General features: G+C 43.7%; 1 protein-coding gene across 3 annotated transcripts; it reads left to right on the top strand.

The window, feature by feature from the left end:
- Window positions 1-13,519: 13,519 nt before the first annotated feature.
- BCAT1 (branched chain amino acid transaminase 1) lies at window positions 13,520-116,091 on the top strand. Of its 3 annotated transcripts, none has more exons than XM_030541551.1 (12): window positions 13,520-13,702; window positions 39,447-39,518; window positions 78,037-78,237; window positions 79,590-79,646; window positions 81,440-81,550; window positions 83,660-83,779; window positions 89,126-89,289; window positions 90,734-90,876; window positions 101,965-102,050; window positions 103,171-103,311; window positions 104,758-104,832; window positions 111,412-116,091. In XM_030541551.1, the coding sequence occupies exons 1-12, from the start codon at window positions 13,694-13,696 to the stop codon at window positions 111,451-111,453; spliced, it is 1,221 nt and encodes a 406-aa protein (XP_030397411.1). In that variant the 5' UTR covers window positions 13,520-13,693; the 3' UTR covers window positions 111,454-116,091. The 3 variants fall into 3 exon arrangements, with proteins under 3 accessions (XP_030397411.1, XP_030397404.1, XP_030397419.1); XM_030541544.1 differs by lacking the exon at window positions 13,520-13,702 and adding an exon at window positions 38,094-38,174; XM_030541559.1 differs by lacking the exons at window positions 13,520-13,702; window positions 79,590-79,646 and adding an exon at window positions 38,094-38,174.
- Window positions 116,092-116,352: the final 261 nt, after the last annotated feature.

Here is a 116,352-nt window from a genome sequence, read left to right as displayed (position 1 = left end):
AAAGGTCATCCACCTTGTCTCTTTTTTGTATTAAATCTGTCAGACAAGCATTTCTTAGGTAGGCATCCCCATTGCTACTGTTAATATCATCTTGGTATTTAACCAAATTTCTTAACTGACACACTTTTTACACCAGTCAAAGAAGCAGTGTGGTCCAGTGGTTAAGGTACTCAACTGAGACTCAAGAGGCCTATGTTCCATTCCTTGCTCCATCACTGATCTACTGGGTAACCCTAGACAGCTCACTTCCCATCTTTCTGTTACCCTAAATAGAAAAAGGCTGGAAGAGGAATGTTTACACAGCAAAGGAAAATCTCTGGGTGGCATGTGCCAACGGGCTTGGGTTACAGGGTTGTTTCATTGCTGAGTAGACTTTCAAGCTTGGGATGGAGCCCAACTCGGGGACTCTCCCGCCCAGCAGGGTCCGAATCCCGCAGGCCTGAGTTGGCTGGCAAAAGCCAGACACAGATTTTTCTTTGCTGTGTAAACATACCCTTAGCCCTGGTCTACACTACAGGGTTAGGTCAAAATTTGCCGCATTAGGTCAATTTTATAACGAATGCGTCTACACAAGCAACCCCGTTCCATCGACCTAAAGGGCTCTTAAAATTGATTTCTGTACTCCTCCCTGGCGAGGGGAATAGCGCTAAAATCAACCTTGCTGGGTTGAATTTGGGATAGTGCGGACACAAATTGTCGGTATTGGCCTCCGGGAGCTATCCCAGAGTGCTCCATTGTGATCATTCTGGAGCACTTTGAACTTGGATGTGCTAGCCAGTTACACAGGAAGAGCCCAGGGAACTTATGAATTTCATATCCTGTTTGATCAGCTTGGTAAACTCAGCAGCACAGGTGACCATGCAGTCCCCCCAGAACTGTAGAGCGTAGAATGTTTCTACACTCCCCCATCATCTCCGTCCCTGAGGTTATCGCAGATTAGAAAGTGAAAAAAATGCACTCACAATGACATGTTTTCTGAGCTTGTGCAGTCCTCCTGCACTGATAGGGCACAGCTGAATGCACAGAGGCATTCAGTGGCAGAGGGCAGGAAATAATTAAGTGAGCACGAAGAGCAGAGGCAGGATGTGATGCTGAGGCTAATGGGGGAGCAAACGGACATCATGAAGCATCTGTTGGAGCTGCAGGAAAGCCAACAAGAGCACAGATCTCCCGCTGCATCCACTATAGAACCACCTACCCGCATCCCCATGTTCCATAGCCTCCTCACCCAGACACCCAAGAACGCAGAGTGGGAGGCTCCGGGCACTCAGCCGCTCCATTCCAAAGGATGGCCCAAGTAACAGAAGGCTGTCATTCAAACTATTTGATTTTTAGTGTGGCTATAATAAGCAATGTAGCCTTGTCCTTCCCTCCTCCCCCACCCCATCCGGGCTACCTTGTCTGTTATCTCATTTTGTTTTTTAATTAATAAAGTAAGAATGCATGGTTTCAAAAAAATAGTTACGTTATTTTGAAGAGGGGAGGGTGGTTGGCTTACAAGGAATTAAAATAAACAAAGGGGGTGGGTTTGCATCAAGGAGAAACACATACAACTGTCACACCGAAGCCTGACTAGTCATGAAACTGGTTTTCAAAGCTTCTCTGATGCACAGCATGCCTTGCTATGCTCTTCTAATCGTCCTGGTGTCTGGCTGCTCAAAATTGTATGCCAGGCACTTTGCCACATCCTCCCACCCCATCATAAATGTCTCCCCCTTACTCTCACAGATATTATGGAGCACACAGCAAGCAGCAATAACAGTGGGAATGTTGGTTGTGCTGACATGTGACCAACAGCGCCAGCAAGCTTTTAAATGTCCAAAGGCACATTCTACCACCATTTTGCACTTACTCATGCTTGCCGTGGTATGGCATCTGCATGGGAAACCCAGGAAAAAAGGCATGAAATGATTGTCTGCTGTTGCTTTCAAGGAGGGAGGGGTGACTGATAACATGTACCAAAAATCACCTGCAACAATGTTTTTGCCCCATCAGGCATTGGGAGCTTAACCCAGAATTCCAATGGGCAGCAGAGACTGCAGGAACTGTAGGATAGCTACCCACAGTGCACCGCTCTGTAAGTCAATGCTAGCCACGGTAGTGAGGACGCACTCTGCCAACTTAATGCACTTAGTGTGAACATATGCAATTGACTGTATAAAATCGATTTCTAAAAATTGACTTCTGTAAAATTGACCTAATTTAATAGTGTAGACATACCGTTAGCTAGTTCTTGTCCAAGAACTGACAGTCTGTGCTTGTACAGTGCCTAGCACAATGTGGCCTCAGTCTCAGGCTCTAGGTGCTACTGTAATATAAATACAGTAATTGTTACATTCAAACATCATGATGGAATGTTTTAATGATATAAATGCTAAACCTACTTGTGGGTCATTTAATTTGAGATGGGTAGTGTGTCCCAACTATGACCATGGCATGCCCATAGCTATGTTTCCAGCTGCAATGATGTCAAGAAACTTGTCTTGCATCTAAAGGAAAGATCTAAATAAAGGCTGGGCTATCTTAGAATAACAATTAAATAATCATTTCTTGACAAATTCCATTTGGCCCATAGCTACAAAATATCCATCATTTTTTTCTAACTGAAATACTGAACAGGCAGGGCTGAGGAAAACAGCCAACAGCATCAGATTAGCTAACTTATCTGTTCTCCAAAATGGGATAAATGCCTAGTTGGTTAATGAGGACAATGTGAATGTATGGCTCAAAATACAGATTAAATGTTAATTAAAACCAATCATTCCTGATACAAATAAAAATCTTAATTTTACTCTTGGTACCTCCATCCCTTTATTAGAATGGGAGGTGGAGAATAGCTTAATGAAACTACAGAATTTCAGGTATTGAACAGAGATGACATCAATTGATTTTAAACAGGAAAAGTGAACCCTCAACCTGCTTGGAAACATATAACACTTTTTTAAAAGAATAGGAGGACCCAATTTGACTCACTTTCCAGGTTGAGGATATACAAATATACTATTTAAAACTTGAATGAAATACCTATTAGAGACTATTTGGCACAGCTTTTGCTTAGCTCCCACCAATGATAAAAATAAGCAGTGGTTTATGCTGTGACTTTTGCAAAGCATATCATAACCCTGTGGTTAATGATCCCTTAAAGAAGAGCGCTTCTAAGTGCCTCAGCACTCAAACTCAGTCACAGTGTCTTGAGTTTTGTTATTTAAATTGTTATACAGGGTACTGTCCTTTAGATTGTATTTCAGGATAAACACACATTATGCTCCCTCTGCTAAGGGATCCTGCTCCACAGTGATCTTCTTTCCACCATGCTAATTTAAGAGTATTGATTATCTGCCAAAGCAGCTTTCATATTCATGTGAATTTGCGGAGAAATGACAGCATTGATGTAAAGCAGTTGTTGTGGTGCTCTTCAACTTGAATTGCCTTTTTATTTTGTATGGACACTTCTATTCTTTTTTTAATGTTTGGCTCTATATTAATAACAACTGACCATATTTAGGATCTGTTTTTCAAAGATGGGTGTATTTTTCTGTGGTGATACAAGTGCATGTGCCTGATTTATACTTTCATATAATCCATGTTTGTTTGGGGGTATTTATGCTTCGGTGCTGAAATTTAGTTTAGTGGTGCTGTGTGAGATTCAACAGATGTTATGTCCCACTGCAAATGTGGCTGCGTTTTAGTAGAGGGTGAGATGACTTCCTCTTGTATGAATAAATGATTCTCTTATCGGCTGCAGTGCAAAAGGGCCAGAAAACAAGAGAAATAATAGGCCCCTATATCCCAGGGATGGTGTGAGACTTATTTAATGTACGTAAATCACTTTAAGTTCCTACTTGTCGTTATAAACTAGGTTTGACACACACCCCCAGCCCATGGTGAGTTATCAGGGCAGCACGCATATGAGTAAAAATGTGGGTGCTTTGCAATTTGTCTCTTAGCACTCAGTCTTGAATCTTTACCCAGGCTCAAACTGTCTCTGGTGCAGGTTTTTCCTACATACAGCACAAGCAACTCCCTTCAGTGGGTTGCCTTTCAGATCATCCCATCAAAGGGGTGGGAGGCAGGGAGGGAGAGTATTATTGCTCACCCCCTGCCCTGCAGATTGGGGAGGGACTCTATTCCCTCATTTCCAGCTTTAGTCCAGACCCTAATAAGAGATATCGGAATTTCTAGCATAGGGGAGGTACTAGACACTGACCCAGAGCCAGTCAAGTTGCTCTCAGCTGAGAATGGCTCTGAGCACATACATGGAGGCAGTGCCATACTTACGCAGCTGGGGGAGCCAAAGGGAACAGAAAAGCCTCCTGCTATCTCCCCGCAAGGAAATACTTGCCCGTCACACTCCCAACCCAGGGGTGAGGGACAGCAGCACCATTGGGCAGACAAAGAGGGGCATAGAGACTCAATAGCTTGGGATGTGGGGTGGGAAGGAGGTGACAGAGACCCTGTTGTGCTGGGAGAAAATGAGGGTGTGCTACAAAGGGCCCCAGGCGTACAGGACAGAGGGAAGGACACAGAGAGTCCTCTGGTGTGGGTAGCGTGCCAGTCTGAAGTAAGAAAACCAAAACAACTGGGACCTGGGGGATGATCCTGAGCCCGTGAAGCAGGACTGAGCCCCTTTACAGATTCTTCAGGACAGCTACCTCAAAAAAGGGATGATCCTGGGGAAACCTGGACAGGTGGCAACCCTAGCATGTGGGGGAGAGAATGGGATACATAGAGACAGCCCCAGGAGAGGGGTAAGAAGTGAGTGCACAGTCCGAATGTATGTGCATGTAGCGGGGGGACGGGCAGAAAATGAGGGCTACCCAGTGCTTCTGGTGTGAATGTTGGGTATTGAGGGTACACAGATCCTCTAAGGCAGTGGTTCTCACCCTGTGGCCCATGGGCCCCTTGCGGCCCTATCAGCACACAGCTGCGGCCCATGTGACATCCTCAGGGCCATACAGGTAATATCTGTATGTGCATGCAGCCCACATAACACAGAGAGAGCTGCATATGCAGCCCACAATGGTAAATAGGTTGAGATTTACTGATTTAGGGTCAGAATGAGGGAATGCAGAGGTCAGGGAAAGAGGGAGGCAATCAGAAACCCAGTGGGCATGAAAGAAGCAATCTTAGAGCAGGAAAGAGAACACAACTTGGCAGGGTGGGATTGAAGCTGGTTGAGATGCCCCCACACACTTTGAACACAGCAAAAGTCTCCTATCTTCATCAGCAGACTAGCTTTGCAATTAAGGTACGGGAGTGCGACTTGGGCTTCTTGGATTCTATTCCTGACTCTGCCACTAAATTTGTGTAATTCTGGGGAAACTATTTAACAGTTCCAGGCAGTGCTTTGCCCATTTGTCAAATAGGGCTAGCACATCCCTCCAGGAATGTGAGGCTAAATTCATTAATGTTTGCTCAGGGGCTTAGACATGAGGAGTGACATAGAAAAGTATATGGAGAAATCATGTAAAATGTAAGATAGCAAAGGAAAAAAAGAAGTTACTGGGTGCTCCTGAAAACACTAGATGGGTATAGCCAACCATCTGGGCTCCCTCTAAATAAATAGATAGAGGATGCAGGGAGATGACAGTTGTGAGTGGAAGAGTAGTGAGAGCCACTGGAAAATTTCACGGGTTTCAAAAAGCATCTGAACTGATCCAAATATCTGAAGCTTCTGTAATTAGTGTGTGCATGTATACATTGCTTTCTGTTGTGCAAGTTCTAAGGCAGTGTACAGTTTTGCAACATTGAAGTCAGTTCTGTACATGCTCTTAAATGTAATTTTTGTACTATTGTTACTAGTTTTTGTGTACTTTTATGTTTTTTCCGCCAATGTTAAGGCTTTTCTTTGTTCCACACCCCTATTACCTCATTGTGATGAAACATCATAAAATGTTATAGTAATGTCAAAATCAATGTGTGGGGAGTAGGGAATGTAGGATTTAGTGGATTTTTTTGTCTTCTTTTTTTTGGCCAGGCTTTGATCTTGCAATTGGAGCTACTAGCACAGATTCCTATGCATGTGCAGGATCTCACTGTGTGTAGGGTCTGTGCTAGTGGATTTGATTAGAGAATAGGAGCCTTGGTACAGAAGGAGGAGAAAATTTGCCATGATGAACTGCAAAGAGATTGTTTTGTTTGTGTTGAAAAGAAATGTATAATGAACTGTTACATAAATATATATTAAATAATGTAAGGTAAATAAGTATTATATATTTAATAGTGTTATAGGAAAATGTTAAAGGGATTTTTTTCTGCTTTCTCTATGTATCTTGTTGACCTAGTTTTCAAAGTTTGTATGAAATCAGAGAGTAGGTTTGTGTCTTATCTGCAGTGGATCTTCGTCTGTGTAGATAACAAGACAAAGCAAACCAGACAAATGTGTGATTTACTAGCTAGATGTGGCTAAAACAGAGTAAGGAGGATGAACACTGTCTGAACAGAGTTAGCCAACCAGTAATTTTAAGGCCACAAGGAATAAATAAGTAAGAGTAAGACTGTTGTAAGAAATAATGGAAGCAATAAAAAGACAGCTGGATTGAGTGAGGAAAACAGTTAATAGCTAGAAAAAATAGATAAGGAGGTACCAATGACAATTTTAGCATGATAAGTAAAACAGATAAGTTAAAAGGATTTTGGGTTAGTATGTATGAAAATATATTGTGATAGACCCAGGTCAGCTGGGTACAGCAGAATAGCCGAAGGCAGATATACTGGCCACTGGATTAACAGTTTTCTGTTCCCTGACTGACCAGAGCAGGCACTGCTCCAGGCTAATGAGAACACCTGATTCTAATTAACCTGCAAAGAGTCAGGTGATGCCGTTAAGTTAATATGACCACCTGACTCTAACTAAGGCCCTGCTGATACTATAAAAAGGGTTCACTCCAGTCAGGCAGGACAGAGCCAGAGGTGAAGAAGTGTGGCTGGTTAATGAAGACCCCCCTCCCTCTTATTAAGGGAGCCCTATGGTAAGGGGGAAGCAGGAGAGCTGTAGGAAAGTGTAGCAACTCTGGCAGTGAAAGGTTGGCTGCCAACAGCTGCTACCATTGGGGTACCTGGGCCAGAACCTGGAGTAGAGGGTGGGCCTGAGTTCTTCCCCCCCCCACAACCCACCACTAGAGGAACATCTCCTGAGAGGGGAAGTCAGGCCTCTGTCAGGACAGGAGGCTAAACTGTTCTGAAATAAGCTCCCAGGGACAACAGAGACTGTGGGAGTTCTCTCTCCAACCTCCTTGCAGGCCTGTGATGAAAAAGGCTCAGTAAACTGTGACCCTGGCCCTAGAGAGAGAAGGGCTATGTGGAGGGTCACAGTGAGCCACTGAGGCTAGCATAAACCACCTAGAAGTGCAGGACCCATGAGAGCAAAGTCAGAGTTCTGCCACAATATTTAGAATAGAATGTTTATAGATGCAGTAGTTCTAATATGTGCCTGCATGATGATGTGAGAGAAGGTATAAAGATCCTTTGTTTAATAAAGGGGACTAGAGCAATTCAGTACTTGTACCAGATTGGACCAACATGTATCCTACCTGCACCCCAGGACTGGTATTGATCATTACACTACCCTGCTGTATCTGCTTTAATTATGCTTTGTTTGATTAAGATAGTAACATATTGTCCTAAAATTTTCTTATTAAAAGCTTTAGATTAGTTAAGCTTAGTAATTGATGTGGAAAGTGCTTTTCACTCAACATTATCCTTTTAGGTCATGCTCAGGGTGGAGCCTTATGTGTAAGTGGGACTTGAGAAATATGGCCTCAAAATGCTTTGTACTTTTGTAACATTTGAATATCAAGTCTTCACTTCCCTGTTTTAGTGTTTGGAGGAATGAGGAACTCAAGTGTGAAAGTGGTAAAATAGGAGGGGATATTGAACCTTTCACAGAGAGAGGTTCTGTCTGGAATATCAGTTAAACAGATTGTGACACACACTCAAAGCCCAAAGAATTTTAAAGTCTGTCTAAACATCCCCTCCCTTGTCATATGAAGGCTGGGAAAGCTGCAGCTCAGATTTCAGTCTGTTGCAGTCTCGTTATCCTGACTTTTCTCCAGTCCTACAGAAGGTCTTCTAGAAAAAATCAGAAAAGCCAAGATTAGAATAGAAGTAGACATTCTGGGGTAGAAATATTTGGAGAAATGTTTTTCTCAGCAGTTAGCCTTTTAATTAAAATACTATTTTAGTTTTCATACAATAAAATCAATCTTCAATTCAGAAGAATGTGCACACAATCCTTCCAGTACTTGAGGTTATCAGGTATCACCCACAGATCCTCATGCTCATCTTCAGAATTGTCCATTGAAAAGTCTTTCTCAAAACTTTGGCTGCTGTGCATAGTGCAGTGCTGCCAACTCTTGTGACTTTGTCAGAGTCTCATGAGGATTATTGTTTTCCTTCAAGCCCAGCTCCTGGAGTCAGATGGCTAGGTGATGATTTCAGCCTTCATTCCTAAAGAAAAAGTAAGTTTCTAGGGACTGTGAAGAAACCTTCAAAATGTGATCCTTAAGGTTCAAAAAGCAGAAGGCAAATAAAAAGACCCCCAAATTTATTGTTTTTACATAATCGCATGATCTGAAAGCCAGTCCTGTGATTTTTGGTGAGCCTGACACATGATTTTTGAACATTTGGGAGGGGCAGTTGTAAAATATTTCCTCCCTTTTTCCCTTACAGCTGCAAGGGAAGGGGGAAGAATCACTTCTGGATTCCTTAGAGAAGAGGAAAGGAGCTGGAGAAGAAATATAGCCTAGCACTCCGTTAGCAAGGTGAAAGGTCAGCTATGGGGGATGAATGAGAAGTTTTGAGAGAGATCCAGTTTTGGTGTGATCCAGAGGATAGGGCACTGGATGAAGAATCAGCAAACCTGAGTTCTGGTCCTGGGCCTTGGGCAAGTTTCTGTCTCGGTTTTTCCATTTGTATAATGAGGATGACCTCTAATCTCTTTTGAAAAGCATGTTGATCTACAATTAAGAAGGACTATAGACACTTGATCTTGCAAGATACTGAGAATACTGGTCCCAGTGCATCAAAACACTGAAGCCTAGGAGGTAGTCCCATTGACGTCAGTTGACTTAAATACATGTTTAAGTACTTTATTTTATCAAGACCAGAGTGCTCAGCATCTTGAAAAATCGAGTCATAAGGAAGCTTTATTATAACATTTGAGAGGCTGAGGAGGAGTAAGAAGGAAAGAGCATTATAGATAGAAGAAGAAAATACTGCAGGGGCCAAAATCAGGGGGAACTGAAGAGGGAAAGAAAGTAGGGGGGAAAAAACCCTAATCAATTCAAAGGAGATATGAGGAAAGAATGGTTTAAAAGAAAACTTGGAAAAAGTATTACATTCCAGTAGTGATGAATATACATGCTGGATTCACTAAATACAGGTTAGTTTTGCCTTGATAGCCAATAGAGAGAGAGAAAACAAGAGTAAGCAAGAGAGCACTGTTGGGGCATGGATGGGTCTGAGATGGATGGTCAGAGGAAGGCTGCTGCAGGAGGGAAATCAGTTCTGGAACTGGGGGGATAAAGTGGAGAAGGAAGAAAGAGAGCCATTGTAGGTGTTTTATTATTTTAATGATTTTTAGGCAACATAAGAATGGCCATACTGGGTCAGACCAAAGGTCCATTCAGCCCATAACCTGTCTACCAACAGTGGCCAATGTCAGGTGCCCCAGAGGGAGTGAACCTAACAGGTAACGATCAAGTGATCTCTCACCTATCATCCATCTCCACCCTCTGAGAAACAGAGGCTAGGGACACCATTCCTTAGCTATCCTTGCTAATAGCCATTAATAGACTTAACCTCAATGAATTTACCTAGTTCTCTTTTAAACCCTTTTATAGTCCTAACCTTCACAACTTCCTCAGGCAAGGAGTTCCACAGGTTTACTGTGTGCTGTGGAAGACTTTCAAAAGTGCCATTGGCTTTCAGTGGGACTGGTGCTCCTAAAAACAAAACAAACAAAAACAATTTTTTTGCTGCTTTTGAAAATCTGGTTTAAGGAGTTACAATAAAATACAGTTTTTCAGGACAGTTTTTGTTACATATTTCAGTAATCCCTAGCACAGGAATGGGCAAACGTTTTGGCCTGAGGGCCACATTGGGGAATAGAAATTGTGACAGACTGACAAAATTGAGTTTGGAGTGCAAGAGTCTGGGGGTGCAGGCTCTGGTTTGGGGCTGGGGATGAGGAGTTTGGGGTGTAGGAGGGTGCTCTGGACTGAGATTGAGGGGTTGGAGGGGCATCAGGGTTGGGGCAGGGGGCTGGGGTGCAGGTTCCAGCTGGGGGTGTGGGCTCTGGAGTAGGATTGGGGTTGAGAGAGTTGGGGTGCAGGAGGGTGCACCATGCTGGGGATCAGACTTTGGAGAGCAGGAGGGGGATCAGGGCTGGGGCAGGGGGTTGGAGCATGGGGAGAGGTGCTGAGGTGCAGGCTCTGCACTGCTTCCAGGAGCTGTTTGAGGTAAGTGCCACTCAATGTCCCTTCTCTGGCTCCTATGTGTGGAGCGGCCCCCGACCCTTGGAGCAGGGCCATGCCACGGCTTCCAGGAGATATGTAGAGCAGCCCCTGGCCCCAGCTGGATTGCCAGAGTGTGGCGCAGCCCCTGACCCAACACCCCCACTGGAGCACTAGAGTGGGGCAAGCCCCACACCCTGCTCCCCAGCAGGAGCTCATGGGCCAGCTTAAAATGGCACATGGGTCGGATCTGGCCCAAAGGCTGTAGCTTGCCCACCCCTGACCTAGCGCAATGCATTCCTGATCTGTGATTGAGGCCCTAAGTGCTACTGCAATACAAATAATATATTTGTCTATAGAACACACAGTATGGGCTGTAAGTACTTCATTGTATTGTACAATATATGTTCAATACAAATAGTCTGCATTCTTGCTGGCAGCCTCTTAGAGAAGGAAGACGGTTGATTTTGCCTGTGGATTCTAAAGTGTCAGAGCTGTCTCCATATATATCTCACAGAGCTGGGAGGGACCCTGAAAGGTCATTGAGTCCAGTCCCCTGCCTTCACTAGCAGGACCAAGTACTGATTTTTGCCCCAGATGCCTGGGTGGTCCCCACAAGGATTGAACTCACAATCCTGGGTTGAGGAGGCCAATGGTCAAACCACTGAGTTATCTCTCCCCAATATTGCCACTTTGGTATAACCCAGTATGGCCATTTTTATAATGTTTACAAAGGTCCATCTAGCCCAGTATCCTGTCTTCTGACAGTGGCCAATGCCAGGTGCCCCGGAGGGAATGACTGAACAGGTAATCATCAAGTGATCCATCCCCTGTTGCCTATTCCCAGCTTCTGGCAATGCTATCTGTGCAGTTTGTACTATTTTAAAATAGGCAAGAAGCCTGAGTACATTATGAACAGATTTTGCAGATCTGAAATACCCTTCTCTCTCTGTTTTAGATCATTGTTTTAAAAATTAATGGCAAAAAGTGTCCCAAACCAACTTTTTAACTCTCAGAACATAAAAGTAGCCTATTTTAAAAAATTGCAAAAATATTCTCACTTGAAACCTTTGGCTATGTCTAGACTAGATTTATTTTGTCCTCTAAAATTTCCCATCATGCAGTGCTAGTGGTAGCAACAGGGGAGTGGAAGACTAGACAAGGTGCTGGTATTTGAACCACAATGTTTTCTAACCCTCCTCAGAACAGAGCTAGGTGACACTGTAGGACAAATGCTGCAGCTGCTGGGGCACCTTGTCTGAACTACAGCTTCCATCGTTGATAGAGCTGCAATGATGGGAAGCTTTAAGGAAAAAAACCCAGCACAGACAAGACCTTTGATTGTCATGGTTCAAGCCCATAAGGATATTCTTACAGCGGAGTTACACATTCATGTGAAATTCATTTATCATCAATGTATGAATTAACCCTGCCCAGATGCACAAGATATCTTGCAGACCTTTGTGCTATGTAAACGAACTTTTCCCCTGCTGCTGAATAGAGCCCATAGATGGAGGTGTATATGGTCTCTTCTGAATGTCAGATAATTCAGACTATCAAAAGCCTAAATTCTTCAGCATGTGCATGTGCACACACACAAATCAGTAATTGTAAACATTGTTTGGTTATTTTTACAACTTAAAAGGTCATTAATATTGTAAATTAAATAAAGCAAATCTCTGGCATTGCTGTTGCCTGCAGTCATTCAATGGAATCAGGATGAGCAGCTGTTGCAGCAGCAGTAGGCATCTGGCTTTTTCTCAGCTGTGTCCTTGTACTAGTAGCTCCTACCTGTAGGCATATTACTTTCAGCTAGAACAGTGGGAAGCTCCTGGAGCACAAGGCTTTGCAACCCTCATTAGCAGCACACTAGCTGTTTGTTGGATTTGTAAAATTAGCATGCAATGGTCAACTTTTTTCCTGTAATTCCACTCTCACCTATAAAATCATCATTCTTTTAGTGTTTATCATTTGGGTTTTCCCATGAAAATGCTCTGCCAGAGTTATTTTTGCAACTACACAAACATGTATATTCAAGGGAATCACTCAGGAGAATCATTCATACAAATGCATAGCAAAACAGTTTACTGAAATATTCACTTGGCAGTAGAATCAATAAAGAAAAGTCTTTTCCAGAGCTGGACACAGCTGCTCACCAGCAGGCAGGAAGAGGGAAACCAGTTATGAAAATAACAAAAAAAAAAAAAAGAGAAAATCTGCAAAGATGAGAATAAGAACCCTCAGATATTTTCTTCAGAATTCTCACCAATATACTACTTCCTCTTGGTGCAGCTCAACTGGCAGTAGCAATGGTGGGATTGTGCATATACTTGGGGCTCTGATGTTTATTCCCTGTGACATCTATCTCTGCTCAGAAGTTGGGTCCTGTCCACATTAAAGCTCCCATTGCTACCACTGGAAGAGCTGCGCCTGCAGTGGTGCACATTTTGCAGAAAATGTTAAGTGCATGAAATCCAGCTGCAATGAGAACTGAAGGATGCAGTGTTGATAAGGAAAAGAGGAAGGTAAACTGAGAGGTGTTGAGTGTCCGGATAGTTGGAAAGCAGGTACGAGAAAATGACTCAGAGCAAATCAGCATTTACTGGTGTTTATAAAGGAGGTGCAGGAAAAGGAGTAACGTCACTAGGTCAGTGTGAAATATTTTCAGTGCAAAGAATTTCTGGTGGTATAAATCCTGTCTGTTTGGCAGGAAGTAGAATGACATGTCTGAGACAGTTTGAAGACCAGTAATGGACCCAAACTGGTAGCTACTTTGGGTAGTCTGAGGATAGGCAGATATGATTACACCCATGCACTGCTCTCTCACAGCACACACTGGGCTGGGGCATTGGGCACCATGGCAGTGTTCGCTTAGGCTTGGTGCTGTGGCCGGCTTGGGGAGGAGGGTGAAACACCTCGGCATTGTGGGGATGCTGCTGCTTTGGGAAGGGAGATCTGGCTGCAGCAAGCACCGGGTGATGTCCCGCGGCTCTGGCGGCTGCTCCCCCTAGCGACCACCAGGGGAAAGCGGCGTTGCCGCGCGCTGATGCAATCGGAACCCCCAAGCAGCGGCAGCAGGGAGAAGACTATCAGTTCCTTCTCACAGCTGCAACGTGTCCCACGTTGCATAGGGAGAGACAGATAGTCTGTAGGCGCTTCATCCTGCTCGCTGGCCGAAGGGAGCAGGGCCGCGGAGAAAGCTCTTCTTGCCTCATCTGGAAATTATCCTCTGGTACGGCATGATGAAGGTAATTGGAGTCAGTGTGCTGCAGCATTTCTCTCTGGGTGCCCGCCCGTTGTGGGATGCACAGTGGCAAGAAAGCAGCATTTCTCTAGTTTGTTGTTGCTCTGATTTGGCTTTGGTGCTTTGCAAGGGAGGCTCTGTTCTCGCTGATTGATTGTTTCTGCTACAAGAGGCAGGATGTGCGTGACTCTCTCGTCTCCTTTTTTTAATAGTTGAATTGCGGGCGGCATTTGAGAAAAATAACACGGGGGTGGGGGGAGAAAAACCTTTCAATCTAATTTTTCATGAGAGAATCATTTGTTACCGGCGCGAGTTTATTTCTAACATGGGTCTCTTAAAGGGTCAAAAAAAAAAAAAAAAAACCAGAAGGAAAACAAATCTGCGAATGGTAGTCTGCTGACAGGCAACATGGATTTAAAGTGCCCGGGAGTTTATTATAGCTCTTAGCTGTGCAGTCATGCTAGATCTGAATCTGGGTTAACAGGCACTGGAGTGTAGCGTGGTTTGGTGTAAATGGAAAATGTAATGTTTTCATGGGTTAAAGTTCATGTGAGATGTTGCATTTTATGGAAACCAGTCTTTTATAGTCACAGTTTGGTCTCTATTTCCTTTAAGTTTTATAAAGTGTGTGTGTGTGTGTGTCGTGCTGTCCCCTGGGATGTGAGGAGAGACGCCTTCTTCTTCCAAAAGGACTTTGTGCTGTTGCTGCTTTTTTAACTTCTCCACTGGTAACTTTATACTGCCCGGAACAGCTGCACCCTGTGAAGGTCTGGAGTCGAAGAACGTTCTGTACAAAGCTGGCTTTGACCTGACCATTGCTTGTCCTGCATTTGCACTTCGGCTTGTACATAGTTGCTCCACTTAAATGATTCTGCTAGATGAGATGAGAAGTTATTCCACCCAGGGGAGGAAGGGGAAACATCAGTAGACTTCACTTATGCTGCTTTCCCCTGCCGATTGTTGTGTTGCCTTTTTCTCACCCTTGGATCTTGTCTACATTGAACATTTTCTGAAATTCCCTCGCTGTTGCCTTAGCAATGGTGCAGCTGCACAGATGCTGTCAGTAATGGGAACACTAGTAGATCAATGTTTTATCACCACTCCCTCTCATCTGTGCTCCATCTACATGAGCATTCCCACAACAACTGCTAGCATCAGTGCAGTCGAGACAGGACTAGACCAGTGATGGAAGAAGTTCTGAAAATGCTCCTAATAGCCCACTTAGTGGCTTCTCCGATTCAGCATGCTGTGAACTAGGGCTGTAGGCACTCTGCAAAGCGGGTTACAATCGTGTGTTGCTGCTGTTTATAGAACAGAATATCAGGGTTGGAAGGGACCTCAGGTCATCTAGTCCAACCCCCTGCTCAAAGCAGGACCAATCCCTAACTAAATCATCCCAGACAGGGTTTTGTCAAGCCGGGCCTTAAAAACCTCCTAGGAAGGAGATTCCACCACCTTCCTAGGTAACCCATTCCAGTGCTTCATCACCTCCTAGTGAAAAAGCTTTTCCCAATATCTAACCTCTAAACCTCCCCTGCTGCAACTTGAGAAAATTACTCCTTGTTCTGTTATCTGGTACCACTGAGAACAGTCCAGATCCATCCTCTTTGCTTTCAACTACCTGAAAGGGGGTTCCAGCTATCAAATCCCCCGTCATTCTTCTCTTCTGCAGACTAAACAATCCCAGTTCCCTCAGCCTCTCCTCATAAGTCATGTACTCCAGCCCCCTAATCATTTTTGTTGTCCTCTGCTGAACTCTTTCCAATTTTTCCACATCCTTCTTGTACTGTGGGGCCCAAAACAGGACACAGTACTCCAGATGAGGCCTCACCAATCCTGAATAGAGGGGAATGATCATGTCCCTCGATCTGCTGACAATGCCCCTACAAATACTGCCCAATATGTCATTAGCCTTCTTGGCAACAAGGGCACACTGACTCATATCCAGCTTCTTGTCCACTGTAACCCCTAGGTCCTGTTTTGCAGAGCTGCTGCCTAGCCATTTAGTCCCTAGTCTGTAGCAGTGAATGGAATTCTTCCATCCTAAGTGCAGGACTCTGCACTTGTCCTTGTTGAACCTCATCAGATTTCTTTTGGCCCAATCCTCTAATTTGTCTCGGTCCCTCTGTATCCTATCCCTGCCCTCCAGCGTATCTACCGCTCCTCCCAGTTTAGTGTCATCTGCAAACTTCCTGAGGATGCAATCCACGCCATCCTCCAGATCATTAATGAAGACATTGAACAAAACTGGCCCCAGGACCAGGTCGGCTCCAGGCACCAGCTAAAGAAGCAGGTGCTTGGGGTGGCCAATACCAAGGGGCAGCACTCCGGCCACTATTGGGGCAACACGTCCGGGTCTTTGGTGGCAATTCGGCGGCTGGTCCCTCAGTCCCTCTTGTTGCAAAGAACCTGCTGCCAAATTGTCATTGAAGAATGGAGTGGCGCGATTGTACTGCCTCTGCTTTTTTTTGCCACTTGGGGCGGCAGAAAACCTGGAGCTGGCCCTGCCCAGGACCAACCTTGGGGCACTCCGCTTGATACCGGCTGCCAACTAGACATGGAGCCACATGATCACTACCCGTTGAGCCCGATGATTTCTATCCACCTTATCGTGTTTTTGCTGTACTGGTTGTGTGACTGACCAGAGCGGTAGACTTGAGTCTCCAGGACTGTTATCCAGCACCTTACAGCAGTACTAACCATGCACATACAAGAAAGAAGGAAGTAAAATGTGATCCGTAGCACTGTGACTGATCTCAGCAACAGTGAGCTTGACAGTGAAATTACACTATTTCTAAGCAAAAGGATCACTCTGCTGGACTGAACAAACATAGGGGAGTGATATAATGGGAATGATATAATGGTACTCTGATCTAGGAGACAGGAGATCTGGATTGTACACTCTGCCACTGGCCTGCTGTGTAACTTTGGGCAAGTCACTTCACTTCTCTGTGCCTTTGTTTTCCCTTTTGACCTTTGTTTGTTTTATCTATTTAGACTGTAAACTCTTGAGGACAGGGACTGTCACTGTGTGTTTATACAGTCATAGCGCTCATCACAATGGGATCCCAATCACAGTTTGGGCCTCTAGGTATAACTGTAGTACAAATAGAACTATGAAGGTATCTGTCAGTAATTATATCATTACACTTCCCTGTCCCTTGAGGTTTCCCCTCTTCACTATTTCCTGCTTTAAATCCCTGCTACTTCAATAAAGCACATTCTCCCTCAACCCTTTTCCAATTCTCTTCCTGTCTCTGAGCCCTCTTCACAGAAATATTATGTGTAAGAACTGAATTTACCTCTGGTTTCTCTAGTTCCCTCTTGTCCCTCTGTGGCAGCTGATTTCAGCTGACAGGCCTAGCACTCACATCATCTTTTGAGGATGTGGGCGGTCTGATTTCCTTGGCACTAGGGCTGACTGCTCAAATCAGTGTTATAGAGTCACAGGAGAAACAGAAGGAACCAAAAAAGAGATTAGTTTGCTCACAGCTTACATTTTTCAATGGGCCATATTCATTGCTGGTATAATTCCATGGAGTTATTCCCCTGGAGTTACACCAGGGATGAATTTCTCCTTAGGAGTACAATGATCAGTAAATATGCAGGGGTCAGGATTGTCAGGAGAAGAGAGACATCACATTTTATTAATGGCATGAGCACTCAGCCTTGACAGTCTATTCAGGCCTTTTGAAACAATGCATCCACACTAGGCAGGCTAAAGATTCAGCATATGTATTAGCATAGTTGCTCCCATACTAACATTATGTCATTTTATTTGTATCTGTAAATAACTGCGGCTACATAAATAAAAACACCATGGTCATTAGTAGGCATTGAAATCAGGACTTTTAGCAAAAAAATTGAGAGGCCTGTTTGCTGTGAGAAAATAGTGGACTTTATTTTTGCTAGCCCCAACTAGCAGGGATGACATGATCATATTCACTGTACCAAATGAGTGTTATCTTCCATCTTGTTGGACAAGCTAGTCAAAATCTTTGAGAGCCAGAGAAGTTCAAGTCCTGTCCAGAGTACTAGTCTGTAACAAAGTGTAGCTACTGACTGAGAACCCTGGGGTCTGTAATGTGGAGATTGAACTCCTGGCCTCAGCACTGAAAGCATAAACTCCCATGACAGCTTGAGCACATGTCAAGGGAGTATATGGTCATAACTTATGAAACAGTCACCCATTCTGGTAGCTTGATAACCTTACCTTACAACTACAGGAAAGCGTGGCCCCACTTTCCTTAGAAATGGTTCCGTTGCCTCATAGCTTATACTTTAAGGAACCAGATTATTACCTCATAAAACAGAGCACCTGTCATCATAAACCTTTATTATACTCTGGTCCATTAGGAGTCTAGCAAATATTACCATATGTTACTGACAATGAAAATCCAGTTGTTTGCTTGTCTAAAGGTCCAGTGATTCCTTCTCTTTTGCAAACCATAAGAGCCAAATAAAATAACATGAAGTTCCAATTAAAACTGTTGTTAAAAGTAATCCAAAAGCTTTAACTCATCTGTCTTCCATGACACACCCATCTTGGTACGTGGGTTATTGTTTTACAGACCAGAGTTATTCATTTGCTTACCTTCCCTTTTGAAGTTCACCATTCATGCCCAAGTTACATTTTTAGGACATATATATAAAACTATATAGTTCTTTTAATCTATATGTGCATAGCTAATACTAGTACAATTTATCTACCTGAGTGTTTCATGAATGTAACAACAATGCTCATGCTGATTGCAAGACTAGAACAGGGGTCGGCAACCTTTCAGAAGTGGTGTGCTGATTCTTCATTTATTCACTCTAATTTAAGGCTTCACATGCCAGTAATACATTTTAACGTTTTTAGAAGGTCTCTTTCTATAAGTCTATAAAGTAAATAAAGTTTTTAAAATGTTTAAGAAGCTTAATTTAAGATAAATGAAGAGCGCCCCCCAGACCAGTGGTGAGGACCCGGGCAGTGTGAGTGCCACTGAAAATCAGCGTATGTGCCGCCTTTGGCACACGTGCCTACCCCTGGACTAAAATATTAATTTTTTTTTTTGTTGGTGCTTCTTGGTGCCAGAAGTGGTCAGAATGGGATGAGGAGGAGGCAACCAGCCGGGACAGGCATAGAATGTTGCAGGATCAGCAGCAGACTCTACTATGCCTGCTCAAGATAACTAAGTACATGAGAGTTTAGCAGCACAGGATCAGTCCCTTTGTTTTCTCTTGTTTAGACCCAGCAAGCCCAGTCCTCAAGGTGTCCCTTACCTCCCCAAACAATGCTGGCACTTGCATTTACCCTTTCTATGAGCCAGAATCTTAACGTTTTCACATTATCTAATTTTAGAGAATTGCTCTTAATACTATTTCACTTCAGTTCCTTATAGCAGCTCTGATTACTACACTCATTCTGCAGCTGGGATGGTGGGCAGCCTTCCAGAATGCAGCCTTACTCCACAATCAGATAGCAGAGTGCAGTAGTACACGGTATGCTATTGGTCCCCAAACTTTTTTGTCTGGCGGGCACCAGATGAAGGACCATGGCGGTGGTCGAGCATCCACTGAAATGCCACTGAAATTCAGTGGCACTGTCGGCGGCAAGTGGTGTCATCCAGAAGTGTCGCTGCCGAAATGCTGCCTAATTTCGACGGCGTTTCAGCGGATGCTTGACCGCCAGCCAGGACATGGGTGCATTTAGATGCCACCACGGGTGCCATGGCGCCCGTGGGCACCACATTGGGGACCCTTGTGGTATGCTATTTATCCTGGAGCCTGAAAACAAGACTCTCAGATGAGAAGATAGAAGTCCAAGGTTTCTTTTTCTGAGCTCTCGTCTTGCACACAATAGTACATCTTGGGCAGAGGTTCTGTTGTGATCACACTGCTGAGGTCTTGCTCATGGTTGTCCTTAAGATGAACACAAAAGACAGAGACTTCTGTGTTGAAGGTGCTGATGGACTGAACAGGTTGGAGAACTGCTGTACAAAGCCATAAGTAATACTTCCATCCTGAAGAACTTGAAGAGCTTTACAAACAGTAGTAGTTAAATCAACCCTGTAATGTAGATAGGTGGTTTCTTGAGAAAGCTACCTAAAGGTACTGAATAGATATGTCTCCTGAGACGTGAAATCTTTGTAAGAATTCTATAGAGGCATAGTCATTTTGTTGACACCCAATTACTTTTTATGAGCTGAATCATTTAATTAACTCCTTAAATCCCATAGCGAGACTCATCAGTATTCCGAAGCTATGCCAGGGGACAGTGCCTTCCCCACTCGTTTCCAGAGCGTCTGCCAGGCAGGCAGCAATGAGAAGGGGGTTTAAACCCTGCATTTCCTGCCTCCCCCAGGCATGGTGCAGCCAAGCTACTGCCTCCTCCTCTGATCTGGCAGCTGCAGAGTCTACTCCCTCCCAGCTGGCTGTCTTCTCCTCATCCCGTTCTGACCATCGCTAGCACCAAGGAACATTACACACCTATCTACCCCACTGGAGAATTCTCCAGGGTATGTGGAAAAGGGGGAGGGAAACAAAAAACTTACAGGATGTGAGGACCGGAATAGCACAGGGGAGATGGTCTATGGGATCAAAAAAAGCAAACCATTTAAAGAATGGGCTCAAGAATAATACTAAAAATGTGATAATGCCGTTATATAAACTAGTGGTTCAGCTTCTCTGGGGATACTGTGTGTTCTGTGATGGCCACCCTATCTGAAAAAGGGTCTAGTAGAAATTGAGGAGGTTCTGAGATTGCAGTGAGAGTGATCAGAAACATGCAAATACTTCCATAGGAAGAGAGATTGAAAGGATGCTGACTGTTTACCTCACAGAGGAGGGGAAACAGAGGGGACCTGACCTAGGTGAACAGAAGAATTTAATAAGGTTCAAAGTGGGATGTGGATAACAAGATTGTCCAGAGTTGTTATAGTAAATTCTAAAAAAATAAAAATAAAAAATTGAGGACTTGGAGCCCTTCCAATCTTCAGGGTTTAAGTCTGCTGTAAGCAATGTTAGAGTCTGAGCTAGGAAACACTTATTCTTGGACATGCTTCTTATTTCTATGGGTTAATCCCATTGACTGGGAGAAGTTTTCAGAGGCACAAAAGATGGTTGGGTGTTTCAAAGTCTATGGGAGCTGGTCACCATTGAGCCTTTGAAAATCTCCTCCCTTTGATAGCAGCATCTGCAGGATCATGGCCTTAGCACATCCATTCTTGTGCACAGAAATAGTATGGCTTGTCAAGGTGTGATCCTTGGTAAATCTGGCTCTGTCTCATTCTAGATGTGTGAAGAATAGGAAATCAAGTTGGATTTAAGCTTTCAAAGTGTTTTACCAGCTCCATTGCTATGTGAGTTAATTTCCCTCTCCTATCACTTCTGAAGGCTAGTATGTTACTGTGGTCCTCCAAAAGATAGGCTTTTGCTGTGCCATAGCACTTCTAGAGGTTGATTTATTATATAAAAATCAACAATTTCTCATCTGAGTTTGAAATTGTTCCACATAATATTGTTACATAAGAACGGCCATACTGGGTCAGACCAAAGGTCCGTCTAGCCCAATATCCTGTCTTCCAACAGTGGCCAATGCCAGGTCCTTGAGAGGGAATGAATAGAACACATAATCATCAAGCAGTCCGTCTCCTGTCACCAATTCCCAGCTTCTGGCAAACAGAGGCTGGAAACACCATCCCTGCCCATCCTGGCTAATAGCCATTGATGGACCTATTCTCCATTAATTTATCTACTTCTTTTTTGAACCCTGTTATAGTCTTGACCTTTACGACATCCTCTGGCAAAGAGTTCCAGAGGTTGACTGTGCGTTGTGTGAAGAAACACTTTTGTTTGTTTTAAACCTATTGGCTATTAATTTTATTTGGTGACCCCTAGTTCTTGTGTTATGAGAAGGAGTAAATAACAGTTCCTTATTTACTTTCTCCAGACCAGTCATGATTTTATAGACTTCTCCCATATCGCTCTTAGTTGTCCCTTTTCCAAGTGGAAAAGGCCCAGTCTTATTAATCTTTTCTCATAGGAAACCGTTCCACACCCCTAATAATTTTTGTTCTTTTCTGAACCTTTTCCTATTCCAATATATCTTTTTTGAGGTTGGGTGACCATATCTGCACACAGTATTGAAGAAGTGGGCATACCATGGATTTTATATGTTTTCTGTCTTATCTATCCCTTTCTTAATGATTCCCGACATTCAGTTAGCTTTTTTTAATGCCGCTGCACATTGAGTGGCTGTTTTTAGAGAACTATCCACAATGACTCCAAGATCTTTCTTGAGTGATAACAGCTAATCCCATCATTTTATATGTCTAGCTGGGATTATGTTTTCCAGTGTGCATTACTCTGCATTTACTTTGTTCTTGGTGTCTTTTAATGGGACTTTGCCTGGAAGAAATGCCAAAATTTTTAATTTGCATGAGCTGGAATAACTGTTGTAACTGTTTTTCAGAGGACAGTGACTGATACAATTTTCACTTCTGCAATTCTCAATGGTCATTTACTAAATGTACTAAAATGTGTAAGATTTCTGTCTTTGATATGTAAGAAGTAAAATGTTGGCACAGTGTTACGCTCAGTATTTAAACAATTGTAGACACTGATTTCTATTTGCATCACATTGTGGACTTCATAGTATGTATTAGCATAAATTTAATTTTTTGAATATAAAGGAGATTCATATAATTGACAAGTAGCACAAGTAAAAACTAGCAATCTTAAATTTAACTATTAAATGTCTATCATGGAGTTTATGCAGCTGCCCATCACCATAGTATCTGAGCACCTTCCATGTAAAATCAATAGTGACATCCCTAGCAATTTGTGGTTTTGCTTGTCTGAATGATTTGCCAGTCAAGAAAATTTTATACTAATGAGGAACAAAATAAGAAATGACAGTACTCTTCATTTGTGAAGTGCTTTGTAAACTACAATTTTTAAATGTATCTCCCGCCATCTATGTGAGGTGGGTGGTGGTATCCCCATTTTCCCGATAGGAAAATGGTCAGAGGATCCAGCACCAGTCCAGTCAATAGCGGTTTTGTTGCTGACTTTAATGGGTGTAGGATCCAGTAATGGGGGAAAATTTTCAAAGGCACTTAAAGCTATGGCTACACTACAGTGCTAAGGCAGCACAGTTGCAACTATTCCACTGTAGTGCTGTAGTATAGACACTACCTATAATGACAGAAGGGTTTTTTTGTAAATCCACCCCCTCAAGAGGTGGTAGTGATGTCCGCAGAATAATTCTTCCATCAACTTAGCAGTGTCTATACTGGGCTTTACGTCATCTTAACTACATCTCTCAGAGGTATGAATTTTTCATATCCCTGAGCAATGTAGCTATGTCAATCTAAGTTTTAGGTGACTTAGGCTCCTAAATCCCATTTGCAACAGTGATAGTTCCTTGAAAGTCAAAGGGATGCTGTTAAAATTCTTCCGTTGCTGTAGCAAGTGTCTAGATGTAATGTGTAGTATAGTACAGCATTTCTCAAACGCTACCACTGTGGCTGCATGCGGCCATCAGGGGCTTTTCTTGTGCCCACAGCCTCCTGGGCTATGACTGGGGGGTGGGGGGAGACCAAAGTAGCAGCCCCTCCCCTTCCCTGGTGCTCTTGGATGCACAGCCTTGGTGTTGGTTGCTGGGGCTACCAGCAGGGGTTGGGCCCTGACCCCCGCTGGAAACACCTGGGGCACAATGCTGGAGGAGCAGGCAGCTGGTTTGTTCCCCACCTTCCCCAAGGGTAGGATTCAGGCTTTAGGCTTCAGCCTAGGGGTGGCAGGGCAGCAGGCTCTGGCCATGGGACTTCGGGCTCCGTCCCTGGGCCCTGTCCTCCAGCTGTGGGGTTTTGGGCTCCGGCTACGGGGCTTCGGGCTCCAGCCTCCCACTGGCTTCTCCAGCCCTCTTCATCCTCATCGCCCTGGCCCTCGCTGCCTCTCCTGATCCTCCATTCAGGGCTTAATTTATTCCCAGGCTTGCCAGGGCAGAGTAAGTCTGCTGTAAAAAGTGTATGTTTGTTGTGAAAAGTGATATTAACAGACTTACTAGCTAGCAATAAATAAATTACAATGATTTGGACATGTATATGTGCATATTTATTTGGTTTTCCCAAAGCTAATTAAGTGTTTTAGGAAAAAGCGTGAAAGTGGCTACTAGTAAGGATTGGTGGCTGCACTCCGAGGCCACCAAAAAATTTGTCTTGAAAGCCCTGGTACATGTGTAGTATAGACGTAGCCTTAGGCTTTTAACAGCCAGGTTTATGAAGATCTTTAGGTGCCTAAATATGCAGGCACTTTTGTAAATTCCACTGGGCATCTACTCTGTCATTAGGCACCTAAACACCTTTGTAAATGTGGCTCCAAGTGCCTAATCATTTTTGAAATTGGGAGTTTGGTTCCTAAGTCACTTAGATGCTTTTGAAAACTTTACCCTAGGCGGCTTGTCCAGGATCACAGGGGGAATCAATCTTAGAGCCAGGACTAGAAGTCATTAGCTTGTGAGTCCTGGCTCCCAGTCTTGTCCCTTTGTAACTCCTATATATAAAAGGCATTTATCCTTACTGTGGTATTTGCGGTATGCCTTGTTCTTTAAATGGGAAATCCCACATATATCATGATGAATATGATTGCTGCAGGTAGATACACCAGTTGCATATTTGTATGTGCATGGGGTCCGAGTTACAGTTGTGAGGAGACTCTCTTTACTTTGACATTGGCTTCAACAAGCTTAACTGTGTTTGGTAACTGAAACAGGAATCCAGGAGACAGAAGAAAGAAGCGACAGAGTCCTGTGGCACCTTCTAGACTAACAGGCGTATTGGAGCATAAGCTTTTGTGGGTGAATACCCACTTCATCAGATGCATGCATGCATCTTGTCGAAAGCTCATGCTCATAGACTAACAGATGTATTGGAGCATGAGCTTTCGTCAGATGCATACATGCATCTGATGAAGTGGGTATTCACCCACAAAAGCTTATGCTCCAATATGCCTGTTAATCTACAAGGTGCCACAGGACTCTTTGCTGCTTTTTACAGATCCAGACTAACACGGCTACTCCTCTGACAGAAGGTTTCTGATGCGGGGCAAAGGGGAGGTGAGGAGGGAGGAAGCTTTTTCTGTAAGTATGAGGGATGCCTGGTGGGCTGTTTGTCTCTTTTGGGTGCGGTGAGAAGGCACACGCAAATGAATAGCCTACTCTGTGCTAAATCACACACACACACTGTGTATAGTACAAAGTTGCCCGCTTCCTGGAGTTTGCCTTTATTATTAACTTAAACAAGAAAACAAACAGCAGAAGCGCTATGCTCAAGCATGGCTTGAGTCCCTAGAGTTTTCCCTGCAGTATGTCTGTCTCCAATACCCTTTGCTGCAGAAAAGGAGCTTCAACTCCTCTCGTCCTTCAAGATAGGAGCTAACTGGACATAATTTAAAGCTACCCTTGTAAACACCATGAGATGCACTAAGAGGATGTAATTCAGGCATCATCAAAACTGAGGAAATTCTCCCTCTAAATTCAAACCAACTACACCAGTTTTAAAACATGCTGGGGCAACAGTGTAGACAAGATTCGAGCAACCAGCGCCTGTGTGCTGTTGTACAGGGAGAGAATATACATAGAGCATGGCTTTGTGCAGATGAGATGCAGATGAGAGAGAGGCCACTGCACAGCCCTCAACTTCCCATGTGCGGTGAAACCACACTAATTCTTTTGCCTGGGGAGCCTCCACAGCTACAGAGGAGAAGGCTAGATGTGCTGTAGTGTGAGAGAAGATGGTCTTGTGATTAAGATGTTCAGTTCCTGTCTTCTCCAGTGTGAAGACTCATAGGCAACTTCCCCTCCTCCCAAAGTGGGCCTAATAATACTTCCCTACCTCACAGGTGTTGAGGATAAACCTGCAATTGCTTTGGAGACATTTAGCTACTACAGTGATAAGCACTATTGAAGAGGAACTTTGTCCATATTTTTATAGGCTTTTCACCTTGAACAAAGGTGGCAAAATAACTACAAGCATCACAGAGACCATTCTGCCCTCCAAATTAAAGATAAAGCACACAATTCTAGCCACCACTTAGCCAGAAGCTTCTGTCTGCTTGTTTGTCTTGGTTTGTCCTGCTTTGTAACCCCCCTTTCACAGCTGAGGTCAACCTCTGGGTCTCTTGATCTGTATTTTGCTCTAGCAGTGCAGTTCACACTCACTCTTCAGACAGGTGGCTAGATGTCCATTCAAAAGCCTCATCTAGCTGTCAAGGATTCTGCATCCAGACAAAGAAAACATCCATACCAACCCACTACCTTTGAAAATAACCACTGCCTTTAACATATACAAAATGTAACAGCCTAACCCTGTAAATATCCTTGTAATAGTTGGACTGGGTCCAGGTGCAGTAACTAACCCATTCAATTCCTATGACAGATTATTGCTGGTATAATTTATCAGCTTCATTTTATGAGCATCTTGTCCTAACACCCTAATTCAAAGAAATTTATTATACTGTAGTGACCTGCACTGGCTGCTCTACTCAATCCAGAAAGTCAGGCTCCTTGTGTCTCCATGCACCAGTGGCATTTACAACTCAGTAATCAATTAAGTCGTCTGTAGAAGTTGCTAAGGCTGAATCGCGCTTCAGACCAGAGTATGTCTGCCTCTTACCAGCCTGCAGTCACATGCACAGTCACAGAACATTTTGATTCTCTTAGCATCGTTGTTGGTGGCTGGTAGAGCCAGCAAGTTATTGTTTGACTAGCTCCGGTGGGAGTGTAAGCATGGCTTGCAGGACAAAAAGGAGTCGTCCTTGAATACCAGAGCCTTTGTTTTTAGTGCACAGGTTGGGTCTAGTTCACTACTGCCCTGTACCTTGTAGCCCTTTACCCCAGGGCACAGCAAGCCTAAAAGTTATCATTCTGATTTGGAAGTATTTTGCATTCACTTTGCATTGTTATAACTGGCTACACAAGGGGAAGGGCAACAGTAAATCAGGTCAATAGGGTTCAATCGTATGTTCCTTCCAAGGCCAAAACTCTCACTGAAATTTGTAGGAGTTGGATGCTCAAGAAATCAGGGTGGATTGTTTGTTTTAAATCAAAGCAATTTAAATTGCTGATTTTTAATCATGTTTTGAATTGGCAAGCTGTTCTGCATTTGTACTTTTCAGATATTTTCCCCCAAAAGGGTTGATTCTCGTTGGTTGGTAACCATTAAAACATGTTGATTGGCAATAAATATAGCCTTTACACCAAATTTAGTGTATTATACTCCTCCAACAGTGGGGGCAAAAAACCTACCTGGCTTCAAGACTGAGCTTGATAAGTTTATGGAGGGGATGGTATGTATGATGAGACTGGCTACATGCCATTGTAGCCAATCTGCAACTGCTAGCAGCAAATATCTCCAACTGCTGGTGATGGGACACTAAAATGGGGAGGTGCTGAGTTAGTACAGAGAATTCTTTCCTAGGTGTCTGGCTGCTGGATCTTGTCCACATGCTCAGAGTCTAACTGACTGCCATATTTGGGATCAGGAAGGAGTTTTCCCCAAGTCAGACTGGCAGAGACCCCTGAGGGGTTTTCCACCATTCTCTGCAGCATGGGGTCTGGGTCACTTGCAGGTTAAAACTATACTAAATGATGGATTCTCTGTAACTTGGAGTCTTTAAACCTTGATTTGAGGACTTCAACAATTCAGCCAGAGGTTATGGATCTACTACAGGAAGGGGTGGGTGAGGTTCTGTGGCCTGCAACGTGCAGGAGATCAGAGTAGATGAACATTATGATGATCACTTCTGGCCTTAAAGTCTATGAGTCAGTTAGTTTAAATTTTTTCTAGAAGTTTTAATAGGGTTGCCGATTTTGGTTGGATGTATTCCTAGAAGTTACATCACATGACTTATCTTTAATTAAAAAGATTAATCTTTAATTCCTGTGGATTCCAGCGCAATCCTGGAGGGTTGGCAACCCTTAGTGTTAATGACTCATTTGCAAGCCAAGGAGAGTCTAATCCCCCACAAAATTGTTTCCTGGTTCTAAAAGTTCAGTAATTCCTCAGACAATTATTTTGCCTCCAGTATGTATACATTTGACTATTATTCACATTATCTTGTGCTAAATATGTGTGAACAAGCCACTTGGCTTGGTCAGAAACTTAAAGATCTGTGTGTGATTTCCACCAACTAGGAATGTCACAAATAAAACACTGTTAAATTTTATTGCATTTTTAAGTCTGGTTTACAGTAGACAAGATTAGCTGGTATAGCTGTGTGTATACAAGCAAAAAAGTGTTTTTGCCAATGTAGCTTATACCCATTCAGTGAGCAAAATAAACTATCCCAGCAAAAGTACTTTTATGCTAGTATAACTACATCTGCACTAGGGTTTTTGCCAGTATAAGGATTTAATAAATATAAAACCACACCCTTACCCAACAGTACTATATGGACACAAGTTTACAGTGTAGACCTGGCCTTAGAGAATACCTAGGCAAAGCAAATGCTAGACCAGAAACAATGGGTGACCTGATTTTCATTACATTAAGACATCTTTTTGCTGCTCTGGGAATAGAATGGTACTTTTAAAGGGGGTATAAATTACATTTATGTCCCCTTCACTCTGCAGAAGTGATGTAAAGGGTGATGTAAAGAGAATCAGGCCAAATAGAACAAGACCCTCGTGTGTTTTTTTTTTATACACTTCAAAAATTATTTTTTGTTTTTTAGCAATAACCATGACACCCAGCCAGGAATTGTCTGTTTAAGAAATATGCTTATGCATTTATAAGTTAACTTAATACAACTGCCTGCTTTAATGTGTTTTCCTTTGTGTCATTCCAGCAAACAATGCCCTTGTTAAACAAACTAATGCCAGAGCTGACAAGCCAACAAAAGAGACACTTTGAGGCAGTGTTCATAGGGGTTAGAGATGGAAGAAAATCATTGGGAAATCTAGTATTTCTGTCTTCCAGTGCAAGATTGTTTCCTGCAGTGACAAAGGAAGACGCTGTTGAACTAAGCAAAAGGGTGAAGAGAGGAAATAGTATTGAATGAGATAACAAGAAGAAAACAAAAGGAAGAACATTAGGGGAAATAGGCTTAGAAAACAAAAGGAAGAAGACAGAAAATTAGAAGGTCACTTGGGAAGGAAACTTCTATAAGGTCATTGTATCTCTAAGCACTGGACTAATGACAAAAAATAGGAAGTAGAATTGTTTGTCTTGTTTTCATCTCTTCAAGGCAGTAGTAACCTGTGAGAGAAAAGCAGCAAAAATAAATAAGGCTGGGGGAGATTCAAGCTGTCCTGCACCTGATGTAACATATGCTGGTGCTAGGTAGTTTAGAACACTAACCAGTCAGAATCAGTAACATTTTAGACACACTCTGCGTAGATGTAAATCAGTGGCTGCCCGTGGTGTAAGGTAGCAGCAGTGCCTGCATAGCTCTTTAGACAGGTTCCCCTTAGGGCTTACTACAGTGAATAAAAATACTTTACATTTCTAAAGAGTGTTTTCTCCCCTCCAGCTCTCGGTCACCCAGCCTGTCAGACACACATTCTTTTTGGGTTTCAGGTGTGCTTTATTCTTTACCTCTTGCTATATCTCTTTATACATATCATCTCATTTACCTGCTGCTATATGTATCAGGCGTCTTTGCTGTTCCTAGATTCTTATCACACCAGAAAGCCAAATTCAAATGTTATTCAAGTGTTGTGACCAAAAAGTTTCATCTCCTGTATTTTTGTTCCCCCTTTTTATTTTTCCACCTTACGTAAATATCCCTTCCTCCAAGAGGAAGAAAGCATGAAGAGAAGTATTTGTGAAAATATGGGTGAGATACCCATTCTCTTACAGTAGAAGGTGTCCAGTCTTACTCTCTTATAAGTGAGTTAGCTCAGCAGATATTTTCTTTTCATTACATTTTGCACTGTACAACCAATTGCTGACCATGGTATAGGTTAATTCAACAGAGTTAAACTGAAAGCATCTGTGTCTGGCTCTGTGATACCATGATTGAATTTCCATGGTCTAGAGGCCCCTTGTAAAGGTCATGATGAGCTAATGTTTTTTTCAGTTGATGTTATAAATAGTATTCTATGACTCAACCCCACAGCAACATGCAAAAATCTCTCACTCCCTCTGACAGAATTCGTGGACCTTTTTTAAACACAACAAGCACCATTACAATTTTCAGTGTAACTTTTTCTGTAGCATCTTTTTTTTGTTGTTGTTGTGTGGCTGCCAAGTGGTACTAGAATTCCCTGGAAAGCCACAAAAGATAGTGATCTTTAATTACTGTTAGCTTTTTAAAAAAAACACAGGGATGTTTTGTTTAACACTCTAGTCACACAGTATCAGAAGGGTAACTTTTTGTCTTAAGTTTTTTCTCCTTGTGCTTAGATAAAGGCAAAATTATAGGTGACTCAGTGGAGCAAACATTTGCAGCACCTCAGGCCCCTGGGTGCAAATCTGTTTACTTAATGATTGTACAGCGCCTAGCACAATGGGGCCCTGACCTGGTTGACCTGTAGGCAGTACTACTGTATAAATGTTTAATAATAATAATGAAGTCATTGAGGCCCAGCTCCTCAAAGGAATTTAAGGATCTGGGCCTGAGCCACTAGATTACCTGGAATCACACATAACAGAAGCTGGAATTCCTATCTTGATAAGGGAGATTAGAGCTTGAAATATTTGCCTCTGGCTAGTAAGTATCTGACAAATATGGACGAGAAGGGTAGGTCACTCTCCATGGGCAAGGCCTTAGTAAATTTGCCTGGAAGAGTGCTCTCCTTGGAGCCTCATTGGAGGGGCACTTTTCATAAAGCCTCTGGCTATTAGGTGTCTGATGAATCTGAAGAACCTCCTCTGGTCTTGAATGGAGGAGGAACATTCATTTCTTCTCTCTACTGGAGCCTGAGGGCTGCTTCAGGAGGATTGAGTTTGAGCTGCCCTACCCCATCTGCAACCTGGTGGCAGCTGTAGATGGTAAAGTGCTGTAAGAAGATGTTTCCACTGCACCTCCTCCACTGTAGGTTAGGGTTGCCACGTGTCCAGTTTTTGATGGAACACCTACTTGAAAAGAATCCTGGTGGTTCCAGTGAGCGCCGCTGACTGGGCTGTTAAAAATCCGGTTGGTGCGGGGATGGCAGGCTCCTTACCCAGCTCCATGTGGCTCCCAGGAGGTGGCTTACATGTCCTTCTGGCTCCTAGGTGTAGGGGCGGCCATGGGGGCTCTGCGCGCTGCCCCTGCTCTGAGTGCCAGCTCTGCAGCTCCCATTGGTCAGGAACTACGGGGGTGATGCCTGTGGGCAAGGGTTAGTGCGCAGACCCACCTGGCTGTGATTCTGTCAAGGAGCTGGAGATACATGCTAGCCACTTCCGAGAGCCGCCTGAAGGAAGTGTCACCCCCTTCTGTACCCTTGCCCCAGCCCTGAGCCCCCTACCACAGCCAAACTCCCTCCCGAAGCCCGCACCTGAGCCCCCTCCTGCACTGCGAACCCCTCATCCCCATCCCAGGGCTGCTTCCCACACCCTTAACCCCTCATATCTGGCCACACCCCAGCCCAGATCCTGTACCCCCTCCCACACCCCAACCCCCTGCCTCAGCCCAAAGCCCTCTCCCACACTCTAAACCCCTTAGTCCCAGCCCAGCACTCCCTCCTGTACTCCAAACCCCTCATCCCCGGCCCCACCTAAGGGCCTGCACCCCCAGCTGAAGTCCTCATCGCCTCCTGCACCCCAACCCCTTGCCCCAGCCTGGTGAAAATGAGTGAGTGAAGGTGGGGGAGAGTGAGCGATGGAGGATGGGGGTGGAGTGAGTGGGGGATGGGATTATGGGGAAGGGGCTGGGGCGGGGATAGGGCAAGGATGTTCTGTTTTGTGCAATTAGAAAGTTGGCAACCCTACTAGCTAGGGCCGGCTTTAGACCAATTCAACCAATTCCCCTGAATCGGGCCCTGCCCCTAAGAGGGCCCCGCACCCAAGCCCCAGTATAGTGTACCGTCAAGAGCCAGTGTGCTGTACTGGGGTGGCCTGGCTTCCCCAGGGGGCAATTTAAAGGGCCTGGGGCTCCCAGCAGGGGCTGGAGCGCCAGGCCCTTTAAATTGCCACCAGAGCCCCACTGCTGGAGCCCTGGTGTAGGGCTGTGGGACTCTGGAGGCTATTTAAAAAGTCCGGGGCTCAGTTGCTTATAATGCCCTGGCCCTTCAAATAGCCGCTGGAGCCCCACCGCTTCCCCAGGGCTCCCACGGCTATTTAAAGGACTGGGGTGGTGGAAGCAGGGGAGCCCCCGAGCCCTGGGCGGCTTCTGCTACCCCGGTGGGGGAGGGAGGAGGAGGAGGCACTCACCGTACAGGGTGGGCTGTACCCCCTATACCTGCACCCCCTGCCCGCACCAGCCTTGCACCCCCTGCCCGCAGCCAGCCCCTGCCTCCAGCCAACCCCGCACCCCCTGCCCTGCCCGCACCAGCCCCGCACCCCCTGCCCTGTCTCCAGCCAACCCCTGCCGCACCCCCCTGCCTGAAACCATCCAGTTCTGCGCTCCTCTGTCTCCATCCCAGCCAACCCCTGCTGCACGCCCCTGCTGCCCTGCCTGAAGCCAGCCAGCCCACCCTACAGCCCCCTGTCTCCAGCCAACCCCGCACCCCATTGCCCTGCCTGCAGCCAGACCCTACCTCCAGTCAGCCCCTGCCCTGCCTTCAGCCAGCCCTGTGTCCAATGGTGCTCTGCAGTTCTCAGGGCAGTAACCCTGCTCACCTGCTTCAATGAGAGGGGCAGGGAGCAGCTGGGACCCACACCCTAGGATGACCGGACAGCAAGTGTGAAAAATTGGAACGGGTGGAGGGTAATAGGATCCTATATAAGAAAAAGACCCAAAAATCCAGACTATCCCTATAAAATCAGGGCATCTGGTCACCTTAGCACACCTCCAGGGAGTGGTGGGGACCCACACATGTGAAACAAAGCTCATTTCTAGTTCAGGCCCATCTCTTTTAAAGAGAACTTTAGGTAGAGTTAACATACATCCATATTTTCCCAGAAATGTCAGGCTTTTTGGTTCTTAAATTGTCATCCGGGAGGAAAATTCAGATGTACGGTAACCCTATTGGTACAAAAAAATACATACTGTGGCACATCCCTTAAATCAGAACTTTTTATAGGGACCTGGTTGCTAAGAAATGAGAGGCTTTTTTTTACATATGGTGTGCGTGTTGTTTTGATTTTGTTTTTTTTAGTCAACCCTGCCGGGGCCCCGCCGAAAATGTTTAAATTGGGCCCTGCACTTCCTAAAGCCGGCCCTGCTACTAGCTGCTTCTTTGGGTCCTCCTTCACAGTGAATAGCTCTGCACTGCCTGCCTCTTCTACTAATCCTAGCTTTCCCAAGCAGTAGCAGAGTGAAATTGATGTGCTCACTGCTGCCCACATATTTTTAAATAGCTGAAGTGAAAACCAGCAAAACTCTGGTCAGTTTTCACTCTGTTTTCATGGACACTCTGAGCAGCAGTAGAGACACCGGAACGGTCCGTGTTCAGACTCATGTAAGACCTCACTGCATCAGTTTACACTCAATTAATGTTTGGAAGGCTATTTTCGCAGCCATAAAGACTAGACACTTAGGGACAGATTTTTCAGGAGATCTCTGCGCTTGTTTGGGCACCTAAAATCTGACCACTTCATAAGTGCTCAACACCTAGCAACTCCCAGGTTGCTGCTTAGGAAAGCTATGAGTGGTGGCAGGGGTAGGCATTGCAGCTGTTCAGTAGAGAGGTGGCCCCAGAAAGGAGGCTGGAGAATATGTAGATTAGTGTGTGCCCACTCAAATGTTTTTGCTGCTGTTCCCAGGAATTGCTATTTTCAAAAGCTGGCCATTAATGTCTCTTAAATGAAAAGTTGGCTTCTGCATAAGTTGCTTGCAATGCATTTGTGTCTCCCTCCTCGCCCTTCCCCAAATTCTCCACTTCTGGTCCTCAGTGATGAGCAAATGAATGGAATTTTCAAGCTATCAAGTCAGTAGACTGGTACAGATGACAGTGTGAGGTCTCTCGTCTGAGGCCTTAAGGGGACACTGTAAACTTTAAAATCTCTCTCTGTCTGGAAATGCTTCACATATTTTTGTTGCAAATAACATCTAGGATTACAGTATTTAACAGAGATTAGAAAAAAAAATTGTTGTGGACTTTAAGTTGATTTTTTTTTTTGCACATTTAACAGCAGTTACAGTCACTATTTCCCCTTTTGTCTGTGTGCATCCATACAGGATCAGGTGAGGGAATTTAAAATAGGAAAATGTGGTGGTAAAACAAACAAACCTTGGAAGGGGGCTGCGAAGGAGGTGTAATACCTGAAACTAGTTTAAACTAATGTTTTAATTTGACTAAATGTCAAGGTGATTGTGTCCTTGCTCCTATTTACTATGCATTTATATTCTTATAAAGTTAGGCATTTGCCTCAAAATCCTTAGTCCAAATTTCTTCCCTCTACTGTTGTGCTCTGTGCCATTTGTCTGTCACTCTCCATTCCGTGTGCATCCTTATTTCCATGGTTCTATTTGTGAATCATTTTGTCATTCTTTGGCATGAAAAGGTCTATATAAACACAAAATTTTGTCAAGTCTATAACCTCCATTAGTGTTAAAGGGAGTAACATGCACAGCTTCCTCACACTGATAGGTGACTAATATAAACCTTTAATATAACCTTTAATAAGGTTTATATTTCCTTTATACTGGAATTAGTGGAAATCCTGCAGAAGGGTTTGAGAAAGGCAATAATATTCCCCAGCTGAACTCATGCAGAATATTAGCCTTTTTCGTAACTATCACATTCTTAACTCATTTCTAATTTGTGATCCACTATAACCCCTAGATGTTTTCAGCAGTACTACTGCCTAGTCAGCTGTTCTCTATTTTGAATTTGTGCATTTGATTTTTTTTCCTTCCTAACTGTAGTACTTTGCACTTGTCTTCATTGAATTCCATCTTGTTGAATTCAGACTAATTCTCCAAGATCGTTTTGAATTCTAATCTTGAACTTCAAAGTGCTTGTAACCCCTCTCATCTTGGAGTCCTCTGCAGATTTTTTAAGCATGCTCTACACTCTACTATCCGAGTCACTAATGAAAATATTGACTAGTATGGGACCCAGGACTGACCCTGTGGGACTCCACTAGATATGTCCTTGACAGTGAACCATTGATGATAACTCTTTGAGTATGGTCTTTCAACTATTTTTGCACCTACTTATGGTAATTTCCTCTAGACCACATTTCCTTAGTTTGCTTATGAGCATGTCATGTGGAACTGTATCAAAAGCCCTACTAAAATCAAGATATAGCGCATCTATTGCTCCCCCCATTCACTGAGTCAGTAATCCTGTTAAAGAAGGAAATAGATTGGTTTGGCATGATTTGTTCTTGACAAATCCATGTTGGCTATTTCTTATAACCCTGTCATCGACTAGGCACTTACAAATTGATTGTTTAATAATTTGTTCCAGTATCTTTCCAAGAATTGAAGTTAGGTTGACTAGTTCATAATTCCTTGGGCCCTCTTCATTCACTTTCTTAGGCCTGGTCTACACTATGCTGTTAAACCGATTTTAACAGCGTTAAATCAATCTAATGCTGCACCTGTCCACACTAGACTGCTCTTTATATCGATTTAAAGGGCTCTTTAAATCTATTTCTCTGCTCCTACAAAACGAGAGGAGTAATGCTAAAATCGATATTACTATATCGGATTAGGGTTAGTGTGGACGCAAATCGACGTTATTGGCCTCATTATTTTACAGTAGCTACCCACAGTGCACCACTCCAGAAATTGATGCTAGCCTCGGACCATGGACGCACACCACCGAATTAATGTGCCTAGTGTGGATGCGCACAATTGACTTCATAATATCTGTTTTATAAAATCGGTTTAAGCTAATTCAAATTTATCCTGTAGTGTAGACGTAGCCTTAGAAACAGGTTCTGTGTTTGCCCTGTCCTCCAGGAGCTCATGAAAATAATCACAAATGGTTCCAAAATTGCTACAGCTAATTCCTTAAGTACCTTAGGATGGATTTCATCAGGCCCTGCTGACTTGAATACGTCTAATTTACCTAAATATTCTTTAATCTGTTCTTTCATTATTTTGGCTTGCATTCCTTCTTGTTCATCGTTAATATTAACTGTTAAGTATCTGGTCACAATTAACCTTTTTTAGTGAAGACTGAAGCAAAATAGGCATTAAACATCTCAGCCTTCTCAATGTCATCAATTAGCTCTCCTTCCCCACTAAGTAAATCTTCCCTTTCCTTCTTTCTGATTTTTGCCCCTACATGCTTGTGCTGTTCTGTTGTACTCCTGCTTAGCAATTTGTCCATATTTTCAATTTTTTTTGTAAATTTCCTTTTTTATTTTCAGGTCAATGAAGAGCTCATGGTAGAGGCATATACTCTTACTATCTTTTCTTCATATTAGAATCTTTTGCTGTTTGTCTCTAATGTTGTCCCTTTGAGAAGTTTCCAGCACTCCTAAACTACTTTTTCCCCTTATTTTCTTCTCAAGAAAAGTCTGCTTTCTTGAAGTTGATTGTCCTTATCTCGCTGCTGTCGCTCCTTCCTTTCCTTAGAATAATGATATCTGTCATTTCATGACAGGTTTCAGAGTGGTAACCCTGTTAGTCTGTATCAGCAAAAACAACGAAGACTCCTCGTTGTTGTGGGGGGTTTTGTTTGTTCGTTGTTTTTTTTAAATCATTTCATGATCACTTTCACCCAAGTTGCCTTCAACTTTCAGACTCACAACCAATTTCTCCCTATTAGTCAGAATTAAGTCTCACATGTCTGTCTGCCTGGTTACTTCCTCCATTTTCTGAAACAGAAAGTTGTCCCTAATATATTCCAAGAAATTATTGGACGTTTTGTGTTTTGCTGTGTCTGGGTAGTTAAATTTCCCCATTGTTACCAGGTCTTGTGTTTTGGATATTTCTGTTTGTTGTAGAAATGCTTCCTCCACCATCTCCTCTTGATTTGGTGGTCTGATCTGCTCAGGGGTAGATGTCATACTTGGCACTGTCGGTAGTGCCCATGTGGATGAGCCGCATGAGGTAGTGGTCAGAGGGATAGGTTGCTGAGGCTTATCCTTCTGTGATGTCTTGGATGCAGACTGCAGGCAGGCAGTACACCTCTCAGGATTTCAGTTCAGCAGATGGATGCCTCCGTCTCCCCCCCAGAAGGGAGTCCCCAACCACCAGAACCCGATGGCTCCTCCGCTTGGGTGCAGTGCCCATGAGCTTCCTAGATGTGGGGGCAGGTGGCTCCTCCTCAGTCATTGGAGTCTGCTCCTCTCCTCCTGTTGCCATTATAGCATAGTGGTTCTTGTGTCACAAAGCATGGTCTACAGCAGGAGTCGGCAACCTTTCAGAAGTGCTGTGCCGAGTCTTCATTTATTCACTCTGATTTAAGGTTCTGCCTGCCGGTAAAACATTTTAACATTTTTAGAGGTCTCTTTCTATAAGTCTATAATATATAACTAAACAATTGTTGTATGTAAAGTAAATAAGGTTTTAAAAATGCTTAAAAAGCTTCATTTACAATTAAATTAAAATGCAGAGCCCCCTGGACCAGTGGCCAGGACCTGGGCAGTGTGAGTGCCACTGAAAATCAGCTTGAATGCTGCCTTCGGCACTTGTGCCATAGGTTGCCTACCCCTGGTCTACAGGTTATAAACAGGTCTGCCATGTCTCACAAATCTGGGGCAGAGACTCTCTCACAAGTGGGAATTAATTTTAAGGCTCTTTCAATCTAATGATAAAGGATTTTGCTTGTACCTGGTTTCTACAAGGGGCTTAAATTTTCCTACATCATTCCCTCCCTCCTTAATGTTGTCTTTATGCAAATTGCCATAACTCCAGACACAGTGGTACACCTCTATCCCAATATAACGTGACCTGATATAACATGAATTCGGATATAATGCGATGAGGCAGGGCTGTGCACTCTGGTGGATCAAAGTAAGTTCAGTATAATGCGGTTTCGCCTATAATGCTCTAAGATTTTTTGGCTCCCAAGGACAGCGTTATATCGGGGTAGAGGTGTACTTGTCTCTTGATTTAATGACTGGGATGAATAGCTACAGATATATCATCATCATCTTCTGAGCAGAGAGTTATATGGGAGTATGTGGATATTTTAATGAGAGAATATTGTGGGGCTAGTTTATATTTTACCAACATATACTAGTAATCCCCTTGGCACTGAGCTGGCTTCTTGGACAACACAGTGCTGCAGTTTAAATCGTACATCATGTAGTTACTTGCAATGCATTGGCATGATTGGGGGTTTGGTTTTCAGCTGTGGTGATAGCTGTACTGCTGCTTCTGATCCTCAGCTGGGTTGTAGAGAGTGCCTCAGTAGGCAAGCGGTGCACTGTACATGCTCACCCGGCAGCATGGCAAGCTCATTGACCACTGAGCAGGGAGCAGCGGATTCCTTCTCTTGCCAGGTATTTCCCACTTTGCATGACTTTCTTAATTTATTTTTGGAGGCAAGAGAGAAACAGGGAGAAAGCATCTGATCCAAGGGAGAGAACTTAACTTCCCCTTCTCCTGGCCCTTAAAACATTCCAGCATTGTTATCCCTCTCCCCCAGATGATCCTAGCACAAAATTCCTTTTCACCTAATTGTTCTATCATTTAACTCCCTCCTCCCCATACCACATTCATTCTGGCACTGAAGCCTCTTAATGCCCGTTCCCTCCTGTCCATCCTCCTGTGCATTCTACTGATCTTCCCTCATCCATCCTCCTGTATATTCAGCACCATAGCCTTCCAAGTGCCCATCCTCCAAATATTCCATCCTGTGATCCCTGCCCACAAAGCCTTCCTGCATCCCTTTAATCTTTCACACTGTCTTGGAAAGTCCTGATTAGCTCCAATGATCAAAGCCAGAAAGACGTGTTAGATTCCCCCCTCCTCTTTACCCAGGTGCCGCTGTGTGTAATGTGTGTTTCATATCTGCGACCAGAATGCTGTAGAACTGGCAGAGAGAGGATGCTAAGAAAGCAACATGGAAGCTGCTTTGAGGACATGGGATGCTTCTGCTAGATGATTTTCTTTTGTGGGTCATGTGACTACCAGCTTACTCTTCTGATTTGCACTATTGATCCCCTTTCCTTCAATTGCTGGCTAATATAATCCCACTCGTCTGTGGAGTACTTAAAAGACACATAATGTTTATAAGAGAAATATGGTATAGATTCATGACTAATTTTGTTTTTGTGGATGCTCGTTCATTACCGCTTATCTCATTCAATTAAGGACGTATGGTTTGGAGTAAATGTTTCCTCCCTCTCCCATCATTTTCACTGAATAAAGGCACAGAGGAAACCACAAGGCTGAGGTGTCTGCCTCTAAAGGGGATTCAGTGACCTGATATAATTGTGTAAAATCCCAGAGTATTTATTCAGCTTTAAGTGAAACAATTGCACTTTTGTTCTCGGACTGTGACCCTGAGACATATAAGGCTAATGTTGATTTAACCAGTCTTGCTAAAGCCCAGAAATGCAGTTATATTAAATCACTCAATTGAAACAAAAATAAAAAACAAAAAACAGAACAGGAGGATGGTGGAAAATACAGTGCCTAATATTCTTATTCTGATCAAGTGATGATGAAGCCTGATTTGATTTTTGTCATGCAAAGTATTAATTGACTAGGTATCTGCCTCTTTGCAACATGCATTTAATTTGGTATCTCCTGCTTTTTATTTCTTGCAGGGCTGTCAGAATGAGTGCCCAGCTGGAGGATGTACAGGGGGAGCCGCAAAGCAAGTGACTGAATCTTTCAAGGTAAGTTGTTTGCAGAAGGATGGGTGCCTGAAACATTTCAGAGACAGTGATCTGGCGAGGTTTATTATCATGTGCACGATGCTGGATTTGTGGACATGTTTGATCATCATAATGCTGGATATAAGTGTTTTATGCTGATAGCATTTGAAGATAATGCAGTAACCCCTGTACAAATTAGAGCATTCCAAATTCTGCCACCCACATTTGTTCATTATTGCAGTGAGGAAAGAATAAGCAACTGCTATCTTATGTGATCAGCTGCTTGGGATAAGAGAAAGGAAGAAGTTGGATTCCTCTTAAATATCATGTTCACAAGTCTGAGGATTTGGCCAAGTGGATTTTGCTGGGCCATTAATGTTGATTTTTCAATAAGTCTTGGAGCACTGGGGAAGTTCCAGAAGACGGGGGGAAAGCTAATGTCATGCCATTTTCAAAAAGGGTAAATGGGGATGACCCAGGTAATTATAGGTCTGTCAGCCTGACCTTGATCTCATGCAAGAAAATGGAGTGGTTGATACAGCACTCAATTAATAAAGAACTAACAGAGGGTTTCCATGTGTTTATGGAAAAACAGATCCTAACTTGATGGGTTTTTTTTTTGCGATTATAAATTCGATTGATAAAGGTAGCAGTGTTGACACAATATACTTAGACTTCTGTAAAGCGTTTGACTTGGTACCACACAACATTTTGATAACAAAATTAGAACAATATAAAATTAACATGTCACACATAATATATAAAGATTATTAAATATAACTGTAACTGGGAATTTTCATTGAGTGGATCTGTGTCTAGTGGGATCCCACAGGGTTCTTGGCTCTACGCTATTTAACATCTTTATCAGTAACCTGGAAAAGAACATAAAATCATCACTAATAAAGTTTGCAGATGACACAAAAATTGGGGAAGTGGTAAATAATGAAGAGGGCAGATCACTGATTCAGAGTGATCTAGATCACTCAGTAAACTGGATGCAAGCAAGCAAGATGAGTTTTAATTCTGCTAAATGTAAATGTATATGTGTCATAAACAGATAGCTAAGGGTTAATGTCTCTTACACCTGGAAAGAAGTAATCTGAAACACCTGACCAGAGGACCAATCAGGAAACAAGACTTTTTCAAATCTGGGCGGAGGGAAGTTTGTGTGTGGGTCCTTTGTTCTTGGTCTTGTGTCTGTCTCTCTCTCGGCTATGAGAAGATTTCTGTTTCCTGCCTTTCTAATCTCCTGTTTCCCAGTTGTAAGTACCAAAAAGATAGGTTTGTTTTTTTGTATTTACCTGTGTGTAGTTGCTGGAGTGTTTTGAATTGTATTCTTTTTGAATAAGGCTGTTCATTCATATTTCTTTTAAGCAATTGACCCTGTATTTGTCACCTTAATACAGAGAGACCATTTTTATGTATTTTTCTTTCTTTTTATATGAAGCTTTATTTTTAAGACCTGTTGGAGTTTTTCTTTAGTGGGGAATTCCAGGGAATTGAGTCTGTGCTTACCAGGGAATTGGTGGGAGGAAGAAGTCAGGGGGAAATCTGTGTGTGTTAGATTTACTAGCCTGACTTTGCATACCCTCTGGGTAAAGAGGGAAGTACTTCTGTTTCCAGGACTGGAAATAGAGAGGGTGGAATCCCTCTGTTTAGATTCACGGAGCTTGCTTCTGTGTATCTCTCCAGGAACACCTGGAGGGGGGAAGGGAAAAGGTTTATTTCCCTTTGTTGTGAGACTCAAGGGATTTGGGTCTTGGGGTCCCCAGGGAAGGTTGTTGGGGGGACCAGAGTGCCCCAAAACACTCTAATTTTTTGGGTGGTGGCAGCTTTACCAGGTCCAAGCTGGTAACTAAGCTTGGAGGTTTTCATGCTAACCCCCATATTTTGGACGCTAAGGTCCAAATCTGGGATTAGGTTATGACAATATGTCTGGGAACAAAGAATGTAGGCCATATTTACAGGATGGGGAACTTTAACCTGGGAAGCAGTGACTCTCCGAAAAGGTTTTGGGGGACATAGTGGATAATCAGCTGACCATGAACTCCCAGTGTGACTCTGTGGCCAAAAGAGCTAATGCGAGTCAGGCATGCATAAACAGGAGAATCTCAAGTAGGAGTAGCGAGGTTATTTTTTCCTCTATTTGACACTGATGCAACCACTGCTGGAATACTGTGCAGTTCTGATGCTCACAATTCAAGAAGGATGTTGATAAACTGGAGAGGGTTCATAAAAGCGCTAAGAGAATGATTAAAGGATTAGAAAATATGCTTTATAGTGATAGACTCAAAGAGCTCAATCTATTTAGCTTAACAAAGAAGTATAAGGGGTGACTTGATTACAGTCTGTAGGTGTCTATATGAGGAATAACTTGATAATGGGCTCTTCAGTCTAGCATAGTGGTTTTCAAACTTTTTTTCTGACGACCCAGTTGAAGAAAATTGTTGATATTTGCAACTCAGCGGAGCTGGGGATGAAGGATTTGGGATGTGAGAGGGGCTCAGAGCTGGGGCAGAGGATTGGGATGTGGGAGTGAGGGCTGCAGCCGGGAATGAGAGGTTCAGGGTGTGGGAGGGGGCTCTGGGCTGGGGCAGGGGGTTGGGATATGGGAGTGGGTCAGGGCTCTGGGCTTAAGGGTGCAGGCTCAGGGCTGGGGCCAGGAATGAGGGGTTTGGGGTGCAGGAAGGGGCCCTGGGTTTGGGGGGAGTCAGGGATGGGGCAGGAAATTGGGGCATGGGCTTACCTTGGGCAGCTCCCGGTCAACCATGAGCCAGACAACAGGAGTGCAGAGCCAGTGCTCAGGGCGGGGGTGGAGCCCCGTGCCCTCCCCCTCCTCCCCCCCCAGGAGCTGGACGTGCTGCTGGCTGCTTCCAGGGCGCAGCGCAGTGTTGGAACAGGTAGTGACTTTTAATGGCCCAGTTGGCAGTGCTGACCAGAACCACTGTGACCCAGTGCCTTACATTCCTTGACCCAGCACTGGGTCATGACCCAGGAAAACCACTAGTCTAACAAGAATGGTATAACCCATTTGAATGGCTGGAAGCTGAAGCTATACAAATTCAGACTGGATATTAGATGTAAATTTATAACAGTGAGTGTAATTAACCATTATCAAGGGTCATGGTAGAGTCTTCACTGACAATTTTTAACTTGAGAGGATACTGTTCTAAAGGATATGCTCTAGGGATTATTTTGGGGAAGTTCTATGGCCTGTATTATACAGATGTCAGACTAGATGATCACAATGGTCCTTTCTGGCCTTGGAATCTGTGAAAGCAGTGTAATTATTTGAACCAATTTCCAGTTGCCTGCTTACAGCTGAGGTCCAGCATAAGTGTGGAAGATGGACAATTCTCTGCAACCCTCCAACTAGTGAAGCTTCTGATGAAGGCAAGAAAGAGTTGTATAATTAATGCTGCTTTCTTCTTTCACCTGTCTTGAATTACAACATCTTCACTCTCCTTGGTAACTTTAAAATTCTAGTGGAGCATGGAAATTGTTACTGTACCAGTTACTCGAGATACCTTAAACATCAACGCGAATGTCTTTTACAGTTGTGTGTTTCTAATGAGTTTGTCATTATGAACACTTGGTTTCTTAGGAAAGGAATTCACCAGTTTACTTGGTCAAGTAACAAAGTCCGAACAAAGAAAATGATTGATTCGAACGTAATCTGTTGTTGTTGAAGATCATCTGTCAGCAATTGTAGAATTTATTGGTCTGCTGAGCTTAGTAACACCAACCACAAAATATTCTCTGCACATTTTCATCTTAAGGTACGTCTACACTACAGGATTATTCCAGTTTTACATAAACTGGTTTTGTAAAACAGATTGTATAAAGTCGAGTGCACGCGGCCACACAAAGCACAAAAATTCGGTGGTGTGCGTCCATGCACTGAGGCTAGCGTCGATTTCTAGAGCGTTGCACTGTGGGTAGCTATTCCATAGCTATCCATAGTTCTCGCAGTCACCCCCACCCGTTGGAATTCTGGGTTGAGATCCCAATGCATGATGGTGCAAAAACAGTGTTGCGGATGATTCTGGATAAATGTCGTCACTCATTCCTTTCTCCATGAAAGCAACGGCAGACAACCATTTCACGCCGTTTTTCCCTGGATTGCCCTGGCAGACGCCATAGCATGACAACCATGGAGCCTGTTTTGCCTTTTGTCACTGTCACCATATGTGTACTGGATGCCGCTGACAGAGGCGATACTGCAGCGCTACACAGCAGCATTCATTTGCCTTTGCAAGGTAGCAGAAACTGTTACCAGTCGTTCTGTACTGTCTGCTGCTGTCATGGATGCTCCTGGCTGACCTTCGCTGAGGTCGACCGGGGGCGCAAAGACAAAAATGACACCCCCCCCGGGTCATTCCCTCCTTTATGTTGTATCTAAAAATAGAGTCAGTCCTGCCTAGAATATAGGGCAAGTGTTCTAGAGACCCAGAGAGCACAGCCGCGCCATGTCAGATCCCACAGAAATGATGAGCTGCATGCCATTCTAGGGGGTGTCCCTGCAGCAATCCCACTTTTTGCTTCCCTCCCTCTCCAACCCTTCTAGGCTACCATTGCAGGGTCCCCCCATTTGTGTGATGAAGTAATAAAGAATGCAGGAATAAGAAACACTGACTTTTTAGTGAGATAAAATGAGGGGGAGGCAGCCTCCAACTGCTATGATGGTCCAGGCAGGACAGAATCTTTTCTTTAGACATGAAGCAGGGGCTGATGGAGTTCAGCCACCAGTTGCTATGATGAGGACCAGCCTTTCTGTACCATCTGCCGGGAATAACCGGGAGTCATTACTATTTTTACCCAGGCGCCCCCGGCCGACCTCACCTGAGGCCAGCCAGGAGCACTCACAGGCTGATGACGAGGACGGCCACCAGTCCTACTGCACTGTACCGTCTGCCACCGGGGAAGAGAGGGGAGAGGATGCTGCATTTCATTGCTCCAGCACCGTGTCTACCAGCAGCATGCAGTAGACATACGGTGACATTGAAAAAAGTCAAGAAACGATTTTTTTCCCTTTTCTTTCACGGGGGGAGGGGGAGTAAATTGACAAGAGAGACCCTGAACCAGACCCTACAGGCATTGGGAGCTCAGCCAAGAATGCAAATGCTTTTTGGAGACTGCGGGGACTGTGGGATAGCTGGAGTCCTCAGTTCCCCCTCCCTTCCTCCATGAGCGTCCATTTGATTCTTTGGCTTTCCGTTACACTTGTCACACAGAGTCCACAGCACAGTGCTGTATCATAGCCTGGAGATTTTTTTCAAATGCTTTGGCATTTTATCTTCTGTAACGGAGCTCTTATAGAACAGATTTGTCTCCCCATACAGCGATCAGATCCAGTATCTCCCATACGGTCCATGCTGGAGCTCTTTTTGGATTTGGGACTGCATCGCCACCCATGCTGATCAGAGCTCCACGCTGGGCAAACAGGAAATGAAATTCAAAAGTTCGCGGGGCTTTTCCTGTCTACCTGGCCAGTGCATCCAAGTTCAGATCGCTTTCCAGAGTGGTCACTGTGGTGCGCTGTGGGATACCGCCCGGAGGCCAATACCGTCGATTTGTGGCCACACTAACCCTAATCCGATATGGTAATACCGATTTCAGTGCTACTCCTCTCGTCGGGGAGGAGTACAGAAACCAGTTTAAAGAGCCCTTTATATCGATATAAAGGGCCTCGTTGTGTGGACGGATGCAGCGTTAAATCGGTTTAACGCTGCTAAAATCGGTATAAACGCTTAGTGTAGACCAGGCTACACTAAGACTAAAAAGTGCAGGCAAAGTGACAAGTGGATCAGCAAAATTTGAATTACCCAACTTCAAAACTTATAGTTTTGAAAACTACTAAATCGTTGGAATCTTGAATAGGTTTGAGACCCTACCAGAGTATACTGATGCTGAAACCACCTGGATGGACTGGATCTCCTTTAATACTTTAGCCATCACGGAACAGTTGCATATGGCTTGTTTGATAGGTTATACGGTCATGTATTCTAAGCTAAATGGCATTGTAACAAAGCAATACATGGTGACTGCAAAGCTTTTATGGAAGTCAGAGCCATTGCACTTGAGAGCACATCTGCCAGGAACGATTTTGCTTCCTTTTATGAACACTTTTGTGACCTCACTGACAAAGACCGTAACAAGTGAATGACCTACTCCATTTCAAGTCAGCTAATTGATACAGAAGCAGAGTAAATGGCATGCTGGAGTGAACATTTCAGCCAGTTGTGAAATTCACCCCCAGTATCTTTGGACCCTGATATTAAGGCCACTACTGAGTTGACTCATTCTGCACAAAATCACCTTGGCAAATTCACTATTGATGACATCCACAGAGATGTAAAGAGAGCTAAGGGAAATAAGGCACCTGGAATCTGTGGAATTCTTGCAAAACTCTTTAAAAGTGCTGGACTGGCTATCTTTTATGTGAGTACGACGCTGTTCAGCATCATCTGGAGAATCGGTCCTGTCCCACTGGCAAAAAAGCATTGTTTTATTACTTTGGAAATGTAAAGGCAGCAGACAAGACTATTGTAACATTACTCTTCAGTCCATACCAGGGAAAGTTTGTGGTGTGTGTTTTTTGCTTCTGCCTTGTCAGCCCAAGCTACTGATATCTTAAGAAGCAAGAGAAGACCACAAGAAGCTTCGATTCCAGCTATTTTGCCGTGGAGCAAATTGTCACAGTCCATAGCTTAGCAAGAAGGCAAGAGAATTCAAATTGTATTCATGGATATCACGGCTGCCTTTGACTCTGTTAACAGGGGATCTCCTTGGCTGAAACTCATAGCCATTCCTGACAAGCTCTGCAGAATTTTCTGTCTTATATAAGATGACTCCTCAAGTTGCTTTCTTGTAGATGGGAAAGAATACCCAACCTAATTTGCAAGAAGACAATCAACAAGGATGCATTGCTGCTTGAGAACATTTCCATGCTGTCATAGACTGTGCTTGAACGGACACTAAATAAATGCATTTTAGGTATACCACATGATAATGATAACCTCATTGACATTGATTTTTGCCAATAACATATTGTTTGTTGAATCTAAACCCCGGGAAGCTTAGTGGCGAAAGTCAGCCTGAAAATTAATTTCAGTAAAACCAATTTTTCCATTAGGCAATTTCAAATGAGCTGCAGGCTCTTGCAACTTAGTGGGCGATCAACCAGTTGAGATTATCTGTGATTTCACCTACTTCGTCTCTGTTATCAATTACACGGGCAGCATCAAGAAAGAACTTGAAGCACAGAATGAAAAAGCACAATCAGCAATAGGATGCCCCATCAAAAATGTCTTTCACAAACAGAGCACCCTGATAAGTAGAGCGATGAAGATGAGTATATATAATGCTTTGGTGGTCAGTATTCTGACCTATGGGACTGAAACATGGCTCCTTACTGTCAAGTGTGCAAAGAAGTTGGACACTATTCAGATGAAGCATCTCTGAGTGATTGAAACATCAAATTAAAGTCAAGTGAAGTGACTTGCTTCCTAACTAGACAGGTCCCACTCTCACTCAGGTAGTATGGTCAACTTCTCCGAATGCCTACCAACTTCCCTGCGAGAATCATCTTCAACTTTGACCCAATGAAAGAAGGAAGAAAAAGGACCCCCCTCCCCAAAGATCTAAAACATGATGGCTGGACAGTGTCAGCAGACACCTATCCTTCATGGCTTGCCAATTACAGAACCAGTTTCTCCTCTCTTGGTTTTCACACCTCAACTGCTAGAACAGGGCCTCATCCTCCCTGATTGAACTGACCTCATTATCTCTAGCTTGCTTGCTAGCATATATATACCTGCCCCTGGAAATTTCCATTACATGCATCTGAGGAAGTGGGTATTCACCCACGAAAGCTCATGCTCCAAAAGGTCTGTTAGTCTATAAGGTGCCACAGGATTCTTTGCTACTTTTACAGATCCAAACTAACACGGCTACCCCTCTGATACTATCCTTCATAGACATCCTACTACATAACATGCCTGATTTCGCTCAGGGCAGAACATTATGGAGGTGCATAATGCATTTTGTGGCTTATGTACTGTCCAAAGGACTGCCTGAGAACTAACCTAACCTTACTGCATCTGGTGCCTGCTAAAAAGTTGCTGGATATTAGTCTTTACATTAAATAAAAATGGCATTTCTGTGTACCTTAACACTTACAACATACTGCCGTTCCCATATGTAAAACAGTATCATCCAGTATTGATTCAGAGATGGAAAATTCCTCCCAACAAAGATTGTATCCTATCCATTTATTATTCCTATTTATTAAGCTTTGGCAATGTTCAAAAATAAGTCATTTCCAGCCTGCTTCAAAGAGTTCTGGAGTCAAGGGTCTGAGCAGCCACTCCAAAGCCTAGCACCTCAGCTCCAGCACACTGTCAGTGCTTAACAACCAGACAATACTTATTAATGCTGATGAGCTGCCAGACGCGGCTACGACGCAGTGCCCCGCTTTTTCCTCTTATGTTTAGAACTTAAAGCAATTGAAGATTTTGCTCTTCCCTTTTCCTCCTCTCCCCTCTACCCCCTCTGCAAAATGCAGTGGTGGTTTTAAGCAGTGTATGTGCACAGATATCAACTTCATTTTTCTGCAGGAAAAGTGGAGCTCAGCAGGAATGCCCCAGAAACCTTAATCTTCTGTGCTATTTTTTTTGCCTTTGGTTCTTCCTTCTCTCCTCATTTCTACTTATCCTTTTTGGTTTTGTCTGTACAAGTTTTGCCTTTCTTCCTTTTTTCACATCTGTGTTTTTTTTTTCTCTCTCTTAATACTTTACACTCATCCTTTAAAAAGCCCCATCAGACTTTTGCAACTGTTTAAAAAATGAGTTGAAAAAAACCCCAGTTGAACTGTCATGTGCTTTTTCAGCATTTCCTTGCGTGTTACTGTTAACTACTGTGGTATTTGGGACGAAATTCTAGTGATAACCCTGGTAATCAGCCTGCCCTTCCTGATTCTTTGCTTGCTATGCTAGCCCAGTGCATACTTCTGTTTTCGGCTTAAGTAATTTCCTTTTAGCTGCTCAGGCTTAAATCAGAAATGAAAAATAAATGCTACCAAAGGTTATAATCAACCTTGATAAGGCCTATTCTGATCCTGGCTTTCATTTGACATTCACGAGGGTTTTGCCACTGACTTCATTGATAGTGAGATTTGTCCACATGGCAACAGGCTGCCACTTTTCTTGTAGTTCTTGCCTCCCTCTGCACATAAAGAGGGATGCCGGTAAGCCAGAGCCTAATATCTGCCATTTAGTAGTGGGCACCACAGTTCTGCCTGTGTGGGTAATGGTTTTAGGATGACTCTTCCACTAGAAGTTCTGCTTTGGAGAATGTCAGTTTTTAAAAATAATTATATCCTATGGTAACTAGTTGTCAAGCTTCAGGGGCCCAGTATGTATAGAAATCTAGAGCTGTTCTGTTGACTGCCTTTGGCAGGCAGACTAGGTAAGTTTTTTTTTTTCATTAGGTCCACTGTTATCCTCTGATGCCTTTATACTTGCTAGAGGTATAAAGAGGCCTTAAAGCCAGTGACTCTCCCCTGTGTAAAAAACAAAATACGAACAAACCTCAAAATAATCCTGCTGTAAGGGTTGGCAGAACTGCCCTATGTGCTTTCTCCTCCCCCACTTGGAACCTCCAGCATATGCCAAAGAAAGGAAAGACAGGACCAGAATGCCAATGTGCTCTGACTATTTTGGGGCCGTGAGTGGTCTGAGTCTAGATTAGAGCAGCCCTGTGGCTGTGCTAAATTACACTGTCAGTCAGGTCCCCAGCAGGCTGAGGATACTGGGAGGCACTTTAGTTTCCCCCTCCTTCTGCTCCCCTCCATTCCCACATCTCAGCCAGAATGGAGAATCATGACAGAGTCTCTCTGAGGCAAGAGAGTGCTAGCAGGAAGGCCAGAGGGTCCTGAATGGAGAAAGCAGCCAGCTCAGGTTAAGGTCGAATTTATAAGTCCATTTCTGCCTTATGGTGCTGTTACTTGAGGTAGGATACTAAGTGCAGACCCCTGACAGGGATGAGTTTTTAGAAAATATTATATTGTCTGTGTGTTTGAGAGGGCCGCCTGGGGATCCTGCTGGTCACACTGTATGAAGTAGTAATTTATACTTGCTTTGAACTTTACAACCAAATTTAAAACACTGTATAAATGGGGGAGGGGCAGGGAAATAGTGGGGAAAAATAAAACCCCAAACCAATCTAATGCACTTTAGAACCACTTCAATGGAAGCAAATAGCAAAGCTGTGACTTCAGACACAATGACATTGCAAAGAGAATCAAACTCAGTAGGAGGCTGATTACGCTGGAGAAAGTTGCTGTTTATGCACCAATCACCTGGTGGTCCAAGATGTGAGGAATGGAAGTACAGAAAAGAGGGCATAGTGTAATGGTGTTAACTAAAATGTATTGTGTAAATTGTGTAATGCCCATTCTTGAATGCCAGATTCCTTCTCCTGAGACAGCATTTCTTCTTAGGCCTTGGCTACACTGGCGCTTTACAGCACTGCAACTTTCTCACTCAGGGGTGTCAAAAAAACACCCCCCTGAGCGCTGCAAGATACAGCGCTGTAAAGCGCCAGTGTAAACAGTGCCGCAGCTCCCAGCGCTGCAAGCTAATCCCCATGAGGAGGTGGAGTATGTGCAGCCCTGGGAGAGCTCTCTCCCAGCGCTGGCACTGCAACCACACTCACACTTGCAGCGCTTTGAAGTTTTGAGTGTAGCCATGCCCTTAGACCCTAGCTTGCAGTCTTTGGACAGGTTAAACTCCTATGAATGTCAGTGGGACTGTTATCTAACACAAAACTTGAGGCTCATCTCATTGCAGGCTGGCGGGAAGTGTTTCTTATGGGTCTTTGGGTGTGCTAAGTACCAAACTCCACTACAAGCTTTTCATTGCTCTCAACTCTCAGGCCTGGTCCACACTACGCTGTTAAACCGATTTTAACAGCGTTAAATTGATTTAACGCTGCACCCGTCCACACTACACTGCTCTTTATATCGATTTAAAGGGCTCTTTAAATCGATTTCTGTACTCCTACAAAACGAGAGGAGTAACGCTAAAATCGATATTACTATATCGATTTAGGATTAGTGTGGACGCAAATCGACGTTATTGGCCTCATTCTTTTACAGTAGCTACCCACAGTGCACCACTCCAGAAATCGACGCTAGCCTCGGACCGTGGATGCACACCACCGAATTAATGTGCCTAGTGTGGACGCGCACAGTCGACTTTATAATATGTTTTATAAAATCGGTTTAAGCTAATTCGAATTTATCCTGTAGTGTAGACGTACCCTCATTGACTACTCTGAAATCAGTAGACTAGATTCCACATATCCAGCACATGAATTATCACTAAAATACCTTTTAAATTTCTGCAGCAACCAGAAAGCTAACCCTTATTGTATTCAAAGTCTAGGCTTCCTGAAGTATCAATCTCCCATTTGCAATTGATACAGCACCATTAATTAAGTTAGGGATGAGGCATATCAATGGGAGCAATGCTTACACTACTGCTTCCTGTATTGTATCAGTTTTATGTACAATGGATTTCAGTCTCTAAGGCTGTCAGCCTAGCACCTTTCACCAGCATTCATATCACTTTTCAAACTAATCTTTTTCTATACTTTTCAAAGGACTGTCGGGAGGGGTAGCTCAGTGGTTTGAGTATTGGCCTGCTAAACCCAGGGTTGTGAGGTCAGTCCTTGAGGGGGCCACTTAGGGATCTGGGGCAAAATCAGTACTTGGTCCTGCTAGTGAAGGCAGGGGGCTGGACTCAATGACCTTTCAGGGTCCCTTCCAGTTCTATGAGATAGGTATATCTCCATATATTATTAACAAGGCATATTTAGCTCTTTTGATGTCTTTTACATCTAACTTCTAGTTTGTATTCAAAAGAGTGCAGTACATGAAAACACAGGAAACTGATCAATGAAATTGTGCTCATACTATGCATTGCAGAAAATATTTCTGAGGTTGACGCCCATACAGGAAATGAGCTTACACAAGTGCAAAATCTTCACAGCAGAACACATAGTCTCCAACTCTGCCAGGTAGTGATAACATGCAGTGACTGTGATTATGATTAAGGCATTTGAGTGTTTATGGTTCCAGATTAGATTAAAGTTACTTTTTAAATTACATAGAAGCATAGAACATCAGGGTTGGAAGGGACCTCAGGAGGTCATCTAGTCCAATCCCCTGCTCAAAGCAGGACCAATCTCCAACTAAATCATACCAGCCAGGGCTTTGGTTGGTCACATTCATGATTATGCCAAGGGTAGATTAATGTTGCTTGGGTGTCAGCTATTCATTTCTATACTTTATCATGTTTGAATTTCATATTTAAATATAACCTTTGCTCTGAAGTTCCTGGGTTTGTAATGTTTGCTCCTGGGATAATTACAATATCTGAATAACTTTCTTTTACCCTTGAATTACTGCTGCTTACTCTGAACCTTAACTGTATCTTAACATAGATTTTTGTCATGGAATTTCCTTTAAAAAAAAAAGTTCATACTTGATCACTAAACAAGAAATTCAAGGCTTCTTAGTTTACAGAATCTTGCCCTTAATTTACAATTGAGTTACTGGTTTAGAGGGCACTATGGTTACAATTGATTTAGGGTTTAGAGAGCACTTAATGGTGTTAGTGATATAGGCACTAGACGAAAGCGGGGGGTAGGGGAGGAAGGGGAGAGTGCAGATTCTGAGCTTTTAAAGCCTTCCTCCACATGAACCTGTATAGTTGAGTAATATACACTCGTACTTACCCTCAAAAACAGTTGTTAAAGAGAAACAACTCTGTCACAGTAGCACCAAACACAGTGCACGTGCTTATGGTCCATATTGAGAGTTTGCCAGTAAAATTTCCTGCACGCGCTGGTTTTTGTTCTTGCAGGTCTTATCAGACAGCTGTCACTATTCCTTATGTTAGGAGTCTTAGCTCTATGTTTTAATGTGCTCATCGTATGGATCCCCTTGATAGTCATATTTTTGTGAGCTGCATGGTTTAAAGCTTTTCATCCAGGTGCCACTCATCTCTCCGCATCATTGGGGAAGCGGTCTATATTTCTCCATTTTCTGGCAGCTTGTGTAGCAGAGATTAAAAGCTTCATGCAGTGTGGTTTGAGGTGAAGAGTGCGCGGTTTAACTGGCTGTTAGTTTCTGGGCGAGCATAAATAAGCAACCCAGAGAACGCATGTTGGGATTTGGCTCATGAGGAAACAAATGCAAGTAAGTTGCAAGGCAAATTGGATGTTATTACGCTATGCAGCAGGATTTTCTACAGGAAGAATACATCCAGAAAGCATTAAGTAGTTTCTTAGCTTCTACTGGAAAATGGTATCCCCATTTGCAAAATGGTCTCTAAATGTAGGGCCTGATGCATCACTGCCTTATTCTATTTTTACACCAGTGTAATTCTAAGGTGGATGCATAGGTGGGTGCAATTCTCACTGAAGTCAGTAGCAACTATGTCTGTCTGTCTGATCTGATCCATCCAGTGTTTGATTTAAGATAATGAACATTTTTAAAAAATGTTCAGTTTGTCTTTAAATAATCATTTTTCTGTTTGAAACTCTTTCCTTGTAAAGTCAATCATCTGTAGAGGTGATGTTTTTTTCTTTACCAAAAAAAGGGTTGGAAATTTCCTCACAAAAATTCACTTTTTGCCTTCCCTAAGCCAGGTTTAGAAATAAATTAAAATATATAGTACTTTATCTTTTCAAGCAGTGTACTAAAATCATGAACTAACTAGTAGAAATTCACTGGCATAAAACTGGAGTAATGAAGTAATGAATCGAGCCCATGAAAAGTCTTAAAGTACTTTGCCTTTTTATTTATGTTGTGTACTCTTCATTCAAATAGATCAATTTTCAAACATGCTCAGAACATGAGTCAGAGGAAGTTACGTAACATTGCTGTATATTTGGGGTGGGGTTCATATATAGCTTGGTGACCAGCTCATATTCAGAGTCCAACAGATTTAAAGCAATTAGACATTTGTAACAGAGCAGCCTGCCTGCACCCTTTCTTCTGCCACTTCTGCACCCAAAAACCAGCCAGAGTCCTCTGCTTTGGTGCTATCATGCATGCTCTTTATTTACAGTAGAAGTTCCCACCACCTTGTAGCTACAGACAGCGTCAGGCTTGTAGCCAGCAGGGGAGAACAGCCTCTAACTCCTTGGCTCCTCCCTTTCCTCTCTCCCGGCTTCCTTACTGCCTTTATGTAGCCCCTGGCTAAGGAGGCTGGCAGCTGTTCCCTGTTTGCCACTTAGGCCTAGGCTTATTCAGCCAGCTCCAATTCCCCTTTCCTGATTGGAGCTGGCATGACAGAGGTCTGGGTCAGGGTTTCCTAGCCAGCAGCCCACACACCTCCCCCTTTATGAACTGCCAGGTTCGTCCTTCCTCAACCTCTCTGCTCCCATCCAGTGGGGTTCGCCCAGGGAGGCCTCTCCTGCTCTTTTGGACAATCACCTGCATCATCTCCTGAGAGTACCTTCATCCCCCACCCACAAAAAGTACACTGGTTGGAGGGTGGATGTCCCCATAGCTCTGCTGCCACGCACAGGTCCTCACACCAATCACACTCCTGCGGGTGTCCCTTCTCCTTTATTCCCTTTTCTTCCAGTAGGGAGTCAAGGTCAATCCTGACCTCCTGCTGGACACTCTGAATTTTGGGTTCTCCCAAGCCACCAAGAAGGGGCCCCATTTCTTCTCCTGGGAACTGCTGTGTGGGGAGCTCCAGTTGCCCCTCTTCTCCCTCTAGGAGGCTTGGGCTGGCCATCTCCCCCACAACTCCTCTGTCTACCCTATCCAGGCTCTGTTGTCTATGGTTCTCATGTTCATTGCCCCCAAGGACTTTACTCCTCTTCCGTCTCGTGGCATCTCAGTTTAGGGGTTCCTCCATTCTTCAGGGAACCTTTCCTTTTCCCTCTGGGGGGAGGGCCCAAGTCCATACCAACACAGCAGGGAACAGTAACTCCTCTACTACCCAAACCCACTTCCATTTAAAGCTGCCCTGCACTTCTAGGGGCACCAGGACCACAGGGCAGTATCTCCTGTCTCCATGGATACACTCCAGGGCCATCTATGCACCTGGAATTATCCAGTGCGGTTTTATCAGCCACCTCTGGATGAGCGAGCAGGCTGAAGCTGTATCCACCAGGCCTCTATGGGGTTTCCACCCCACCCTTTCCGGGATGGTGGACAGCCTCTGTCCCCTTGTCCGTTCTCTAACATAAGTCCAGCCACAAAATTTGGCCCACTCATATTCCATATCTGGGCAGTTCCCCTTTTTATGTTCTGGCTGCCCACCCTCCCAGCAAACAATCACGCCTGCTCTACTGGGAGCTCCTCAGGGTTATCCTTCCTCTCGGGGCCTTTCCCAGGAAGGGGTTCCCTCAGCTTCTTCCCCAACTCTGTCTTTATAGGGTCGGCCCTCCCTTCGGGGAATATCTTCCTCCGAGTACAGCTTGGTCAGCTTGACTGCCACATAGACCATAATTTGCTGATGTCGCCTGACCCAGACTCAGATATTCTCGGGGGAGGCCCTGTAATAATTGTTCCAGGATGAGGGCATCTCTTATCTCCCTCACTGTTTGCATCTCGGGCTTCAGCCAGTGCGTGGCCCAGTTCAGCAGTCTCTAGGTAAATGTCCTGGACCGCACAGCCCCCGTCCTTCGGGCTGACTAGAACTTTTGGCAGTATTTCTCCACCAACAGGTTCACCTGGTCTAGGATGGCCACCTTCACCGTCTCATAGTTCAGGGCCTGGTCCTCGTTCAAGGCCACGTAGGCTGCTTGAGCTTTTCCCACCAGGTGGAAAGCCAGCTGTAGGGCCTAGCTTGCCTTATCCCATCTGGCGCCCATATCTACCTGTTCAAACGTACCAAGGAAGGCATCCGGGTCATCTGCTGGGTCCATTTTACAGAGACCCAAGCCCAACGGCCGGGTGCCATCCCCTACCACAGGACTCACCATTCATTGCAGGAGTTGCTGCTGCATGCTGGCCTGCTCTCTTATAAAGTCCTGTAGGCTTTTCTGCCTGCCAGGTTAGCAAGGCCTCTCTCCCGGCCTGGTGGGACTGCTAGAAGCCTTGCATGGCCTTCTGCATCTCCTTCTGCTATTTGATGAGCCATTGCAGGGTCTCCTCCATCTCCGGGCCTCCAACCGCATCCATTGGCTCAGGTCCCAGACAAGCCCACACGTGTAATAGGGCACAGGTGGGCCCCTCTTTCTTCTGCCACTTCTGCACCCAAAAACCAGCCAGAGACCTCTGCTTTGGTGCTATTACCTGGGCTATTTGTTTACAGGAGAAGGTCCCACCACCTTGTTGCTACAGGCAGTGTCAGGCTTACAGCCAGCAGGGAAAAGCAGCCTCTAACTCCCTAGCTCCTCCATTTCCTCTCCTCCCTTTTTTGTCTTGCCTCGGCTTCCTTTCCTTGCCATATAGGCCTGTACTTTTTCAGCCAGCTCCAATTCCCTTTTCCTGATTGGAGCTGACATGATAGAGGTCTGGGTCAGGGTTTCCTAGCCAGCACCCTGTCATAACATGTCTTCCGCTATTATCCTCTATTTGAAGATTTTAGTTTCTCTTTCCCTTTCCTTTGCTCTCAATTTATCAGCATTTATTGGGCAAATGAGCTACAGATGCCACTTGATCATAAAATACCTGTTCTTGTACTGTATTATGTATTGTGTTGGAGAGGTTGGTTTTCTCTTATCCGGTTTAAAGAGGATGCCCTCTACTGCTGTTAGTTCCTGTAGCGAGGCGGTGGGATCCCCCACAGCCCCGCTGAGGGACAACTCTTCCCCAACCCTTCTGTGGGTGGAGCCGCTGGGTTCTGCGCCCGCCCCTCAGAGGTCACGGCACAGACCTGAAAGTATAAAAGCAGACCTGCAGAGCTCAGTAGGAGCCCAGCCACCACTGGGACCAGACGTCTGCGGCGACGGCCAACTGAGCTTGGCTTGCGCCTGCTACCCCGAGGAAGACTGGCTGAGCCTGCCTCGCGCTCACTACCCCGAGTAGGACTGGCTGAACCTGCCCTGCGCCAGCTACCCCGAGGAGAGCGTAGCCTTCCTCTTGCGAGCTGCCCTGAGGAGCCACGGAGCCCAAGCTCGAACACTTACCCAGAGGAGCCGATGATGTTTGAGACCGCTGATGACGCCTCGACGACTCAGGTACCTGACGAGGGGGAGTGTGGAAGTAGCCTGGGGGCAGTCGACCCTGGTCTGGCTGCAGCACTGCCAGAACCAATGTCAGTGTGTTGCGGCCAGGATCCCCACTGACAGCAGAGAGTTTCTGCCGCTGCTAGGGCCCCGGGCTGGGACGTAGTGGAGTGGGAGGGCCTGCTTCCCCCCTGCCACCCTTCCAAGGGTGGCAGACTCCCCCTTTCCCTGGCCTGAGGAAGCCGAAACTGACTATTGCTGCTCAGCCCTGCCTGAGGGCCTGAGCATACTGATGCTGTGTTTATTGCCCCGCCCTGACTGAGGGCTGGGCGGGAGACCATTGGTAGTGAGGCAGTGGGATCCCCCACAGCCCCGCTGAGGGACAAGGCGCGGCCGGGCCGCACTACAGTTCCTTATTTAATAATTCCACTTTAATGGCTTATATTAGTCCTCATGATAAATTTTGGCTGTTCAGCTATAAATTTTCCTTTAAGAGAAAAGTTGCATAAAGGAAATTAATCCACATTTTCTCATCCTGTTTTCCTAATCTTTTGATTGTGTGAAATGAGCATTAACTCCAGGGATACAGCTGCTTTTATCTGAGACAGCTGCTTTTACATACTGTTTCCTCTTGCCTCAGGACATAAGCTGACCAGTTAAATGTATATAATATTACCCACTGATGGCATTTGGTGGGAGGAGGGTTACTTCACCTTCTGAAATATCTAGCATTAGGCACTATTAGACTCAAGATACCAGGTCAGAAGCCAGTTCTTTGTCCGTATATAGCACGTTCCATCTGAGGATCTCCAAGCACTGTATGAAAGTTTGATTATTACTGCCCTCTACAGTACTAATCAACATCATTACAGATGGAGAAACTGAAGTTATCAATTTAACTTCTCACTATAGAGATGTTAAATGATTTGCCCTGTGTGCTACAGTGAATCTGTTGGTGAGTCAAGAGCAGAAACCATGTTTTCTGACTCCTAGTCTTGTACTCAAAGCATTAGATTTGGGATTTTCCCTAACACTTGCAATGTCTTTTTTCAGTGCAGTTCTTCTAATATAGTGACTATTGGCAGAAAGAGACATCCTTTTACTTCTCGTAAACTAAGAGCACAGCTGTGTTGCAGAATTAGTTTGTGTGATCTACCCATAAGTAACTTTCTTCGAATTAGTCTATCATGAGGGAGGATGGCTACAGTACACAATACCAGTCAAGTGCTGAGTGGTGTTGCTGTAGTGTTCTTGTCATGGTATAAACTCCCACTCTGAACTTTAGCGTCCAAAAGATGGGGTACCAGCATGAATTCCTCTAAGCTTAATTACCAGCTTAGAACCTTGTAGCACTGCCACCAACCAGGAATTCCAGTGCCTGGTACACTCTAGTCCCCCCAAAACCTTGCCCGGGGACCCCCAAGACCCAGACCCTCTGGATCTTAACACAAGGAAAGTAAACCATTTCCCTCACCGTTCCCTCTCCCAGGTTTCCCCTCCCTGGGTTACCCTGGAAGATCACTGTGATTCAAACCCCTTGAATCTTAAACAGAGAGGAAAATGCACCTTCCCCCCTCCTTCTCTTTCCCCCTCCCAGACTTTCCCTGAGAGAGACAGTAATCCTAACACAGAGAGAAATTAACCTCTCTCTCCCCCTTCCCTCCTTTCTCCCCACCAATTCCCTGGTGGATCCAGACCCAGTTCCTTGGGGTCTCACCAGAATAAAAAAACAATCAGGTTCTTAAACAACAGACTTTTAATTAAGAGAGAGAAAAACAGTAAAAATTATCTTTGTAAATTTAAAATGGAATAGGTGCAGGATCTTTCAGCTATAGACACTGGGAATACCCTCCCAGCCTAAGTATACAAGTACAAATTAAAATCCTTTTAGCAAAATACAAATTTGAACTCCTTTCAGCCAAATACACATTTGCAAATAAAGAAAACAACCATAAGCCTAACTCGCTTTATCTACCTAGTACTCACTATTCTCCACTTATAAGAGCCTGTATCGGAAAGATTGGAGAGAAACCTGGTTGTACGTCTGGTCCCTCTGAGCCCCCAGAGTGAACAACAACTAAAATCTAACAGCACACACAAAAACTTCCCTCCTTCAAGATTTGAAAGTATCCTATCCCCTGATTGGTCCTCTGGTCAGGTGACAGCCAGGCTCACTGAACTTAAACCTTTACAGGCAAAAGAGATATGAAGTACTTCTGTTCCATTAACTCTTAACTATCCATTTATGACAGTTCTACATCCACACTGATGCTGCACTTAATTGTATGTGGCACTAAGACTTCTGGCGGCACATCCCATGGTTATGTAAACATCAGTAAACTGCATTGCTCTACGAATGCTTTTGCAATATATTGTGAGGATCTGTGGGTCTAGAATTCATGTCTGCTGGCTTCTGTCCACACAGCCATTTGATGACTTCAGTGAAGGTGGGAACAGCAGCCCAGGAGCCCTGATGGCTTAGGTACCATTGGATGCCCCAGCAATAGAGGCCTTAATTGGTGATGCATACTGAATCTCCTAATTGGCTCAGGTATGCTATTTAAGACCTGGGGAAAACACCTGAAGGCTGTAAATGCAACTAGGTGGACCACAGCTTGTTGCTGCAAACAGACCCTGTACTCCTGGGGGGATTCTGTGCCACAGCACACATGCAGAATGCATGACCGCCGCAGAATTTTTTTTTTCTCTACAGAAAATAAATTCCACCAGAGAAGCGCTTCAGTTACAGTTTTTGACCATTAGGGACTGCTATGGCGTCAGAACAGAGGACAGCCAGCCATAAATAGGGAGGAAGAGAGGCTGCTTTTCTCACAATACCCTGCCTGTGGGGCCAAGTGGCGGGACAAACAGAGCAGGGCACAGGGCACTGCTGGGGCGTCACACAGACTGGGGTTCAGAAGGGCTGGTCGGGGCACAGGTGTTAGTGAGGTGAGAGCATTGAGCCAGGGGCTGAATGGGAGTGGGGCTGCAGGAACACATGGGGTAGGAGGAGGGGGGACTGAGTTGGGGTATAGGGACACATAGGGAGGAGGGATAGTGAGGGTGCATGGACACATGGGAATGGGGGAGGAGGGCTGGCTGTCCGGGGGTGCAGGGACACGCATTTACAGGGGCAGATGTGCCTGACTGAATGGGAGACGCCAGGGATCAGCCAGGGTCTGCATGGGGGAGGCTCCCCAACTCCCTGATAATTCTTCCCCTGACAAAAACCCTGTTCCATACTTCTCCCACCCTTACCCAATGTCCCACCTGATTCACTCCCAGGCGCCTTCTGAGCAATTACTTCCCTCTCCCTCAGCTCCTCCATTACCCCTGACTCGCCCCCAAACCATTGCACTGGTTCTGAGGGTGTGGGAAATACATTTCTGTATTGTAGTTTAAATGAATTATTACTCAGACTGTTGTATTATTATGCCTAGTAAGGAATCTATTTGCCAGAAATCCTTTCCTGAATCTTTTTTGTTGTCTGTATTGTTACAGACATATGTGCTGACAGGTACTTTGAAATAAATTACCAAAATAATTGAAACTGGTGTGATTATATTTTGTTATTTTGACAATTAAAATAGCCACAATTTTGAAATATTATGCATAGAATTAAAAAAAAATTGGCACAGAATTCCCCCGGGAGTAACCCTGTTGCATTTCCTGATACCTCACCTCACTCCTGGCTTTGAATTCCAGGTCCCTATGTCGTGCTCCTAGCTCCTTTTGCTGCCCCTGCTCCACTATCCCAGCCTCAGCAAATCCATTGGGATTCTGAGTCGGGATGGCTCACTGACCCTGGCCCTTCAGCTTGACACCAGTAGAGACTGTGTCTTTTGGCCTTAACCTCCTCTCTGCAGCTGGGCCCCTGACATGTTTTGTGTGAGAACTTGCCTGTCCCTTCTGGGGATCCTGCACGGAAGTAGGATGAACCCAGCCACCCATTAAAGTAAACCACATCTAGCTTAGCATCCTCCAGATTTGTAACCACTATCCTCATTGCAACTGGTGGCAAGGCATGGATCCAACTTGGAACAATGATCTACCTGTACCAGATGTTGGCACTCACGCACCTTTCATTTTGGCAGCAGGAAGAAATGGAGGTGGACATTTTGACAGTAGCTTGGTGCCGGGAGAAAGCGCAGTGAGCTTTTTTAAGGGGAGCGCACAAGCTAGATGCAGGGCTGGAGGAGTGCTGATGCAGTTTTTAATGGCTGATGTGTCTCTCTGTGCTGCCCTGTGATTCTGGATCAGACCCACAAGCACAGAGAGGTGGGACTACATCATGCAAACACGGGATGACCAGCAGCAGGCCATACATTCCATGTAAAAAAGGCCAGTTTCCAGAAGCTGTGTGAGAAGCTCACTTCGGCCTTTCAGCACCAGGATACAAGGATGAAAAGGGCCATATCAGTCCAGAAGTAGGTTGCTATTGCCCTCTGGAAGCCAGCTACCCTAGATTGTTACAGATCCGTGGCTGGTCAGTTCAGTGTTGACAAGACAACTGTTGGTTCTACCATGCAATTTTTGCTGTGGTTGATCCACTTGTGGTGAAGATGGATGATGTCCCTGAAATCAATTGCAGGCTTTCAGCAAATGGAGTTATCTAACAACAGTGGAGCCATTGATAGTATATATGTGCCCATTATCTAAAGTTCTCTGGATTTTCAAGTGGAGGAGGTGAAAAGGTAAAAAGTGAAAGACTAATTGTCTCGAACAAATAACAGATCTGAGCCAAGATAAATGGAAGAAGCTGGAAAAACAACCAGGGAAAGTGGTTTTTCTTGGATTAATCTGTCGGAGAAGGACAGTGATGCTTTGTGATACTTGGGAACTTGACCTTTAAGGAAGGGTAAGCATCATACAGCAAAGAGGTTTGAGATAGTTTTGGAAAAACCCTTTTGTTTTCCATCTCTTTGTGGATTTTCTCAATGTGAATAATTGTTTTTAAGGTTACTTGCTTAGCACCAACCTGGGATTTGGATCAATCACATTTTTGAATTTCTCCGCTCCAGCTCCACTCCAGCACCAATAGTGACTGCTCCAGCTCCACTCTGACTCCACTCCATGCTCCGACTCAAATGAATTTTTAACTAAATAAAGTGCATACTGTAACTTTGAAAAAACATTATTTTTATTCAGACTTTTAAAACAATTTAAATGTCATCAACAATTATACAAACTAGAATAATTCATAATTCATTCTGTAAAAAATTATTGCAGCAATCAAGTCATCTTTCATAGCGTGCCACAAATCATTTAAAATTTACTTTAAAGCCAAAAACAGTAGCTCTCCATTAGCTTGAGTTGTTGGCATGCTCAAAGCAATTCTACAGGCAGCCTGAATGCAGTGTGGGTAGCTGTGAATGGCCTAAAAAACAGACTTAACTTTTAGCCTACTAATAGACTCCATTGCCACACAATCTTCCTGAAAGTTTCTCTCGAATAATGCTTCATTACAATTATGAATCGCGGAAACTTGCCGGCATCTGTCTTGTTTATCTAATTCCTTTTCCAAGTCATCATCTTCTGAAGAATTGATGCTTGAATTCTCTCCATTTCCCTGTGATGATTGAAGATGTCTCATGGATGGACGCTCGAACAAGTTCAGAGTGGAGACGAAAGTTTGAGAAGGATGTGAACTTTCCGAAACTGCAAATTCAATTGTTGATGACTTCTTTTGTTGTGTTTCGTTTTCTTCAACCTCTTTTGCCGAGTTCAAATGTAGCAATAGATTTTGTTTTTCAAGTTGTCGAGCAATATCAAGGAGCCCTTCCTTTGCCTTTGGTATTTCCCTTGAGGTAAGAAGAATCCAATACCGTGGGTCAACATAAACTCCAGCAAGGCAATGAATATTGTCAAAAAGCTTCTCTTCGTGTTTCTGCATGGAGGATAGAATTCCTTCTGCAATTTGTCCACCATTTTCTTGCAAGAATTTTGACAGTTTTTTTTACCATTCCTTCATTACAACTCCCAGAGTTACATCGACAGCTTAAAGATTCACGGTTGTTTGTTTGGTTTGGTTTGGCTTTGCCAAGAGGTCTCGCAGGTTCTTCAATTTGTTCCATTCAGCTTTTGTTAACTTGACTTCTCTTGTTCCAGCAGCAGCCACTTCTTCACAGTAAAATTGAAAAATGAGAAGCCGATCAATCATCACAAATGTTGAACCCCTGTAAGTCACAGTATCCAATGATTGAGTTACCCCATTTAGATCAAGCAGAACACTTTTTGAATACTTGGGGTTTGCAGTTTGACAACGACTTGTCAAATTTTTGCAAGACATTTCTTCGCATGTTCTTTGTTCAGTCCTTCCCAGATTGCCAAGTGAAGAGTGTGAATACCACACCTCATCAGCTGGACTTTTGAGCCGTCCTCCTGAAGCCATGTTGGAAGTATGAGGGTAGGGTCATTAACCCATTGCACAGCAGCATCCATGTTGAGTTTGATTTCATCCATTCCTTTAGTTCCTTCATCAGGCTAAATGGCTTCAGTTCTGTCCACATCCCTGTTCTCAGAGGTAGAAATGGTTTCATTGTCCTCTCTGAATTTTTGATGGCCCACATCATGTTTACTGCATTGTCAATGCAGATGCTCAGCACTTGCATTTCGCTGATCCCAATTTTTTTCTAAAATAGCTAGCTTTTACTTGACTTTTCATGTACGAAGAATTGTAACTCCCTTCAGTGACGATTTATGTCCAAGGTTTTTACCACAGCTTTATCTTTTCCTTCTTTGTAGTACTGAGCATTGATTGCAAGGAAATTTCTGTTTCCACGAGTTGCTGCATCCATTTTCAGGTAGCACAATTTTTGCTCCAAATCTTTCTTGAGCTCTTTGTGAACAGACTCAGCTGTCCTGACAACTAAATGATGAACCACATCGTGCCCTGTCAAAACGCCAAGCTGCTGACCCATTTCACCTGCAACTTTTTTGAATCTTTTTTCTTCTTTACCCTGAAGGTAGTGAGCGGTGTTGAACTCAAGCAAACCATTTCCATCAGCCCTTCACAGAAAGTATTGGCATCCATGGTGACTGTAACCTTTTGAGGACTTCAAATATGAGTCAAGTCTTGTTCGCTCGACTTTGAGTTTCTTTTCAGATGAAGCGCCACAAAAATCTTTTTTCCAGGAGTTTTCAAAGAGCCAGATGAACGTCGTTTAGCTGCGTCAGTTTTCTGTTTTCTCTCTTCTTTTTTGTAACCAGAGCCACATAGTTTTCAGGATGGTTATGTTTTACATGCTGCTAAAGGTTGAAACTTTTCATGGCACTTGCTTCACTTGTCTTGAAGCTATGTGGTTTGAGCTCACCATTCGCTTCCTTTTCCACCTTGCACATTGCCGATTTCTTCTTTCCTTTTCCCCAAAACCCAAATTTGGGTTTTTCAAATTCAAAAGTAAAGACATCGTTGAGATGCTCTTCCGTAAATCGGCTATCAATCATGGGAGGCAGATTTGATTTTTTTTTAATTTTTTTTTTGTTGAAGCTATGGCCAAATCTTTTTGTGCTGCTACCGCATCCAAATGTTTCTTGTTATGATCTTCGAAAAGCAATGAACAAAAGCATTACATTTTTTTTATAATGTACTTGCTTGTGATATCTTAACCCCTTAAGGTACTTCAAATTTATTTTGGATTTTTCTGGACAAAAATGATCACATTTTCTTTTTACACAATTATTATTAAAGAATATTTTAACGTGTTTCTTGCAGTTTTAATGAAGTAAGAAGTATTTTTAATATACATAATATAATTTTTTATTTTATAAATTGCAGGTTAGTTTTTCTTATGAAATTTTGTGGTAAAATATTTGAAATATTTCCCAAGTTTTTAATGAATATATCAAAAATGCTTTAATATAGATATCAGTTACATTTGGTATGTGCCATAGTGTTAGTACGTGCTATTGCTGTTCTACAACATTAATTGTTGGGAAGTAACGAGGCTACACGTTACAAGGTTGAAAATAAACTTTAACGGGAAAGCAGATTCAAATTGAAAACACAGTTCTTTTAATAAAGAGAGCAAATTTTCAATGTTTTTCCTTCATCAGGCTGGAAACATTATACGTTTCTGAAAATTTGCTGTCTTTACTAAAAGGACTGTGCTTGCTCTGAATCAGCTTTCCCGTTAAACTTTATGTCCAACGTTCTATCCTATAAGGTCATTCAAATACAATTATTTGAACTACAGTCATGAACGGGGGACTGGATCAATTTTATTTAATACAGTTCGGGATGCCTATGGTTTAAATGATTTTGGATAATGCAATATGGTAGCACATACTAATGCTAAGACACACATAATTTAATTACTTTAATATAAAGTATTTTTGAGATTATTAATCAGAAATTTAAATTTTCATCACCTCCTTGAAGAGACTGTAGCTCCCTTAGAAGAATTTTAGGACACGTGTTCACAGAAACATTTTTTCTTAAAATGACGTAAGTGATTCACCACCAAAGTTGTGTTGGAAATTTTCCAATCACTCGGGATATATCACAAAAATCAGTCCTAATTTATGCAAAAATGTTTACTGTATATTTATATGCCTGCTGCATGTGACTTTTTCAGTAAATTAAAAATTATAAACAGTGCTACCAAAGGACCGTTGAACAGATAACATATAAAATAAGTCCACCAGAGTGATACGGGAGAATGTACAAATGAACAAATGTACTGATAACAGGAACCCGTGTGAGAAATGAGCTTAAGTGGTTAATATCTCTTGTGATATCTTAATATATCAATAAACAAAAACATTTTTTGCAATATACCTGTTTGTGATATCTTAAATGTTGCATCTTGCATCACACTTTTCCGTAATTGCAGCACTCAGCATGTCTTGTTGATCAACCCTTACAAAAGAAGTATCAACACATACTAATCTACAGGAGTACATACTCGCCTAACCTTAGCACAAGGGTGGGAGCAGTCTGCATTGTTGCCGGATATCTGCTAATTATCTGATTCTTTAATAAAACATATCTCCAAAAAACTTTAATTTTGTATCTGTACAGTAAATCTTGATTTCGGCTGAAGTGAGAATAACTGCGACATATTATGTAAAGTGGTAAAGTAGATGTTAATATCAATTGTTATACAATCTGAAACTTTTTGGCACCTTTAGGACTTTCTTGCTAAATATCATTCATTTTGAATTGAAAATGGAAAAAAAACCCCAAAAAACTGGAGTAGTCAAGATTTTCAATGCTCCGGCTCCACTCCAGCTCTGGGCAAAAACCTGCAGCTCCACTGCTCCGTGTTCCAGCTCGGGGCTCTGCTCCGAAGCCCTGGCACCAACAATACATCGTTCACCGTTTCACAAAGAAAAAGACAATACCTTCCCCAAGAAGCTTACGTCCTTCTAGTTGTTTGTATCCCTTTCATCCAGCATTTGCTACTCTAACTTTCTTATGTTCTCCCCTGGTAGTTCTGGCTTTGAGTCCCCCCAATACAATGTTATGACATTTTTAGTTTAGCATCATGGCTTTAGGAAATACAATGTAGGAAAGGGATTCAGCCTTCTTTCATAAAACTTGGCTTGCCTGTTGTTTTACTTTGGCTTGTTTACTTGTCTGTAAAACTTCCCATATGTCTTGAACTTCATATTCATACTCTAGCAATATACAGAGCTGGTGGTCTGTCTGTCTAATCCCACTCATAAGGAAGCATTCTTATCCCTCAGTGTCCCAAGGAAAGCACTAGTACATAGTCTGACAACAGGGTATTTGTAGTTTGTAACGCTTGGCTTATGTACCCCAGATATGGGACATAACAAACATCTCAGCTGGCATGTTGTTGGGGTTTTTTTTTTGTTTTTTTTTGTTTTTTTACAAAAATAAATCAACTAGCTGATTAAAACTATAATCCCCACACTTGTGTTCCTACAAGTAATAAGAATGGACTATACTGTGATAGACCAAGGCCAGTTGGTAACAGCAGAGTAGTAGAAGGGAGAAATACTGGCCACTGGATAAGCAGTTTTCTGTTCCCTGAGTGACCAGAGCAGGGGCTGCGCCAGGCTACTGAGAACACCTGACTCCAATTAACCTGCTAAGAGTCAGGTGAGGCTGTTAAGCACCCGACTCTAATTAAGGCACCTCTGATGCTGTAAAAGGGCTCACTCCAGTCAGGCCAGAGGGAGCCAGAGGAGAGGAAGTGTGTGCGAGCACCTGGGAGCAAGAGGTGTGCAAGAAGCTGAGTGTGAGTAGGCATACTACTGGAGGACTGAGAAGTACAAGCGTTATCAGACATCAGGAGGAAGGTCCGGAGGTGAGGACAAAGAAGGTGTTGGGAGGAGGCCATGGGGAAGTAGCCCAGGGAGTTGTAGCTGGTATGCAACTGTACCAGGAGGCGCTCTAGACAACTGCAATCCACAGGACCCTGGGCTGGAACCTGGAGTAGAGGGCAGGCCTAGGTTCCCTCCAAATCTCCCAACTGCTGATTAGACACAGGACGAATTGACCTGGACTGTGGCTTCTACCAGAGGGGGAGGTTTCTGCGCTGTTTCCTGACCCACATGGTGAATCTGTGAGGCGAGCAAATCCGCCAATAAGCACAGGACCCACCAAGGTAGAGGAGGAACTTTGTCACAATACATACTTCATCATTATGTATTCACAGGAGACTTCAATGTAATACTATTGATAGTAATGAATTCTAGTTGTACTCTTGTCATACATTGTTTGCCCAAATCCAATGGTTCATTGGAAGGTTGGCAGAATGAACTAGTGCAGGGGTGGCCAACCTGAGCCTGAGATGGTGCCAGAATTTACCAATGTACATTGCCAAAGAGCCACAGTAATATGTCAGCAGCCCCCATCAGCTATCCTCACCACTCCCAGTGCCTCCCACCCGCCAGTGTCCCCACCGATCAGAGCCTCCCTCTCTCCCCGCACTCCCAATCAGTTGTTTCATGCCATGCCGAAGGCTCAGGGGAGAGGGGAGGAGCAAGGCAGGGTGGGTTCAGGGGAGGGGGCAGGAAGGGGTGGAGTAGGGGCAGGGCTTGTAGCAAAGCCAGGGGTTGAGCATTGAGCACCCTCTGGCACACTGGAAAATTGGTGCCTGCAGCTCCAGCCCTGGAGTTGGGGCCTATACAACAGGAATGGGCAAACTTTTTGGCCCTAGGGCCGCATCAGGGAATAGAAATTGTGTGACAGGCCATGAATGCTCACAAAATTGAGGTTGGGGTGCAGGAGGGGGTGAGGGCTCTGGGATGGGGCTGGGAAGGAGGAGTTTGGGGTGTAGGAGGGTGCTCTGTGCTAGGATCGAAGGCTTTGGAGAGCAGGAGGGGGATCAGGGTTGGGGCAGTGGGTTGGGGCATGGGGAGAGGCTCAGAGGTGCAAGCTCCTAGTGGTACTTACCTCAAATGGCTCCTGGAAGCAGTGGCATGTCCCTTCTCTGGCTCCTATGTGTGGAGCAGCCACCGACCCTTGGAGCGGGGCCATGCTGTGGCTTCCAGGAGATTCATAAGGTGGCCCCTGGCCCTGGCTGGATTGCTGGAGCAGGGCTGAGCTGTGTGGTGCGGCCTCTGACCTGGCGCCCCCACTGGAGCAAGCCCCAGACCCTGCTCCCTATGAGCTTAAAATGGCTCATGGATCGGATCTGGCCTGCAGGCTGTAGTTTGCCCAGCCCTGATCTAGCACAATGCATTCCTGATCTGTGATTGAGGCTCCTAAGTGCTACTGCAATACAAATAATAAATAGTAATATATTTCTGTCTATAGAACATGCAGTATGGGCTATAAGTACTTCATTGTATTGTACAATATATATTCAATACAAATAAAGTCTGCATTGCTGCTGGCAGTCTCTTGGAGAAGGAAGAAGGCTGATTTTACCTGTGGAATCTAAAGTGTCAGTATTGTCTCTAGTTTGTAAACATTATAAGAACATAAGAATGTCCATACTGGGTTATACCAAAGGTCCATCTAGCCCAGTATCCAGTCTTCCAACAGTCGCCAATGCCAGGTGCCCCAGAGGTAATGACCAAACAGGTATTAATCAAGTGATCCATCGCTTGTTGCCTATTCCCAGCTTCTGGCAATGCTATCTGTGCAGTTTGTACTATTTTAAAATAGGCAAGAGGCCTGTGTACATTATGAACAGATTTTGCAGATCTGAAATACTCTCCTCTCTCTGTTTTAGATCATTGTTTTAAAAATTCAATTAATGGCGAAAAGTGTCCCAAACCAACTTTTTAACTCTCAGAACATAAAGGTAGCCTATTTAAAAAAAATTGCAAAAATATTCTCACTTGAAACCTTTGGCTATGTCTACACTAGACCTTTTTTCCCTAAAATTTCCCATCATGCAGTGCTTGTGGTAGCAACAGGGGAGTGGAAGACTAGACAAGGTGCTGGTATTTGAACCACAATGTTTTCTAACCCTCCTCAGAACAGAGCTAGGTGACACTGTAGGACAAATGCTGCAGCTGCTGGGGCACCTTGTCTGAACTACAACTTCCATCATTGATAGCGCTGCAATGATGGGAAGCTTTAAGGAAAAAAACCCAGCACAGACAGGACCTTTGATTGTCATGGTTCAAGCCCATAAGGATATTCTTACAGCGGAGTTACACATTCATGTGAAATTCATTTATCATCAATGTATGAATTAACCCTGCCCAGATGCACAAGATATCTTGCAGACCTTTGTGCTATATAAAGGAACTTTTCCCCTGCTGCTGAATGGAGCCCATAGATGGAGGTGTATATGGTCTCTTCTGAATGTCAGATAATTCAGACTATCAAAAGCCTAAACTGTTCACACACACAAATCAGTAACTGTAAACATTGTTTGCTTATTTTTACAATTTAAAAGGTCATTAATATTGTAAATTAAATAAAGCAAATCTCTGGCATTGCTGTTGCCTGCAGTCATTCAGTGGAATCAGGATGAGCAGCTGTTGCAGCAGCAGTAGGCATCTGGCTTTTTCTCAGCTGTGTCCTTGTACTAGTAGCTCCTACATCAAGGGCGGGCAAACTTTTTGGCCTCAGGGCCACATCGGGTTTCTAAAATTGTATGGAGGGTTGATTAGGGGAGGCTGTGCCTCCCCAAACAGCCAGACATGGCCTGGCCAATGCCCCCTATCTGACCTCCCCTGCTTCCTGCCCCATCCACCACTCCCTGTCCCCTGACTGCCCCTGGACCCCCTGCCCTTGACTGCCCCCCACCACTCCATCCAACCCTTCCTCTCATTCCCGATTGCCCCCCCCAATCTCTGGCCCATCCAACCACCCCTTCTCCCTGACAGCCCCCGGAACCTCTGTCCCTGACTGCCCCCTGCTACCCCATCTAACCACCCCTTTCCTTCCTGACTGCCTCCCGGGACCCCTGCTTCCATTTAACCCCCCTATTTCCCACCCTTTGACTGCCCTGACCCCTATTCGCACCCCTGACCACCACCCTGAACTCCCCTGCCCTCTTATCGCACTGCCTGGAGCACTGGTGACTGGCAGTGCTACAGATGTGCCATCCAGAGTACCAGGACAGGCAGCCATGCCACCGTGCAGTACAGAGCACCGGGTCAGGCCACAGTTCTGCAGCTGCGCTGCACCAGGAGCTCACAGCCCTGCCACCTGCCAGTCGTGCAGTGAGCTGAAGCTGCAGGGGAGGGAGAACAGCAGGGGAGGGGCCAAGGGCTCAGGGGCTGGGCAGGAGGGTCCGCGGGCTGGAAATTTCAAACTCGTTTGCCTGAAGGTAGGCACCTGAATAAGTGACCTTATTTTCATATGTGCTAAGCACTTCCAGCTCTTGATGAAATCAGCTCTTCTGAAAATCAGGCTACTGCTGCTTTAAGTGGCTAACTTTATGGATATAAATGTCTAACTTTAGACATGTTAGAAATTTTTGACACACAATCCTTTGTGCCTCAGTTTCCATATGTGTGAAATACCTATAGTAACAAGGTGCCTCTCAAGTGGTTGATGCTTTATCAAGAAATTTGTCAATTTAAAAGTGTTGAAGTCCTCAGGTGAATGATGATAAATAAATCCAAAATATTATATTACTATACAATGAGATCTAGCACTGAAGTATTGCAGGTTTCTCTGTATTCCAGTTGTGTGTCACAGACCAATGTGCGCCCTCAGTTTGTGTTAGAATCAAACCTTCTTCTAGGCAAACACTTTCTAAAAATGGAACATGGTGTTTATGCTTCAGTGCAGCAATACAGCAGTTGTAAGGCAAAGGACAGTACAGCATTAAAAATTACATTAATCAGTCCGTCCAGCGGGCAGATAAGTTTTTTAAAAACAGGCATTTGATACTAATTGTTAATCATATTGTGTAATTAGTTTAATAAAATGTTCCATTACGAAAAGAATTCTTTAAAATATGGCTATATAGAGAGATTTAAATGTAATACAGTCACATGATATTGGGCCAAACTTGGTCTCAGCGAGGATAAATTTGACCCATTGCATTTGCAGAATGTATAATACTTTTTTAAAAAGACATGATACTTGGGGATAATTTGCTATTTTTCAGATCTGCTAGAAGTAGAGTTTATTTCTTTTCAGAGCATATTGCAGGGCATAAGAGTTTTGCCCAAGCATTTGTTTGCCTGTGAGTATTTACTGAACAGACTTTCATTACAAGGGGTTGAGGATGCTATGGAATGAGTGGTTTATGTGATTGCCAAGCATTCTAAGGTGTTGGTGCTTCTTAATATACAGGAATTGGCTAGTTGCACTTGTAATGGGCAAGGTACACATGGTTAAAATGACCAGAAATGTCACTGCATTGTTCTTCTCGGTTTCTGGTCAGTTATTTGTTCTGCTAATTCAGGTGTATTATTTTGAAACCCTCATCGTTTTTGCTGTGATAGTTTTTTTTATTACATTTTTAAGAGGCAGGTAATGCTTCAGAAGGCCCTTCTAACACCTGATTGATAAATAAGAGATTAGCTTGCTGTGATTTTTTTGCTATATAAGAAAATGCTGCCTGCTGTTGAAGGGAAGACTTGCTCCCTTAATCCTCAGGTAGAAATTTTTCTCTAAGATCCAGAAAAAATAACTTTTCCTCTTTCTTATATAAAGAAAAATTCACTGCAAGTCTGAGAGTGGAAGGGCAAAAGGATAATGATTCAGGCTCAAATTACAGGTCCAACCTGTGCCCTCCTGAAGAGGAACTCCAGGGTGGGGCATCAAAGAGCCTGTTGATTCTGCTAACTTTGCCTCCTCTAGGACCTGATCCAAAGCTTGCTGAAGTCAAGGGAAAGAGTCACATTGACTTTGTGGGCTTCGAATCAGGCCCTGATCCATCAAAACACTTAAGCACGTGAGTAACCCTAAGAATGTCCCATTGAAGTCAATGAGACTACTTATGTGCTTAAAGTTAGGCTTGTACTTAAATGCTCTGATGAATTGAGAAGTTTCCTTGGAATCTTGTCCACAAGCAGGAGAAGTTTGGGGAGGCATGCGTATGGCTCCCCAGCACCACTCATTGCCAAGATCCACAGGAAAGGGAGCCTACAATCCTGTTGCGGGCCCACCTCTCTGCACTGCTGCTCTGGCCCCTTCTTCCTCTGAGAGGCCTGGAGACTGAGGGCTTGTCTACATCAGAAAGTTGCAGCGCTGGTGAGGGAGTTACAGCGCTGCAACTTTGAGAGTGTCCACATCTGCAGGGCATCACCAGCGCTGCAACTCCCTGTTTGCAGCGCTGGCCGTACTCCCGTTTTGTCTCGGGTGTAGAGGATCCAGCGCTGGTGATCCAGCACTGGTAATGCAATGTAGACACTCACCAGCGCTTTTCTTGACCTCCGTGGAAGGAGGAAGCCTCTGGTAATCAAGCTGGTTTCCTTTCCCGGTTTGCTCTCTCGGTCCCGGAGCCAGCCAGCAAACCGCGGGGAAGGAGACCTGCTTGCTCGGGGTTCCGGGACCGAGAGAGCAAACCGGGAACGCCGCGGTTTGCTCTCTCGGTCCCGGAGCCAGCCAGCAAACCGCGGGGAAGGAGACCTGCTTGCTCGGGGTTCCGGGACCGAGAGAGCAAACCGGGAACGCCGCGGTTTGCTCTCTCGGTCCCGGAGCCAGCCAGCAAACCGCGGGGAAGGAGACCTGCTTGCTCGGGGTTCCGGGACCGAGAGAGCAAACCGGGAAAGGAAACCAGCTTCGCCGCGGTTTGCTCTCTCGGTCCCGGAACCCCGAGCAAGCAGGTCTCCTTCCCCGCGGTTTGCTGGCTGGCTCCGGGACCGAGAGAGCAAACCGCGGCGTTCCCGGTTTGCTCTCTCGGTCCCGGAACCCCGAGCAAGCAGGTCTCCTTCCCCGCGGTTTGCTGGCTGGCTCCGGGACCGAGAGAGCAAATCGCGGCGTTCCCGGTTTGCTCTCTCGGTCCCGGAACCCCGAGCAAGCAGGTCTCCTTCCCTGCGGTTTGCTGGCTGGCTCCGGGACCGAGAGAGCAAACCGCGGCGAAGCTGGTTTCCTTTCCCGGTTTGCTCTCTCGGTCCCGGAACCCCCCTTGAAGCCGCCCAACAGCGCTGCAGTGTGGCCACATCTAACACCACTTGCAGCGCTGGTTGCTGTAAGTGTGGCCACTCTGCAGCGCTGGCCCTATACAGCTGTACTAATACAGCTGTAACAACCAGCGCTGCAAAATTTTAGATGTAGACATGGCCTGAGTTAATGTTAGTTAACCTTGAGGGAGAATGGGGAAGCAAAACCTGTAGACAGACGTTCTTTCTCCCTCCTTTAGTCCTGCCCACCTCTCCAGCCCCACCTCCAAGCACAGGTTGATTGCAGAGGAGTTTCCTCAGGATCTGGGAGAAGAGGCGAGCAAGCCCCAGAGCTGCCACTCCCCTCTTCTCCACCCACAGTTCCAACTGGATCCATAGGTTTAAGTGTCTCCTCTGCTCTGACATTTTGTTATTTTATTTATTAATATTACCCAGAGTATATTCAGCTCAGATTCCTATCCTGTCAGACAAAATAGAGCAAGCTGTAGAACCAGGTGTTTGTGCTGGTGGACGTTCAGAAATCCTGTCTGCAAGCTAAGCTGTGTAGAGCAGCTGAGGTTTTTGCAGGTTTTTTTCTGGCATGACTTAGGAGACACTTTCCTTTTTCACGTAGGAGCACTGCATTTTCTTCTTTCTTCAGTCTCATTGCCTCATGGCTCACTCTCCGTTCTCGAGCCTCAGGCTTTGCTTTAAATCAAAAATGGGAATGAATGTAAAGAGATAAAGGAGGCTTTATGACATTTGAAAAGCTATCAACTGGTGCATATGCAATTAGTTATCCATTGAACACAAGTGGGCAATAAGTTTCTATCTATTTATTGCGTCACAACTGATAGATCTGTTTTGACTTGCCATATTTTGTTTATGCTTAATATTTGCATTATTCTAGAGCAGGGGTGGGCAAACTTTTTGGCCCGAGGGCCATATCTGGGTGGGGAAATTGCATGCAGGGCCATGAATGTAGGGCTGGGGCAGGTGGTTGGAGTGCGGGGCGTGGGAGGGGGTGTGCAGGAAGGGGGTAGGGGTGCAGGGTGTGGCAGGGAGCTCAGGGCTGGGGGTTGAGCTGCAGGAAGAGTGTGGCGGAAGTTCAGGGCAGGGGATTAGGGTGCAGAGTGCAGGAGGGGGCTAAGGGCAGTGAGTTGGAGTGCAGGAGGGATTCAGGGTGCAGGCTCTGGCCCGGCGTCACTTACGTCACTTACCTGGAGTGATTCTGGGGTGGCAGTGGTGTGCAGCGGGGCTAAGGTGGGCTCCCTGCCTGCCCTGGCCCGGAGCTGCTCCCAGAAGCGGCCAGCACCACGTTCCGGTGGCCCCTGGGGGAGAGGAGGGCTCTGGGCACTCCCCTCGCCTGTGGGTACCTTCCCCTAAGCTCCCATTGGCCGCGGTTCCCCATTCCTGTTCTAGAGGCACCCATTGAGATCAGAACCCTATTATACGAAGCACTCTCCAAACACCTAATGACAGTCTCTGCCAGAGAGCTTGTGATCTCTTCTAAATACATAGTACGATGGGAAGGGAAACAGAAGCATAGAAGTGAAGTGGGTTACCCAGCATGGCGATGGCAGAACCAGGAACAGAACCCATGTGCCCTGGCTTCCAGTCCCCTAAATCATGCTGCCATGGTTGGATCCAGTGGTTAGAGGATGGAACTAAGAGTCAAGACTCTTGAGGCAATATTCTCCCACTGCTGGATGCAAATAAATTCTTTTGAAGTCAGAGGGAGATACTCTGATCTGATGAGGGTAGAATCCAGCATATCTAGTTCAATGCCAATGTTTGTACCGTGTGGCCCTGATCAGGTTTTTTGAATGTTACCACAGTACAAGTAATAAAAAATAACTTCCTTTACCTCTTGTGTGACTTTCCCAGCAGTGCTTCCACTTTGGCAGGCAGAAGTGTTGAGAAATGTGTGAGAGCATTAATTAACACAAACCACCATTATAACTGCCACCCATATTGGCAGTCTGAATAGAGGGGCCAAGGATAGACACTAAAGTTTGCTTTTCCCACCCCTAATGCTGGGCTGTCTATTTCAGGGGCAGGGCACATTGAAGCGCATGGGGACACTTGCACGTGTTATGCCTCTTCTGTGGGCAAACAGGAGACTTCAGTTTGCAGTGTTGTTGGTGTGGCATCATTCACAGCTGTTCTTGTGTGTGTTTCAATCCAATCAGTGTGGTATCTAGGTATCACCACAGTAGTTTGATGTCAAGCACAGAAAAAACAAAGCGGAAAAAGGAAGAGAAATTAACAGAAGGTGGTGGGGCGAGAGAGATTCTTAAGGAAAGAACAGATGGCAGTAGAGGTCAAACTACATATATTTTAATTTATCCCATGTAAGTTTTCACATCAGAGATTATAAGGCCCACTAAATCTGCCTTTTGTTTGCCTCTTTAATTATTGTTGACACTTTGGCCTGAGCCATTAGCCAATATTTGGGGCCTTGCAGGACTGTTTCTGTTAAGATGAGGAATCAGTGAGGAGTCAGGTATCTTAGTGTTGTTTATATTTTATTTACAAAAATTCTACACAAAGGCCTGTTTCCCTGAACACAGTAGAAACAAACAGCAGCAGGCGGTTACCCTGCTCAGAGATACCTTGCTCAGTTACCCCTCCAGCATGCTCTGTGCCCAAAGAAGCTCTGTCTTTGCTTCCTTTCAGAACCGCCCACACAATTCCTTCTACAGACCCTCTGCCTCCAGTACTCACAGCCTGCAGCCCAGTCTCGTAGCCCTGGCATTTGCAACCAGAGAAACTCCTCAGTCTCACACAGATTAGTTCTCACCCTAATGCTTTGGATGGTATCCTCCATTTTTTGCAGCTGTCTTTACTACATAAATGGGTTTGATTTGCTCCTTCTCTTGAGTCTTAAAGAGAGCACTTGGCACAATTGTTGGCTTTAAAACGAGACCTGTGATTGATGTTGGATCAAGAACCCTCTCCCACCCCTTGTTCCCCACCCATCCGAGTAGTAGCCATTAGCACCTTTCAGCATAACATCTTTTAAAATAAGATACATTATTCAAGTACAATCAACTCCCATATGAAAAAAACCTGAGTATTTATCCCCTCCAAAGGCTCTGGCTAAAATTTTTGAAATCCAGGAGCTTAAAATGAAGTGCTCAAATTTAAATTTAACCACCTAAATAAAAGAGGCATAACTTTTAGAAATACTGACCTGCTGTTGATTTTGGTGGCAGCTGCGGGTGCTCAGCACCTTTGAAAATCATTTAGTTTAGGATACCTAAGGCTCTGATTCAGAAAAGCAAAGAGTACTCAAATACATGCTTGGCTGTGAGTACGTGATAAGACCCATTGACATCAACAGTTAGTCAAATTCCTGAGGTTAAGGTTGTGCTTAAGTGTTTTCTAAAAATAAGGAACTATATACATAGATAGCTAGTTTTAGGCACCCAGGTTTCAAAATGTTGGTTTTTATTTTGATGTACAGCTTTTGGTGATATCTTTTTCATGGTTAGTTGATAATAGGTTTTCAGTAGAATCCTTCCTTGATTTCATGAAATTATTAAGCAGAGCTATTACCTTTAGAGAGTTCACTGTCAGCAGGCTAAAAGTTCTTACAAAGAGAACTGTAATTGTTGTTGTTAGTACAGTCAAACTAATGTACTGTAATGCCTAGATAAGTCGTCTTATGGTTTAAAAAACTTCTGGCTCTTCATGTGCTTTGACTCACCGTTCATTTTACATCAAATACATTATGCAAAAAGAAGACTAAAAATAGGCCGTTGTTTAGTAAAGGCTTCCTAAAAATCAGATTGTTTAAAGAGAGACTTTTTCAAGAGACTAAGACCAAAAATTCCTCTTCCTTTGGAAAATGTGTGTTCCTAAGTCTGAAAAGCCAAGTCCTCTGCAGAATCCATGATGGCTGGTGCTGAACGATTTCTACCTTAGTGCATCTGTGATTTAATTGCACAGAATTTTTAAGTATCAAATAAAAGAGTGACACTTTACTTGGAGCCGTGAGTAAAGAGCAGTGCATAGTTGTGCCAGGGAGGCAGTATGACTCAGAGTGACAATCCTTTTCTGACCGATTACTTTACCCTCTGAGCCAGCTGAGCTGTGCTGGTCAGCATGTTATGAGACGGTGAGGGGGGAGAATAGAGGCAAGGCTCTGCCCATGTCCCGCTCTGCTCCAGCCACTCCTGCCCATCTGTGTATGCAAGGGGAGTAGCAGCCCCTCAGACCCTGCTCTACTCTCCCCCTCCCTCCACCATGATGCAGGGAGCAAAAATGCACCTTACTTGCCTATGTCAAGTCACAGTCTTCCCTTATATGAAGTATCCTGGAAACATGACCTTGTAGGAAGATTTTTGAATTTCAGTTTCTGTCATTAAATAATTACTGTCTGACTCCCTCATCCCCATAATTTCCCACAACTATTAAAATGTAAATAGATAAAAATAGAAAAAGTGCTTAAAATTAAACATTGATATCTGTCAAAACTGTAAAACAAAAAATTGAATTCTCCCTCACATATTTATAGTTCTGTGGTCACTGATGCATAAGCACTTTTAATCCGTTTTTGAATTATTTTATCTTTAAAAAGAACAGGAGTACTTGTGGCACCTTAGAGACTAACAAATTTGTTTGAGTATGAGCGTTCATGGGCTGCGACCCACTTCATCGGATGCATAGACTGGAACATATAGTGAGGATATATATATATCTTCACTATATGTTCCAGTCTATGCATCCGATGAAGTGAGCTGTAGCACATATGCACATACAGAGAACATGAAAAGGTGGGAGTTGTCCTACCAACTCTAAGAGGCTAATTCTTTTTGTGGATACAGACTAACACAGCTGCTACTCTGAAACCTTTATTTTTAAATACTCATACATCTTTGTTTTATGTTTCTTCCAGGCTGCAGACTTAATTATTAACCCAGCTACCACTTTCAAGGAAAAACCGGACCCCAGTGGTTTGGTATTTGGAACTGTTTTCACAGACAACATGCTGACAGTCGAATGGTCTTTGACTTCAGGATGGGAGAAACCTTATATTAGGCCTCTTGAGAACCTTTCATTACATCCAGCTTCATCATCTTTCCACTATGCTTTGGAAGTGAGTACCAAATGGATTAAGAAATTACCTTTTCTTTACTAGCTTTTGAAAACATCATGTCGTAATAAGTTCTAAGTACTGTTGCTGTCTTAGGGTATGGCTACACTTGCAACTTCAAAGCGCTGCCACAGCAGCGCTCCCGCGGCAGCGCTTTGAAGTGCGAGTGTGGTCGCGGCGCCAGCGCTGTGAGAGAGCTCTCCCAGCACTGCAGGTACTCCACTTCCCCATGGGGATTAGCTTACAGCGCTGGGAGCCGTGCTCACACTGGCGCTTTACAGTGCTATAACTTGCTGCACTCAGGGGTGTGTTTTTTTACACTTCTGAGCGAGAAAGTTGCAGCGCTGTAAAGCGCCAATATAGCCAAGGCCTCAGTTAGTTAGCACTGACCTAATGTGCTGAGTTAATACTGGTGTCACTCCAGAGTAACTCCATTGGCTTTAGTGAAGTTGGTTTTGATTTACATTTGATTAACTGAGAGCAAAATCTGTCTCACGTTTTCCAGCTCACCCTGCTTTGTACTCTAGTGTGACACTGAAATGGTCTGTATGAGACTCTAGGAAACTTGATGGTATTAATTTGGGGGCTGTGCATGCATACTGAAAAACTGATAGAATGTGGTAAAGATCCATAGCTTTAATTGCAGGCCACACTAGGCAGATTCTTGTTTTTAATTCCCACTTGTTGACTAGTTCTCAGACAATCTTATAAGATTAAAAATAAATGTGTTAGAGCAGAGACCAAATAGCAACAAGGAGTTGCCCATAAGGAAATGAAATGTTAACAGCAGGAAGCCAGCGTGGTTAAGTTTTCAAAAATGCTTAGCTGTCTAAAGCTCTCTTTTCTGTGTTATTGGAGCGTCTTGTGCTAAACTCCCATCTGTGTCAGAGCGTCAGTAGGGGCACATTGAGCTATCTAGGAAATACAGTGAGAAGATTGGCCTGATTCTCCTTCAACTTCAGCATAAATCAGGAGTGACTCCAATGAATTAATTGGTGTTACACTGGTGTAAAAGAAGAGAAATAGGCTCGTGGCTTTTTCTTTTTTTGCCTGGGAGACTCCTCTGAGCCACAAGGCTCTGGCCTACCCTGTTTTTTCCATTCAGTCAACTAACCTTCAAGGATCTGTGTTGTGATTACAGGTCCCTGTGGCTGAGGGCATCCAAATATGGCTCTTGATCAGCCCAGGGAGCAAGAAACCACGCTGGAGTCCCAAATGTATGTTTCACTCATAGTAGCATATTGCTTTAATGCTAGGCCTCTGGCCCAGTCTGAAATCATTGCTAATATGAATATGCTCTTATTTTTTTCCCATTTTTTATTCTTTTTACTTTTGTTGCATCACGTTTCCTCTAGCCAAGAGGAGAGACAGAGGAGAATCTGGTCCCAATGGTGTGGCTCAATGAATACACAGTGGGTATATTAAAAATGATGAAGTTGGCATTCCCCCCTCCCTTCTCCTTGCCCTCCATGATACACTGTGATATCCTGGATCTGCTAGCCTCTGGATCCAGCTCCTGTGACTTACAGATGCCAGATGATATAGTGTGCACACATTTGCAGCCCTGCAACGGTTTGCAGCAGCAAATTGTATAAAAACCAGCAAGCAACTACAGCCATTGCTTTTATTAGAGCTGGGCATTCCCAGAACACACCGCAGGTACTCTCTCTTTACAAGTGAAAAGGTTTTCTGTGCTCTGATAAATAACAAGCATCCATCCATGGAGAAAAAGATTTAAAGGCTTGAGCAATCTTTATGTTGCAATAATGATGTGATTCTTGCTTCTCTGAAACCATTGATCGTATCTTAGACTAACATTCCTTCCTCTTTCTCTCATAAAACATTCTGTAAATGTATATTGGGGAAAACAGCTGTTTTGTAATAACCACAATTGGCACAATAAGAAAATTATGGTATTAGCTGATTGCTAGTCCAGTACAAAATCCTATTGAAGTTCCTATATCATCAACAATGCCATGACCTATTAAAGGTGCATTTTGTTCTCTGGTTACAGTGTCAAATTTTGTTGTGAGATGGCTTTCTTTTAAATTTGTGTAAGACGTTTTAATGAAATGGAAGCTGACATGGTCCACAGCACCAAGACCGGTGTTGAGAAGCAAGAAGCCCCGAGTTCTAATCATGGCTCTGCCACTTAATTGATGTATGGCCTAGGGAAAATCACGGAGGCTCTCTTTATACTGCAGCTGGGTTGTCCTGTGACCCAGTTATGACACAATTAAAATTTGTGGTGTGAACAAGACCTCACTGTGTCCTGGAAGCTGCATTAAAGCCTTTGATGGTCCTCTACTGCTAACCCTTATGGAAAAGTGCTGTAGAATGTAATAGTGATTAAACCATTCAGGTTCTATAGAAACTACTCTAAAAACAACTCATAGAACTTAAAGAATTGAATTGTTTTGCTATGTTTTTAGAACTGTTTGGTCACATAAATATAGTTTTCTGTTACATTCTATAGGATGGTCCAAAAAACTATGAGCTAGATTCTCCAGTCTGCTCTCATGGTTCAAAGTAGCTGGATTCTGGCCGTAAGAATTTTTGAATTCTTCTTCTGGCATAAAGCTGAGGTAGCTGACTTCTGTGCCACCTGTGTCCTCCACCCATTTCAGCCCATCTCTCCTCATAGGGGTGTGTTGGGAGACAGATGGAGCAAGCCTCAGCTGCTCTAACTACTGCGGGCCAGTTGATACAGGATCAAAGATTGTAACAGGCTTCCTTGGTTTTCCTTAAGCATAGGCACGCATCAGGTGAAGCCCTAAAGAAAATGTATCATACCTTATTAAATTTTATAGGACTTTTCCATAAGTGAAGATGGTATTTGGGATCAGTCCTAGGTATTAGTCAGGGTATGAGGGTATCATAAAGTTTCATCCATACTACACATTTTAACTGTTGGAACCAGCTCAGGATAATGACATTATCACCAAGTCCCCTGGGACAGATGTATTTGTAGTGTAGACAACTATACTAACATGTAGTAACATTGGAGTAATAATACTTATCTACCTCACAGGGGTGCCGCAAAGATTAATTAGTTAGAATTCATGCACTACTTTGAAGATGTAAAGTGTTTATGAAAGTGCTGAGCTCTGTTACTTCCAAAGGGCATGTTTCATTTTTGTATTGGTGGTCATGGGATAACCCAACACAATTTTCATTTGGCTCCTTTCTCCTTTTGGGTTGGCAGCTGTTTGAAGGAATGAAGGCTTATCGAGGAGTGGATGGTAAAATCCGCCTGTTCCGTCCAACGCTCAACATGGACAGGATGGTGCGGTCAGCGGCGCAAGCAACACTGCCAGTATGTAACTGAAACCTATCCTTTCCTTGGGTTAGGAAAGTATTTTTATTTTTAGGGTGTGAGGCTATGAAGTGCATAGGAAAATACAGTACTTCCATTTAGATCTTGTTAGGAGTCTTGCCATGGTGTAGGGGTCATTGTAGGGAGCTGGTGAAATGAACTCCTCTGCTAGATCAGTGTTTCTCAAACTGGGGGTCCGGATCCAAAAGTGACTCACAAGACTATTGTAGAAGGTTACAGTATTGCAACCCTTACTTCTGCGCTGCCTTTGGAACTGGGTGGCTGGCTGGCAGCAGTGGGCAAGGGTGGTGGGGGGAAGGGTCATCACAGCCTGAAATATTTTCAAAGGGGGGCCTGGCAAAAAATAGTTTTAGAACCTCTGTGCTGGATCACTGGCACTAAGATGGAGGTTCATTTTCTCCATCTCTCCTAGCTCCCCTTCCCCACTGATGAAAATTAAAGTTCAGGGGATTAATCAGTCCTTTAAAAGCTGAAGGCATATAATACACACGTCCTTCTCAACATTTATATACAGACAGTGGGCCAAATTGTACTTTCTCTTATAGTTATGGAAGTCCATGGGCTTGTGCAGGTAGAATTTAACCCATTGTTTCCAGTGGCTAAGTCTTCAAGCTCAGAGTTCTGTTTTAGGGCTCTGCTGCTGACTTGCTTTGTGACCTTAGTCAAGTTCTGTAGCCGCTTGGTACCTCAAGTTTATCACCATGCTGATGAGCTTTAGCAGGGCAAGATAGTTGCACTCTGGCCTGTGTGTTCCCTGCCATGCTTGTTATGGTAATATTGTATGTAGGAATTCTGTAGTGCAATGTTCCTCATTATCCACAATGTTCTGAAAATTCACAGGCCTTAAATTCCTGTCCAAGCTCTGGGAACAAACTGCTAGGATCATCTAGGTATATCTCACTGCCATTAAGGGGCCTTGGACACTGGTACACCTTGGTGCCTCCTTTTTTCTGCCTATGGCACACAATAGTATTATCTCCTGAGGGCTGCAATATTTTAATCTAATCCAGATTACTGGTCTCAATGCAGAGGGAACTGTGCGGGTTTAGTGGCCTCTGTTATACAGGTCAGACTAGGTGATCTGGTGCTCCCTTCTGGCTTTAAACCCTGTGTGACCTTGAAAAGTTAAGGGGTTGCCCATTCATACATTGAGTTCTTTACAGTGTGCTTTGTGCAACAGAATTGGAGGTGAGTAATCCTACTGGTTCTTTATTTGTGTTTATGAAATATATTTCACAATATAAATAAGGATCTTAAGACAGCTCATTTCTTGACACTTAAAATCACATGGCCTTTTCCCTTGTATCTTATTACACACTAAGGGTGATGTTAGAATCATGGACTTTTATAGCCTGCAAACATTTCCTTCATCATGATTAAAAGTTCCCATTAGAACAGAAGTGGACAAACTTTTTGGCCTGAGGGCCGCATCGGGTTTCGTAAATTGTATGAAGGGCCGATTAGGGGAGGGGATCGTAGCCCGGCCCCCAACCTTCTATCTGTCCCCCCCCTGGACTCCTGCCCCATCCAACCCTCCCTTTTCCCTGACTGCCCCATGCCACCCCATCCAACCCCCCCTCCTTCCTGACTGCCCCCCTGGGACCGCTGCCCCATTCAACCCCCAGTTCTTCCCACCCCAACCGCCCTGACCACTATCCACACCCCCGCCCCCAACCACCACCTCAAACTCCCCTGCCCTCTATCCAACGCCCCCACTCCATACCCCCTTACTGCGCTGCCTGGAGCGCTGGTGGCGTTAGAGCCGTGCCGTCTGGCTGGAGCTGGGCCACGCCGCCACCACACAGCTCAGAGCACCAGGTCAGGCCCGGCTCTGCAGCTGCGCTGCCCCAGGAGCTCACAGTCCTGCCACCCAGAACATTGTGCTGGCGGTGGAGCGAGTGATGTGAGGCTGCGAGGGAGGGGAGACAGCAGAGGAGGGACTGGGGGCTAGCCTTCAGGGCCAGGAGCTTGGGCACCTGGCAGGACAGTCCCGTGAGCCGGATGTGGCCTGCAGGCCATAGTTTGCCCACCTCTGCATTAGAATGTTTCCATAACTCTTTCTTTCGTTCTTTCTTTCTTTTTTTTCAGTGTTTTGACAAGGAGGAGCTATTAGAGTGCATCCGGAAGCTTGTGGAAGTGGAAAAAGAGTGGGTCCCGTACTCTACGTCTGCAAGCCTGTATATCCGCCCTACTTTAATCGGAACAGAGGTGTGGAAAAAACTTTTTTTTCTTCTGAGTTTTATATACATTTTCATTGATTTATTCTTATCTTAACCTCTTGAAATCCATACTGTGTAATAGGCCATGGCAAGGAGAACTAAAGCATTTAATTCTCTTTCTACAGCCGGAGTGGAAACCATATTTTGACACGTAGGCTAGAGCAGTGATTGTAAGCTCTTCAGGGCAGAGACTGTCCCTTTTGTTTGTACAGTGCCCATCACAATGGGGCCCTGATCTCGACTGAGGCCTGTAGACCCTGCTGTAATACAACTCATAATAAACATTCTATACAGATCTTTTTATTCTGAGGCATTGGGATATATTCACCAGTATTCAGTGGCTGATTTGTGTCTCTCTGTCCATGTACAGTTTCTATACATTTGGTTTAACAGGCCAATCAAAGTGGTTTATGGCATCTTTGCATTGCCAGAAGAGTGCACGGTACCCATAATGCACTAGTGAGTGCAGTGCCACGAGTTTTATGAATGACAGGTCTGGCTTGGTTAACTATATTTTACTTTTTTTCCCTGTCTCTGGTATGTAAATGATTGCTTTCAAAAGTAGCATGTTAGAAAATAGATTAACCACATTTGGCTTCAGTGGAATTTTATTGCTTAACTCCCCCGCAATACGAGTCAAATGGCATCTATTCTTTTTTCTTCCTAAATTCCTTTAAAGTGAATTTAGTGGTCATGAAAGGTGCTGGCCTGGCCTGGCCAGAAGTCCTTTATTTATACATAGAACAGTGGTTCTCAAACTTTTGTACTGGTGGCCCCTTTCACATAGCAAGCCTCTGAGCACAACCCCCTTATAAATTAAAAACACTTTTTAATGTATTTAACACCATTATGGATGCTGGAGGCAAAGCGTGGTTTGGGGTGGAGGCTGACAGCTCGTGACCACATGTGTAATAACCTCGCGACCCCCTGAGGGGTCCTGACCCCCAGTTTGAGAACCCCTGACATAGAACATATGTAATATGGACAGCATCAGCACAAGCTTGTACGCCTCACCCACATCCTGGAGTGAAGATCTCTCAGGGTGACGAGACAGTTCAGTCTTCAACACCCATTCAGTCATCAGCCTCTTTTTCTTAGTCTGCCAACAGAAGAACTAATGTAACTTGACTATCTGGATAATCAAGAAAAAACTAACCTCTTTTGCTTTTTAAGAATGATTTGAAAAGTGGCTATCCCCTTGGCAATATCTGTACTATAGTCTCATGCGCGTGTTGTTTGTTGTATGTTTGTATTATATGTATTAAACCAAAGACCTTTTGGCCACCAATTTGGAAGCACTGGTGTGCTTGGATTTTTTTGTTCATTCAATGTGGGACTCTATGGCAGCTTTGAGTCTGGCACATTTAAAGCGATGCCGCAGTATAATCTCTCTCATGTATTTTCACGTACCTTTTTTATGTTTGTATACATACTCATCATTCCAAGAATTCCATCCATATACCACCCTTTCCCATCATGCCTCTGCATACTCACTAATCACAGTATTCCTTCCCTGGACTGCTTTTCTAGTACAGACTGGCTGGTAGGTTTGTGCTCACTCCTGCTGCTGGAGCATAAATGTATCCAGATTTCACCAATTCAAAGAGGAATCAGAAGTTTGCTAACAAATCGTGGTCTCTTTTGTGGGTTCCTCACAGGTTGCTGCCAAGTGGTAGGCTGGTCAAAGTGTGATTAAACAATATAATTATAATTGTAGCAGAAACAGTAAAGCAGACTGGCTGCCAATAAAAATAGTGTTATCTTTATAACTTCAAGTGAAAATTATACAGCTAGCAGAACATATAAGCCAATTTCAGTGATGGGAAAAATCCTTCAGTGTTTAGTACAAACCATTTTTCCAATGATTGCCTGCCTGCGACTGTTAAATTCTCTTTGCTATTAGCACTTCGATTTACCTAGGAAATGCTCCACTCTGTAGAGCTTCATTTTACTACAGCTCATTTACATTGAGCACAGCACCATCTAGTGGATATACTTGTTCAGATCATTAGATTTAAGATAATTTTTCACATAGTCTGTGTGAATGATTTTAACTTTTTTTTTTCTATGTAGTATATTTCAGTTGAGGTTTTGTAGGAGAAGGAGGCTAGCTAGTTACACAGCAATGTATGCATTGAAAATTTGAAAAGTAATTGAGAGAAAAGGCTATGGGAGATATACATGCAAATTCAATGACTGAATTTCATGGTCTCCCACTGACAAGGTAATTAAAGACCAAAAGATAATTTAAAATTCTTCCCCTCAGGAAGAGTCCCAAGTGCTGCTCTGTCACGGGTGAATTTTTCCTCATTCATGGATGAACTTCACCTCCATTGCAGCTCCCCTGGGGACTGTGTGTGCATATACACAAATTGCTTGCGGATGTGATTGAAGCAAGTCTACAATGTCAGTAAAACATTTTGGATACAGGGAGTTGATTCTTATGAACACTTTAGCTTCTTGTAAGCTCTCAAGAGGGAAACTTTAAGGCTACTGGCTAGATTATAATACTAGGAACCAGGGTGTGATTCCTGTTCCCAGCTCTGCCACTGATTTCCTGTCTGCCCTCGGGCAAGTCATTTCATTTCAATTCTCCATCTGTAAATAGTCTTTGTAAGAGCTGCCTCACAAAGGTGTTGGGGCTTTGTTAACTTAATGTTTGTAAAGCACTTGCAGACCCTCAATGAAATGATCTCCCTGCAGTAACTGCAAAGTATTAATATGAAGTGGGATTTGCTATAGTGATTTTCAGAGGTTCTTCAATGTGGGGCTTCATTAGGCAAGTAAAGTGCCCTCATTGTTTCAGGTTAGTCCACACTGATTGGGCCTTTACCCATATCAAGCAGAAAAATTGCTCTGACTTACAAAAGGTAAACAACAGGACTCCTTGTTTTCTAGCACTATCCTCTTAGGGTCTACACCTGCTACCAGATAGTTAACTATCTTTTTTCTTTGGCTAAGGTCTAGTGAGAAATCAAAAAAGACCTCAAGGGACCTGAAGGATATATATCTGAATGTGCCAATGGTTCCAGGGCCTCAGCAGAACCCCAAGATTTAGTTTAGCGGTTCTCACATACAGTATTGTGCCTTGCTCCCAGGCCTCTAATATTTTTACAACATTAATTTGTGTCGTGGCCACCCATCTTAAAAATCAGGAAGTAGCTGTCACTCCTGATTTGGGTGACTGATTAGTCTTTGGGGAAAGAAGATAGAAATTCAGTTAGTTGTAGCTAAAACACTGGACTGGTTTCAGAAACTCTATCTTCTTATGAATCAAGACAAGCATCTTCTGACAACAATCAGGGTCTTGTCTAGGGTTGCATTTGCAGACAAGTCTTCCTCTCATTCCTGAGGACCATGAAGGCTTTGGTCTGGGACTTCAGGGTATTGGATGTCGCAGTTTCTGCCTCTTGCAATCCTGCAGCGCTCTCCTGGGATCGCTTGCAGTTTTGAATGGTTCAGGTGCTACTGATAAATGTTGCTCATGATAGTACCAATCTGGTTAAAACTGTTCTAGATCCTCCTCATATCAATGTACTGCTCACCTTGGAGATTGCAGAAAGCTCATTCATCCAATAAGACTTGTTGAATTGACCTGTTCTGTAGTGTGGTAACCACAAATGCCAGTCTGTTTGGGTGGGGAGCTCATGCAGGGCCCCAGATGGCACTGTGAAAGCAATCTCCCCTAAAATCAAAGAGAAATCTCAAGATGGGCAGTTTCAGGGGGATTCTAATGGGGAAAAAGACCCAGTCAAATGACTCTGCTGTGGTAGGTATATACCTGAACCAGAAATCCCAGAGTAAGAAGACTGTAAATCATGTAGCTGACTAGTCTGCGTGTTCAATGAGGATGCCATCCCTGCCTCATTGTTTAGATGCTTAAGCAATGAGTTGGCCTCAACAGACCTATTTACTTGGAAGCCGTGGCTCCTGACATACTGCATGGGGTACCTGTTCTCAGCCAGGCTGCTGCACACACTAGATTCTGTGGTCAGGGTTCTGTTGTGCATAGAATCCAGCCCCAGAGATCCTGTTGATCCCATATTCCAGTCTGTTAGGCAAGTTTCTATATGTCTTCCTGTTACATGCAGAGGTCCAAAAAAATAATAATGTCATAGTGACTGCTTCCACACAGCCAGTTTGAGCATGGTTCACTCAATCCAGTTTAGTGGTCTGCCAAATACCATGTGGACAAGCAGTGGCACTTTCTACAGATTTCAGACTTTGCCTAGGAGCAAACTCTTCACCCCTGATGATGGCTCCATGCGTGAGAGGCAAGCTCTCGAGGAAGGAGCTTATAAAGGGATTGTATAGATACTCTAATAAATTCACAGAGGATTGGTTCTTCATATATATATGACAGCCATTAATATGTCCTTTGAATAAACTCTTGCAAGTAGGTTATTATGTGGCTCCTATCACTTTAAACTTACTAACTGCAAGGTTCTTGGGGAGGTTTTGGGCCTCCTCAGGGTGCTCTGCAAGAATGAGGCCCACACACACTGTGAGTTATTGGCTTTAATGAAGGTAAAGTGACACACCCGCAATGGAGACTCCTGGCGTTGCTGTCATGGAGGCGGGGAACCCAGCGCACCGAAGCTCAGCCTGGGAAGGAGTCCAAAGGCGGGACAAAAGGCAAACAGCTATATACCAAGCCCAACAGCAACTCATACATATGCAAAAGGGGCTTTCCATGGCTCCGTCCGCCCCCTGGCTAGAGGCCAGGGACTTTCCACCGAAGGCCATGCAAACTGTTCCTAACTGGTTATGAGCAGTTCTCGCTAGCTTACCGTGTCCTACAGTGACAGGCTGCTTAGCAAGCCGGGGCTTTCCCTAGGCCGCCGAGAAAGCGGAAAATATCCTAGCTAGGCCGTTACACAATCTTCTGTGGGTCTGTACACTAACATTACAAAATTACAGGTAGGCAGGGCCAGTCAAGCACTACCCCTAAAAAAAAAAAAAAAAAGCCACCAGGAAACTGGACTGTTTCAGAAGAAAGGTTTATTTGACGGGCAGCCTTCAACTACTTTCTCTAACCAGCAAGCTTTGGTTGTCTTAGGGATTCCATGGCTAAATTTAAAAACTCTCAGCCTCAATATTCAAGGCAGGAGTTCACTGCCCTCTTGGAAGTGGGTAAGAAAGTGGGCAGGACTTCTCTCCAGGCGGCTCTGGATGCAGCTGACTCGACAGCCAGGACAACAACCTCCGCTGTCACCAGGAGGCATTCTTGGCTCCAGTCCTTGGTGCTTCCTCATGAGGTCCTACAGTTCACCCCTTCGAAGGCTCCTTTCCTTTAAACAGAGCAAAACGGATGTGTGTTTCTTTTATTGTGCAGCCTTCTCTTGGAATCAAGAAGCCAACTAAAGCCCTGCTGTATGTTATACTGAGTCCTGTGGGCCCATACTTTGCAAGCGGAAGCTTTAATCCAATATCCTTATGGGCAGATCCCAAATATGTAAGAGCCTGGAAAGGAGGAACGGGGGACTGCAAACTGGGAGGGTAAGAAAGCCTGATTATGCATTAATTACATAGCTCAACTGTTGGATTATTTTTTCCTTTCAGTAAAATCCTGGCTATGATGCTATATTATTAAATGTTGCAAATCAAAAATAATAACAAAGGCATTTCCAGTAAAGAGGTATCTCACCTCCAGTCAAAATGGGCTACAAAATGGCAGACTGCCGATCTGTTCACCTTGCATAGATAGACTAAGGTCAAGGTTGTTAAACTGTAGTTTGTGGACCACTGGTAGTCCATAATGAGCTGCATGGGACTGTGGAGCTGTTTCTTCATGATTCCAGCTGCTAAAATAAAGATAAATCAAATGCTTTTCTAATGTTTCTCCATGTGAGCAGTTGCTGTTGTTCTGTCAGAAAATGGAACAGAAGGTGTCTACGAGACAATTTCTGTGTTAAGTTGTCACACTATGAAAAGTTTTGAGAATGAGAGGAAAAGTTTGGAATAAGGGAATTTGCAAAGAGGCAGGGACTCAGAGAAACTTCTGTCCTGTCTTATTTGTTTGGGGAAAAAAGTATATGGAAGTTTGATTTCCTTAGTCGCTGTTGAAAGTCAACATTTACCTAGAGTTACCAGATAGAGTTGCCCAAGTGCAGTAATTGTCAGTAAATGTTGAAGTTAAAATTAATCCCAGTTTAAAGTGTTCCCATAGTGCCGCATGATTTTCTGCCTCCTTTTATCAAAATATGCAACTTGTTTTTCCTAAAATCTTGCAAATTTGTGTGTGTATGCGTCTAAAATATGCAGTTATAAAGAAAACCAAAGTTAAAAATCCAAACATTTAAATCTCTTCTGACTGGATTTCTGTCAGCAAATCCTCTGGATAAAGAGTTACACATCAGATAACAGCAACAGCCAGTGAGAGGTAAGGGGAGGGAAGGAGCCTGTATGGCTAGGGGAATCCCCTGTCTCCTATTGAACTGCTTCAACTTTATGGCATAAAGCTAGTTTATGTGTAGAAGCAGAAAACTTGAAGTGCTGCATAATCTGTTAGCCGCTTTGCTTGTACAAACCTAACACTTTCATGAGCCAGTTGGGTCAGGGGTTACCTTTACATCCCAGGATCGAGTGGAGCTGCCTGGCGGCCCACCAAAACTCCCTTTAGCTTTATCCGGGCAGTCCACAGACCCTGTGGAGCAGTATGGTCCTGGTAGGAAGGGGGAACCCTTGACTCTGGCTGAGCCCTTCAGAGTTTTATTTTGCAGAAGCAAAGTGACTTGTAGTTCATTCACTTAAGTGCTGCCAATGGAATCCTGTCAGGGGCAAGAAATGACTTTGCAGAGCATTAGTCGTGAGGCAGATTTTGCAATCTGGGCACTGAAAGTAATGTAAAATGTTTTTAGAAATAGGAGAATTAGGAAGTTTTATGGCAGGAAAATACCCAGCTAGCTTGTGATAGCTAATTCTTTTTTTTTGTTCCTGAAAGGAATTATGGTTCTTCCGTCTATGCCCAGCAAGAAGCTATGGAATTAGGATGTCAGCAGGTTCTGTGGCTGTATGGAGAGGATCATCAAATCACTGAAGTCGGAACAATGAATCTTTTCCTGTACTGGGAAAATGAAGATGGAGGTATAGTAGTATGTGGCACTAAATCTCTGCTTGTTGCAGTCCTCAGGCCTGGGAGCCAGTTGTGACCTCAGGACTGGTGTTGGTGTTGTATGGATGATGCTTCTTGGGGTTTGTAGTTCTAGCCCAAAGAATGGTGGTCTGCATTGCCTTCTTTTTCTGTTTTAGTGGGAGAGGGAAGCCACCACTTAGTCAGTCCCCACTAGCCCACACAACTTCTTCAGAATTCCTTCCACCATGTCCCTTCCAAAGAAATGGGGTTTGGGACCTTCCCTCTGTGGAGAAGGCAAATGATCAGAGACTCTGAGCTTGCAGTTCTGTGACAACCTGCAATTGCCTTCTTTATGTCTTCTGCTTCAGCCATGTTTGGCTTCTGTCATGGGCTCTAGCAGTGCATCCCCATCCATTCTTGAACCATGACCTGTGTTCACAAAGCAATCAGACATTCCTTTTGAATCGGGATTTTCCTGCTAAGCAAGACAGGAGAAGCTGCTACATCTTTAATCTTTTACATCTTTAATCCTGATAAATTGCTTTGAAGATGTAGAACCAGATTTTTAAAGCTAGGCTAAATTTTTGTTTTTGTTTTTTTGCATCTGCGATCATTTGTGGTTGGAAATTATGCTACTTAGACAATTGACTAATTACCACGTGCAACCAGATATTTAGACACTTGCATACCTTCATTTGTTCATGCAATTATTTATGTCTTCAAAATTGTGTCTGCACTTGATTGTTAGTACAGAAGGGTAACCTAGTTTGAAGGACTATGGGCCTGATCCAAAGCCCATAAAAGTCAATAGAAAGACTCCCATTACCTTCCCAGGGCTTTGGCTCAGGTCATAAATAAAGGCAAAGTGTTGTTCCACCATCTGCCAGTCTCAGAAACAAAAGAACAAGAAATCAGGATTCAAGCTCTGATCCTTTTCATGACAATGCAACGGACACTCTTGTAAAATACCATTTTGTTGCCATTTTTCTGCCAGTGCTATAGTGGTGGTTAGTAATGGCTCACAATGGAAACAGCATTGTGTTTTATTTAGCATAAGAGTCTGTGAGTCAAGATACCTGGGTTCTATTTCCAATTTGACTGCTGATTCTTGGTCAAATTGCTTAAGTTTCCCTGTGTCTCAGTTTATACAGCTGTAAAATAGGGATAATATTTACCTAGCTCTAAAAAACTTACTGAGATCAACTGAATGATGCATATATGTGAATGTTGTTATTTAATATTTCATCACATTGGATTAGACCTTGTAGCTATTGAGCCAAAGTCACCCCTCATGTGCACCTTCACTGGAGTTACACCAGCAAGGAATTTGACCCACTTGGACAGAGCGAACAAGAAGTTGGTTAGCTGTGACAAGACCCAGACCAGTGGGGTACAGGAGTCTGGTAGAGGGCAAATATACTGGTCACTGGATGAGTAGTTTTCTGTTTCCTGAGTGACCAGAGCAGGGGCTGCACTAGAGTAATCAGGAACCTGCTAGAACCAATTAAGGCAGACAGGCTGATTAGAACACCTGCAGCCAATCAAGGCAGGCTAATCAGGGCACCTGGGTTTAAAAAGGAGCTCAGTTCAGTTTGTGGTGGGTGTGTGAGGAGCTGGAAGCAAGAGGCACAGGGAGCTGAGAGTGAGAGGGTGTGCTGCTGGGAGGACTAAGGAGATACAAGCGTTATCAGACACCAGGAGGAAGATCCTGTGAGGATAAAGAAGGTGTTTGGAGGAGGCCATGGGGAAGTAGCCCAGGGAGTTGTAGCTGTCATGCAGCTGTTACAGGAGGCACTATAGACAGCTGCAATCCACAGGGCCCTGGGCTGGAACCTGGAGTAGAGGGCAGGCCTGGGTTCCCCCTAAACCTCCCAACTCCTGATCAGACACAGGAGGAGTTGACCCAGACTGTGGGTTCCACCAGAGGGGAAGATCACTAAGGTGTGCAAATCTGCCAATAAGTGCAGGACCCACCAAGGTAGAGGAGGAACTTTGTCACATAGCATTCAGTGTTCTGTTTTGTTTTTCAACCAGGAATAAGCAGGAATTATCCAGCTACATACCATACCGTTCCAAAGATTTGCTAACCAATGTGTTACCAGTGCACTACAGATTAGTATAATTGTGACATGAGTGGAACAAACAATCTGTAATTCATGCCATCCAGCCTACTATATGCCAGTCCTATTCCAAAACAGACCTGCCATTACACATATTATGATCACTTGCACTGTGGGGCCAATTAGCTATTTAGCAATGTATTACTAAGAAGCCTGGGTAAGACCTAAAACACCTACAACTGTTGGTTGCCACCACGAAAATGCACACCAGTGTATAACTGCCTACCCCCTTGCACCATGGCAAAAAGTGACTGCGATTGTGCTCTTTTTCTTCATAAGGAATGCTACTAAGACTAGGGTGAACAGATAGCAAGGGTGAAAAATCGGAACAGGGAGTGGGAGTTAATTGGCACCTATATAAGACTAAGTCCCCAGATATGGGGTCTGTCCCTCTAAAATCGGGACATCTGATCACCCTAAATGTTGCTTAGGTGGTCCTTGTTTTGTCTGCTTCATTGTGCATATATTGCAGCGGTGGTGGTGGTGGGGTGGGGAGACTAAGCATAGAAATACAGTAGATTTGGAACTAGAAATTATGGGTACAGTTTAAGCATCAGGAACATACAGCTCATTGTGTGTTCAGGGAGTAATGTAAACTCTGTGTGTATGTGCTATGTTTTTTGTGTATCCTCATAAATGCACTAGATGGGGACTGATTTCAGCAGTGCTTCAAATGAGGGTCCATTTTTACTGCAAGCCGATTCCAGATCATTTTAGCCCTGGTATTGGACAAAAGAGGTGTCTAACATTCCAGTCTTGGGTGAACCCTAGAAAATGTCTCATTCATAATGATGGTAGGGGGAGGGGGGAATTACCCAATAATCTCTGGTAAATTTGCATGATACACATTATGCTGATTCTGCACATTTAGCATTGCTCTGGCTGAGTTTATAATGTAGCTAAATATGGATCACTATTGTTACAGGAATAACTGAGCACAGTAGTTTCTGTTCATGAAATACTGCTTTCATCAGTGGCATATTTGGAGAGTGACATATACCCAGGATGGTTTCCATGTTTACAAAATGTAAAGCTTGATCACCATGTGATCCTCCAGGCCTACATTTTCACGGCACATAACGTTGTTGAGAGACAAAGGGTGGCAGGAGTGGAAAAACATGTTAAATGGAGTGTCTGTTTCTTCTATCAAGGGGCTTAGCTTGGCAGAGATGAAGACCTTTTAAAATCAAAACAAATGTTCAGTCTAGAGAATACATCAAATGGGGGCTGTACACTATGGAATCTGTTTATCTTTTCCAGTATGCAGAGGCATTGTTGAGAATGGTTAGCTGTAAAGAGTCAGGACACCTGGGTTCTATTTCTGGCTGAACCATTAAGCCACTGTGTGACCTTGGACAAATTATTCATCTCTGTGCCTCAGTTATCACATCAATAAAATGGGAATAATAATACCTACTTCACTGGAGTGATGGGATGTTTAATTCCGTAAAAGCTCTTTGGAATCCTCAGATGAGGGCCAGCCCTATACCTCATAGTGCCTCAGGTGAGGAGCGTCTTCAGCACTCCCCTCCATTAGTTAAACTTTTGAATATCTTATTTTTATTGCATTTATAGCCCATTTCACAACTTTGATGCACGATTTATCCCTGTTATATAAGATATAAATTTGCACACCAGGATCTGTAAATCTGTATTTATTCATGCGATGTACAAGCAAAGTACACTTTCATATTAACATAGTAAAACAAAGTTCACAGTATCGCAGCTGGGTACTCACTTCCAGACCTGGCTCCAGGCCACAGCAAGCCAAGTGCGTGCTTGGAGCGGCACGCTGCAGGGGGCGCTCCGCCAGTTGCTGGGAGGGCGGCAGGCAGCTCCGGTGGACCTCCCGCAGACACGCTTGGGGCAGCTCCACCGGAGCCACGGGACCATCAGACCCTCCGCAGAAACGCCTGCAGGAGGTCCACCGGAGCCGCGGGACCGGCGAGCGGCAGAGCGCCCCCTGTGGCATGCCGCCATGCTTGAGGTGGTGAAATTGCTAGTGCAGGCCCTGCTCACTTTACTTCGTTCTTATATCTCATTGACTGACTGGCAATGCCCCGCCCCTTATATACTTGCAAGGGCATAGTTGACAATTTTCTAGGAGGTTTTGAGGAAAATGTACCTCTCAGAAAGTCTGGAAGCTTCCATGAGATTCTACGAAGGTCCAGAACATTCTAGGTGGTCAGTGAAAAATGAATCCACATACAGAATATCTGAAACATTTTACTTCAAACATTCTATTTTCCCTTTTGTCACTAGCAACAAAAATAGCACCCAAGCCTGGTGTCCCCCAAGCTGGAATCCCAGGTGGTTGCCAGGGTCGCCTACCCCTCAATCCAGCCCTACCTCAGATGTAAAGACTCACAGAAGTTCAAAATAATGCTATTATATGTGTGAAAAATAGAGCTCGATGGTTGTTGAAATGGTCATTGTGCTGCAGAAAGTGCCATGTGGTGGTGGAGCGTGAAGTTTGCTGGTGACACTATGTGGGCAACCAGATGCACAGTGATCCTAAAAGGATGGATTCTTTTTGTAGAGAGTGACAGAGGTTGACAAATGTATGGTATGATAGCCAGAGAAAGGAAAAAAAAGAGAGAGGGACAGAGGACCTGGGAACAAGTCGCAATTGGAACAAGGAGGGAGGGGATAATGGAATGAAGAACTGGGGTGAAAGGAAAGTGTGAGGAAAAGAGAAAAATGAAGGAGAGAGCAACACAGAGTGACACGGAGACTGGGTTTATAATAGGTTATGGACCCCAGAGCTTCCTGAGGCTTATGTGACCTAGAAGTTCTTTTGGTGGCCCCACCCATGCAAATATTTTGGTGTTTTTCTCAGTTTTGGAATAATCTACTTAGCCTTAAACTCATCCCATATGCATCAATCAGTGAACGTTCATAAATACTTGTTGGATAAATGAAGGGAGTGTAGCTCCCTTTTATGAACACCCAGCCAGACAGTTAGCTGTAAAATCCCTCTTGGTGTCTGTTCTCTGCTTGCTTTACCTGTAAAGGGTTAACAATCCCACAGGTAAAAGAAAAGGAGTAGGCACCTGACCAAAAGAGCCAATATAAAGGCTGGAACATTTTAAGATTGGGAAAGAAGCTTTCCCTTTGTGTCTGTTGTGTCTCTCCAAGAAAGAGGGGAACAGAGAGCAGCAGGAATGCTGTGTAAAGCTTTAAGCCAGGAGAAATCATCAGATCATACCTAGAATTACTTATTTGAAACCCCCCAAATATGTAAGTAAATTAGGAATGTTTAAATAGACACAATCAGGTTTATTTTTTTATTTTGGCTTGTGGATCTCCTCTGTGCTAACCCCAGATTCTTTTGTTTGCTTGTAACTTTTAAGCTGAATCCCCACGAAAGCTATTTTGGGGGCTTAAGTTTTGGAATTGCTCTTTTAAAATCTAACAAAAGCCCAAGTTCCAGATATATTTTCTTCCTTTTTGTTTTTAATGAGATTTACCTTTTTTAAAACAGGATTGGATTTTTTGGTGTCCTAAGAGGTTTGTGCATGTTATTTTATTAGCTTGTAGCAACAGCTAATTTCCTTTGTTTTCTTTCTCAGCTCTTCCCCAGGTGAAAGGGCTTGAGGGTACCCCACAGGAAGGAATTCCCAAGTGCGCCTTCTTGGGTCCAAGGGTATTTTTTTTTTATTTTTTTTTGCATTTGAGCGGTGGCTGCGTTTACCAAGCCAAGGTCAGAAAAAGGCTGTAATCTTGGGAGTTTAATACAAGCCTGGAGTGGCCAGTATTAATTTTTAGAATCCTTGCAGGCCCCCACCTTCTGCACTCGAAGTGCCAGAGTGGGGATTCAGCCTTGACAACTTGCATGAAAGACTTGAAGCTTATGTTGTTCAGTAAAATACATGACCTAATTTTAAAATCACTTCAGTTGTAAACTCCCAAGATCTGGGATGGTATTTTTGGTACATGTTTGTTCAGTGCCTCGCACAATGGGCCTCTGGGGCCTCTCAATGCTACTGCAACAATGATAATGGAGTCTCACATCAGTGTCAACGTATGAGCATTCAGCAAACCCTATAAATGAACACATATATGTGAGCTCAGACCAAGGTGAGAATTGCAAGCATGGTTGCATGGGAGACAGACAAGATTGTCCATGACCATTGCAGGCTGTGGTAGCCTTGCTTTGGGCTGTTCATGTTTTTCACCTCAGGTTTTGCTGATGCACCTTGCTTCAAAGCAGTTAACAGCAACATGACAAATCTACCGCCACCTTGCTCTGTTGTGGGCTGTTGTTTCCCAGTGACTGGGATTGGATAATATGCTTTCATGCATGACTTCAGTGTTTCTATATTGTTTGTACTGGCCACCATTAGAGCAGGTGCCTTGCTGTAGCTGACCAGAAATAGGGCCTTGGGTATTCTTGAGTCTGCCGTACAAATGAGATGCCAAGACCAATGCATAGCTGAGGGGGTTTTTTGTTTGGTTGGTTTTTTTGGGGGGTGGGGGGTGGGTTTGAGCATGCTTTGAATGTCAGACCTCTGACAGTGAATGAGTATTTCGATATTGGGAATTGTGTCTCAACAGTTGATCCTGCAAACAGACCAAAGGTTGTGCATATGGAATTGATCAAGTTTCCTAATATGGTGACAATATGTTGTCCAGCATGACTGCCTAATAGACATTTAGCTTAGTGCTTATTTTGATGTCCCTGTCATTCCATAAGTGGTGTGACAGCATTCCAAATGCAGAGTTGGCCTTGGCTAAGCAATGGATAGGTTCATCATCAGTTGCGGCATTCTGTGACAGCATACTCTTTAGGTAGCAGAATTTCTCCATGGACTTGAGAAGATCATCCTTGATCTTAGTAATTGGGTAGACAAGTTCATCCCCTGGCACATGTTGGTACAGTACTTCAGTTTTCTTTAGATTGTGAATCCAAAGTGATTCACTGTACAAGTAAAGTGATCAGTTATTAATTGAACGTCATCAATCAAGTGAGCAACCAGTGCACAGTCATCAGCAAATAAAAGCTCTTTAATGTGTAAATCTGCAAGAATGGAAGCGTTTCAAATTGAATAACTTATAACACTGCAGAATTGGGTAAATGCTCCTCTGTCAGTGTCATGAAATGCATCCATAAGCATAGCCAATACAAGGATGGAAAAGACTGTAGAAGCCAGCACACAACTGTGCTTGGTGCCTCTGGTGACCAGAAAGGAGTCTGATATCTTGCCATTTCCCACCACTCTGGTCATCATGCCTTCATGGAAGGATGAAATAGCAGAAATAAACTTTCCAAAGATGAACAAAAAATTGAGCAAGAGACAGTGCCACAAAATTTGAAGGGTGCCAACATTGTCCACCTGTATAAACGTAAGGGTGAATGGGCAAACTGTGATAATTACTATGGCATTTCCCTTCTCTCTGTTGCAGGGGAAATTATTGCACTGGTCATACTGAATTGACTTAACACCTATCTTGTGGGAAACATCATCCCTGAGCCTAGACAGTGCACTGTAGATATGATCTTCACAGCCTGTCAGCTTCGGGAAAAGTGCTGGGAGCAAAACCATGGTCTTTATGATGTTTGTCAACTAAGCTAAAGCATTTGTCTTCCTAAATCTGGAAACTTCCTAAACTCTGGAAAGTTACCTCAATACAAGTAAATATATCTAAAAAACAATAAAAGCAGATGAATAGGAAGTTTTCCCACACAGGGCTGCTTTTCCTATGTGCTATTATAAATCCAGGAGTTTGCAGCTTATCAAAATGATTCTCCCATGAAAAGACAAGTAGGGTTTGTGAGCTCATAGTCTGATTTCCCAGAGACGGGCAAGATGAATGCATATGGAGCCAGATTTGGTACACACATGGTACCAGACGGAGATGATGACATGCTGCAAGGGAGGCAGATGCTCCTCTAGGTGACCCCAGGCTGGTAGACGTAATATGCATACTTCACAAAATTATGTGAATCTGGCAGCTTAAAACATTTTGCATATTTCCCATATTCTATCAACTCCATGCCGTTTGGCAGCTGGACTGGCAAGCTTTCAAAATATCTCACAGCAATCAAAGTATATTTTGGATCTTATACGCATCCCGCTCCATCATTCATGAAGAGGGAACGGTATCAAGTGTGTCACAGGGCTCAATGCTGAGCCCCATATTATTTCTTATTTTCACTAATAAGAGGAGTATGTACATTCAGACATGATCAAATGTGATGATTCCAAAGTTGGTGAAGTAGCAAATGCAGAACATGGGAGTTTCCAGACAAGTGGATTATTTAATCCAGAGTCCTATCTGACAGTGGCCAGTAACCAAATGTTTCAGAGGTGGACAATGATGGAACAACTTGCCCATAATAGATATTTCTACTTAGCCACTTTCAGTTGTTGGTTGGGCCCAGGCAAAAAGGAGACAGCCCTTGGAGGTAAGCATGAGAGAGTTTATTTGGTTGTTAGAGTGGATTCATAGGAAAAAGGAGAGCTAGAGTTTCCAACCCTGAGAGAAAGGAAAGAGATGGCATCCTGACATCTAGCAGTCTGCCACTGAATCAGGAATGGCTACTTCAGATAAATGGCCGCTGCTGACAAACCGCCAACGCTGGGTACATACACAGTGGAGCTGGAGAACAGAAGTGTAACTGTGGCTACACTTCTATTTTTAGTGCACTAGTTCCATCAAAGTTAGTGCATGTATTTCTGCCTAAGCTGGAAATTACTCTTCCAGCTCTAAGTGTGGCAATACTCACAGTGTGTAGCCATATCCTGGGTGGATTGTACCTACCTCTGACGGGTGCCTGAGAGATGTCTCCTTACATTTTGGCAGCACTTGAATAGTTTGTCATGACAATTTGAATCTATTGTGTGTGCCAACTTTCAAAGGAACATCTCAAGTTATGTAGGAAAAAACAGGAACCAAAGCTCTTGATCCACAGTAAGAAATACAGCCCTGAATGGACTGAGGCAGCAAAGCATACAATGGGCATTGCATAAGAGATGATGATAACCTGCTGTGAGAGGACATATATGTAAATACCTTGGGGCCTGCCAGATATGGTGAGCAGGCTCACACCATTTAAGATCAGAAGGGATGAGAGACTGTAACTGGGAGGACGAGATGCTTAAAAGGAGAAAAAGAGTGAGGAAAGCTAGTGAAAAGCAGGGGCCAAGATTTTCAGAAGTGACAAGTGTTTTTGGGTGCCACCTCCATTGTTGGATGCCCAACTTTGAGTCTCTGTAAAGTAAAAGGCCTAGTTTTTCAAAGGGCAGGGTTTAGAACACTATATGAAAATTAAGCCCCTTACAGGTGTTGCAGGTTGAGCACCCAAATTCATTTGTCGCTTTTGGTAATCTTTGCCAGAAGCTGTGGTGTTGATATGCTGACTAGCTGAAAGAGTCAGAGGGAAAAAAGGAGATTGCACTCTCTAGAAATGTAATACTTTGTTTCTTTATTGCACCTAATCCAAGATAATCTACCCATGTTATTTTTTGCCAAGTGTGAGATTAGATATTTCAAGCACATATTTATTTAAATCTGATTTTTTTCCTCTCTATTTAAACAACTCCCTCCCCAAAATCTTGTTTTCAATTAAACCATTTGAATCTTTGTCTGTTTTGGAATTTTATGCAGATTATCTCGGAGAGGTTAAATAACTAAGATAAAATAGTGAAAGAAGGGTTTCTGGAGCCTATCATGCTGGGGATTCCATGTCAAAAGGGCACACTGTACACGAGGAGTCCTCTTCCATAAAATGCCTCACATGCCTGAGGACCACGGACAAGGACAGAGTTCATGACACTGAAGGGTTTAGTCTTTCACCTCTAGGTTGTCATTTCAAATCCCAGCCAGATTTTTGAAGCCTGAAAGCTGTTACCGAGCGATGGCTGTGTGGCAACCTATATAAAATGAGTTGGAGCAAACTCCAGTTTTCAGTCAGATTTCCACATAACAAAAAACATTACAAGTGTCACTAATTGGAACCCATGCTGGCAATCACAGTAGAAAGGTCAAGGACTGAATGGGCATGAACTGTGACCTACCTTCTCAATCTTGACATTGTCCCACCAGCTCAGGATAGATACGCGTTACGGGGGCAGCAAGAGAAAATTTCCACTGCTCTTTCTCTTGTAGCTGCTCCATGGATACAGAAATGTATTATTATAAATGGGAAAAGTAAATGTAAATAGCAACGTCAGAGATGTCAGGGACAGAAAACCCGTTAGGTTATCAAATCCATCTCACTTGAAGGCCCCATTCAGCAGAGCTCGGAAGTATGTACTTAACATTGAGCTTTATTTATATGATACATCATCCTCCAGACACCTTACAAATGTTTATTAACTGCATCTCACAGCACCCCAGTGAGGTAACCAGTGGTAGCAAATCCATTTTATAGATGAGTCTACTAGACACAGAGTGGGTCACTTCCAGCTTCCACTTGTGGCTCCTTATGTCGCGGTTGGGCAGTTAAATGGTTCCCCAGGATCACACAGTGAGCTAGTGGCAGAGCCAGGAATAGAACCCAGTCATGTGCTCTAACTACTAAGTACACCTAATCCTAATTCAGTCAGGGTAAGTCTACACTGCAGCCCAGCTGCACTGCTGTAGCATGTGCCTGGTGAAGACACTCTCTATGCTGATGGGAGAGCACTCTCCTATCGGCATAATTGGTCCACCTTGGCGAAAAGTGGAAGCTATGTTGGCATCTCCCACCAACATAGCGCCAGTGTGGACAGCACGAAACTTGCATCACTCAGGGTGGCTTTTTCACACCCCTAAGCTACGTAAATTGTATCAATTTAGGCTGTAGTGTAGACCTGCCCTCAGATATATGCACAGATTCAAAACAGTCAGCATCCAACTGATTTTGTGCAATTTAGAAACTGCCTCTGAAATTCTAACCAATGTTTGTATCTTATATCAGATATTGCATGTTGGTATCTGATATTTCTGCTCTCATTTAAATATTTTATTTTGTTTGTATTTTTGTTTCAACAGAAGAGGAACTGGCAACCCCACCATTAGATGGCATCATTCTTCCTGGAGTGACGAGGCAGAGCATCTTGGAGCTGGCACGCAAGTGGGTGGGTGTTTGTCTTGTCCCTCAATAGTAGCAGTTTTAACAACCGTGAGATACGCTGTTATGAAAATAACTCATTTATTGCCTTCAGATAATGGCTCACAGTTCCACCTGATGCTTTAAACCAAGTACGAACTGGGAAAGCATGTTAAAATTAAAAAGTCTTGGCCAAACCACCCAGCCACCAGCATTTGTTCCACAGAGCCACATACAGTCTAACTAGTTCCCAGTAAGTATTCCCGCACAAAAATCTTCATTAACGTTGTGTTAGAGTTGCCAGAGTCCACATCCCCTTAACATAATTGGCTTAAAGTAAGGAAATAAGCAATTGTCATTCATCACCCCATCTACACTCTACTGATCAGCTCCTTGTTCCAGCGCCTATAGTCTACGTGTCTCCACCTTCATTCTGAGCAACCAGGGTGCAGCTTTAAGTCCAGCCATAGATATAATGCACTAGTACCTGTATTCTTGCAGATTTCAAACCTGCACTTGAATACCAGTTCTCGTGCACAAAGTACCATAAGCTCAGCAATGATCAAAAGCATACAGGTCCTCTGTTTTACCTCTCATCCAAAAGCTCTACTGCACCTGCACAGTGTTCCTGAACATCATGCTGAGGTTCAGCACCAAATTTGAGGGGAAAGTGCCACCTAGTGAATTGCCATCATCACTTGTTATAGATCAGGGGTTCTCAAACTGGGGGTCGGGACCTCTCAGACGGTCGTGAGGTTATTACATGGGGGGGGGGTGTCACGAGCTGTCGCCTCCACCCAAGCGCCTTTTACCTCCAGCATTTATAATGGTGTTAAATATAAATTAAAAATACCTTTTTATATAGGGGGAGGGGTCACACTCAGAGGCTTGCTATGTGAAAGGGGTCACCAGTACAAAAGTTTGAGAACCACTATTACAGATCTTGGGTTTTCCTTGGAGGTCATTCATCTAACAACTGACCAGGCCATAGCTTGCCTAGCTGCATGAGAACTGAAAATTAACTGGCTACAACTGAGTTTGTTAAAAATATCACCTCTGTGATACAATGACAGGTGTCTAATGTAAGAAAAGAATTACGACATTTAGGAACACGTGCTCTGGTTTTGTCTTTCTAATCTCTGGCACAGGGAGAATTTAAAGTGTCTGAGCGGTACATCACCATGAGTGATCTGACAGCTGCCTTGGAGGAAAACAGAGTCAAGGAGATGTTTGGTGCTGGGACAGCTTGTGTTGTATGCCCTATTTCTAAAATACTGTACAAAGGCAAGGTAAGGAAAGTAGTATTTGTGTTTACTTTATTCCCCATATAATTACAGCTTGGCAATGTCTGCAGTTCATGCGGGAAGTACTTTATCAGTATATTGCCTCCTAACTTCTTCCCAACTTCTTCTCAAGTTGGGGAAAACTGATTTTTTTTTCCAGAATTCCCTCACCCTCTTTTTTGTGTTTAATTTGAAATTTCAGAACTTCATATTTTGGACCAGCTCTATAGTTCGTTGAAGGGGGGGGGGGAGGGAGACTGCAGATTTTATTTTAAATTTAAGTAAAAAAAAAAAAATCATTCGTACAAAAAAAATCAGTTTGAAATTTCATCAACATTTTGCAATTAGAAGCATTTCAGCCAGCTCTGTGATGTGATTTGCAGTTAAAACTTCCCTTAATAGGGAGGCTGACAGCCAGTCACAGTTCCTTAGTTCTGTTCTGCCCATCCTTGGCATAAATTAAAATTGCAGAGGAGGAGATTTAAATTCTTCCATCAGCAGAAATGGGTCATACAGAGAACATGGCTTTGCTCTACCATGACCATTCCCCTTCCATCCCCTAATGTGTCTCCTTCCTAATCCCTCCCATGCCTGACTTAATCCTTCCGCTTATACCAGACAGCACAGCTCTGTTGGAGAGGACACAGGAGGCAGAGCTGGTACAGGAGATGGCTTAACTGTTTCTGTCTGCTGTACAGCAGTTGGGAAATTCCTCCTGAACAGGGGGAATTCTGTAGAGCATTTCTTTGTCCTGTTTAAGTTCACTTTACACTGCTTATGTTGCACAAAATGAACTTAGCAGAGCAGTGAATCTAGCCCAGGAGGTATGTTGATACTGTGAAGATAGACAACAGAACAAATAAAATAACGATGTAGAAAATGATGCTTCTAATAGATGGACTATATCTATTAATATGATCAGCTTTTGAGATACGAATGGGAAACACTAAGATGTTGACTATTGAAAATTATGGTAAATGTACTTATTTTAACACAATATGCACTGTAGATAGTAAATAGAAAGGTGCTTCTTTGAGTTGACTATCCTCCTCCTCAAACCTTACTGACTGAGCAAGAAGGTAAGTGTCATGTAGTGATTAGACCTTGCTTGGACTCCGGTAACAGCTGGGTTCTATTCCTGGCTCTGCTGCTGCTCCTTTGGCCATGTCACTGAGGATGGCCTAAACCAACTCTCATTACACCCAGTAGAAGTAGTACCGTTGACGTGAATGTCCGCTGATCCTTGAGCTTTCTGTGTCTCCTATAAAATGGATATTAATGATCCTTACCCACCTGATGGGACTGTTATGAGGTTTAGTTAATGTTTGTGAAGTACTTTGAGATCCTCAGATTTAAAAGGCATTTATATATGTATGTACTTGTTGTTGCTGTTGTTATCTGACTGTACATGATGAGCTTCCAGGAATTATTCTCATTTTAATTCCATCCTAGAATTTGCATATTCCAACTATGGAGAATGGACCTCAGTTAGCAACCCGCTTCCTGAATCAGCTGACTGATATCCAAGTAAGGGATTCTCTTCTTTGGTATGATAACAATAATGAAAAGGGTGAAATTGAAGGAATGAATGGTTTTTCTGTTACAGGCTCCAGGAATTAAAAGATAGACTCTTTCTCCCACCTCTCCTGTCATTGAAACTTTGGTAGATTACCAGTGGTACAGGAAGATATTTACCCTACATGTCACTGAGGGATGCTGTTTTCCTCCTTAAAACTTGCCCTCTCTCTTTCATCTTGAAACAGAGTGATTTTAATACAGGTGTGAAATACAGGAGTGCTTGTAAAAGACTGATGTTTATGTCCTCTTCACATGACGTGGGCCAGGATTATAAAAAGTTATACTTGGTCACTATCCACAAACTCCAGTGACAGCTGTTTCATCTTCCCTTTAAAAAAAATACAGTCAGATAAAACCTAATATCAACTTTCACAAAATAGAACAGCCAATCAGTTAAAAAAAACCCTACAAAGCAATGTCTTGGATGGTGGGCATGGTATTTGATATTGGCCAGTAACTGCTATCTTGTAGGCTCAATGTCTTTCTGATCATGCAGCCACTACTTGTTCCCAAAACAGTTCCTCCTTTAGTGGCTTGTTAGATGTTAAGATGGATCTACCATTTGGCATTTGTATTTGCTCTCATTACCTGGAGAGGCATGTGTTACTTCTGTTAGTGCACAAAGACTGTTAATAGCATTCTGGACATCCTCAAGAAACTAAGCACCGGTGTCCTCCGTGGTTTAATTAGATGTCTTCTCTTTCTCCTGTTGGGGTGGTGAATGATACATGGCCTCAGCATGGATAGAATAGCTGTTACCTTGACAGGTTGCAAGTCGCTTTGTTTGAGATCTAACATTCTCTCCCACTTACTATGGCAGTAACTCTTCGGCATTCTTCTCATAGTATTTCTTCTGATCTGGGTTGCTATAGTTATTTCATAATTGCCTCAGAGTTAATGGTCTGTGGCTCAAGAAACACATTAGATGTTGCCACTAAGGTTTTTATTCTCCTGCTGGTGAGCTGCTGAACTGGTGATCCTAATAAAACATAGTGAGATACGTTGCAGTATCCATACTAAATATGGATCCCTTGACTCTATCAGCTCTTTTATTTTAAATTTTTACTTACTCTTCTGCAGATCTATAGTAAGGGCTTCACCTGGTGTGCATGAACTGATGCAGCCATTAAAAAATTGTCAGATTGAGTTATTCATTAATTGTGGCCCATTGTGTGCTATAAACTCTCCTGGAATGCCCTAACGTATTGAGATTTACAGTGTGATATTCAATGTGTTGTACAATAGAGTAGTTAATGTAATAAAATAAAATGAATAACATTCCACTAACCCTTCATTTTTTAAATCAAGTAGTGTGCACCAACCTTGGACTGGGGACAGTCGAGCAACTTAAGCAGTTTCAGTAGCTCTTTTGGATTCTTGTTCTTCTACTTATTGCAGGTTTCACACATCGATACTATCATATAAATACTGTCCCAGCTGCTTTTCACCACCCTGCTGACACAAAACAGCTAGAAAGTTGTTGAATCTCTGCCCTGCTGGAGTCTCCCTCTGTGACAGAATTCTCAGGTGGCACAGATCAACCATTGTGGGTCCTAGGATTGTCTCCAGTTACGTCATGGACACCATCCAGGGTAGTCGCTACACCTTTACAAACAAAGTATTGTTTGATCACAACAGAAGCATAACAAGGCAAAAAGAGTTTTCAACACAACAAACAGCCTATATGCACACCTGTCTTACCTAAAGCTTAGGTAGGCCTAGCTTATCCACATGCCCCACCACAGGGTGGGAAGACAATTTACACACCTGCAGTCTCTCCATCCCTGCCACCGGAGCTTCAGGGACTCCAGGTTTTTATCCACTGCAAAATTTTGTTTCAGTTTTCTGCCTGGGTTTCCCCTCTCCTCTGCCAAGGCAAGGGTGTCGAACCCAGCATGGTCTGAGATAAACTTCAGAGGGAATGACACCTGCTTTGTCCCGTGAAGTATTGGTGGCTATCAAGAAGGTTTCTCCATTTTCCTGTTTACCTGCAAACTAACCCATGCTAAAAGTAAACCTTAATAATCATATAGCAAACAACACAATAATAATCAAATTGACAGCTGGAACACATGATACTAATAAACTATCACAGATAGCCCCCATGCCCTTCACTTGAATCATTTATATTCTGATTCCCCCTCAGAAAAATCTCCCCATGTAATTAAAGTGGAATACAGTATTGTTTGCTGTGCTCTGCTAAGCAGCTTCCACATTCTACCATGGAGGTGTGGAGCATTTCAGTGTTAGAGGAAACGAGTCCCATATATTTGTATTTAGCATGTAAAGAGCTTGTGTGTTCTTCTGCATAAAGATGTTGTATGAATTAGGCCCAATTGTCATAGTGGTCACTATATTAGGAGCTGGACTGAGATGAATAATTCATTTTGTGTATGCCAACTGACAGTGATTAGGTGATAGGGACTTTCAGTTCCAGCGATGAGCACTGCATTTGAACCTGTAACCTAGAGGTGAATCACTCTGTATCCAATTACTAATCACCTCTGCCATCCAATTCCCTCATATGCAATACATGCTAGTTTAACATTTTCAGATTTCTTTGATTATTTTGCATCTAGATCTATTTTCCTGCCACTTACTGTTATTTGTAATCCACAGTCCTCCATGTGCAACAGGATTTACTTGGATTTGAACAGCAGTTCAGTGGGAAGTAGAGCTAGAATGACGAATTAGAACTTTGTGGGCAGAACTGATTACATTTCTCACTGCAGTAGCAAGAGACAGGGGAACACTGCAATATGCATTTACACTTGTGTCAAAGGAAATTGTAATTACTAAAGATCGATGGAGATTTTAGATGAAATAATTTACTCTTTGTATAGCATTGGTGTGGTTATGAATGCATCAATCACAGAATACTGTGTTCTATAACAGCTTGAGTTAGAGGATTTAAAGATGAGGTTCTCTCTGGGAATTGCCTCTAAAATGCCAGTCTCCTTCTTCCCTAAATAAAAAGTCCTGAATGCTTTGGTTAATATGGCTAGTAGTCCCAGATATTGTAGATTATTTATGGCTTTCTTCATGATGATTTGTATTTTTAAGGAGGATGCAGTGAAAGCTTGTTCATTTTTAAACTGTAGCTCAGAAAGCAATTTGGGTGGGACAGGTGAACAGTTTCAGGTGAAATTATTATTTGTATTAGAGTAGAATTTAAAGGCCACAATCAATATCAGGGACCCATTGTGCTAGGCACTGTAGAAATATATAATAAGAGACAGTCCTGCTACACACACTAAATATGCGAGCCTGAGAAAATAGTGGTAGAGAGGGTTGGCTAGAAGAGGAAATATTGTTATCCCCATTTTACAGATCAGAACCTGAGGAGCAGACCTATTAGTCTATGAGTCTATGAGCAGAGAGATTAAGTGACTTGTCCAGGTTACATAGGAAGTCTGTGGCCAATCCAGAAATGGAATCTGATCTACTTAGTCCCAGTATAGTGTCTTAACTTCACAACCATCCTTCCTTTCTAAAATATGAGAATGAACTCAAACCTTTGGCAAAAACTGAATCCATACTGACCCTTTCGGGGAACTTTTGGAAGTCTGGATTGTGATTTCAGTTTTAAGCACTTTTACATTTCTTGGTTCTGAACAGGGTGAGACACTGAAGTCTGAGGCAGGCTGTTCTTACAAACAGATGCAGGGAGTACTGGAAGTCTCACAAGAGAGTTTGTTTTCATGAGGTTTCCTGCCTATTTTTGTAGGTTCTGGAGGTTCAGATAAATTCCCAAGGTTTTTGAGTTTCACTCAGTTACTTGACAGGTGAATTAATAGCAGTAATTATCCTAATTAGCAGAGTAAACTTCAACATAAAGAACTCACCTCTTTTAATGGAAAATGCTGGTGCAGCCTCTGCTCAGTACAGCTTGGGTGGGCATGAAGGGAGACAGGAACCTTTATGGTGCCTCATTAGCCAGTGCTTCATCCAGGTCAATTTCTAGTGTGAATCAGAGGAGCCTCACAGCTGCTGTGACTTATACCAGCTGCCTAGGACCCCCAAGGGTCTGTTCCAATAGTAAAGGATCACCAGGGTTAGCACCAACTCCCTTTTCTCCAGTCATGCCCTCTACATTACAGTGTCTCTTTGCCACCCAGGGATTAGTCTATGCGGGAGGAATCCTGCACTGTTCAATTAAACTGACATTATGGCTGCTTTGCAATGCCAGGGAAGCATCTATGGTGGGGACAAGGAACTGGCCTGGAAATGTCATGAATGGAACCCTGGTTTTTGAGCATGGTATAAAACATTCCGTCAGCTGCGCTGCAGACCTGTGTCCAGTGATAGCAGAATCAGCAACAGGGAGAAGAAATATCCCCAAGGACTGTTAGAAGACATTATGGTGTTGTGTTGTACAGAGAGCTGTTCAGCCACTAGCCTTTGAAGACATCACTCCCAAATGCTGTTTCTTCAAGTGAATACAGCAACAAGCCAAGAGATTTTTCTCTTCTTGAGAATTCATCTTTTAGATTGCTTGTCTGCCCTAAGGTTTTTCTCATATGGTCTCCATGCTTCCACACTCCATTTCAGTGTGTATACTGGCCCACTAGAGATGTATAGGCTGCAGTGCCTTCCATATGCAGATGATACCCAGATCTCTGTTGTCATCTTAGTCTGACCCACAGGTGAAGTCTAGAGATAATCTGACTCAAAGGCACTGGACTGGGATTCAGGAGATCTGGGTTCCATTCCTGGGTCTGCCACAGTTCCCCATGTGACTTTGGGCAAATTATTTCAGTACTATGCTGCCTTTCCTACCTGTAAAGCAAGGGTACTACTTCCCTGGTTTGTCTGTCTATTTAGATTGTAGACTCCTCATGGCAAGGACTGTCTCATACTATGTATATGTATAGCACCTAGTTTACTAGGGCTCTGATGTCGGGGCTTTTAGGTGCTATTGTAATATAAATAGTAATTGAGTTGGCATGTCCAATATTTGAGATTAGACTTTACCTCCACCTATTCCCTTAACCACAATCCCACATCATTTACTGATTTCTCTTCTCTCTCTATTCTGACCACTGTTTCTCTCACCGTAACAGGGCTTTACCTTCACCATTGTGGTACACTTGACTCACTAGTCAAAAGCCAAAGTCCTCACCTTCCAAAATAAACAAAAGTCCAAACCCAAACAATGTTCACCCCTCCTGGGCTCGAGTAGTCTTTTTCTTGGCCCTTCCCAGGGCTAATTTGTATAGCTGTAGTCCTTTTTCCACCCAGATCTGTCCTGGTCTCCCTTACTGTTGATGTAGAAGTTGAAAAGTAGCTTCCTTCCACCCTCTCTGGCCAGACAGTCACAAATGGACTCTGAACAGTTCCTTGTCCCATTGTTGCAGAGAGTTTCCATGCCCTGTCTCAGAAGGATCCAGTGCTCCATCTACTACTGACCTATATCCACATATAATTTACCTAAATGAATGAGCTGTGTCTGAGTACAGGGTTTGTGACAGAGAGCCAAAGGGCTGGTCTACACTACGGGGGAAAATCGATCTCAGATACGCAACTTCAGCTGCGTGAATAACGTAGCTGAAGTCAAAGTATCTAAGATCGAATTACTCACTGTCCTCATGGCACAGGATCGATGTCCGTGGCTCCCCATATCGACTCTGCAACTCCGTTGGGGTTGGTGGAGTTCTGGAATTGATATAAGTGTGTTCGGCGATCAATATATCGCGTCTAGATGAGACACGATATATCGATCCCTGAGTATTCGATTGCTACCCGCCGATACGACGGGTAGTGAAGACATAGCCTTAGAACTGTTTACTTTCAAATTAAGATCAAATGCCGTGTCAGTGTAATAGCTAACTGTCCTCTGCCCTGGGACTGTCTTGAAGAGAGATGGAAGGTCTTTTCTATCCCTGCCTTCTGTAACTTTGTTTATTACACAGCGAGAGCAGACTCATTCTTCATCCACAGTAGATCTGGTTTTGATTTACCACGTTGGTGTAACATTTTACTTTGTAAGATTTCTGATTTAGATTTATTTCAGGTTTAATAAAAAAGATGTAATAAAAAGCTACTTTTAAAATAGACACATTTGCATACTGGGGCCTGAACAGGGGCTGCACGTGTGAGCAGATTAGTAAAATGACCATAGGGAATAGTTGCAGGACTTTTAACACAGGTTATATTAAATGCATAGACACCTCCATCAAAGCAGGACTAGTCTGCTTTATATCCTCTCACAGGAGAGTATCTTCACCCCTTCACAGCCTACTCACATAGAGATGGATAAAGTGTCAAACTGCCTTCAGCTTTGTTTAAAACACAGACTGTAGCTAAGGCATAAATCCACAAATAAACTATTTTATAGGGGGCAGCTATGGCAGTGGAAAGGAGCTTTGAAATAGGTGTAAGTTATAGTTACTCCCACCTACAGGTCCCCTTACCCTGCCAGAGTGGTGGAAAAGGGCCTTAGAGCAAACAAAATTCAGGTCCTGGGAAAACTTTGTTGGTGCAGAGTTACCTTTATTTCCTGAAATACGTTCTTTGTTTTTGTTTCAGTATGGAAGAGAAGACAGCGAGTGGACACTCCTGGTGTCATGAATACAGAGTGGCGGGGATCAGACCTTCCATACACTACCCAACAGGCCAAACCATTACACCAGAACAATCGCCGATTTTCTATAGCTGCCTGTTTAGAGCTGTGCGTAGGGTAGTCAGTGTTCTCCCTTTCCTCCCCAGGGTGATTGTTTCCACATGCCAGGGAATGTGAACACAATCATTATGATTTCTACCATAGTCTTGCTAATAGAAGCCTATCTTCTTGTTAGAGATTCTAGATGTAAGCAATAGAACTGTCCCAACTGTTTTCTTGATGCCTCCTTGTGTCTTATGTACAGTCCAAAAACTTGTCATATACTCTTCAACTGGTCTTCAGTGTAAGTCATGGTGTTTTTCCAGCTGCCACCACTACTGGAGAAGACTGCCATATAAAAAAGTTGCCCATTATTTAGGGGAACAGTTACTATCCCTTAGTCCTATTTCATTTGCATCCTCAAGCAATGGATTATGTTTTTCTCTGTTACTCCACTTATGTGGGAGGTTCCTCTCTGCATTCCCAGAGCCCTGAGGAGCCCGTTTTTAATTCTGCCAACATCATACCTTCACCTTTTAGGCCCCATGACATAGCAACCACGCCTTTAGAATGAGGATGAATTGGTGGGAAATCCCTTCAGAAACCAGCAACACCACTCCTAAATCAGCTTACAAGAACTTACAAGATACAAAGTGATCTTTCCCCACCCAAGGCTTTACAGTGCTCCCAGCCCTCGCTGGCCCATTTGTTTCTTAATATGATCTTTCTATTTTCTGAAGAGGCCAAGGCTTTCCAGTATGGGTTCTCCTATATCTTCCCCTGCTTGCCAGTGGAAAAGTGCTCAGCACAGGAGAACAGAGGGATTTCATTCACTTCTTGTCATTCTGCACTACCATGTTCCCTTACCTCTTCATACTCCACTAGACTTGTGATACACTCTCTGGTTGCCAAGATACAAGATACAGAACTGTTAGCTCGCAATTAGGGAAATTAATAACTTCTGTAAATTTTCTTTAACCCTTAAATATACTACCATCCATATAAGTTTTCTCATCTATGTGCACACTTTTCTCAACTAGTTTTAAGATGTCTCCTGCCAAAAAGGAACTACAGTATTCAGTAGTAATACTCCAAAATGCTAGGGGCCTGATTCTTCTGTTACTCTGGCATGGAACTTATGTAACTTCATAGCTGTCAATGGAATTATACCTGCATAAAATCAGTTTAACAGAATGGAGCCTCAGACCGTACATTTTAAACTAGCCATACAGCAGTATTTTGGGAACTAACTAGTATTTTTTTAAAAAGACGGGAAGAGTTTCTCTCCCACACTTTCTAACTGACCCCACCTATAACTGGCAGTTGCTAACACAATGTAAAATATACTAAGCGTTATCTCTAATGGGCAGCCCCCTGTCTTAAGCCACCACTTAAAATTATCCACAGGGCTTTCTTGTACAGTATTTGGTCAAACATTAACCCTCAGTCTCTACTAGGCCACCATTTTCTGCTGGTCCCATGAGTGGTGGGTTAGACAGATCTTGCTGCAGTCTGTTCTGATACCTTATTGAAGAACAGTTGAAGGTTATCAGTGACAATTATTCAGAGTGAGTTGTTGGACAGTGTTCTATTTAGAATATACCTACAAGCACAAAGTGCTGTTTCATTTATGGTAGCAGTAGTACTGTGAATTTCTTCTACTCACAATTTAAATTTGTACTGTGCTCTGGTCTCTGTTCAGTTTCTTGCGATGTATCATAGACCACTGGTAGTTTATTTATTTGTATTCGTCTACTGGAAAAATTAACATAGGGGATACATTGAGATATGATGTGGGGTAGAGGTGTTTTTCCAACAAGGCAAGTTCCACAACTGAAGAGTGCCTTTGACTAGAGTGTGTCATAGAGCTCATACCAGGTTACGTCATGAATGAGACTAAAAGGCTTCCTGTTACTGAACCGTAACCTGATCCCTCACGTTTAGCTTAGATAATTGTCTTTGACAGCAAAAGTCTAGGTGGTTCAGTTTGACTGAGGTGCCTGGGGAATTGGATGTGCAACTCCCATACTTGAGATATCAGTAGTATTAACAGAAGTTGCACATCAAATCCCCCCTGGACAATACTGACAGTAAACTACTCACAAGTCAGAATGAAGAAATGAATACCAGTTACAATGATTGATTTAGAGTGGTTGACGTTTTAGAGTCTTAAATCAGACTACAACAATTTTAAGTGGGGCTCAACATTGGCCTGTAGTAGTTGTAGTCTACACTGACTTTTGGGGAGACCTGAGTTAGACCTCCTGTCTCATCTCTTCACCTCTTGTACTGCTGGAGACCTCAAAAGTGCAAGGGCTAACGGAGGACAAAATTGGAAGGTCCACAAAAATATGAGCTATTTCCTAGAGAAAAAGTGAAACCATGTAGAGCACTCCCAGTCAGCTAGTGTCACCTCTGTGAATACTTTTGCTCCCTCTTGGTAAATTCAAACAGCCTTGATTATTTTCATTCAGGCTCTGGGTGAATAGGTTCCAGGTTTTAAACATTATATACTAAATAAACCAGCAGAGTATTTTGATATTTCATGACAAGCCTGTGTGGAAATCCATAGCCTGCATTCTGCATCTGTATTATTTTATCCTTTTATCATAAAATTCCGAGAAATAACATTTGTAAATAACAGTGAGCACTTGAGAGATACTGTGTTCTCCTTATTTTAGCCCATATAGTTTAGGAAGGAATTGTGCTATTCCCTGAGCTGATAGACTGTAAAAGAACATCTGCACATCTCTTTTCCATGTGCGCTATTTGTTTAATTGTAGCAGATTAACATAGAAAGGCTATGGTACATCATAACTAGGCAATTATCCATTCTTCATCACTTAGTTATGGTTATACTAATTGATCATTTAAGAAATAAGATAGTCTAACATTAGGAACATTTGGCTGTTCAGAAAAGATCAACAAATTAATAATTTTGTGATATTTGCATAATTGGCTGCAATTATTTAATGTTTAATTGGATTGATCAAATGCGATTCAGCCTCTCACATGTGGATGCTTTACAAACAGTGGTACTTTAAAATGATAATGATGAACTATAATTTTTGCAAGTTCTTTCTTTCCCCGCACTTCATTCTTTGATTATTATTTTCAGCCTTGAGCATGTTCCTAATTTTCAGTTTAGTTTCAGCTAGTCATCTGTTGGAAAGAAGTCCTTAAAATGAGCTCCCATTTCAGAGGTCCACAAAAACTAATGTTTCATACAAACCTTGATGATGCAGGAGTTGTGGAAATAGCAGCTGTCACTATATTGCCAGATTCATAATAGCAGTTCAGGGCAAATTCACCCAGGGGTAACAATGATTTATTCTGGTCAGAACTCTGGCAAAGGATCCTCAGGGTAGAAAGTCCATCCAGAGGAGGTTGTGGCAGCACAAAGCAAATGTAATTTCCTTGACAGGGGAGCTAGAAGGGCAGCAAGGACCAAAAAATGGGAGATGCTGGCCAGGGAATATGGCCACGGGATGTTCTGACTCAATATAGTCTTCAACAGTGTCCATGAGAAGGATTCCCAGAAAACCCCATCCATAAGCTAAGTCTGCCCACGTCCCCTAGCAGAAATCCCCGAGAGACTGCAGTAGTAATACTACCTGCCCTTTTTCTGGATGAATCACCACTGGAGTGCTGGGAGATATAATTGACCCTTCCCTGCCTAAGTGCTGGTGATTCTCTTGTCCTTATTTTATATTACAGCTGGAGAATGGTAATCTGAAAAATAGGGCATTTGAAAGGTAAAGGTTCAGTATGTGCTTGTGGGAATGAACACACAATAGAGTGTAGATACATTCAAGTTAGAGGTGTGATTCTCAGCCTGAGGAGACATACCCGTGCTCATGCTGATAGAGCTAGCATGCTAAAAATAGAGAGTACGCCGGTGTGAGCAGCAGGAGGGACTAGCTATCCAAACATGCCTAGGGTCTCAGAAGGGATCGTACACAGGAAAGCTAGCTCCTTAAACTACTTCAGCTACACTTCTATTTTTAGCATGCTAGCTCAGTCAGAATTAGCATGGGTATGTCTCGTTGAGCTGGGAGTTGCATCTTCAGCTTGATGTGTAGACATACCAATATGTGAATCACCCCTCATGTCCAAGCAACTAGCAGTGGGCAAGGCAGAAGGGGCGAGAGTTGAGAGCTATTTAACAGATCCATCACCAGGGGCAAAGAGAGGAGGAACTCTTGTCCAGTGTTATCTGTAGAGCAACCTGTGTCATCTCCTCAAATCACGTAGCCCCTTTACTTTGCTTCAGTATGTAACAATGCAATGTCATAGAGCAAATGTTGCAATGCCCTGTCAGAGCATGGCACAGCGATTGATCTTCCAGGCATTGCTCAGACTCCTTTTACCTCTTTAGGACCCCGCATATGGTGCACAGAGTAGACAGGCCCAGTAATGAGGGGAAAGCAGCATATAGGTGGGTACACTTGTATCACCGTGTAGGTCTATGCTGCAATAAAACAACTACAGCAAGTGTCAGAGCTGGGGTCAACTGACTCGGGCTTGTGCTCCAGGGCTAAAAATAGCAGTGCAGATGATTGGACTGGAGCCTGGGCTCTGAAACCCTCCCCTGTCACCAGGTTACAGAGTCCAGGCTCCAGCCCAAACCCAAACTTCTACACTGCTATTTTTAGCTCAAAGCGCAAGGCCCATAAGCCTAAGTCAGCTGACCCAGACTCTGAGACTGTGGGTCTTTTATTGCAGTGTAGACACACTCGCATTCCAGATATACCTAAAGCAGAGCTAATACTAATGACCTAGCCAGGGATGGGGTGGGTTCTCCATCACTTGGAATCTTTAAATCAAGATTGGAGATGTCTTTCTAGAAAATATGCTGTAGCTCCACC

The sequence above is a fragment of the Gopherus evgoodei genome, chromosome 1, assembly GCF_007399415.2.
Source record: "Gopherus evgoodei ecotype Sinaloan lineage chromosome 1, rGopEvg1_v1.p, whole genome shotgun sequence".
Classification (NCBI taxonomy): domain Eukaryota; kingdom Metazoa; phylum Chordata; order Testudines; family Testudinidae; genus Gopherus; species Gopherus evgoodei.
The sequence above is the reverse complement of the archived record's forward strand: the minus strand, read 5'-3'. Positions and strand labels throughout refer to the sequence as shown.

Bases quoted from the DNA above. Each gene is read 5' to 3' on its own strand.
- BCAT1 (XM_030541544.1), top strand. From the start codon at position 38,121: ATGGCAAGCTCATTGACCACTGAGCAGGGAGCAGCGGATTCCTTCTCT. The intron at 38,175-39,446 runs GTATTTCCCACT...TATTTCTTGCAG, and splicing joins CGGATTCCTTCTCTTGCCAG to GGCTGTCAGAATGAGTGCCC. The intron at 104,833-111,411 runs GTAAGGGATTCT...TTTTTGTTTCAG, and splicing joins ATCAGCTGACTGATATCCAA to TATGGAAGAGAAGACAGCGA.